Genomic DNA, 107,348 nt, shown 5'->3' with positions numbered 1-107,348 from the left:
TTCTTTAAACTTAAAGACAGAGAACCAGGAGAAGGGGAGGTACTGGAGCTCAGGGGACATGAAGGAGGGAGAGGACTGGTGAGAGGCTGGAGGGAGGGATCGGGGGAAGGCACTGGGGCCAAGGGCGTAGGAGTTTCTGAGAGAGAGCCGGGACTTGGTAAGCTGCTCCGAGCATATCTGCCTCTATGATTTATGGTCACCTGCCAACTAAACAAATTAGCCACCTTCCCAGGGGTTAAAACGGCCTTTATCTTTAGACCTAAGCCCTCGCCTCTGAAAAGAATAAGGAAAAACAAGGACCTGGAACTATTAGCATTACTGTTCCTTACGCCAAGGTGTGGGTCAGCCCCAGGGCATTGCTGATGGGCATGCTGCCAGGGGAGGGGATGCCCTGTACCCAGATGGTCAGCTACATCCTTTTAACGTGCAATCTCAAAGATCACCTGTATCAGAATTACCTGAGCAAATATTAAGATTCCTTACCCCCTCCCAGACCCCTTGATTTTGATGTTACCTATGATTTGAGAACAGTGTGACTTTTCTGTTTATTGGACAAAAGTTTTTCAAAATATTAACACTCTTGGCAGTTTTATGAACTTAATTAGCATGAAGTTTGGGGCCTCAGTACACCTGGGCTGAACCCATTAATTCTTATGATTGATTTTCCTGTAAGATTTCTATAGAGTACAGAACAGCCTGGATAAAAGCTATCTCCTAATTGCCCTCTATTAACAATTATTAGGAGTAACCGGACTTCCCTGGCGATACAGACGTTAAGATTCTGCGCTTCCAGTGCAGGGGGCGTAGGTTCAGTCCCTGGTCAGGGAACTAAGAACTCACACGCCGTGTGACCGAAAAACAAACAAACAAAACAAACCCCAAAAACAATTATTAGGAGGAACAACAGTAAGCATTTTATGGCATGTCCAGCAGACATCATCTTCCCTAAATTAACATTTATCATTCCACCCGTTAACTCATGTTATCAGTATGATATATGGCTCTTAGGAGCCCAACGTTTGACAAATAGAGGAAACTGGACTTTTTGCCTGGAAAACTTGGGGGAATCAGAGCTATTCATCAAATAAAGCCACTCTTGGGACATGGTGTTTTCTCACAATCTAAGGGAGTGATAACTTACGTCAGCAATTCGGTAGTTTTATAACATACTGGAACAATGACAGCTAATCTTTCTGGCAGATTATTTTTGTGCTGTGCGTTACTTGCATGGTCTAAACTGTGACAAAACACTGCAAATGATTAAGTGAGGTGTAAAGATGAACACACTGGATAATGTTGGATATTAGGTAGGTGTCTCAAGCTCATTTTCATGGGAAGGAAACCAGATCACCTAGTGTTAGGCAGCTCCCCAGGAGAAGGGCTTCTAGAACACCAGCCCCGGGCTTGGGGTGGAATATGTGAATTGCTCAGTGAATGGGCAACTGTGAATGGAAGACTTCTTAAAATAATGTTGAAAAGGAAAGGCCAGCATGAAGCTCTTAACTCTTCCTAGATCACGGGTCCATGTTGTGTGGTGCTATATTTTGAATATGCTTTTGGAAGACCAAGTACATAAAACAGATAAAGCAGAGGGCGTTCACATTATGGCAAAAGGTTTGCAGAACGAGCTGGTTGCAAGTAGGCAGGGCTCTGGAGGCAAACAGAACCGGGTTCAAGCTCTCACTCAGCCAATTAGTTAGCGATTATTGTAGTGCCACTAGGCGATATCCTCCACTTTACTGCAGCTCTAAAATGGGCCAGTAAAACTTACCTCCTAGAATTGTTGCAGTGTTTTGGGACACTGCGTATAACGTGCCAGCGCCATGTCGGTCCTCCTTGAATGGGGGTGACAGTGGTGATCTTCATCGTTGCCACCATTCTTCAGTCCGACTCCATAGATCTGTGCCTCATTTTTAGGGCTGTATAGATTACGTAAAATGTATCCTGCATCCTTGGTTTTTGCCAGGAGGGATATATGAAATGTCTTATTCATCTCTGTGACCACCTTCCCACCCACAGTTGCCTGGGGCTTGTTGACTTGTAAGTGATAGGTGCTGGGTTAGATTATGGTGGAATTGAGTTGAATTATAAGCTTTAGATCTTGACAGGGGATGGGGAACTTGAGTTTTTCACCCTTGAGCAGACCAAAGGAAATGACTAGACCTGAAAAGAGTCAACAGAGACTATTATGTCCACCTGTAATTATAGATGCACAATGGCTCTTTGAAATATGCGTTCACCAGCGTCAGAGCTCTGAGCATTGTGAAGTCTTGGGAACCTGTCTGGGTTCCCTTTCTTTTTTTTAAATCGGATTTTGCTGGAGACACCTTTGGGGCCTTCCGGTACCAGGTTTTCGACTTGATTTTATTGGCAAAGGGGACAGCTAGAGGCTCTTTGTAATCATAGCGCTCTTGCGTTCCCATAGGAGACGGCAAGTGCTTCTGACCTTGGGAAGAGCAAATACAAGGTAATGGTTAAGCACACAGGCTGGAAACCACTTAAACCTAGACCTGGGATTGAATCCAAGCACTGTCACTTATTATTTGTGATAAGAGTCTACTTACTTAACTTTCCCAAGCCTCAGTTTCCTCATCTGTAAAGTGGGTATGATAACATTGGTACTTGTCTCATAAACTATGCACTGAGCTTAGTAAAGCTTCTCTCTGTCATCGTTGTCTGGTCTTCCAGAGCGGTTTGGGTGCCCTCCTATGAGCGACCTTGACTGCAGAACTTGAATTCATTGCTCTTCTTCCTGCACTTTGGACCTCCGCTCATAATGGTTCGTTAGATGAGAACATCAACCTCTAAAGCTCAGACTCTTCTGAGAATTGGATGAAAGCCATGGACTCTATAACTAGGAAGATGCACACACCCCTGTACTTTAAATGTTCATAGGCCTCTCAAGCCCATATGTCCATGGGACCAGGTTCGGGAGCCCCTGGCTCAGAAGAAATTAATCATAAATGGATTATGGAGCACTTACAATGCACCATGCTTGCAGTCTGGCGGGATTCAAAACGGCATTGGCAGTTACTACTTTTCACCAGCCCTTGACTCTTTCGAAGCTGAGGGTCCAGCGGGCTGACCCCAGCCTTCTTCCATGAATCACAAATTCTGCCAAAGTCAGAATCTGGGTCCTCAGTGGAGGGGAGCCTCCTCGGCTGTCTTTCCCAGGGAAAGGTCTGGATGCTCAGATTAGAATACTTGTACTAAAGAGAATTGCCTTTTTGACTCAACTCAAGTGAGAAGTATTTCTGTGGTCAAGTTCAAGCAAGCAAACTCAATAAACCCCTTATGGGAAAGGATGAGGCAAATCAAGAACAGATTTTACTACACTGTTCTTCGCTGGTGGTCGTTAAATGCATCCAAATAAATTAGTTGGGGGACTCAGATAAAATAGGTGTGGATAAAGGGGACAATGTTGCTTTAGTTCCTCTTTACCTACATGTTTGATCGCTTACGGCTCCTCCTCTAGTCTGGAAGCCCCAGGAAGGCAGGGCTCCTGTGTTCTTTGTTCACTGTACAGTGCCTGGCACACAGTAGATGCAATAAATATTTGTGGAGTAAATGATGATTCCTGATTCTCAAACTGCTGTTCTGAGCAGAAACTCTGCCATCAACCAATAGAGGTGCTTCTGTGGGTCTGTTTGAAGGACTTAAGGTCCACGGAATGATTTTGACTTCTCTACTTACTGTAGAAAAAGGTATTGAGGGAAAAATCGGAGGTTCATATAGAGCATGGAGGCATCCAGTACCTCTTTCTCAAAGTCCTTATAAATCTAACAAGGCTGACATAGTTGATGCTAATTTGCTAATTAAAATGCTTCCTTCGTTTTTTTTTTGCCGTGCTGCATGGCTTGTGGGATCTCAGTTCCCAGGCCAGGGATTGAACCCCAGCCCTGGCAGTGAAAGCCTGGAATCCTAACCACTAGGTCACCAGGGAACTCCCCATAATTTACGGAAACCTTTAAGATTTTATGTTTTTGGCTGTGCTGTGTGGCATCTGGGATCCTATTTCCCCGACCAGGGGATCAAACCTGTGGCCCCTCAGTGGACATGCAGAGTCCTAACCACTGGACCGCCAGCGAGTTCCCCCTTCACGGTTATTATGATCAACTTTTCTTTACTAGGATTTGCTAAATCCATGAGTAATTTGTTGTTGATTTCTTGGCCAAGAACACAACATCCAAATATGACATTATTTTTTGTAAGCTTTCTGGTTACTTGGCACTAAAAAAAAAAAAACCCTTTAATAGCTGTTTTTATTTTGACTCTATCTTATGTATGTACAATAGGGTCAAACAAGGCCAAAGTTTATACAGTAAAAGGGGAAATTCCCCTCGTAGATTTACATTGCCACTTTCAGAGCTAAATATTCTCCATATCTTCCTGTTTAGTAATTCAGACCCTTATGGATGTCAGCGTTTGCTGATATGACTGGTGGTCAGGAGATAACCTTGGCAGTACAGGAACCATGGTGAAATAGTCTGAATCTCATAGTGAGAACATAAGTCCTTGTCCATTCTCCTGCAGTCTGTTAAGTAACGCTGTGTCTGGTGCTAGGCTTTAACATTCCCTAAACTTGAATCTTCCTTTTAACAACAATTTCACAAAGCTCAAGTTCTGACCCATGTTAATCCAATCCACTTTTTAAAATGTACATGGTGCCTTTAGGAGCACACGCCCTGCCTCTAGGAGCTCACAGTTTCGCTCGGGAGATGAGAAATAAACTTATAAGAAATTTGACAAGGCCAGATGGCATGTATGAAATGCCAGACATATTCTCAGGCTCTGAGGCTAAAAAAGTTTGCAGAAGGAGAGCTGGCCCTTGTAAGCAAATGAGAAGAGTTGAAGGAGGGTAAGGTCTGTTACTAGGACATGGTTGGTCGGGAGGAGAGAGTGTGTGCAGAAGCAGGTAGATTGGTTGGAGGTGGTGCAGGCCCTTGAATGTCAAATTTGGAAGTCTGTCCTGTAGACAATGGACATTGAAGGCTTCTAGATGCATCTGATGGCAGCTGGAAACAGGTCAAAAGGCTACAGAATTGATTCAAACCCAAAGAAGATACAGCAAAGAGGTGGGTATATCAGGCCTCTAGATCCATGAGAAATTGCTGTAGAGATGAAACCAAGCCCCCTTCTACAGCCACGAATGCACCCCATCTCCTCGTTCAGCGGCTCACACAAGGCCCCCCATCTCTCACCAGGTGCTTCCTCCTCCCACTCTATGCTTCCCTGGCAATTCTCCCAGCGTGCCAGTGCTTTCTTGAGACTTCATGGCCTTGCACATGCTAATCCTCTTGTCCTCAAAGCCCTCCCCACCCCCACTTCCCTCCTCTGCTTCCTTACTACCTACTTTGTTTCATGACTTGGCTCAGGCATGGCCTTAGTGACTAATGCTCTCACTCTGTGCCAGTCCCCAAGCAAGAGGCCTCTCCTTGGTGCCCCAGAGCCTCCTTAGTTAACTTATCACACTGTACGGTTACTACCTGCTGTACAGTTCTCCCCATTGTTTCAGAAGCACTTTAAGAGCAGGGACCTTGTATGACTCATTTTGAAGCCCAACACCTGGACCAGCAACTGACATGGAGCCGGCACTCTGTAAATTCTTATTGAATGGATTATGCAAGTTTTTTTCTTTTTTTTTTTTTTTTCCCTTCCTGGAACTGGACTTAAAGCAAAATGTTATAAAGGAAAACTTCTAGGATGTCAGGATAATAAGACCCTAGAACTGTGGTTCTCGAGTAGAACCTCAACAGGTTATGAACCCTTGGTTAAGAGTCAGATAAACATTTAAAATGTATTTTTGTTTTAATAAAAGATTTATTTTGTGAGGTGGTATTGATCATAGGCTCGTTGAACTAAACAGGCATTTGAAGCGAGGTAGCTCTTTCCCCAAAGAGCTATGAGGCTTAGCATGAAATTGAGTCAGAGACAGAAGTGGACATGAGTATTTAACAGAATACAGTCAGGGCAACAAACATTCTTGATCAAACAGAGATATGGTCGTAAAAACTAGCCAAGTGAATATCACATTAACTGTGAATGCTTTTATAGACGGCGTGGAAATCCTGTTGTAACCTTTAGTGTTGTTTTGAGTCTTTTATTCTTCAAGTTCCTGCCAAAATCTAGATGGGAACCACTGCCATAGAAAGAGTTCCTGAATGGTGACCAGGCCACTGGTCAATAGGTAGCAGGTCTTATGGCAGAGACCAACAGGAGATATTGGTGGTCTTCTTGTTCTGTCAGCTTGATGCCATTTTTTTCAAAGCGATGAAAGGATAAAAAGTCAAGGACTGGCTTGCTCTTGTTTTTATAAAATTGTTACCCTGTTGCAAGTTTTCTTGAGCGGCATGTGGGATCTTCCCAGACCGGGGCACGAACCCCGTGTCCCCTGCATCGGCAGGCAGACTCTCAACCACTGCGCCACCAGGGAAGTCCACCATTGCACCGCCAGGGAAGCCCACCACTGTGCCACCAGGGAAGCCCTGTGGCAAGTTTTATAAATGTGTCTTGTATTAGGTTAATGATTAAAGGATCATTTTCCAGTCATGTTATTCACTAATAAATTATTTTCAGGCTGTTAAGAGAAAGGGCACTGAGAACCACGGAGTGAAAAACTCTGCCTTTTATGATTTACCTGGAATTGCATTAGTGGTTGGATTTTAATCAGGGCTTGGTGACTAATAGCCCCATTTTTTTTTTTTTTTAAACAACTCTTCTGTATTCTTAACCATGTTATGCCTGCTTGATCTGTAAGTGTCTGAGAAAAACCTGCTAAGATCCTCAGGTTTTGCTTAATATGTTTCCAGATTATTTTGGTAGATGCAATCAAATTTTGGTGGAATGTTTCTTTTATTACTATGTAGCATTCTTCCTTATCTATATTAATGATTTTTGGTAAGCTATATCATACTTTACTATAAACTAATACCACTATGCAAACTATGGTTTAGTACTTATACAGTATATCTTTCCTCAATATTTCTGTGTCATTTTGTTTTAGGCATGACTTTTATAGACAGAATATAGCTTAGTTAAAAAAAATATGAATGGATAGTCTGTTTCTTTTAAAGAGTAAGCATAATCTACATTTATTGTGATTTCTCATATATTTAAACTTATTTTAAACATCTTCTTTTATGGTTTGTGCTTCCCATCCTTTTTGTTTGCATTTTTTTGCAGTCCTGCCTTCAATTAGATTGATGAAATTTTTTCATGTTCCCTTTTCCTCCTTTGCTGATGTGGAAGCTATAAATTCTGCATTTCTTATTTTATTCTTACCCCTAAATTTCTAAACTTAATACATAATTCTAACATTTTTTAGAAAAATATAAAGGTATTCAGTTTCTACCATCTACCATCTTAATGTGATAGCTATTGACATTTTGTTACCTTCTGTTCAATGTATTTATTATGTTTAAATGTGTCTTCGGGCAGTGGTATTGTCATAGCTCATTACACCTCTGTGCAGACTTACGAGTACTTTATTGTGGATGTCTATTGTCTTGAGTGTTTTGTCTTCGATTCTTTTGAGGGTAGCTTTCCTCTTGCTTTGGGAAACTGCTTCATCCACTGGAGCAGGAGTTGCCATGCTCTTAGAGACTCCAGCAACTGGCCTTTGCTGATTGGTTCAGGGGTGAGCACTGAACTTAAATTAGACCATTCAGAGTCCTCCCCTGATTTTTTTGAATTGCAACAGAAAAAAGAGGGCCTGTCCTTTCTAGTCACAGACACTGTGATGGCTTGTGTATGGCACAAGCACTGTCAGCACTATTCCTACGATCCAGAAGTGGCCCAATTAGAACAAGGAAAGGAACCATGGAATATTCTAGGTGGTAGGAGAAATTCATATAACATGTGGACCTGAGAAAAGATGCCATCTATAATGCACAAAATGAATTTTGAAAAAATTCTGAATGACAGGTTTCATTTACTATCCAGCCGAATCTCTTTTTCTTCTTCGCCTGTGTTTGTGCCTGTGTACCTGTGCACACGTGCTTATTTAGGGTAAGGGTGCTTCTCAGCCAGGCTGACCCGGGCCATTCCATCCCATTCCTGTTTCTGTGGTCTCAGAGGAAGGCAGAGGGAACCTTGCCCTAGCAGGACTGGGACAAAGGGACACTTCCTTATTTTAGACAGTGCTCAACAACTTTTATTCTCATGACTCTTGTGTTTTATTTCCCACAAAATAAGGTGGCTGAGAGTAGTGGAGCCTTGTTTTTTGAATTTTTTCAAAGCAAGAAAGTTTCACCATCTGGGGTTGATTCAAAGAGCTAAAGGCAGAGGGGAGGCTAGGGAACCCGCTGTCTGGCTCCGGAAGAGCAGGTCAAAAAGAAAGGGAGACAGGGCTTCCCTGGTGGCGCAGTGGTTGAGAGTCCGCCCGCCGATGCAGGGGACACGGGTTCGTGCCCTGGTCCGGGAAGATCCCACATACCGCGGAGCGGCTGGGCCCGTGAGCCATGGCCACTGAGCCTGCGCATCCGGAGCCTGTGCTCTGCAACGGGAGAGGCCACAACAGTGAGAGGCCCGCGTACCGCAAAAAAAAAAAACAAAAACTAAAACGAAAGGGAGACAGACTAGGAAGAGGTCGGAGAAGACTGAGGCCCCACCATGTGGAAGGATAGGCCGTGGACGCTGACTGAGGTGACAGAGGGCAGCTGGGAAGTCTGGCAGTGGGCACAGGAAGCTGTCCCCAACTCCTGTGCAACCTTTGCCATAGTCACTGCCTCACAAAGGACACTCAGATGACCTGCCCCTTGTCCTGGGGCTTCCGGGGCATGGTGGGGGCTGCAGGGGCTTCTCACTGATCGGGAGGCTCAGTCCTGGAACACACTTACCTGAGTGGCCCCTGCACAGCTCGGAAGCTGGGTGAGATGCTTCCCTTTGCCCCACAGTGGCCTCGTGCGGCCTGTCCTTCCCGTCACACACGTCCCCCAGCTGAACGGTCTGGAGGGCAAGCAGCTCTGTCCAGCCTGCAGCAGCCCCTTCCGAGGGGGGACTTCCCAGAGGCAGGGTGACCAGTGGGAAGCAGGAGGGGTTGGACCCACTCCTTTGAATTTGGATGTGTGCTTTGACTTCCCCGGAACTCTGTTTTCTCGTCTCTAAAACAGGGGCAGGAGAAGAATTGGATGTGAATATTCGCTGAGGTCCTTGCTAGTGCTGGGATCCGGGCGACTTAAGGGGACCTGGAACTGCAGGTGGGCGGTTTCCAAACAGGGAAGCCGAGGGGTCCTAAAAGCCAAGGTGAAGGAGCCATGGCTTCCTATGGGTTTAAGACTGGACGTTCCTACTCTCCGGTTATAAGGACAACTGATTTGCCTTTTGAATTTCCGTTTCTCAGCCAAAATGGAAAGAACAGTTTAACTAACCTAGAAAAGTAAAGTAAACTAGACCTTTGAGCAAGCTGTTGCTTCAGAAGCCTGATTTACCCCCAAATCACTAGCAAATGATTTTTCAATGTACAAGTAGGGTCCTGACGGATTCCTTTAAATGACCAGTTTCCCTACTTTCCATACAAATAAAGTTCCATTCACAACATTACTCATGAAGTTTCAAGGACATTTCTTTTGTGTAAAGAAAATATACTTAAAATCCTTCCGGGGCCACTTTGAGACTCATAAATCTTTTAGGGGAATAGGTGGGAGTCTGTGTTATGATAGGAAGCCATTCATTTTATTATTTTAAAAATCGTACTTCTCCTTTAGAAATTTGCTTGTGTAATTGATACACTGAAAAAACGCAGTCCATGGTGGAATCGAAACACAATTTATTTTTTGTTTCTGTCCCTTAAAAATTTAGTATCGCCCCCTGTTCCAGAAAGAAAACTTAGGCTGGTGTTCTTCAGAAGCGCTGTAGAGCACTGTGGTTGCTTTAAATCACAAACCAGAGCTTTGGGGCTGCCAGCCTGGGGGCCTGGGCACTAAGCCCAGGGGCTTGGACACTAGGGTCACCCACTACTGAGTAAGCCAGCTGGCCTGGACAGGATGCAGTTCAAGGAAGACTTGCTTCTACAAAGTTATAGTGATGGATGGCTGGGAAGGTTCAGGATTAACCTAGTGTCAGTCAACCACAGGGTGGGGATGAGAGGTGGAGCGGGGTGGTGGGGACTTGAGACCACCCAGGAAGAACCTGGGACCTCGGTACCACCCTAGAAGGCAGGAGAATCCCTGAGGAATGATGGGTGTTGGCCTTCTCATCAGCATTGGTGGATGGGGTACTTCCTTGGCGGTCCAGTGGTTAAGAGTTCAAGCTTCCACTGCTGGGGCCCGGGTTCAATCCCTGGTCGGGGAACCAAGGTTCTGGAACAAGCTGTGCGGCACAGCCAAAAAAAAAAAAAAATTGGTGAATGGGAGGCTTGTGGCAGGATTTGATTGGATTAAGAAACATTAATGTGGTGTTTATTCCATATGAAAATTGTGAAGCAGTTATCACCGTGGCTTGTGATAAAGATACAAACGTATTCTTCTTAAAAAACATTTATTTGGAAGATGCATTTATACAAATGTAAAGTGAAAGAGTTTATTTTCATATATTTTGCCCTTCTTCATAAAATGAAACATTTTTCCCTTTTTTAAAAAAAGTTGCACTTCCATTACAAAATTGTATATGACCTGGAAATTAATTTTTTTTTTTTTTTTTTTTTTTTGCGGGCCTCTCAGTGTTGTGGCCGCTCCCGTTGCGGAGCACAGGCTCCGGACACGCAGGCTCAGCGGCCATGGCTCACGGGGCCGCTCCACGGCATGTGGGATCTTCCCGGACCAGGGCACGAACCCGCGTCCCCTGCATCGGCAGGCGGACTCTCAACCACTGCGCCACCAGGGAAGCCCTGGAAATTAAATTTTGATAGCTTGTTGCAGCAATTTGTCAATGAGACTGTTTTAAATCTAAGCACAAATGGTAACTCATAACTCAAATTACAGCTTATTTCAACTCCCTCTGGCTGCTGTTCTGTCAATACATTAGAATTTTCTAAAGCGGTTTGTGATCAGACACTTACAAGATCTGGGGACACATCTCCCAGAAATGTCAAGGATTTTGACAGCAACCACAAGGTCCAGCTGAAGCCCTAAACTGCTCTAAGTCTCCTTGCATCCCTCGAATCCATGGAAGCTGGCTTCACAGGCCACCTGGTGCATTCACCCACCAGACACAGCACAGATGGCCTGTGTACTGCTGGTGATTTCATTTTTACCTTTGAAATAAAAAATATTTATGCAAATAATCATTCAAAACACCCAGTGATTTTCTATCTATAAAAAAAAGTGAATACATAATATCGATGAAGATTTGAACTTACACATGCCTAGGCACTGCTAGGTACCATCTCACAAATCTTTCCCTATCAGAGATCTGACTCTTACCTGTTCCCCAGATTCAAACTTTTAAAGGAATTAGAGTTCATCTAAGCTTTTTTCTTAAAGTCAAAATCTTCTATGGTCTCTAAGGTCTTAGAGGGGCCAAAAAGTTTCCATCTGTTGTTTTCTGATGAGCCAGTGATTTTTCTGTCCAGCTGGATTGTTTGTTTCTTCAGGCAGGGGTTATTTTATTCTTCCTGGTAGCTTTCCAGACTCCTGCACGATATGACGAGTATGGCTGTGCTCGATAAAGGTGCGTGTGCCTCCATGCATCCCGATACAGACACACTGTCATTTCTTGTTCTATTGTCTGTCTTTATCAAAGACGCATCCCACCACTCTCCTCCTCAAAACCCTGCCAGTGAATTAAATGCAGAGTCCTCCGTAAGCTCTTTGAAATCACCTCCTTGAAGCCCAAACCTCCTTTCTGCTGTTCTCAAATGAATCTGCCACTGCCCCGGTGTGAATTTCCTTCCGTGTTTGCAGCCAGGAGGTCCTGCTCAGAGCTGGCCTCTCTCAGTTCCCACACGTTGGTGTATATCAAAATCATCTGGGAAATTTAAGAAAGATCTCCAGGTCCAACCCCAAACTTAGTGTATCAGAATCTCGAGGGCATGGGACCCAGGCTTCTGTATTTTAAACCGATACCCCTGATACCCCTGATGGTTCCACTCCCCCCATTCCACCCCAACCCCTCACCAGAAGAGCTCAGTGGCCTCTGGTTTTGGAATCAGTCTGGAGCAACCGCACCAGCTTCCCACTGCAGGTCGCCCTATTGAAAAACAAAAGGGAAACTTAATGAGCCCCTGCCCTGTGTAAGTTTCTACGGTTCTATGAAGACAGCTTCCAGGAGGACCTGGAGAAAGTTGCTCCATCCCCAGGGTGGGTCCTCCTCACCTTGGGCCACAGGACAAGGGAGGCAAGGTATTTCTGGTTCAACCAGGAAGCCAGCTTCAAAAACTCTGGCTCTCTTATCTCCACTTATCTCGAAGCTATCATTGTAGTTTGCTACTGGAGAGGCAGTGGTTATCAAGGAGTTGTAGGTTCTTAGTTTTATTAGAAATCTGTAAAGTCAGCAGGTGGAACGGAAAAGACCTTTGACCAGGGAGGGGTCGGGAAACTTAGGGAAGATACATAACCTTTAGGGGCTTTGAGTAGATGACATCTAAGCTCTCTCTTTTGTACTGCAAGGAACTATCAGAAAAAAATCTTTTCTAATCCAACTATTTTGTTGATTCACACATACACGTTGTGGGTTCAGTTTTTAACAGTCCTGAAATTGGGAATTGTCTCGGTTGAGACACTTTTACTGTGCTGTTTCTTCCTTCTTCCTCTTCCAACATAGTAACTCAGGACAAGACTTCTATATGATCCACGCCATATTATAATCAAGGGCGTTCTGTGTATTTTAAGAGGGGGACACAGCCCTTATCTCTCTGCTGAGTGTGGAGTGTTTTTCCCTTCTCCTTCTTTTCGAGGAGAGAAGAGACAAAAGCTCTACTGGAGAATTCTTGAGAGAATAATAAGGTAAAGAGAAAAACCACCTCCAAGGGGCTTTGTCAGCTCAGGAAAGGCACTGAGGGCTCCTAGCAGTGAAGAGAGGAAGAGAGGAGAAAGGGACAGGGGGTCCAGATGCGGGCTTCTTGCACGGGACTGAGATCCTTGTATGTCTGTTTGCATAGAGAAATGAAAGCCTCCTGGGAGTTTTGGGTGCTAGAAGATAGGATAAGATGGAAGATTTTAATAAAGTCAAAGTCAAAATTCCTGATGGCAGTGAATTGACATGCAGGAGCTGCCTTATCTCTAGGCTTCACAGGCCACCGTAGCATTCTAAGTGTAATCTCTGCTCTGCTGGAGCTGAGGTTGGTGGGGAGGAGGTGAGTACAGGAGCACAGCTAGCTTCCTCGCCCTTCTCTTCATCACACCCATGGCACCCCAGGGATGTGGGAATATGATTTGAAAGCTGCCGTGTTTCACCCAGGTAATCTGTCCGTGAGGCCATTTGGGAGACATTTTTTCAGGGCTTGGGAAGAAGAAAACTAATGCCTCTAAGAACAACAGATGAGTTAAATTTTATACTGATCTTGTTTCCTTCTTTGCTTTGCCTGCTAGGAATTTTAGAGCCACAATTCCAATGGCTGTCTAGCAACTAAGGTCCTTCGGTGGAGGACCTTACGGTATTTCTCAATTTTGTGTTGAAAATTTCCCCTTTGTTTTCTAACCTACCATTACTTTTCATGGTCTTGTTAAACATTTCTCTCCTTGCTATTACACCATATGTGGTTTTGAAAATCGCATCAAACTGTTTTGGAGCAAGGCAGGTGCACACAAACTATGGGAGAAATATCACATCCCTTCAGGGAATCTCAGCCAAGGAGAGTATCATCAGGGAGCTTGTAGGATCTGAGTCAGGCAGTCGTGAGTTTGTGTCCTGAGCTCTCCCCACTCTGCTCACTTATTAAACTTGATCATGGGAGTAGGTACTTCACCTCTGCGAGCCTCAGTTTTCCTCATCTGTGAAGTGGGCTGAGTCTCACCTGAAGAGCATATGTGAGCCTTTGTGGTGTGCTGAGAGCATGACAGCTTTTGCAACTTGTCCTCAAGTACTGTTTGAGATCTTGCTGGGTATGCAGTGCTGGGGGAGTGGAAGCTGTGGTTCCTGATTTCACAAGGAGGACCCAGCTTGTGATACGCAGAATAATTAGGCCCCGTCCAATGTTGCATGTGAGCCAGAGGAAGACAGGGAGTGAGTGGGGCCACTGACTCCATGAGTGTGGAGAGAAAAGGCTTCGTGGAGAGAGGCAAGAGGGCTTAATCTGGTTTTCTGAGAATGTGTGAGGCAACCCCAGAGGAGGAGAGAGAATTCTGAATAAGTCTTTTGGCTGAATGAGAAAGGGTTAACGCCCTCCCTATGCCCTGGCACTTTCGGCAAGAGGAAAGGGTTAGGCACCGGCTCGTCTACCAGTCCAGAGCCCCTCTTCAGCGCCCAGGCCGCCAATGGCTCGGAAGTGACCCCAGAGGTGGGGCAGGCCACGCAGCTCTCCCCCAGCCTTGGGTAAAGCCAGGCTGGCTCTCTTGGCCTGAGGTCAACTCCCTCGTGGACTGGACTCCCTGGTGGTCAATTCTCAGCCCAATCAAAGGCTACGGCAAAAATGTGTTCATGCCATTAAATCCACCCAGGTGGTTGGTCAGGCATCTCCTGGGGGGTACGGCCCATGCGTGTATGCAGCACGCACACATACACACACACATGTGCACTGGCTCTCTGAGTCTTGTGTTGTAACAAGGAAGAAGGAAATATGGAGAAAACATTTCTCACTCAAGGAACTAGCTGAGACCCAGTGAGAGCTTTGTGGAGGCCATCAATCACGTCGCCTTCTTCGTTGGCCGCGCATAAGAACTCCATTATGGCCGTGCTGTTTTTAAGGTACTTTTGTTTTCTTTGGTTTGGCTGAGTGTTATGTGCTTGTCATTGCCCTATACCCATTTAAGACTCTTTTCTCGTTCCAATTTCCTTGGAGTTTTATAGTAGGTGTTGTGGTTTTCAACACCACCTGTCAAGGCCACAACAAAGACAAACTTGAGTCTTGTTGATGCACAAAGAAGCGGATTTGAACCGCTGCCTCCAACTCAGTGTGAACCAGCTCTCTGGAGCCGAGCGGCCATGGCCACAGCTTCCCGGCCCCTGGGGCCACACCTGCCACCTGAGCTCACTTTGGGGCTACAGTGGGCTCTTCAGCCAACGTGGGCAACGGACGATCCTCCTTTTGTTAATAGAAAGCTTTCCTTTTGGGTGATAAGGGTCCTTCGGGATGCTCTTCTTTGCCCACCCTGATTGCTGTTTGGAACCACTGCCCTCTATCCTCAGAATCAGAATGAAAGGCTGGACACAGGCCTCATCTCCAAGACTGAGAGTGGTGGCTTGGGTCTGATGCCCTGCCCAAAGGTCCGATGGTGGTCCTGCTGGGCTCCTGCTAAGAGCTGGGCTCCCCTCATATTTCCCCTCCAATTCTGGGGCCCAGAGAAGTGTGAAGATCCACAGTATTGGGGCTGGTCAGTCTGGGTTTGAATCTGGATCATGTATCACCAGTGTCACCCCCTCCTGTGATGTCCACATGGCTTTCCTCTTCTGCTTTGGTGTTGTTTCACTGGCTTGAAAGGCCCATATTCCCTGTTGAAGGAGAGGGAAGGATGTGAGCAGAGAGTTCCAGATCCTGAGGGGGAAGGGCACGTGGTGTGGCTGAGGACAGGAAGGAAGGCCAGCCGGGCTGGAGGGGGCCAGATGTGGGAGGGTGCGGGGGCCATGTCAACTCATCCCAACCAGGACACTGGTGTAAATGGACGGATGCTCCAGCAATCATGGCTCTGGGATAAGAAGTAAGAAGCGGGGCTGTCCCAGGGAGACTGGACGGCCCCGGTCCCTCTCAGGCAGGGATGCTGCCCTGGCATCTGCCGCTGGCCCTCACCGCCGGCCCCCAGATGCTGACGTGCGGACAGCGCCACTAGGATGAAGAGGGACTGAGCTGTGGCAAAATGAGAAAACACGTCTCTTCTCAGGGAGGATGGTTCTTGAATCTGATCTTCTGTCATCCCCGATTCTTTTTGTTGAAACATCTATAAGTTTATGAAACAATGGTGATGAAAACTGGGCCTTAAAAACGTCTCCATTTACCAAATAAAACATGGCAGGCTTGTGGGGACAAAAATGACCCCAAATAACATTTATCTGAAAATTGATAGGGCTGTGAAAGCAAATGTCTGGGAACAGCAGGTCGGGGTCACGTTGAAGTGCAGAGTCCAGCAGCGCCTCTGTTCTTGGACCCCTTCTGCCCAGTGACCTTCCTTTATCCCATGGCCGCACCAGACCTTAGCAACTTGAAGAACCTCAGCCTGATGGGCTGCTGCCAGACACCACTCCCGGGCACGAGCCTCCCCCCTCCCTGTCCTTAGTGCCTCTGCACGGATGATGACAAGTCCAGACCTCATTTCACAGGTGACCCCCAGGTTCATCTGCTTCACCCCCAGCCTTACCCCTCCTTTTCATCACGCCTTCCAGACCCCCACCCTTGGAACCTCCCAACATTTTCCCCGCCCCACCCTGGCTGGAGAGGACACCGCAGTCCAGGGGTCTGGGCTGCTGTCATCTGTGGCTCAGTCTCGGCCACCCCTGCTGCTTGTCCCTCAGTGTAGTATCTTGTCTCGGGGCCCCTCTCCCACCCCCTCCAGGGCTGCATCGAGGGAAGGTGCAGGTTAAGCTTTTGTGCAGGTGGAGGTGACCAGTGGGAGGTTCGAAGAGGGAGGGGGACGCAGGGACTGGGGAGAAAGGACTGGGGTGAGTGCGTGTCCCATGAAGCCACGGGAGCAGATGGAGTCCGTCAGGAGGGAAGAGAAGAGACAAAGCGTTCATTGTCCCCAGTGCCCACCCTTCCTCCTGGGCTCCCTGTCCCATGTGGTGCCTCTTTCACCTGGAGGCCCAGAGACTTGAAGCAGAACTGGTTTTCCTGGGCTCCCTCATCCCCTTTGTCCCTACGCCCTTGCCATCCAGTCGGCCTCCAGCTTACATTCCTGACTTCAGCTGCCATCACCTCTAAAATCTCCTTCCCCACCACCACTGGCCCTGCTTTGTCCCTGCAGGTCAGGGCCCTGCTCTACTCCCCTGGATGTCCCTGGCTGGGCACGTGAGCCCGCCGCGTAGGCAGCGCTCCCCGCAGGTTTGTGTAGTGCAGAGTGAGCCTCGGCGCTGCCGCAGATTGCTGGGACCCACTCTGCAGCCTGAGACCTTGCAGTTCTAGCAGGTGCCCAGATGATGCCGGTGCTGGGTGAGCACCAGTGGTTTTACTGCACCAGCTGGCCGATGAACCTGAGCTAGTACCTGAGGTATGGTCTGGTTCATCCAGAGGGAAGTGGGTTCTTCCTCATTCAGGCCCACCCCACGCCTGGGCAGCGATTAAGATGCCCTCAGATCCATTCACTTTTGGTGGCGCCTTTTCCCACTGCACTCCTGTTATGTTTCCGGTCGATTCTAACGTTATAACGGTTTTTACACGTGTAAAAACCCACCACCCACCCCCACCATCCAGGACTGGCACAGTTGATTTTTAGACTCAAAGACAGGTGTGATTTGGGTACATTTAAGCACGGTTGGCTTGGCTGGTGGTTCCGTCTTTCTAGATTGTCATGCGTGCGGGTGGTAACTTCTGTTTCTGTTTCATCCCTCCCTCTATGTTGTTGCCCAGTCATGTGTAAAGGTGTTGAAGGACCTGGGGATGAGGGATCCACCTGCAGCTCAGGAAACCCTTCAGTAGACCCATCATCAGCCCCTCTGGGCCACAAGACTTCACCTAAAGTAGCTGAGCTCTAGTCCCTTAGTTTAACAAAAAGACTGTCAAATGCCACCCTTCTGAAGCCACTGAATCGAACATGGAAAATCATGGAACGAACCAACTTGGCTGTGGCCCAAGTTCACCCATGCTCTCGCTGGAGGTGGTCTATCTGAGTCTCCTGTGTCACTTACCAGGGGCCCCATGTCGGGGGTTTGGAGGGGCAGACAGGATGACAAGCATCTAGAGGAACCCCAAACGGTTCTTTATGCTGAGACTTCCCAAATGGGGTAATGACAGGCTCCATTATCTTGATAAGAGTTTCTTTTGGACACTGTCCAGTTTCCTTGTTCTCATTCTTTGTTCCCCAAGCAAACTACTGGCATATAATTTGATCTCTCAAGCAGAATAATTCTTTAGTCAAAGTATACTCCGATTGCAAATGAACGAGTCTCCTGGCTCACCAGTTAGTGTCTGGCGAGTGTAATGAATGTAACTGGATTTCCTAGAATCTGATCACACTGGGGCGAATTGAACTTGAAAAGGCTAACACTCCATGATGCTGCCACCCCGTCAACAGCCCCGCCTGAAGCAGCCATCCCCACTCTCCCCCACCGCCCAGCGCTTCCTTCACTTTGCTGTTAGACCTTCACTCTTGAGGCTTCCCTGGGGAAGTGCGCTGGGCTCCACCAACCTCATGTACCTTAAGGGAAAGTGTTAAGGAGTGAATAACTCCAGGGGGATGGTCACATCTCTGATGTTTTATTTTCCCACTTTGCTGTGAGCCTCTTGGGCACTGCAATTTTGCCTATACCACTTCCAACCATGTTGGTCTAGATCTAGTGTTGCCTTTAAAGATATTCTCCCTTTACTCTTTCAGGGAGAAGCCACTTAGCATCCTTTGTGGGGCATACGTCAAAAAATTCTGTGCTTGTTCTGATGACCTCAGAGCCAGTTTTCCTTCTCTACCCATTCCTTTGAATGTTTCTGAATAGCAAGGCATCCTTCGGTGAGGGGCACTTAGACACAAGGCCTGCCATTTGAATGGAAACACAGTCTTCTTGGGGGAAGGGGAAGGCTTTGGGGTCTAGTGGAAAAATACCAGGCTTTGGAGTTAGACTTCAGTTCAAGCTCTGGCTCTGCCACTTTCTAGCTGTGTGACTTTCATCAGTTACTTAACTTCTCTGAGCCTGAGATGAGGAATCTCTGAAGGAGTTATTGAGCTAGTGTGAGATTTTGACCACCCTATCCAAATAGCCCTCCCTACCACAGATACTTGCTATTCTATCACCTTGTTCATTTCCTTCAAAACTCTTATCCCAATCTGAAATGTTTCTCCCTACATATCTATCTCTTGCCTATTGTCTGTGTTGCCCTAGTTTATAAAGCCCAGGAGGGCAGGGGTCATGTCTATCTGGCTTTAAACTTCAGCCCTATTACCTAGAGCAGTTCCTAGAACATCGTAGGTGCTCAGCACTTATTTGTTGACTGAACAAATGTATGGATAACATAATCCTCAGCACGTGGTTGACACCCAGTTAAGGTAGGACGCACTCAAACCATCTGGGTAAAGAGCCCTGGTCCTCCTCTTCCGAGCTGCCCACACTCATTCAGTCCACTCATTCTGCACATATTTCCTGAGTACCTACTATGTGCTAAGTACTGTTCTAGATTCTGGGGATACAGCAGTAAACAAAACCGACACAAATTCCTGCCTCGTGAAGCTTAGGTTTTAGTGGGCAGACAGGCAAAAGAATAAAGAAGTAAACTATAAGGAAGCCAGACTGTGAGAAGGGCTGTGGAGTGGGTAGGGAGTGCTGGGGAGGGAGGGTCAGGAAAGTCTGCCCGGAGGAGATGATATGTCAGAAAAGTCCTGAAGGAAGGGAGGGGTGAACTCACAGATTTCTGGGGGAAACGTCTTCCAGGCAGAGACAACAGCAAGTGCAAAGGTCCTGGGGCTGGATGATTGCCAGAGTGGGCTGCAGGGAGAGAGGTCACGGGGGCTGGTTGAGCGGGCCCTCGTAAACCACGGTGAGGGCTTTCCGCGTTGCACTGAGAAAGATGAGAAGAATATGGTGAGCCTTCTATTTTCTAGGGTCATTAGAGGGCTGTGTTTGTTGCTGGAAGATTCTGCAGTTGGGCTGCCCCCTGGTGAGCAGAGAGCTGTGTCAGGCCTCTACTCTCCATCCTTCTCACGAGAGCCAGTTTCTGCCGCCCTGGACACTGGCCTGGCTCTGCGTGTCACTTCCTCTCCCTGGAGTGTCCCCTGCTTGAGGCTGTAGGTTACCCTGGAAGGCATGGGCAGGGGGTGGTGCTGCTTTTGACAACCACTTTCAACAGCCAGTGCCGACTGAACACCTGGTCGGCTTGAAGCTCCCAATTACAGAGGAGAAGCAGGAAAGGATGAGACTCAGCTTGGTCCTCAGGCTGGGGGCTGGGGTGGGGTGCGGGTCCCTGGTAACCCGGTTGGGAAGACAGGCTCTCCGAGGGCAAAGCTGAGTGATGTCACAACATTGTAGGTATCACATACACAGTGCCCAGAGGGTTGTCACAATGGTAACAATGGCTAACAATTATGTCAGGCTACTCAGCGACAGTAAAATTAGATTTTAGGGGTCAAGCTGACACCCAAAGGGGAGCCATGGTCACACAGACTCCTGGGACCCAGTACCTGGAAGCATACGGTGATGTCCGAGAGGCCACAGCCCCCCGATTCTTCCCACCTACGTCTGTCCCACATCACGGGGCTCCCAGGCTCAGAGATCAGAGACCTCACAGGGTGGGAGGACCCAGGTGGCTGGCAGGGTGTAGAGCCGACCTCTGGGGAAAGGGGCTTAGATATCCCAAGCTGAGGGCCGGTGCCTGCTCTATGGCATCCACTTGGGACCTGGCTCAGTATCAGGGCAGAGCCTCTGGCAGCCCCAGGAGCCTCTCTGGGCCTCCAGCTCCTGGTCTGTAAAGGGAGGGGCTGGCCTCCATCAGGGAACCCCCAGCTCTGCCACAGGCTGCCCTCTAGGAGGACAGGGGCTGGTGGCACTGGCTGAGCTGGCAGGGACTCCCCTGCCACACTCAGAGCGGTCCCAGTGACTTGTTAATGTTAATATTTGGAGCTTCCCCACGACTTTCAGCTTAGGAAAGTGTTCTGCCTCTTTAAAAAAGCCGTGAGGGACCCCTATAGAGGATTCTCCCCAGTGAAGTCCAGGCCTCCCGCGTTGAGGCCCAGTGCTTGGTTCTGTGTTTGGAGATTTCAAGAGCTTGTGGTCATCAGGGCCGTAATCACCCAGGGAAGGTCCTTGAGAAATGGGGTCTGAGGGCAGAGTCTTGGATCTTTTTTTTTTCTTTTTTTTGCGGTACGCGGGCCTCTCACCGTTGTGGCCTCTCCCGTTGCGGAGCACAGGCTCTGGACACGCAGGCTCAGCAGCCATGGCTCACGGGCCCAGCCGCTCCGCGGCATGTGGGATCTTCCCGGACCGGGGCACGAACCCGTGGCCCCTGCATCGGCAGGCGGACTCTCAACCACTGTGCCACGAGGGAAGCCCTAGAGTCTTGGATCGTTAATGAGCTTTTCCTTCTCCCTACTGTTTTTAATGTCAGGTTTCATTAGGAAATGGAGTTCTGTAGCTCTGCTCTTCTACCCAGACATGCTGTTGACATAGATGCTTCTAACCAGTGGGCAGGGGAAAGAATGGTTGGCCCTCTGAGAGGGGTGGGTCTCTCCAGTACCCTCTTCTCTACACAAGAGGAAGACCACTCTGAACAGGGTCTGATGAAAGGCCATGGGACACAAAGGGCCTTGGGACAGGGTGGGGTCCTGGTGATGAAGGATGCACACGGTGGTGGCAGGTGGCCCGCGGCCCCACTGTGTTCTTCCCGCACATCCAGGACCCCACCGCCTTCCTGCTCCACCTGGACACCTCTCCAGCTGGCTTTGAAATGACAGGTACGTTCCCTCCTCTTCCTCCTTCCTGGTGTCTTCTGAACAAAGAGCTCACAAGCCCTTGTTGTGTTAGGATCCTTACGCTAACCACAGGGGGGAGAGGACAGGGTCATCACGATGACAAAAATGAGGAAATGGTGCTGTTCTTTCTGCTCTGAGCTGAGCTATTGATGCGGTCTCCTCCACAGTCTCCTGGCAGGATCCCAACCACCCACTCCACTCTCACACAATCCTGAAAGGTCACTCCTGTTTCTCATCTGGTCTTCCCCTTGTTTGCCCGATGACCCCTGCTTATATTTCAAGTCTCACTTCCTTAGAGAAACTGCTTCTGCCATCTGATTGACGTTTTATTCCCTGTATTCTCCCATAGCAACTTGTATTAATACTCATGCCCTGTTGTAACTGTCACCATGCAGGTCTGTCTCTAAGACCAGGCAGTGTGCTTCTGTGGGGGAGGGACACTTTGTACCCCCTCCTCCCTCGTGAATATTTTGTACTCCTACCTCTATTTTTCTCTGCTGTGCTCAGGGCAGGCATTACGAATCAATCACAGCACTCTTTTTTTGATGATCCCAAACTCAGCACTTCATAATCATTCTCAGCCCAGCACTTCAAGATCCAAACAATCATAACCCCCCTCAGAGGAATCCACAGTGCTGTCTGGTCTTAGGCATTCCCTAGCAGATGTGTATCCTGGTTCTCTTGTCACCTGACTCTCGTCAGTTGTTGGACTGAAAGTAGGAGAATGAAAAAGAGTGAGGTTATCCTGCAGAAATTTGCCTATTCTCATCAAGGGGAGAGAAGGAAATTGGGAACGACGGGAGGAGCTATAGGATTAAAAAAAGAAATCCAAGGTTGAAAGTAACTTTCATGTGGATGAAGCCAGATGCAGACATCCAGCCCTAAATCCTGCTTGTTGGCTAATACAGGGCATGGGCTCCTGGTATACTTCCAGAATGAAGCACCAGGAGACTAGGGGTTAACAGCTCGTGGCAAGGAGGCCAAGGTGTCATCTCATAGCCTCCACATCTCAGCTGAAAGATGGGACATGGCTCACTCAGGCCACGATAACAGAGGCAAGTCCTACAAAGCCATATGCTTCTAACCAAGAGTTACCAACCACCAATAGAGTTTTAATAAAAAATAAACGACAAGAAACCTTCCTGGTAGATTGTCGGAGTAAAACCAGAGTCTGGCGATAAAAGAAAGACTGGGGGTCCCAAAGCGTGGGACCCTCTATGTAAGAGAGAGATTGCGGGCAAGGTTGGGGGCAGGTGTGGTGGGTTTGCAAAGCTCCAAAGGTCAGACAATGTGAATGCCAAGGGCAAGAAATCAAAGACTGTGAGCGGTTGGAGGTGGTTCAGTTTGAGATACCATGTTCTCAGCTCCTGGGTTATGGAATCCATGAGAGAGGCAGACGGTGATGGCTAAAGCTAATATAAGCCTGTGGAATCCATGGGTATCACTCACGTCTTCTGTTCTCCAGTCATGTCTGCACTGACGCCATCCTCATTTCTCCAAGGCAAAGGGCCAACAGGAGACCTCCCTGCCAGCAGCCCACATCCTGCTCGGCCCCGAACCTTGGAGCAGTCTTCCCACAAATTCACTCAAATTCTCCAAGATTAAAATCAATCCTATATTCAGGGAGCACTTGAGAGACTTCGAGGTTCACCTAGAAGGAAGTGGAAACTGCATCGCTCATGTCAGTAATGTGCCCCTGGGCAACAGCCAGACGGTTCCTATGACAATCAATCAACAATTGTTCCCACAGATTAACCATCGATTGTTAGAAAAGTCACTTACTTCCTTTATCTTTACGGCAGCAGTAGAAATAGAGTACCCCGGAAGACACGCCTCCTTATAGCTAGGAACTTATAAATAGCAAGGCATTTTTATTCAAATTGAGAAGAACCCAGAAAAATGGGGATCTCTACAGTCATCCTTGAAATATGTCTTTTATTGGGTCAAGTTCTATCTACAGGTATTCTATCTAATTACTACATTTGTTAATTTCACGGCTCTAACTCCAAATCATGGCAAATTATATCTGTTTCTTGGTGCTAGACTTTCCATCTCAAGAGTTTTCTATCAAGGCTGGGGGCAATCCTTTGCTAATCATTGTGATTGCAAGTATTTTTATTTTGTTTCTGGCTGAGAAATGCCATGGTTGTAGTTAGAAAAAATCAATCATTATGTCAGTGTCTACAGTGAGTTACTCAACTAAGGAAATGATTGACTGGTCTTAGAAAAATTCCTGAAATTAAGGAAAAGTGTGCACTATTAAGAGGTCCTAAAACTTTGTCATCATTGGTTAAGCCCTTAGTTTGTGTACTGATGAAAATGGGCAGAAAAGATTGCCCTGGAAATGCTCATCATGTGACTTCTTTCTGCAGGTGTGTCTGGCTTATTAATTTTTACAGAGCAAAATCAGATCAAGTGGCTGAGCACAGATAAGATCATTAAGATAGCAAGTTTGTGTCTGTCACTACTTTAGAGAAATGATTATTTTTTTATAAGATGTGGTTAAATTCTCTCTTTTTAAAAAATTATTTATTTATTTATTTATTTTTGGCTGCGTTGGGTCTTCGTTGCTGTGCACGGGCTTTCTCTAGTTGTGGCGGGCAGGGGTTATTCTTTGTTGCAGTGCGCGGGCTTCTCCCTGCGGTGGCTTCTCGTTGCGGAGCACAGGCTCTAGGCGCATGGGCTTCAGTAGTTGTGGCACGTGGGCTCAGTAGCTGTGGTTCGCAGGCTCTAGAGTGCAGGCTAAGTAGTTGTGGCGCACGGGCTTAGTTGCTCCACGGCATGTGGGATCTTCCCGGACCAGGGATTGAACCCGTGTCCCCTGCATTGGCAGGCGGATTCTTAACCACCGCATGACCAGGGAAGTCCTAGAGAAATGATCTGAAGCTTAGTTAGTCAAGCATATCTTTGTGGTCTTAGAGTGTCAAGTGATAAAAGGGACACGAAAGAGCCCTGGGCAAATCAGTGAGACCTTGAATCTCAATGTCATTTTACCGAGATGCTAAGTGAACAGGACAATTAGCCAGTCTGTCTATTAGTTCTCTCTTTTTTTCTCTCTGTCTCTCTCACTCTCTGTCTCTGCCCAGGAACACGCTGACAGTTGACACCCACCTTCCCTTCTTGTCAGGAGGACCTTGGGGGGTACTGGCTCTGGACAATCTCGGGGCTGGAGATTGCGCCTCCATCAAAATATTTGAAAATGGAAGGCAGTGTTCTTAGCTCCAGCTTTTATGAGTATGAAGTTAATCTCTGGACTGGCACTGGCTCTGAAAATGGGGGATTCATGTCAGCCCCTAAAGGACAGGGAGCGAATTGCCATGTCCTTATCTACAAAGGAGCTTAAGGCAGCTTCTACGTGTGTCTTGAGGGAACTTGTGGTTTGACATGATGTTATGTGCACACATACGCTATGTGCACACACATACAAGTGTGCCTGCATTTGTATTTTAGACGTAAGAATTAACCCTCTGCAAAGCGCTGGCTCTGTACCAGGTGCTCTGTGAGACAGGGTACCTATCTTCCCTTGTCTAAATCTGCTAACGAGTTAGGTATCCGCATTGCAGATGAGGAAACTGAGGCTCAGAAAGGTTCTGTGTCCCATCCAAGGTCAGCAGTTGCTGCGGGCGGTGGGCCGGGATTTGAACCAGGAGGAGGTCTGCTGGCATTCGGGTAGTGGGTAGCAGCTTTGGCCCATTAACCCCTGCTGTTCCTTGCAGAGATCTGAGGAGTGCTTGAGCCCCCCCAGGGGAGTTTTGTGCTGGGGGAACCCATGCAGCAGACACTCTTCTCAGTTCCGGTCTTTGCACAAATTCTTGAGAAGGAGTCAGTGAGCTCAGGTTTGTGCAGGGCTCCAGGGGCCGTGGAACCCCTGCTGCTCCTGGCAATGTCTTTTGTTCTGCCATTTACCGGCTCTGGAGCCTCTGCAAGCCTCATTTTCTTCACTGGTAAATTGGGGTTGTGTTCCAGCTTCACAGGGTTGTATAGACCTGAGGTCACCCATGCGGTGTCTGGCACCTGGAGGGTGTGAGGGGGCCTGGGTGCCGTCCACTGTTACTCTCCTAGGCATTTTCCTCACATAACTTCCTAAATGCAAAGTGGTATCTTGGACTGGATCCTAGAAAAAGGAAAAACTGGTGAAATCCCAATAAAGTCTGGAGTTTAGTTAGTAGGAATGTACCATTGTTGATTTGGTAATTGTGACAAATGTACCTCAGTCATGTGAGACGTTAGCATGAGGGGAAATTGGGTAAGAGTATATGGGAACTCTCTGTATTTTCTGCAACTTTTCTATAACTCTGTAAAGTTATTGCAAAAGAATTTCTTTTAACTCAACTTCCCTTGGTCCCATTTCTTCAAGGTCAATGTTTTGCAAAATAAGAAAGTAATAATTGCTTACAAACTAATTCCTAGCAAAGTGTTAATGCCTGTACTTCCCCTTTTCACAGTTTATCAGGGGTTTTGGCAATGATTAACGCCATGAAAAAAAGGAGGAAATGGAATGGAAGGACTTTAAGGTGCTGCGAGATGTCCTTATGCGGGTGACATTGGACTGGGGGAGGCACTTCTGTTATCACTTAAACAGACCTCACAGACGTCTAATTACTCCCTCGCTGGTTCTCTTGGCAGCAACTCGTTTTTACTGTGCAAAATCCCCCCCGGGGCATTATGTCACTCAGTCCAGTCTAGGTGCGGAATGTTACAGAAAGGAGGTAAAGTCCAAGGCCGTGCCCCGGGACCGAGTCCCAAAGCGTCACAGACTGGCACCGGGACCCTGCGTTCCTGCCCGGCCATCCTCTCCAGCCTCCTGTGTCTCTCCAGACCCCCACCTGGGTTTCAGTTCCCACTTGCTCCCTGCTGTTTTCCACCCCATGATTTTATTTGTGCTACCTGTTTTCCGGGACTCTTGGTAGCGGGATGTCTCACAGTACAAAGCAACCTGTCCCGCCCACCTCAGGCCCTGCAGTAATGCTGCCTCTTGCCATGGTGACTGCGCTCACACTGTTCCCTCCACCTGGAACGCAGTCTTATCCTTCCCCTCCTCTGGCTAAAATCTAGCTGCTCTTTTTAAATACGATGGACACTGTCCCATCCAGGAACCCTGACATGTACTCTCAACACACACACACACACACACACACACACACACACACACACACACCACACGCACGCAGTGTGTCACCCTGTGGTTGCCATTCGTATTCTCCCATAACATCTTAACTCTTACACTAGATCATCTGTGGATTTTTCTAGAGATCCTGCTATGCCGCGAGTCCCTGGGGGGCAGGGGCCACACCTTTTGTTCACTTAGTACAACACAGTGCATCACCAGGAGCCTACCAAAGGCTCCCGCTGATGGTAATGGAAGGGCAGGAGAGAGGGTGCTTGTGCCCTGAGACATCCCCTCTGTGCCCTGCGCCAGGTCCCGTGAAGTACTTCTCTTCCCTTACGTATAGTTTATGGGGAGCCAGACACCGTATCAGGAACAATACTGACCACAGCCTCTCCATTACTAAATATTATTATTTCAGACTGTGTTGCTTTCTGACAAGTTGAAATGGAATCTCGGTGTTTTCACTTGAATTTTGGGAAGCCGTGGAGCTGAGCTGTGAGCACACTTGCTCTGGGATAAGTGCACTCGACTTCCAGCATCAGTTTCACTCTGTCACAGCTGTGTGACCTTTGACGAGTTGTTTTCCTTCCCTAAGCCTTGGATTTCTCTTCTATAGAATAGATTGTGTAATAATTCTACCATAAAGGATATTGTGAAGATAAAATGAGATACTACAGGTAGACCACTTAGCTTAATGCTGGAATGTCCTAATTGCTAAAAGGTATGAGCATCTCCCCTCCCTACCTCTCCCCTCTCCCCTCCTTCTTTTTCTCTCCTCTTCCTCCCTCTCGGCTTTATCCTTAGCATCATTTTTTCCTTATCTTCTTTTTCTTTTTCATCCTTGTTCTTTTCTTTTAGGCTACAACCCCATTTCCCTAAAAGATTCTTCCCCTAAAAGAATCTGCCTCCTACCTTACCTGCCACCTCATTTCATGCCTTCAGCCTCAAACCACAGCTTTTAACGCATAGTGTGGAAAATGTAGGAGCTAGAGAAAAACAGAGAAAAGGTGAAAACTCTCATCATCCTATCACTGGAGATTGCCTTTGTTAAAATATGTATTTCTTTCAGATTATGTGTGTATGCAGTGATATCATTTTTTTCTGGCTGCAACTGTGCGGCATGAGGGATCTTAGTTCCCTGACCAGGGATCGAACCTGTGCCCCCTGCAGTGGAAGCTCGGAGTGTGAGCCACTGGACCACCAGGGAAGTCCCTAAGCGATATCTTTTCATTTACAGTCTTTCTATAGTTTATATTCTGAACATTTTAACATGCAGTCATGGTTTTGGAGACTGACGTTTATTCAGGTTTTCTCCTTTTTTTTTTTTTTTTAATTTCAGCTTTATTGAGGTACAATGACCAAGAAATTTATAGGATATTTAAAGAGTATCTCGTGGTGATTCGATATGCATATGCATTATGAAAATATTCTCCCCCACCTAGTTAATGAACATATCTATCACCTCACATTTTTATCTTTTATTTTGGTGAGAGCATTTAAGTTCTACCCTCTTAACAAATTCCAACTGTACAATAATACAGTGTTATCAACTATAGTCCCCATGTTTGACATTAGATCCTGAGAACTTATTCATGGTAGCAGTGAAAGTTTGGACCCTTTCACCAACCTCCCCCTATTGCTTCCACCCCCTTTCAGGTTCTTTCTGTAATTATAATGGCCAACACTGTGAAGATAATGTTTGTTCATGCATCTTTGTCCACATTAAGTAAATTATGATTTCCTTTGGCTAGGTTCTTAGAAGTGGAATTACTAAGTCAAACAACAGTGAGAGGCCCGCGTACCGCAAAAATCTTGACTGAATTGTTGGGTGAAAAACGGTTTACAGTCATTTTCATTTGCATTTCTTTGTTTACAGTGAAGGTGAATACATTCCTTTTCCTTGAAGTGTCTGTTTATATCCTTTATCCATTTATCTTGTGTGTGTGAAAGCTAGTATCATCTTTGTTGATTTATATAAACTCTCTCTATAATTTGGATGTTAATACTTTGTCCATTACATTGATGACAAATATTTTCCCAGTTTGTTGTCTGCCTTTTAATTTTGATTTTCTTCCACACAAATATTTTATATTTTTACAAAATTAAATTTATTGCTATTTTCCTTTGTGATTTCCTGTTGATTTAACACCTAGAAATTTCACAGAAACCGGATAAACATTTAATTAGTTTCCTGTCTTGGTGTGTTTAAAAAAATCTAGTTCTTCTGTTCTGAAAATTATTTTGCTTTCTGGTGTGAAATAGGTATCTAAAATAATTTTTAAATTATTTAAAATTTTAAACTTTGTTTTAATTTTATGGCTTTATTTTGAATATTTTGGAGCTACTAATAATTTTTTGAATGCTGACTACATGGCAAACTCTATAGTGAGCACTTGATATATTTTTCTGATTTTGTCTTCGCAATAACCTTGTGAAGTAGGTTAGTGTAACTACCTTTTTGCAGATGAGGAAACTAGGACTGAGTGAGAATTAATGAATTGCCCAAGTTTAGAGACCAAATAAGCAGCAGAACTAGAATTTGAACCTAAGTCACCTGTCTCCCAGGTTCATAGGTGGACAAGACCTCCCAGCCCCTCTCTCACTGCCCCTACCCCTGCCCCATCAGTATTTTTTTCTTTTTCAAGAACTTATCAGTCATTTTTAGCCTATTTATTTTTCCTGCTAAACTTCAGATTTTTGTCGTGGTAAGCAGGCCTCTCACTGTTGTGGCCTCTCCCGTCGCGGAGCACAGGCTCCGGACGCGCAGGCTCAGCGGCCATGGTTCACGGGCCCAGCCGCTCCGCGGCACATGGGATCTTCCTGGACCGGGGCACGAACCCACGTCCCCTGCATCGGCAGGCAGACTCTCAACCACTGCGCCACCAGGGAAGCCCCCAGAATCATTTTTTAAAGAACCAATCAATCCAAGAAAAACCTTTGGATGGAAATTATATCAAACCTATGAATTAGTTTAGAATGATTTTCCTATATTCAGTCCTTCCATCCAGAAACCCGATTCATCTCTTCATTTGCCAGGAGAGAGCCACGAAGCTTCACATAGAGTTTGTAGTTTTATTCTCATGAGTTTATTTCGAAAGGAAAGTTTATTCATCATGTCTTTACTTCCCTGGAGCTCATTTTCACCCACATCTTCCCCTCTGCCTGGCGCACATCCGCTTGGACGTCCAGGTCCCGTTCCAGGAAATCTCGCGTGATCTTCTGCCGGACTCCTGGACGTCCGGCAATCAGAGCCCTCAGTCCCCTGTCCTGTAATTGCTTACCTGCAGGCCTCGACAACTAGAGCCAATTACCAGCGGCGGCATCATGTAATCTCAGCATTCCCCCGGCTTCCTGGAGTCTAGCATGCAGGAGGTGCCAGTAAACGATTGTTGAATGAATTATTCCCTATCACTGTGTCGAAACGCTCTTGCTGCAGGACAGCGAGCGGTTTTCAAACCTTAGTGTGTATCAGAATCACCTCGAATGCCTGTTAAAAACACATATTGTTGGGCACCACCTCCAGGGTAAGTTCTTAAGTCTGGGGGAGGCCTAAAAATGTGCATTTTGTACAAATTCCCACATGCTGGATGGTGCTGCTGGTTCATGGAACCGTTTGAAGAGCCATTGTTCTAAAGGAACACTTTTCTAACGTGACTGGGTCCGGTAGTTTGTTGGTTTTTCAAAAATGTTGTTTAAAATGGGGAAATCATAAAATATGATACAGACACATTTTAAATGTTTCATTTTATCTTAAAACATATAAACACACTTTGATTTGCCAATTCGTTGCTGTAGGCTTTTCTCTCAGTAGGGATCTTCTGCAATTCTGCAATGTCTTTCTTACATAAACTACGTCCATTTGGCATTATCTATAATTTCTAATTTTAGTTTCTCTAAAGTAGAGCATGAAATGAAAGACATTTGCAAAGCAGTATGAGGGGAGAAGTTCTATTACTTTACAGATCCTTCTACGTTTTGCTGTTTAACCCACTTGATTTCTTTTAGCAACTTGATTTTATTTTATTTCCAAAGCATTCAGCCTTATTTTTTTTAAAGGCATCTTTGTTTTTGTACCCATATTTGATCAATTTACTTAATATTTAATCTAATGCCAGGTACAACCAGCATAAACAGGTTCAGGACTCATACCTGCCTTTAATCGATCACACAGCTTGGTTGGAGTGAAAGATGCCAAGTGCACTAGACATTAGCATACCAGCCCTAGTGTTCAGTAGGTTTACAGAGAGGATGGAGAGCCTCAGGGGATCTGGCTAGTGGGTTACATATCGGGTAGTTAAGACAACTTCTTGTCTACTGCCACCTATGAGATGCCTTTAATCTAGAGTAGCCGGATATCGTAAGTAACAATACAATGCACCCAGTTAAGTTCGAATTTCAGATAAATTTTTTTTCTTAAGTATACATATATCCCATGTAATATTGCAGACATACTTATATTAAAGCAACATTCATTGTTTATCTGAAATTCAAATTTAACTGGGCATCCTGTGTTTCATCCGGCAACTCGACTTCCACCCTGTTTTCTCCTGATGTATGTCTATGTCTTCTTCTAAGCCTTGTTGAAATATCCTCTCCTCTCTGGATTCCTCCTGCCCTTCTCCCAAGCCCGGGAATTGTTTCTTTTGAGATTTCCATTCCCCTTCCACTGTGTTCCTCATTGGCCAAGATGGAGAGTTTCTGGTTAGCAAGTCTGGCTGCCAGGTGGCCTCTGAGCTCCAGAGGCCTACACCTTACCCTCTATGATGGATCCCTACTGTCCTGTGCCCCCTGTGCGGTCAGAGACTGGTCCGTATTCCCTGAGTGAATCAATTAATGAATGATGGGTCCAGCTACCCTCCAAAGCAAAGAGTAATGCAACTTTCTCCCCTGCTTGAATTAGATGGTGGGAGGGTGGGTCCGGATTTAATTCTTGTTTTCGGAAGACCTCTCATTTGGCTATTTTTCCTTGTATTTTCAGCAACAACAACAGTGAGTGACACCAGAGAAACTGCTTTTTCGGAGACACAGACACTCAGCTCTGGTAACTCTATCAAACTTGGGAGCCGGGCGATTGTGGTGCCCAAGGCCACCCCCAAGAACTCAGGAGGAACTGCTGCAGAGAATCCTGCTGGGTTTTAGATGTAGGACAGGTCCTCTGAGGGGGTCCACCTGGACCCTTAGCTCCTTCCTTGTGAGGTGCCATACTGACCATAAGATAGGCCCCAAGTTTCCATGCAAGTCTCTGTCCAGCCACACTTCTTTCCTAAGGTCTCTGTCCCCCAGACTGCCCCACTGGGTGTCCAGCAGGGGTTACAGACAGCAGGGCAGCAGGGGCAGACAGGGACAGCAGCATCTAACTGAGCCTCTCTGGATATAATCACATTTCTCTTCTTTTCTAGAACTGTTGACAGGTCTTGGGGAAATAGTGAATACCCCTGCCTCAGTCAATGCTTTAAAGGCTAACTTCTTCTGCTCCCTAATTCCTCTTTTATTCTAGTCCTGTGCGTGCGTGAGCATACGTGCCTGTGCAGAACTGCAGACCATGATTTGGGCCAAATAATACAAACTTTAAAAATATATATACTGGGAGGCAGAATAGTGAAATGGTTAAGAGCAGCTGTCTGAGCACAAATCCTGACCCGTCACTTACTAGTCAGTTGATTTGGGTCACCTACCCAAGCCTCAGTTTCCCTATGGGGTTGTACGAGGATTAACTAAGATGACACATATAAAACTCTTGAATATGACCCCAGGTCCCCAGGTTAGAAAATGTACAAAATCTTCTGCCATGATTAAGCTTTTAAAAATCAGCACCCTTGGGTGCCTGTGAAGGAGGAGAAGAGATGGCACAAGTGTGGACTTTTGAGGCATTTTAGAAGCAAGCCTAGACCTCTCATTGCACTAGAGCCTCAAGAAATCTTTTCAGTTTGAATTAAATTTCAAAAACAGATTCCAGATTTGTTGATGTTGAGTTACATGCAGTTGTTACATCTTTAGTTCAGAGTCAACTATAAGGAAAGCAATGGCTCAAAGGTGGATTTCTTGGTTAGGGTTCCCTGTGTGTGAAGCATGCATGCGTCTGATTTTTCTTTTATTCCTTTATAGTTTCTGAATCAGATCTTCCCAGAACAAGTGGTAAGTACTTTGAAAACAGCATCCTGTATTTGGTTTAAAATTTATTTATCCTTCTATACAGTTATTTATATCTTAAAGAATAAACACTGCCTCACTGGACTTTAATGAATGGTATGAGGGTCGCATAAGTATATGATCTATGTCCTTTACGGAAATACAAGGACAATAGAAACTTCCTTCAGCTACAGCATAAATGGACCATGTGGTTATCTAGCTAGGTTCTTCTTAAATTTTAATTTGCCTTTGCCTCAAACTTCAGTGCACATCAGAATCAACTAAGATATTTGGCTGAATGCAGGTCCTTAGGTTCACCTCCCCACTCCAGACACTCGGATTTGGCTGGTCTGGGGTGGGGCTCAGGAATCTGCATTTTTATATAACTGAAAATAAGGATGGTCTGCAGACCACACTTTGAGTAAGCATGCTGCATGGCCCAGGACTGAATGAAGTTTTCATGTTTACAATGTAATTATGGGACTTTGCTAAAAATTTCCAAAGCAAGCAACAGAAGATACGTGTATATAGTTTAAGGGCTACCTTTTTAAACTTATTTTTTCTTAATGTCTGTATTTTGCTTAATGTAAAGTAAATACAGATTTTTAACATTTTCCCAAATGGTTATTGGCTACATCATAAGTCTGACTTGTTGATGTAAAGACTTTTCCATAAGTGAATTGCTGAGATTGAAATTTTACACATCTTTCACAATGGCTTCCACATCCATGCCACCTCACTTGGCCAGAAGAGATCCTACCAGGGATCCTTCTAAACAGGAGAAGTCCCTGCAGGGACTCAGGGTCCAGTGGAAAGATAGACATTAATCTCTGAGCACACAGTTACAACTACAGCTGTGATGGGTGCTGCAGCAAGAGGTCCAGAGCAAGAGAGACATGCTCAAGCCATCAGAGAGGGCAGCCCCGAGGAAGCCACAGGTGAACTGAGGTCCGGGGCTGATGGTGGGGTTAGCCAGACAGAGGAGGAAGGGTGTTTTTCTGTTACTCATTGGCACTGTTGCCAGGAACTTGAGGGAACAGATACAGACTTAGGTTGACAGTAGCCACCCTCCCGCTGCAGTCAGATACTCCCCCTCCCCATGCTTAGCCATCCTTATATCGTGTAGCTAACCAGAATAGCATGCTGATGGGAGGTTATCTCTAGGTCCCATTCCCCAAACTGTGCCTTTGATACATTTTATGAAGCTCTAGAAAAAAAAAAGGCTTCTGATCAACAAAGTTTGGAAGTGTCACCTGCCATTGGTGGTAGAACACCGTTTGTCTTTTGGGGCAAATGGGTGAAGAGCAGGTGTGTGGGCAGCTGCAGTCAGACTCGGTTCTTGTCTGCTTTCTGAGTCCTCGTCTAAATCTGCATGGAGATGATGGAGGCAAATCCAGAGATGTATCCATGAGCACATCTCCCGGATGCTCATGCTTGGTCATGTCTCAAACTGATGCATCAAGCAGTGAGCAGCCTGGCACAGTCTCCACTTTGTGCTATCCTGTCCCTCCGTACCATCCCCTTAGGCCGGACATCCTCCCCTTTGTCCATGGAGAGGGCTCAGACAAGGCTCCCATCCACAAAATCCTTAAACTTCACTGAGATAGATGCATTCTGTATGGCAGAAAAGATAGTACCTGAGAGCATGGAATAAGCTGGGTGCTTCCTGAGCATAGATCACATCCTGGGACTATAACTGGTGTTAGAGGGCCTGGAAAGGAGACACGTACTTTATTACATCTAATATTACTGAACACCCCAGATCCAATCCACTTGTTTTAAAGGTCTATTGCAAAACCTCAAACACTTTCAGCAAGAATGCTGCAGGCACAGAAACCCAACATTGAACCACAGCACCCCGTGGCATGATTGTGAGGTGAACGTCAAGCCCGTTTCTGTGTCTGTAGATCATTTACAAACAGCAGAATCACCTAAGATGAATTTGATTTCTTTCTAGATCCGTGGGTTCTCCACACCACAGATGATGGTAAGATATTTTTTCTTTATTTGTCTTCCCTGGGGTTTTGCTCGCTGGCTGGGTCGGCCAGGGTTACTTGAGGCTGAGTGCAGTCTTGGCCACAGAGCAAGTGTGGCCTTTAGAACGCAGGGATGGAGAGGGAGGGGTCAAGGGTTCAGAGATCCTCTGCGTGTCCCAGACACATGCTCAGCCAGTTTCGTCTGCCGTTCTCCTTCCTTCTTCTCTCTGCCTCTCAGTTATTCATTGAATGAGATTACCTTCAGCTTGGTGTCAGGAGAGAGAGGTGAAAAACAAATCAGTGTCTCTTCTCACCATGAATGTCAGTTCTATCAAAGATAGTTAACATCTCCCAAGCATTTGCTTTGTACCCTGCACAAAATTATTTTCATACACCAAATGAGTTAATATATAAAAAAGCATTTAAAAGACTGGCTACGGGCTTCCCTGGTGGCACAGTGGTTGAGAGTCCGCCTGCCAATGCAGGGGACATGGGTTCGTGCCCCGGTCCAGAAAGATCCCACATGCCGTGGAGTGGCTGGGCCCGTGAGCCATGGCGGCTGAGCCTGTGTGTCCGGAGCCTGTGCTCCGCAATGGGAGAGGCCACAACAGTGAGAGGCCCGCAAACCAAAAAAAAAAAAAAAAAAAAAAGACTGGCTGGCACATAATAAGTGCTCAACTAATGCTCATAGTAAGTGCTATTATCATGAAATCTTTCCAACAACACTGAGGGAAGTAGTATCATCACCTTCCTTGTGCAGATAGGGAAACCAGGGCATTGTTAGGTAACTTGTCAAGTTCTGTGTCTAAGGTCACATGGTGGGTCAGTGGCTGGGTAGAGATTTGAACCCAGAACAGGTGCCTTTGCCTCTGTCCAGGATTCTTTCTAAATGTATCATCTCTTCTCCTCTGCTCAGTGAGAATACGCACACTTTGCACCGAATTTGATATGTCAGGGTCCTTCGTGTGCTCACTTAGGGCAGCTGACCCTGCCATTGGGTCTTAGCTGTTTTGAGGCCAATCCCTGCCCTTTCAGAGCATGCCCTGAGAGTCCAGAAATGTCCTGGGAGGGACTTGAGGGACAGCTTTCTGATGATTGACCTCCAGCAAGGCACAGACCGAGGCTGAGATCTCTTCTGCAGGGACCTTTCACAGGAGTGACCAGAAGGGGACAGCAGGAGGGGCTAAGGGAGCCCAGAATGCACCTTGGGAAAACCCAACAGATAGTCCATTTGGCCTTTCCTCTCTCTTTCCCCGACCCCTACCCTGACAACAACCATGGGCGCCACCTGCCCCTTTCTCTTCCATCCCATTCTAACCTCTCTGATCACTCCCCGACCAAAAATTTCTCATAACCTCAGACTAACCACTGACAAGGCTCCTGTTGTCAGGACGCTGGGCTGGATCCTTCAAAACCTGCTGCCTGTTTTCCTTGTGTCATCAGCGTGGGTGATTCCACAGGACCATGGCAGGCAGGAGCACGGTGCCCTGTCTGGGGGAGACAGATGAATCAGCTCAGCACAGGAACTGACACAGAGTAGGCACCTCAGGAATGCTGGTTGAGTCAGTGGGTGTGGATGGATTCGAGACAGGAAGGGCAGGGGCAGGGAGATGAATAGGCAGGCCCCTGGGGAAGGCCCGGCTCAAGAGAAGGAAGACCTAACCTCGCAAAATGGCAGTGGAGTAAAAACGGAAAGACAACCTTGGTGACAGACTGGGTATAAGGGGTGGGGAGAAGGAGGGATCAAATATTACGCCCACATTCCCGACACAGTTAATGGGGAACGTGATGACACTGCTGGTTCAGATGGAGGAAAGAGCCTGTGTTCAGTGTGGGCCAGGGTCGGCCAGGGGAGGGGATGGGATCTAGGAGGCCATTTGAAAACGTTGCTCCAGAGCTTGGGGCTGGGCTGGTCAGGACTGATCAGGGCTGGAGAGGTGGAACTGGGGGTCTTCTTCCTGGAAACCTCTCAGAGTCCATGAGGCCCTCCAGGTGGGGGAGAGAAGAGGGCTGAGACGGCGCTGGGGGAGCCGCCATATATAAGGTCCTGAGAGAGGAGAAACGTTGGTCCAGGAGAGGGGACAGTGGTCAGAGGAGGGAGGGCAGAGGGTGCCAATTGGTGAAAGGCGGGGCGGCAGAGAGCGTGACGGCAAGGACTTTCCACCGTGTCCACACAGGGTGGCTGGGGAATGGAGGTGACCGGTGTCAGGGCCAGGTGGAGCTCCTGTACCAAGGCTGCTGGGACACCGTGTGTGACGACAGCTGGGACGCCCGGGATGCAGACGTTGTTTGCCCACAGCTCGGCTGTGGCCATTCACTGCCGGCCCTGGGTGGGACCCACCCTGGTCAGGGCACAGGGGACGTTCTTGTGGGCACCGTGCACTGCTTGGGAAGGGAGCACCCCCTGCCCCGCCCAGTTGCCCCACAGCGGGTGGTGCGACCGTGAACGTGGCCATGGGGAGCACGCTGGAGTCGGGTGCTCAGGTCGCACAGACGTCACTGGCACTGTCACCTGTGCCACCCTGAGGACAGGGCTTCCGAGGTCCTCAGTGTCGTGACACATACCCAGGACACTCTGCAGTTTACCTGCTCTACTCTTATTTGATGTTAGGGGGCAGGTGTCACTGTCTCTTCTCACAGATAAAGAAATGGAGGTTCAGAGAGGGCAGGCGACTTGCCTGAAGTCCTAAAGCTTCAGGCAAGTCGCCTGAAGTGGTGGAGATGGGTTTTAGTCTCGGCACCCCCAGAGCTTGCCGGTGCCATCCCCTGGGGCACACGATCCTGTGGACAGCATCACAACCGTCCCTGGCCTCGGATGACCAAACACCTTCCTAAGTGGTACCTTCTCATCCTTTTAAATGCGAGGAAGAAGGATTGGGGAGTTTTGGTCTTTAAAACTTAAATCTATATCGAAAGCAAACTAAGCAGTAACCAATATGTTCTCTTTATCGGTGATTAAATGACAAATGAAGGATATGTACAGCCTCCGTGAAGAAGTGAAATTCTCCCTGACTTAACCGAGCAAATCTCAACATTTCTCCTTTATGCTCAGGGTGCTGGTGGGTCTTCTAGCACCAACGGGTCCTTTAATCCACAAAGAAGCCTCTAAGGATGTCACCCGTCTTGTGTGCCCCAAAGGGGAGTTTCTAGTCAAATTACCCATCTTTAGAGCAGCCTCTGGCATTTCCTATGTGGACTGCTGTGTGTACATACATGTCACTATGTGGACTGCTGTGTGTACATACATGTCACTATGCACAGGATGTGACCATGATAACCCAGCTGTCACATGAGAATGTGTTCCCCAAGAGAGCATGTCTGTCCAAGCAGTCGCTTTGGAGCACGTTATTTTGACATTTGGGGCTGCATCTTTGGAACCTGCCTTCCCTCCTAGCTGGGGCCACATTCAGGCATATCTCAGTGATGGTAGGTATTGTCATTTGAGACTACGTTTGAGCCATAGAAATAGGCAGTTGGTATTTGAAATTTAATCTTGTGGATAGATTTGGGCTGTTCATCAAAGGGTGATATTTGGGATGGACATTGTGGAAGCATAAGAGGTGGTGAATGTCCAGAACCAAGAATGTCCCTGGTGGCCTCCAGCATTGAATGAGGGCTGACAGAGTGACAGAGAGATAGGTTCTCAGCCTTTGGGCAGTGGGCAGAGCTTCCGGATCTTTGCATCCAGCCCCTTTTCTGAGCCAAGGTGCAGAGGGTCGACCCTCCTGGAGGAGAGCCAACATCCAATGACCTTTCCTTCTCTCCACTCTGTAGCTTTGTTTGTCACGGAGGAACCCTCAACAGCAAGTGCACCAGAAGGTAAAGTTTGTTATGTGGGATCCCTGTGGGCTCATTACCTTTCTGCACCCAGAGGTCCATCTCTGATCCAGAAGAGGTGCAGAAGCTGTAAGAGATGGGGGTGCTCAGCTTTCAAGGGTGGGGACTTCTGGACAAGGCCTCAGGTCTGAAAAGGTATCTCTTCCATGGACCTTGACTCTGAGAGACGGGAGGAGTCAACCTGCAGAGGTATCTCCAAGGAGCTCCAAGATGGAACTTGGTGTTCTGTCTCCAAGAGAGTCTTATTGCCCATGCTCAGAGCCTACCGTGTGGCCCTCACCAATGCATGTTGACCTCTGGTCAGCCTAGGGTCCTGGGTCTCTGGCTGCACAGCCTGGAGAGGCAGGTGCATACCTGTTGAGGGGGCCACCTTGTCTGTGCCCTTTGCTGACCCCATATGAGGCCACATTGATTTCTTTGCACTGTACAGGAACCATGACCCTTCAGCCTGTGGACATCAGAGGTCCCGTAAACCCCCCTGGGGGTGCTCCAAGTAGGGGAGCTGGGAGGTCAGCCAGTAGAGCCTGAGCTTCTGGTAGCCTGGGCTTGGGGAAGTAAAGTCTCTGTTCATTTCCCTGTGATGAAGGTTAACTCATGGCCATGTTCAAAGTGACCCCCTGCCCGGGGAACTGTGGCCATTAGAAATGGTGTGAGTCTGGAACCTGCCTTAGGCCTGTGACCTCAAGAGAGACATGAGGCGGTGTCCTTGTGCCGTCCTCATCCCCCTTTGCCCCTGTGGTGCCCCTTGTGTGCAAGGTGTCTGATCTGCCTTCTCTCTGTCCCAGGTGCCGGGACCCAGTCCACGCCCCTGCCAGGTGAGTCCTGTGCCTCTTGACACCGGGGTGTCCCCTCCCTCCCCACCCACCTCCACAGACTCGAGCCAGGAGCCCCAGGTGGGGCGAGTGGACGTTTGCCACCTCTCAGTACCTGCCTTTATCACTCTAGAGCGAGCAGACGCTTCCAGAGGAGCCATAGCACAAGGGTCCTCAGGTCTGGCTCAGCGATTTAAGGACATTGTGGCTACACAGTGTCTCCCCAGAGCTTTGGGTGACAGGGAGGACCGTCCTCGGTTCATTTCTGCCTGAAAGCATTGTCTAGACCGAGAGTTATGTGTGCACGGGGAACGGGTCTGTTTCCAGTCCCCCCACCCCGCGGAGTCGAAAACAGATACTTTCCCCAGAGAGCACTCAGTCAGGAGAGCGTGCTAATTGCTCCTGTGGAGTGGGGTGCCTCATCGCCATGCCGTGGACATTGGAGGGCATGATCTGGCTCACGGCAGGCTCTCAGAAAAGGCCTATTCCTGCTCTAGGCAGTGGAGATTCTCAGACCCCACATTCCCTGATATGAGTGACAGGTCACTAGAGCAACCCTGACTGTAGACACCTTCTCTCTAATCCTGCTGTGCTTTCCTTCAGGCTGGTGGACGCCCACAGCTCCTGCCGATGGTAAGCCTCACTTGGATCCTGCAGACACACCACTCGTCAGACCTGGGTGCTATTCCTGACTCATGCTTTGAGCCTCTGAGCCCAGCACCTCATCTAATGTGGAGGGTTCCTTTCGCGTGCCAGAGTTGTGGAGAACCTTCACCTCCCAGTTGTGGCATACATTACTCAGAATGCTTTGGTTGCCAAGTGATCGGATCCCAGCTCACACTCTCTTGAGTTGGGGGTGGTAGTGGGGGCCGCAATGACTTCCATAGGTCAGTGGTAGGATGGTCTTCAGGTAGAGCTGGATCCAGAAGTTCCAGTACAGCTTTTCCCGTGCACTTTTATTACCTCTATTTTCTAATGTTTATGGACTTCACTGTCAGCTCTCTTCCTGCCAGGGGGCAGTTGTCAGCCACAGGTCTCGATCCCAGTATGGGAGAGAGTCTGTTTTTTTCTAGCTCTTCAGCTGACAAGCCCTGGAAGGACTCTGAACAGCCTGCAACCAATAGATGCCTTGTCCCTAATCATGTCCATGGGCTCTGATGATTTTCAGCGTGTGCACGGCTTGTTCAAGAGTCAGGTTAAGTTTGGGGTTTGAAAATGACATGAGTGAGTGCTCAGCGATAAGTAGTCTTCAGAATAACCTTGGACCTGATGCAGTGGGTTCCCATGTGGGAGTGAACATCCGAAGGTGGCTCCTTGGCGGGGTCTGGGAAGCTGTCTCTGCTGGGCTCCTGCTACAGGGGCTCAAGTTCATCCCAGTGGTCCCTGCGTGTTCAGGCCGTGGGCTTCCCTCTTCCCACCTCCTTCCCAAGCCTGGGATCAGCCACTGAATTCCTGGGCCTTGTGGGGAACCCATCAGAGAACATGCGTTCCTCTGTCCACTGCCAAGGGTTCTATCAAACAGCCCCGTGGGGAAAAATGATGATGACCGGGCTCAGTCAGGTCCTCAGGAAGGAAAACATTACCTTGAACTCAGAAGTCTTTCCCTGGAAGGATTCTGAATCGCGTTCGGTCCTCAGGACCTGTTCCTCCGGAAGACACAGGAGAGTGCATTTTCCCGTCTCCTTCCAGGAACTGAATCAGGATTGGCCCTGAGGCTGGTGAATGGAGGTGACAGGTGTCAGGGCCGGGTCGAGGTCCTGTACCGAGGCTCCTGGGGCACCGTGTGTGACGACGGCTGGGACACCAACGACGCCAACGTGGTCTGCAGGCAGCTGGGCTGTGGCTGGGCCACGTCGGCCCCTGGAAGTGCCCGGTACGGTCAGGGCTCAGGGCCGATCGTCCTGGATGACGTGGGCTGCTCGGGGCACGAGAGCTCCCTGTGGAGCTGCCCTCACAGTGGCTGGAACACACACAACTGTGGACACGGCGAGGACGCCGGTGTCGTCTGCTCAGGTTGGTCTCACATAAGCTGGGTGTCCCCCTCTGGGGGCGTGGTTTCCTTCTGACACTCTGATCCCCTCTCAAAGCATTTTCTACATTCCTCGCTTCCTTACATCACCTTGTCTCTCTGCTAAGAATTAGTATGAGCTCTTTGACAATCTGCCAGGCATGTAGCTGGTGAATGGGAACAAAGAACCAAACTGAAAGTGACTTGAAGCCCTTTTTCTCCAGCCACAGTGCAAGGCAGAGGCAAGAGAGGCTAGTTCTGTCACGAGGTTTCTGAATGTAGGTCATGGCCTAGGACTGCAGGTGGCCCAGGGTTTGGTTCCTGAGTCCGGGACAGTAGCCCCTGCAGGGAACTGGGATGCACTGTCTGGGCAGCAGGTCTGCCGTGCGCAGGGCAGTGGCCCCTGTGTGGCCTGCCGGGCACAGCCTTGTCACCACCTACAGACAAGCCTGACAGATCTCACACGGGTTTTGGACTTTGAACTAGACCCCTCAGTGTGGCTGCCTCAGGGGGCCCATAAATGCTGTGAGGCTGAAGACTGGTGTGGGTCCACTCGGTCATCTAGACACAGAGCTAATCAGTCACCTTGACATTGGAAATAAGGGATGCTGGGCTGCCTGAACCTCTCAGGAGGAGCCTCTTTGGGGGGTGTGGATGGCAGAGGTCCCACTCGCGTGGCAGGGCTCAGGCATGGACTGAGCCTGTCACCTGCTCAGCGCCGTCCCCCTTTGCCCCTGTGGTGTCCCTTGTGTGCAAGGTGTCTGATCTGCCTTCTCTCTCTCCCAGGTGCCGGGACCCAGTCCACGCCCCTGCCAGGTGAGTCCTGTGCCTCTTGACTCCAGGGTGTCCCCTCCCTCCCCACCCACCTCCACAGACTCCAACCCGGAGACCCAGGCGGGGCGAGTGGACGTTTGCCCCCTCTCAGTACCTGCCTTTATCACTCTAGAGCGAGCAGACGCTTCCAGAGGAGCCATAGCGCAAGGATCCTTGGGTCTGACTCAGCGATTTAAGGGCATTGTGGCTACACAGTGTCTCCCCAGAGCTTTGGGTGACAGGGAGGACCGTCCTCGGTTCATTTCTGCCTGAAAGCATTGTCTAGACCGAGAGTTATGTGTGCACGGGGAACGGGTCTGTTTCGAGTCCCCCCACCCCGCGGAGTCGAAAACGGATACTTTCCCCAGAGAGCACTCAGTCAGGAGAGCGTGCTAATTGCTCCTGTGGAGTGGGGCGCCTCATCGCCATGCCGTGGACATTGGAGGGCATGATCTGGCTCACGGCAGGCTCTCAGAAAAGACCTATTCTTCCCCCAGGCAGTGGAGAGTCTCAGACCCCACATTCCCTGATATGAGTGACAGGTCACTAGAGCAACCCTGACTGTAGACACCTTCTCTCTAATCCTGCTGTGCTTTCCTTCAGGCTGGTGGACGCCCACAGCTCCTGCCGATGGTAAGCCTCACTTGGATCCTGCAGACACTCCACTCGTCAGACCTGGGTGCTATTCCTGACTCATGCTTTGAGCCTCTGAGCCCAGCATCTCGTGTAATGTGGAGGGTTCCTTTCCCGTGCCAGAGTTGTGGAGAACCTTCGGCTCCCAGTTGGGGCATACATTACTCAGAATGCTTTGGTTGCCAAGTGATCGGATCCCAGCTCACACTCCCTTGAGATGGGGGTGGGAGTTGGGGCCGCCATGACTTCCTTAGCTAAGAGGTAGGACGGTCTTGAAGTAGATCTGGATCCAGAAGTTTCAGTACAGCTTTTCCCCTGCACTTTTCTTACCTCTATTGTCTTATGTTTATGGACTTCACTGTCCTCTTGCCTCCTGCCAAGGGGCAGTTGTCAGCAACAGGTATACATCTCAGGAGGTGAGATAGTCTTTTCTTTCTAGCTCTTCGGCTGACAAGCCCTGGAAGGACTCTGAACAGCCTGCTACCAATAGATGCCTTCTCCCTAATCATGTCCATGGGCTCTGATGATTTTCAGTGGGTGCACGGCTTGTTCAAGAGTCAGGTTAAGTTTGGGGTTTGAAAATGACATGAGTGAGTGCTCAGCGATAAGTAGTCTTCAGAATAACCTTGGACCTGATGCAGTGGGTTCCCATGTGGGAGTGAACATCCGAAGGTGACTCCTTGGCGGGGTCTGGGAAGCTGTCTCTGCTGGGCTCCTGCTACAGGGGCTCAAGTTCATCCCAGTGGTCCCTGCGGATTCAGGCTGTGGGCTTCCCCTCTTCCCACCTCCTTCCCAAGCCTGGGATCAGCCACTGAATTCCTGGGCCTTGTGGGGAACCCATCAGAGAACATGCGTTCCTCTGTCCACTGCCAAGGGTTCTATCAAACAGCCCCGTGGGGAAAAATGATGATGACCGGGCTCAGTCAGGTCCTCAGGAAGGAAAACATTACCTTGAACTCAGAAGTCTTTCCCTGGAAGGATTCTGAATCGCGTTCGGTCCTCAGGACCTGTTCCTCCGGAAGACACAGGAGAGTGCATTTTCCCGTCTCCTTCCAGGAACTGAATCAGGATTGGCCCTGAGGCTGGTGAATGGAGGTGACAGGTGTCAGGGCCGGGTCGAGGTCCTGTACCGAGGCTCCTGGGGCACCGTGTGTGACGACGGCTGGGACACCAACGACGCCAACGTGGTCTGCAGGCAGCTGGGCTGTGGCTGGGCCACGTCGGCCCCTGGAAGTGCCCGGTACGGTCAGGGCTCAGGGCCGATCGTCCTGGACGACGTGCGCTGCATGGGGCATGAGAACTACCTGTGGAGCTGCCTTCACAGTGGCTGGAACACACACAACTGTGTACACAGCGAGGACGCCGGTGTCGTCTGCTCAGGTTGGTCTCACATAAGCTGGGTGTCCCTCTCTGGGGGCGTGGTTTCCTTCTGACACTCTGATCCCCTCTCAAAGCATTTTCAACATTTCTCGCTTCCTTACATCACTTTGTCTCTCTGCTTAGAATTAGTATGAGCTCTTTGACAAGCTGCCAGGCATGTAGATGGTGAATTGGAAAAAAGAGCCAAACTGAAAGTGACTTAAAGCCCTTTTTCTCCAGCCACAGTGCAAGGCAGAGGCAAGAGAGGCTAGTTCTGTCACGAGGTTTCTGAATGGAGGTCATGGCCTAGGACTGCAGGTGGCCCAGGGATTGGTTCCTGAGTCCGGGGCAGTATACCCCGCAGGGAACTGGGATGCACTGTCTGGGCAGCAGGTCTGCCTTGCGCAGGGCAGTGGCTCCTGTGTGGCCTGCCGAGCACAGCCTTGTCATCACCTATGGTCGGGCCGGACAAATCACACATGGGATTTTGAATTAGACCAGGACCCCTCAGTGTGGCTGCCTCAGGGGGCCCATAAATGCTGTGAAGCTGAAGACTGGTTTGGGTCCACTCGGTCATCTAGACACAGAGCTAATCAGTGTCCTTGACATTGGAAATAAGGGATGCTGGGCTGCCTGGACCTCTCGGGAGGCGCCTCTTTGGGGGGTGAGGATGGCAGAGGTCCCACCTCGCGTGGCAGGGCTCAGGCATGGACTGAGCGTGTCACCTGCTCAGCGCCGTCCCCCTTTGCCCCTGTGGTGCCCCTTGTGTGCAAGGTGTCTGATCTGTCTTCTCTCTGTCCCAGGTGCCGGGACCCAGTCCACGCCCCTGCCAGGTGAGTCCTGTGCCTCTTGACTCCGGGGTGTCCCCTCCCTCCCCACCCACCTCCACAGACTCCAGCCAGGAGCCCCAGGTGGGGCGAGTGGACGTTTGCCACCTCTCAGTACCTGCCTTTATCACTCTAGAGCGAGCAGACGCTTCCAGAGGAGCCATAGCACAAGGGTCCTCAGGTCTGGCTCAGCGATTTAAGGACATTGTGGCTACACAGTGTCTCCCCAGAGCTTTGGGTGACAGGGAGGACCGTCCTCGGTTCATTTCTGCCTGAAAGCATTGTCTAGACCGAGAGTTATGTGTGCACGGGGAACGGGTCTGTTTCGAGTCCCCCCACCCCGCGGAGTCGAAAACGGATACTTTCCCCAGAGAGCACTCAGTCAGGAGAGCGTGCTAATTGCTCCTGTGGAGTGGGGCGCCTCATCGCCATGCTGTGGACATTGGAGGGCATGATCTGGCTCACGGCAGGCTCTCAAAAAAGGCCTATTCCTGCTCTAGGCAGTGGAGATTCTCAGACCCCACATTCCCTGATATGAGTGACAGGTCACTAGAGCAACCCTGACTGTAGACACCTTCTCTCTAATCCTGCTGTGCTTTCCTTCAGGCTGGTGGACGCCCACAGCTCCTGCCGATGGTAAGCCTCACTTGGATCCTGCAGACACTCCACTCATCAGACCTGGGTGCTATTCCTGACTCATGCTTTGAGCCTCTGAGCCCAGCACCTCGTCTAATGTGGAGGGTTCCTTTCGCGTGCCTGAGTTGTGGAGAACCTTCACCTCCCAGTTGTGGCATACATTACTCAGAATGCTTTGGTTGCCAAGTGATCGGATCCCAGCTCACACTCTCTTGAGTTGGGGGTGGGAGTGGGGGCCGCAATGACTTCCATAGGTCAGTGGTAGGACGGTCTTCAGGTAGAGCTGGATCCAGAAGTTCCAGTACAGCTTTTCCCGTGCACTTTTATTACCTCTATTTTCTAATGTTTCTGGACCTCACTGTCAGCTCTCTTCCTGCCAGGGGGCAGTTGTCAGCCACAGGTCTCGATCCCAGTAGGGGAGAGAGTCTGTTTTTTTCTAGCTCTTCAGCTGACAAGCCCTGGAAGGACTCTGAACAGCCTGCAACCAATAGATGCCTTCTCCCTAATCATGTCCATGGGCTCTGATGATTTTCAGTGGGTGCACGGCTTGTTCAAGAGTCAGGTTAAGTTTGGGGTTTGAAAATGACATGAGTGAGTGCTCAGCGATAAGTAGTCTTCAGAATAACCTTGGACCTGATGCAGTGGGTTCCCATGTGGGAGTGAACATCCGAAGGTGGTTCCTTGGCGGGGTTTGGGAAGCTGTCTCTGCTGGGCTCCTGCTACAGGGGCTCAAGTTCATCCCAGTGGTCCCTGCGGATTCAGGCCGTGGGCTTCCCCTCTTCCCACCTCCTTCCCAAGCCTGGGATCAGCCACTGAATTCCTGGGCCTTGTGGGGAACCCATCAGAGAACATGCGTTCCTCTGTCCACTGCCAAGGGTTCTATCAAACAGCCCCGTGGGGAAAAATGATGATGACCGGGCTCAGTCAGGTCCTCAGGAAGGAAAACATTACCTTGAACTCAGAAGTCTTTCCCTGGAAGGATTCTGAATCACGTTCGGTCCTCAGGACCTGTTCCTCCGGAAGACACAGGAGAGTGCATTTTCCCGTCTCCTTCCAGGAACTGAATCAGGATTGGCCCTGAGGCTGGTGAATGGAAGTGACAGGTGTCAGGGCCGGGTCGAGGTCCTGTATCGAGGCTCATGGGGCACCGTGTGTGACGATGACTGGGACACCAACGACGCCAACGTGGTCTGCAGGCAGCTGGGCTGTGGCTGGGCCACGTCGGCCCCAGGAAATGCCCGGTATGGTCAGGGCTCAGGGACGATCGTCCTGGATAACGTGGGCTGCTCGGGGCATGAGAGCTACCTGTGGAGCTGCCCTCACAACCCCTGGAACACACACAACTGTGGACACAGTGAGGATGCCAGTGTCGTCTGCACAGGTTGGTCTCAAATAACCTAGGTGTCCATCTCTGGGGGAGTCGTTTCCTTCTTACATTCTAAATCGCTTTTATAGCATTTTTACAATTCTCGCTTCCTTAAATCACCTTTTCTCTCTGCTAAGAATTAGTATGAGCTCTTTGACAAGCTGCCAGGCAAGTAGCTGGTGAATTGGAACAAATAGCCAAACTGAAAGTGACTTGAAGCTCTTTTTCTCCGTATGCCACAGTGCAAGCCAGAGGCAAGAGAGGCTAGTTCTGTCACGAGGTTTCTGAATGTAGGTCATGGCCTAGGACTGCAGGTGGCCCAGGGTTTGGTTCCTGAGTCCGGGACAGTAGCCCCTGCAGGGAACTGGGATGCACTGTCTGGGCAGCAGGTCTGCCGTGCGCAGGGCAGTGGCCCCTGTGTGGCCTGCCGGGCACAGCCTTGTCACCACCTACAGACAAGCCTGACAGATCTCCCACAGGTTTTGGACTTTGAACTAGACCACTCAGTGTGGCTGCCTCAGGGGCCCCTAAATGCTGTGAGGCTGAAGACTGCTTTGGGTCCACTCGGTCATCTAGACACAGAGCTAATCAGTCACCTTGACATTGGAAATAAGGGATGCTGGGCTGCCTGGACCTCTCAGGAGGAGCCACTTTGCGGGTTGAGGATGGCAGACGTCCCACCCTGCGTGGCAGGGCTCAGGCATGGAGTGAGCGTGTCACCTGCTCAGCGCCGTCCCCCTTTGCCCCTGTGGTGCCCCTTGTGTGCAAGGTGTCTGATCTGCCTTCTCTCTCTCCCAGGTGCCAGACCCCAGTCCACGCCCCTGCCAGGTGAGTCCTGTGCCTCTTGACTCCGGGGTGTCCCCTCCCTCCCCACCCACCTCCACAGACTCGAGCCAGGAACCCCAGGTGGGGCGAGTGGACGTTTGCCACCTCTCAGTACCTGCCTTTATCACTCTAGAGCGAGCAGACGCTTCCAGAGGAGCCATAGCACAAGGATCCTTGGGTCTGGCTCAGCGATTTAAGGACATTGTGGCTACACAGTGTCTCCCCAGAGCTTTGGGTGACAGGGAGGACCGTCCTCGGTTCATTTCTGCCTGAAAGCATTGTCTAGACCGAGAGTTATGTGTGCACGGGGAACGGGTCTGTTTCGAGTCCCCCCACCCCGCGGAGTCGAAAACGGATACTTTCCCCAGAGAGCACTCAGTCAGGAGAGCGTGCTAATTGCTCCTGTGGAGTGGGGCGCCTCATCGCCATGCCGTGGACATTGGAGGGCATGATCTGGCTCACGGCAGGCTCTCAGAAAAGACCTATTCTTCCCCCAGGCAGTGGAGAGTCTCAGACCCCACATTCCCTGATATGAGTGACAGGTCACTAGAGCAACCCTGACTGTAGACACCTTCTCTCTAATCCTGCTGTGCTTTCCTTCAGGCTGGTGGACGCCCACAGCTCCTGCCGATGGTAAGCCTCACTTGGATCCTGCAGACACTCCACTCATCAGACCTGGGTGCTATTCCTGACTCATGCTTTGAGCCTCTGAGCCCAGCACCTCGTCTAATGTGGAGGGTTCCTTTCGCGTGCCTGAGTTGTGGAGAACCTTCGGCTCCCAGTTGGGGCATACATTACTCAGAATGCTTTGGTTGCCAAGTGATCGGATCCCAGCTCACACTCCCTTGAGATGGGGGTGGGAGTTGGGGCCGCAATGACTTCCTTAGCTAAGAGGTAGGACGGTCTTGAAGTAGATCTGGATCCAGAAGTTTCAGTACAGCTTTTCCCCATGCACTTTTATTACCTCTATTTTCTAATGTTTATGGACTTCACTGTCCGCTCTCTTCCTGCCAGGGGGCAGTTGTCAGCCACAGGTCTCGATCCCAGTATGGGAGAGAGTCTGTTTTTTTCTAGCTCTTCAGCTGACAAGCCCTGGAAGGACTCTGAACAGCCTGCAACCAATAGATGCCTTGTCCCTAATCATGTCCATGGGCTCTGATGATTTTCAGTGGGTGAACGGCTTGTTCAAGAGTCAGGTTAAGTTTGGGGTTTGAAAATGACATGAGTGAGTGCTCAGCGATAAGTAGTCTTCAGAATAATCTTGGGCCTGATGCAGTGGGTTCCCATGTGGGAGTGAACATCCGAAGGTGACTCCTTGGCGGGGTCTGGGAAGCTGTCTCTGCTGGGCTCCTGCTACAGGGGCTCAAGTTCATCCCAGTGGTCCCTGCGGATTCAGGCCGTGGGCTTCCCTCTTCCCACCTCCTTCCCAAGCCTGGGATCAGCCACTGAATTCCTGGGCCTTGTGGGGAACCCATCAGAGAACATGCGTTCCTCTGTCCACTGCCAAGGGTTCTATCAAACAGCCCCGTGGGGAAAAATGATGATGACCGGGCTCAGTCAGGTCCTCAGGAAGGAAAACATTACCTTGAACTCAGAAGTCTTTCCCTGGAAGGATTCTGAATCGCGTTCGGTCCTCAGGACCTGTTCCTCCGGAAGACACAGGAGAGTGCATTTTCCCGTCTCCTTCCAGGAACTGAATCAGGATTGGCCCTGAGGCTGGTGAATGGAGGTGACAGGTGTCAGGGCCGGGTCGAGGTCCTGTACCGAGGCTCCTGGGGCACCGTGTGTGACGACGGCTGGGACACCAACGACGCCAACGTGGTCTGCAGGCAGCTGGGCTGTGGCTGGGCCACGTCGGCCCCTGGAAGTGCCCGGTACGGTCAGGGCTCAGGGCCGATCGTCCTGGACGACGTGGGCTGCTCGGGGCACGAGAGCTCCCTGTGGAGCTGCCCTCACAGTGGCTGGAACACACACAACTGTGGACACAGCGAAGATGCCGGTGTCGTCTGCTCAGGTTGGTCTCACATAAGCTGGGTGTCCCTCATTGGGGGCGTGGTTTCCTTCTGACACTCTGATCCCCTCTCAAAGCATTTTCTACATTCCTCGCTTCCTTACATCACCTTGTCTCTCTGCCAAAAATTAGTATGAGCTCTTTGACAAGCTGCCAGGCAAGTAGCTGGTGAATTGGAACAAAGAGCCAAACTGAAAGTGACCTGAAGCCCTTTTTCTCCGTATGCCACAGTGCAAGCCAGAGGCAAGAGAGGCTAGTTCTGTCACGAGGTTTCTGAATGTAGGTCATGGCCTAGGACTGCAGGTGGCCCAGGGTTTGGTTCCTGAGTCCGGGACAGTAGCCCCTGCAGGGAACTGGGATGCACTGTCTGGGCAGCAGGTCTGCCGTGCGCAGGGCAGTGGCCCCTGTGTGGCCTGCCAGGCACAGCCTTGTCACCACCTACAGACAAGCCTGACAGATCTCACACGGGTTTTGGACTTTGAACTAGACCCCTCAGTGTGGCTGCCTCAGGGGTCCCTAAATGCTGTGAGGCTGAAGACTGGTTTGGGTCCACTCGGTCATCTAGACACAGAGATAATCAGCTTGACATTGGAAATAAGGGATGCTGGGCTGCCTGGAGCTTTCAGGAGGAGCCTCTTTGGGGGGTGAGGATGGCAGAGGTCCCACCCTGCGTGGCAGGGCTCAGGCATGGACTGAGCGTGTCACCTGCTCAGCGCCGTCCCCCTTTGCCCCTGTGGTGTCCCTTATGTGCAAGGTGTCTGATCTGCCTTCTCTCTGTCCCAGGTGCCGGGACCCAGTCCACGCCCCTGCCAGGTGAGTCCTGTGCCTCTTGACTCCGGGGTGTCCCCTCCCTCCCCACCCACCTCCACAGACTCCAGCCAGGAGCCCCAGGTGGGGCGAGTGGACGTTTGCCACCTCTCAGTACCTGCCTTTATCACTCTAGAGCGAGCAGACGCTTCCAGAGGAGCCATAGCACAAGGGTCCTCAGGTCTGGCTCAGCGATTTAAGGACATTGTGGCTACACAGTGTCTCCCCAGAGCTTTGGGTGACAGGGAGGACCGTCCTCGGTTCATTTCTGCCTGAAAGCATTGTCTAGACCGAGAGTTATGTGTGCACGGGGAACGGGTCTGTTTCGAGTCCCCCCACCCCGCGGAGTCGAAAACGGATACTTTCCCCAGAGAGCACTCAGTCAGGAGAGCGTGCTAATTGCTCCTGTGGAGTGGGGCGCCTCATCGCCATGCTGTGGACATTGGAGGGCATGATCTGGCTCACGGCAGGCTCTCAAAAAAGGCCTATTCCTGCTCTAGGCAGTGGAGATTCTCAGACCCCACATTCCCTGATATGAGTGACAGGTCACTAGAGCAACCCTGACTGTAGACACCTTCTCTCTAATCCTGCTGTGCTTTCCTTCAGGCTGGTGGACGCCCACAGCTCCTGCCGATGGTAAGCCTCACTTGGATCCTGCAGACACTCCACTCATCAGACCTGGGTGCTATTCCTGACTCATGCTTTGAGCCTCTGAGCCCAGCACCTCGTCTAATGTGGAGGGTTCCTTTCGCGTGCCTGAGTTGTGGAGAACCTTCACCTCCCAGTTGTGGCATACATTACTCAGAATGCTTTGGTTGCCAAGTGATCGGATCCCAGCTCACACTCTCTTGAGTTGGGGGTGGGAGTGGGGGCCGCAATGACTTCCATAGGTCAGTGGTAGGACGGTCTTCAGGTAGAGCTGGATCCAGAAGTTCCAGTACAGCTTTTCCCGTGCACTTTTATTACCTCTATTTTCTAATGTTTCTGGACCTCACTGTCAGCTCTCTTCCTGCCAGGGGGCAGTTGTCAGCCACAGGTCTCGATCCCAGTAGGGGAGAGAGTCTGTTTTTTTCTAGCTCTTCAGCTGACAAGCCCTGGAAGGACTCTGAACAGCCTGCAACCAATAGATGCCTTCTCCCTAATCATGTCCATGGGCTCTGATGATTTTCAGTGGGTGCACGGCTTGTTCAAGAGTCAGGTTAAGTTTGGGGTTTGAAAATGACATGAGTGAGTGCTCAGCGATAAGTAGTCTTCAGAATAACCTTGGACCTGATGCAGTGGGTTCCCATGTGGGAGTGAACATCCGAAGGTGGTTCCTTGGCGGGGTTTGGGAAGCTGTCTCTGCTGGGCTCCTGCTACAGGGGCTCAAGTTCATCCCAGTGGTCCCTGCGGATTCAGGCCGTGGGCTTCCCCTCTTCCCACCTCCTTCCCAAGCCTGGGATCAGCCACTGAATTCCTGGGCCTTGTGGGGAACCCATCAGAGAACATGCGTTCCTCTGTCCACTGCCAAGGGTTCTATCAAACAGCCCCGTGGGGAAAAATGATGATGACCGGGCTCAGTCAGGTCCTCAGGAAGGAAAACATTACCTTGAACTCAGAAGTCTTTCCCTGGAAGGATTCTGAATCACGTTCGGTCCTCAGGACCTGTTCCTCCGGAAGACACAGGAGAGTGCATTTTCCCGTCTCCTTCCAGGAACTGAATCAGGATTGGCCCTGAGGCTGGTGAATGGAAGTGACAGGTGTCAGGGCCGGGTCGAGGTCCTGTATCGAGGCTCATGGGGCACCGTGTGTGACGATGACTGGGACACCAACGACGCCAACGTGGTCTGCAGGCAGCTGGGCTGTGGCTGGGCCACGTCGGCCCCAGGAAATGCCCGGTATGGTCAGGGCTCAGGGACGATCGTCCTGGATAACGTGGGCTGCTCGGGGCATGAGAGCTACCTGTGGAGCTGCCCTCACAACCCCTGGAACACACACAACTGTGGACACAGTGAGGATGCCAGTGTCGTCTGCACAGGTTGGTCTCAAATAACCTAGGTGTCCATCTCTGGGGGAGTCGTTTCCTTCTTACATTCTAAATCGCTTTTATAGCATTTTTACAATTCTCGCTTCCTTAAATCACCTTTTCTCTCTGCTAAGAATTAGTATGAGCTCTTTGACAAGCTGCCAGGCAAGTAGCTGGTGAATTGGAACAAATAGCCAAACTGAAAGTGACTTGAAGCTCTTTTTCTCCGTATGCCACAGTGCAAGCCAGAGGCAAGAGAGGCTAGTTCTGTCACGAGGTTTCTGAATGTAGGTCATGGCCTAGGACTGCAGGTGGCCCAGGGTTTGGTTCCTGAGTCCGGGACAGTAGCCCCTGCAGGGAACTGGGATGCACTGTCTGGGCAGCAGGTCTGCCGTGCGCAGGGCAGTGGCCCCTGTGTGGCCTGCCGGGCACAGCCTTGTCACCACCTACAGACAAGCCTGACAGATCTCCCACAGGTTTTGGACTTTGAACTAGACCACTCAGTGTGGCTGCCTCAGGGGCCCCTAAATGCTGTGAGGCTGAAGACTGCTTTGGGTCCACTCGGTCATCTAGACACAGAGCTAATCAGTCACCTTGACATTGGAAATAAGGGATGCTGGGCTGCCTGGACCTCTCAGGAGGAGCCACTTTGCGGGTTGAGGATGGCAGACGTCCCACCCTGCGTGGCAGGGCTCAGGCATGGAGTGAGCGTGTCACCTGCTCAGCGCCGTCCCCCTTTGCCCCTGTGGTGCCCCTTGTGTGCAAGGTGTCTGATCTGCCTTCTCTCTCTCCCAGGTGCCAGACCCCAGTCCACGCCCCTGCCAGGTGAGTCCTGTGCCTCTTGACTCCGGGGTGTCCCCTCCCTCCCCACCCACCTCCACAGACTCGAGCCAGGAACCCCAGGTGGGGCGAGTGGACGTTTGCCACCTCTCAGTACCTGCCTTTATCACTCTAGAGCGAGCAGACGCTTCCAGAGGAGCCATAGCACAAGGATCCTTGGGTCTGGCTCAGCGATTTAAGGACATTGTGGCTACACAGTGTCTCCCCAGAGCTTTGGGTGACAGGGAGGACCGTCCTCGGTTCATTTCTGCCTGAAAGCATTGTCTAGACCGAGAGTTATGTGTGCACGGGGAACGGGTCTGTTTCGAGTCCCCCCACCCCGCGGAGTCGAAAACGGATACTTTCCCCAGAGAGCACTCAGTCAGGAGAGCGTGCTAATTGCTCCTGTGGAGTGGGGCGCCTCATCGCCATGCCGTGGACATTGGAGGGCATGATCTGGCTCACGGCAGGCTCTCAGAAAAGACCTATTCTTCCCCCAGGCAGTGGAGAGTCTCAGACCCCACATTCCCTGATATGAGTGACAGGTCACTAGAGCAACCCTGACTGTAGACACCTTCTCTCTAATCCTGCTGTGCTTTCCTTCAGGCTGGTGGACGCCCACAGCTCCTGCCGATGGTAAGCCTCACTTGGATCCTGCAGACACTCCACTCATCAGACCTGGGTGCTATTCCTGACTCATGCTTTGAGCCTCTGAGCCCAGCACCTCGTCTAATGTGGAGGGTTCCTTTCGCGTGCCTGAGTTGTGGAGAACCTTCGGCTCCCAGTTGGGGCATACATTACTCAGAATGCTTTGGTTGCCAAGTGATCGGATCCCAGCTCACACTCCCTTGAGATGGGGGTGGGAGTTGGGGCCGCAATGACTTCCTTAGCTAAGAGGTAGGACGGTCTTGAAGTAGATCTGGATCCAGAAGTTTCAGTACAGCTTTTCCCCATGCACTTTTATTACCTCTATTTTCTAATGTTTATGGACTTCACTGTCCGCTCTCTTCCTGCCAGGGGGCAGTTGTCAGCCACAGGTCTCGATCCCAGTATGGGAGAGAGTCTGTTTTTTTCTAGCTCTTCAGCTGACAAGCCCTGGAAGGACTCTGAACAGCCTGCAACCAATAGATGCCTTGTCCCTAATCATGTCCATGGGCTCTGATGATTTTCAGTGGGTGAACGGCTTGTTCAAGAGTCAGGTTAAGTTTGGGGTTTGAAAATGACATGAGTGAGTGCTCAGCGATAAGTAGTCTTCAGAATAATCTTGGGCCTGATGCAGTGGGTTCCCATGTGGGAGTGAACATCCGAAGGTGACTCCTTGGCGGGGTCTGGGAAGCTGTCTCTGCTGGGCTCCTGCTACAGGGGCTCAAGTTCATCCCAGTGGTCCCTGCGGATTCAGGCCGTGGGCTTCCCTCTTCCCACCTCCTTCCCAAGCCTGGGATCAGCCACTGAATTCCTGGGCCTTGTGGGGAACCCATCAGAGAACATGCGTTCCTCTGTCCACTGCCAAGGGTTCTATCAAACAGCCCCGTGGGGAAAAATGATGATGACCGGGCTCAGTCAGGTCCTCAGGAAGGAAAACATTACCTTGAACTCAGAAGTCTTTCCCTGGAAGGATTCTGAATCGCGTTCGGTCCTCAGGACCTGTTCCTCCGGAAGACACAGGAGAGTGCATTTTCCCGTCTCCTTCCAGGAACTGAATCAGGATTGGCCCTGAGGCTGGTGAATGGAGGTGACAGGTGTCAGGGCCGGGTCGAGGTCCTGTACCGAGGCTCCTGGGGCACCGTGTGTGACGACGGCTGGGACACCAACGACGCCAACGTGGTCTGCAGGCAGCTGGGCTGTGGCTGGGCCACGTCGGCCCCTGGAAGTGCCCGGTACGGTCAGGGCTCAGGGCCGATCGTCCTGGACGACGTGGGCTGCTCGGGGCACGAGAGCTCCCTGTGGAGCTGCCCTCACAGTGGCTGGAACACACACAACTGTGGACACAGCGAAGATGCCGGTGTCGTCTGCTCAGGTTGGTCTCACATAAGCTGGGTGTCCCTCATTGGGGGCGTGGTTTCCTTCTGACACTCTGATCCCCTCTCAAAGCATTTTCTACATTCCTCGCTTCCTTACATCACCTTGTCTCTCTGCCAAAAATTAGTATGAGCTCTTTGACAAGCTGCCAGGCAAGTAGCTGGTGAATTGGAACAAAGAGCCAAACTGAAAGTGACCTGAAGCCCTTTTTCTCCGTATGCCACAGTGCAAGCCAGAGGCAAGAGAGGCTAGTTCTGTCACGAGGTTTCTGAATGTAGGTCATGGCCTAGGACTGCAGGTGGCCCAGGGTTTGGTTCCTGAGTCCGGGACAGTAGCCCCTGCAGGGAACTGGGATGCACTGTCTGGGCAGCAGGTCTGCCGTGCGCAGGGCAGTGGCCCCTGTGTGGCCTGCCAGGCACAGCCTTGTCACCACCTACAGACAAGCCTGACAGATCTCACACGGGTTTTGGACTTTGAACTAGACCCCTCAGTGTGGCTGCCTCAGGGGTCCCTAAATGCTGTGAGGCTGAAGACTGGTTTGGGTCCACTCGGTCATCTAGACACAGAGATAATCAGCTTGACATTGGAAATAAGGGATGCTGGGCTGCCTGGAGCTTTCAGGAGGAGCCTCTTTGGGGGGTGAGGATGGCAGAGGTCCCACCCTGCGTGGCAGGGCTCAGGCATGGACTGAGCGTGTCACCTGCTCAGCGCCGTCCCCCTTTGCCCCTGTGGTGTCCCTTATGTGCAAGGTGTCTGATCTGCCTTCTCTCTGTCCCAGGTGCCGGGACCCAGTCCACGCCCCTGCCAGGTGAGTCCTGTGCCTCTTGACTCCGGGGTGTCCCCTCCCTCCCCCCCCCACCTCCACAGACTCCAGCCAGGAGCCCCTAGCGGGGCTAGTGGATGTTTGCCCCCTCTCTGTACCTGCCCTGGTCACTCTAGAGCGAGCAGACACTTCCAGAGGAGCCATAGCACAAGGGTCCTCGGGTCTGGCTCAGCGATTTAAGGACATTGTGGCTACACAGTGCCTCCCCAGAGCTTTGGGTGACAGGGAGGCCTGTCCTGGGGTCATTTCTGCCTGAAAGTATTGTCTAGACCGAGAGTTATGTGTGCAGGGGGAACGGGTCTGTTTCGAGTCCCCCCACCCCGCGGAGTCGAAAACGGATACTTCCCCCAGAGAGCACTCAGTCAGGAGAGCGTGCTAATTGCTCCTGTGGAGTGGGGCGCCTCATCGCCATGCCGTGGACATTGGAGGGCATGATCTGGCTCACGGCAGGCTCTCAGAAAAGACCTATTCTTCCCCCAGGCAGTGGAGAGTCTCAGACCCCACATTCCCTGATATGAGTGACAGGTCACTAGAGCAACCCTGACTGTAGACACCTTCTCTCTAATCCTGCTGTGTTTTCCTTCAGGCTGGTGGACGCCCACAGCTCCTGCCGATGGTAAGCCTCACTTGGATCCTGCAGACACTCCACTCATCAGACCTGGGTGCTATTCCTGACTCATGCTTTGAGCCTCTGAGCCCAGCACCTCGTCTAATGTGGAGGGTTCCTTTCACGTGCCAGAGTTGTGGAGAACCTTCACCTCCCAGTTGTGGCATACATTACTCAGAATGCTTTGGTTGCCAAGTGATCGGATCCCAGCTCACACTCTCTTGAGTTGGGGGTGGTAGTGGGGGCCGCAATGACTTCCATAGGTCAGTGGTAGGATGGTCTTCAGGTAGAGCTGGATCCAGAAGTTCCAGTACAGCTTTTCCCCTGCACTTTTCTTACCTCTATTGTCTTATGTTTATGGACTTCACTGTCCTCTTGCTTCCTGCCAAGGGGCAGTTGTCAGCAACAGGTATACATCTCAGGAGGTGAGATAGTCTTTTCTTTCTAGCTCTTCGGCTGACAAGCCCTGGAAGGACTCTGAACAGCCTGCTACCAATAGATGCCTTCTCCCTAATCATGTCCATGGGCTCTGATGATTTTCAGTGGGTGCACGGCTTGTTCAAGAGTCAGGTTAAGTTTGGGGTTTGAAAATGACATGAGTGAGTGCTCAGCGATAAGTAGTCTTCAGAATAACCTTGGACCTGATGCAGTGGGTTCCCATGTGGGAGTGAACATCCGAAGGTGGTTCCTTGGCGGGGTCTGGGAAGTTGTCTCTGCTGGGCTCCTGCTACAGGGGCTCAAGTTCATCCCAGTGGTCCCTGCGGATTCAGGCTGTGGGCTTCCCCTCTTCCCACCTCCTTCCCAAGCCTGGGATCAGCCACTGAATTCCTGGGCCTTGTGGGGAACCCATCAGAGAACATGCGTTCCTCTGTCCACTGCCAAGGGTTCTATCAAACAGCCCCGTGGGGAAAAATGATGATGACCGGGCTCAGTCAGGTCCTCAGGAAGGAAAACATTACCTTGAACTCAGAAGTCTTTCCCTGGAAGGATTCTGAATCGCGTTCGGTCCTCAGGACCTGTTCCTCCGGAAGACACAGGAGAGTGCATTTTCCCGTCTCCTTCCAGGAACTGAATCAGGATTGGCCCTGAGGCTGGTGAATGGAGGTGACAGGTGTCAGGGCCGGGTCGAGGTCCTGTACCGAGGCTCCTGGGGCACCGTGTGTGACGATGGCTGGGACACCAACGACGCCAACGTGGTCTGCAGGCAGCTGGGCTGTGGCTGGGCCACGTCGGCCCCTGGAAGTGCCCGGTACGGTCAGGGCTCAGGGCCGATCGTCCTGGATGACGTGGGCTGCTCGGGGCACGAGAGCTACCTGTGGAGCTGCCCTCACAGAGGCTGGAACACACACAACTGTGTACACAGCGAGGACGCCGGTGTCGTCTGCTCAGGTTGGTCTCACATAAGCTGGGTGTCCCTCTCTGGGGGCGTGGTTTCCTTCTGACACTCTGATCCCCTCTCAAAGCATTTTCAACATTTCTCGCTTCCTTACATCACCTTGTCTCTCTGCTAAGAATTAGTATGAGCTCTTTGACAAGCTGCCAGGCATGTAGATGGTGAATTGGCACCAAGAACCAAACTGAAAGTGACTTGAAGCCCTTTTTCTCCAGCCACAGTGCAAGGCAGAGGCAAAATTGGCTAGTTCTGTCACGAGGTTTCTGAATGGAGGTCATGGCCTAGGACTGCAGGTGGCCCAGGGATTGGTTCCTGAGTCCGGGACAGTATACCCCGCAGGGAACTGGGATGCACTGTCTGGGCAGCAGGTCTGCCTTGCGCAGGGCAGTGGCTCCTGTGTGGCCTGCCGAGCACAGCCTTGTCATCACCTATGGTCGGGCCGGACAAATCACACATGGGATTTTGAATTAGACCAGGACCCCTCAGTGTGGCTGCCTCAGGGGGCCCATAAATGCTGTGAAGCTGAAGACTGGTTTGGGTCCACTCGGTCATCTAGACACAGAGCTAATCAGTGTCCTTGACATTGGAAATAAGGGATGCTGGGCTGCCTGGACCTCTCGGGAGGCGCCTCTTTGGGGGGTGAGGATGGCAGAGGTCCCACCTCGCGTGGCAGGGCTCAGGCATGGAGTGAGCGTGTCACCTGCTCAGCGCCGTCCCCCTTTGCCCCTGTGGTGCCCCTTGTGTGCAAGGTGTCTGATCTGTCTTCTCTCTGTCCCAGGTGCCGGGACCCAGTCCACGCCCCTGCCAGGTGAGTCCTGTGCCTCTTGACTCCGGGGTGTCCCCTCCCTCCCCACCCACCTCCACAGACTCGAGCCAGGAGCCCCAGGTGGGGCGAGTGGACGTTTGCCACCTCTCAGTACCTGCCTTTATCACTCTAGAGCGAGCAGACGCTTCCAGAGGAGCCATAGCACAAGGGTCCTCAGGTCTGGCTCAGCGATTTAAGGACATTGTGGCTACACAGTGTCTCCCCAGAGCTTTGGGTGACAGGGAGGACCGTCCTCGGTTCATTTCTGCCTGAAAGCATTGTCTAGACCGAGAGTTATGTGTGCACGGGGAACGGGTCTGTTTCGAGTCCCCCCACCCCGCGGAGTCGAAAACGGATACTTTCCCCAGAGAGCACTCAGTCAGGAGAGCGTGCTAATTGCTCCTGTGGAGTGGGGCGCCTCATCGCCATGCTGTGGACATTGGAGGGCATGATCTGGCTCACGGCAGGCTCTCAAAAAAGGCCTATTCCTGCTCTAGGCAGTGGAGATTCTCAGACCCCACATTCCCTGATATGAGTGACAGGTCACTAGAGCAACCCTGACTGTAGACACCTTCTCTCTAATCCTGCTGTGCTTTCCTTCAGGCTGGTGGACGCCCACAGCTCCTGCCGATGGTAAGCCTCACTTGGATCCTGCAGACACTCCACTCATCAGACCTGGGTGCTATTCCTGACTCATGCTTTGAGCCTCTGAGCCCAGCACCTCGTCTAATGTGGAGGGTTCCTTTCGCGTGCCTGAGTTGTGGAGAACCTTCACCTCCCAGTTGTGGCATACATTACTCAGAATGCTTTGGTTGCCAAGTGATCGGATCCCAGCTCACACTCTCTTGAGTTGGGGGTGGGAGTGGGGGCCGCAATGACTTCCATAGGTCAGTGGTAGGACGGTCTTCAGGTAGAGCTGGATCCAGAAGTTCCAGTACAGCTTTTCCTGTGCACTTTTATTACCTCTATTTTCTAATGTTTCTGGACCTCACTGTCAGCTCTCTTCCTGCCAGGGGGCAGTTGTCAGCCACAGGTCTCAATCCCAGTAGGGGAGAGAGTCTGTTTTTTTCTAGCTCTTCAGCTGACAAGCCCTGGAAGGACTCTGAACAGCCTGCAACCAATAGATGCCTTCTCCCTAATCATGTCCATGGGCTCTGATGATTTTCAGTGGGTGCACGGCTTGTTCAAAAGTCAGGTTAAGTTTGGGGTTTGAAAATGACATGAGTGAGTGCTCAGCGATAAGTAGTCTTCAGAATAACCTTGGACCTGATGCAGTGGGTTCCCATGTGGGAGTGAACATCCGAAGGTGGTTCCTTGGCGGGGTCTGGGAAGCTGTCTCTGCTGGGCTCCTGCTACAGGGGCTCAAGTTCATCCCAATGGTCCCTGCGGATTCAGGCCGTGGGCTTCCCCTCTTCCCACCTCCTTCCCAAGCCTGGGATCAGCCACTGAATTCCTGGGCCTTGTGGGGAACCCATCAGAGAACATGCGTTCCTCTGTCCACTGCCAAGGGTTCTATCAAACAGCCCCGTGGGGAAAAATGATGATGACCGGGCTCAGTCAGGTCCTCAGGAAGGAAAACATTACCTTGAACTCAGAAGTCTTTCCCTGGAAGGATTCTGAATCACGTTCGGTCCTCAGGACCTGTTCCTCCGGAAGACACAGGAGAGTGCATTTTCCCGTCTCCTTCCAGGAACTGAATCAGGATTGGCCCTGAGGCTGGTGAATGGAAGTGACAGGTGTCAGGGCCGGGTCGAGGTCCTGTATCGAGGCTCATGGGGCACCGTGTGTGACGATGACTGGGACACCAACGACGCCAACGTGGTCTGCAGGCAGCTGGGCTGTGGCTGGGCCACGTCGGCCCCAGGAAATGCCCGGTATGGTCAGGGCTCAGGGACGATCGCCCTGGATAATGTGGGCTGCTCGGGGCATGAGAGCTACCTGTGGAGCTGCCCTCACAACCCCTGGAACACACACAACTGTGGACACAGTGAGGATGCCAGTGTCGTCTGCACAGGTTGGTCTCAAATAACCTAGGTGTCCATCTCTGGGGGAGTCGTTTCCTTCTTACATTCTAAATCGCTTTTATAGCATTTTTACAATTCTCGCTTCCTTAAATCACCTTTTCTCTCTGCTAAGAATTAGTATGAGCTCTTTGACAAGCTGCCAGGCAAGTAGCTGGTGAATTGGAACAAATAGCCAAACTGAAAGTGACTTGAAGCTCTTTTTCTCCGTATGCCACAGTGCAAGCCAGAGGCAAGAGAGGCTAGTTCTGTCACGAGGTCTCTGAATGTAGGTCATGGCCTAGGACTGCAGGTGGCCCAGGGTTTGGTTCCTGAGTCCGGGACAGTAGCCCCTGCAGGGAACTGGGATGCACTGTCTGGGCAGCAGGTCTGCCGTGCGCAGGGCAGTGGCCCCTGTGTGGCCTGCCGGGCACAGCCTTGTCACCACCTACAGACAAGCCTGACAGATCTCCCACAGGTTTTGGACTTTGAACTAGACCACTCAGTGTGGCTGCCTCAGGGGCCCCTAAATGCTGTGAGGCTGAAGACTGCTTTGGGTCCACTCGGTCATCTAGACACAGAGCTAATCAGTCACCTTGACATTGGAAATAAGGGATGCTGGGCTGCCTGGACCTCTCAGGAGGAGCCACTTTGCGGGTTGAGGATGGCAGACGTCCCACCCTGCGTGGCAGGGCTCAGGCATGGAGTGAGCGTGTCACCTGCTCAGCGCCGTCCCCCTTTGCCCCTGTGGTGCCCCTTGTGTGCAAGGTGTCTGATCTGCCTTCTCTCTCTCCCAGGTGCCAGACCCCAGTCCACGCCCCTGCCAGGTGAGTCCTGTGCCTCTTGACTCCGGGGTGTCCCCTCCCTCCCCACCCACCTCCACAGACTCGAGCCAGGAGCCCCAGGTGGGGCGAGTGGACGTTTGCCACCTCTCAGTACCTGCCTTTATCACTCTAGAGCGAGCAGACGCTTCCAGAGGAGCCATAGCACAAGGATCCTTGGGTCTGGCTCAGCGATTTAAGGACATTGTGGCTACACAGTGTCTCCCCAGAGCTTTGGGTGACAGGGAGGACCGTCCTCGGTTCATTTCTGCCTGAAAGCATTGTCTAGACCCAGAGTTATGTGTGCACGGGGAACGGGTCTGTTTCGAGTCCCCCCACCCCGCGGAGTCGAAAACGGATACTTTCCCCAGAGAGCACTCAGTCAGGAGAGCGTGCTAATTGCTCCTGTGGAGTGGGGCGCCTCATCGCCATGCCGTGGACATTGGAGGGCATGATCTGGCTCACGGCAGGCTCTCAGAAAAGACCTATTCTTCCCCCAGGCAGTGGAGAGTCTCAGACCCCACATTCCCTGATATGAGTGACAGGTCACTAGAGCAACCCTGACTGTAGACACCTTCTCTCTAATCCTGCTGTGCTTTCCTTCAGGCTGGTGGACGCCCACAGCTCCTGCCGATGGTAAGCCTCACTTGGATCCTGCAGACACTCCACTCATCAGACCTGGGTGCTATTCCTGACTCATGCTTTGAGCCTCTGAGCCCAGCACCTCGTCTAATGTGGAGGGTTCCTTTCGCGTGCCTGAGTTGTGGAGAACCTTCGGCTCCCAGTTGGGGCATACATTACTCAGAATGCTTTGGTTGCCAAGTGATCGGATCCCAGCTCACACTCCCTTGAGATGGGGGTGGGAGTTGGGGCCGCAATGACTTCCTTAGCTAAGAGGTAGGACGGTCTTGAAGTAGATCTGGATCCAGAAGTTTCAGTACAGCTTTTCCCCATGCACTTTTATTACCTCTATTTTCTAATGTTTATGGACTTCACTGTCCGCTCTCTTCCTGCCAGGGGGCAGTTGTCAGCCACAGGTCTCGATCCCAGTATGGGAGAGAGTCTGTTTTTTTCTAGCTCTTCAGCTGACAAGCCCTGGAAGGACTCTGAACAGCCTGCAACCAATAGATGCCTTGTCCCTAATCATGTCCATGGGCTCTGATGATTTTCAGTGGGTGCACGGCTTGTTCAAGAGTCAGGTTAAGTTTGGGGTTTGAAAATGACATGAGTGAGTGCTCAGCGATAAGTAGTCTTCAGAATAATCTTGGGCCTGATGCAGTGGGTTCCCATGTGGGAGTGAACATCCGAAGGTGACTCCTTGGCGGGGTCTGGGAAGCTGTCTCTGCTGGGCTCCTGCTACAGGGGCTCAAGTTCATCCCAGTGGTCCCTGCGGATTCAGGCCGTGGGCTTCCCTCTTCCCACCTCCTTCCCAAGCCTGGGATCAGCCACTGAATTCCTGGGCCTTGTGGGGAACCCATCAGAGAACATGCGTTCCTCTGTCCACTGCCAAGGGTTCTATCAAACAGCCCCGTGGGGAAAAATGATGATGACCGGGCTCAGTCAGGTCCTCAGGAAGGAAAACATTACCTTGAACTCAGAAGTCTTTCCCTGGAAGGATTCTGAATCGCGTTCGGTCCTCAGGACCTGTTCCTCCGGAAGACACAGGAGAGTGCATTTTCCCGTCTCCTTCCAGGAACTGAATCAGGATTGGCCCTGAGGCTGGTGAATGGAGGTGACAGGTGTCAGGGCCGGGTCGAGGTCCTGTACCGAGGCTCCTGGGGCACCGTGTGTGACGACGGCTGGGACACCAACGACGCCAACGTGGTCTGCAGGCAGCTGGGCTGTGGCTGGGCCACGTCGGCCCCTGGAAGTGCCCGGTACGGTCAGGGCTCAGGGCCGATCGTCCTGGACGACGTGCGCTGCATGGGGCACGAGAGCTACCTGTGGAGCTGCCCTCACAGTGGCTGGAACACACACAACTGTGGACACAGCGAAGATGCCGGTGTCGTCTGCTCAGGTTGGTCTCACATAAGCTGGGTGTCCCTCATTGGGGGCGTGGTTTCCTTCTGACACTCTGATCCCCTCTCAAAGCATTTTCTACATTCCTCGCTTCCTTACATCACCTTGTCTCTCTGCCAAAAATTAGTATGAGCTCTTTGACAAGCTGCCAGGCAAGTAGCTGGTGAATTGGAACAAAGAGCCAAACTGAAAGTGACCTGAAGCCCTTTTTCTCCGTATGCCACAGTGCAAGCCAGAGGCAAGAGAGGCTAGTTCTGTCACGAGGTTTCTGAATGTAGGTCATGGCCTAGGACTGCAGGTGGCCCAGGGTTTGGTTCCTGAGTCCGGGACAGTAGCCCCTGCAGGGAACTGGGATGCACTGTCTGGGCAGCAGGTCTGCCGTGCGCAGGGCAGTGGCCCCTGTGTGGCCTGCCGGGCACAGCCTTGTCACCACCTACAGACAAGCCTGACAGATCTCACACGGGTTTTGGACTTTGAACTAGACCCCTCAGTGTGGCTGCCTCAGGGGTCCCTAAATGCTGTGAGGCTGAAGACTGGTTTGGGTCCACTCGGTCATCTAGACACAGAGATAATCAGCTTGACATTGGAAATAAGGGATGCTGGGCTGCCTGGAGCTTTCAGGAGGAGCCTCTTTGGGGGGTGAGGATGGCAGAGGTCCCACCCTGCGTGGCAGGGCTCAGGCATGGAGTGAGCGTGTCACCTGCTCAGCGCCGTCCCCCTTTGCCCCTGTGGTGCCCCTTATGTGCAAGGTGTCTGATCTGCCTTCTCTCTGTCCCAGGTGCCGGGACCCAGTCCACGCCCCTGCCAGGTGAGTCCTGTGCCTCTTGACTCCGGGGTGTCCCCTCCCTCCCCCCCCCACCTCCACAGACTCCAGCCAGGAACCCCTAGCGGGGCTAGTGGATGTTTGCCCCCTCTCTGTACCTGCCCTGGTCACTCTAGAGCGAGCAGACACTTCCAGAGGAGCCATAGCACAAGGGTCCTCGGGTCTGGCTCAGCGATTTAAGGACATTGTGGCTACACAGTGCCTCCCCAGAGCTTTGGGTGACAGGGAGGCCTGTCCTGGGGTCATTTCTGCCTGAAAGTATTGTCTAGACCGAGAGTTATGTGTGCAGGGGGAACGGGTCTGTTTCGAGTCCCCCCACCCCGCGGAGTCGAAAACGGATACTTCCCCCAGAGAGCACTCAGTCAGGAGAGCGTGCTAATCACTCCTGTGGAGTGGGGCGCCTCATCGCCATGCCGTGGACATTGGAGGGCATGATCTGGCTCACGGAAGGCTCTCAGAAAAGACCTATTCTTCCCCCAGGCAGTGGAGAGTCTCAGACCCCACATTCCCTGATATGAGTGACAGGTCACTAGAGCAACCCTGACTGTAGACACCTTCTCTCTAATCCTGCTGTGTTTTCCTTCAGCCTGGTGGACGCCCACAGCTCCTGCCGATGGTAAGCCTCACTTGGATCCTGCAGACACTCCACTCGTCAGACCTGGGTGCTATTCCTGACTCATGCTTTGAGCCTCTGAGCCCAGCACCTCATCTAATGTGGAGGGTTCCTTTCACGTGCCAGAGTTGTGGAGAACCTTCACCTCCCAGTTGTGGCATACATTACTCAGAATGCTTTGGTTGCCAAGTGATCGGATCCCAGCTCACACTCTCTTGAGTTGGGGGTGGTAGTGGGGGCCGCAATGACTTCCATAGGTCAGTGGTAGGATGGTCTTCAGGTAGAGCTGGATCCAGAAGTTCCAGTACAGCTTTTCCCCTGCACTTTTCTTACCTCTATTGTCTTATGTTTATGGACTTCACTGTCCTCTTGCTTCCTGCCAAGGGGCAGTTGTCAGCGACAGGTATACATCTCAGGAGGCCAGATAGTCTTTTCTTTCTAGCTCTTCGGCTGACAAGCCCTGGAAGGACTCTGAACAACCTGCTACCAATAGATGCCTTGTCCCTATTCATGTCCATGGGCTCTGATGATTTTCAGCGTGTGCACGGCTTGTTCAAGAGTCAGGTTAAGTTTGGGGTTTGAAAATGACATGAGTGAGTGCTCAGCGATAAGTAGTCTTCAGAATAACCTTGGGCCTGATGCAGTGGGTTCCCATGTGGGAGTGAACATCCGAAGGTGACTCCTTGGCGGGGTCTGGGAAGCTGTCTCTGCTGGGCTCCTGCTACAGGGGCTCAAGTTCATCCCAGTGGTCCCTGCGGATTCAGGCCGTGGGCTTCCCCTCTTCCTACCTCCTTCCCAAGCCTGGGATCAGCCACTGAATTCCTGGGCCTTGTGGGGAACCCATCAGAGAACATGCGTTCCTCTGTCCACTGCCAAGGGTTCTATCAAACAGCCCCGTGGGGAAAAATGATGATGACCGGGCTCAGTCAGGTCCTCAGGAAGGAAAACATTACCTTGAACTCAGAAGTCTTTCCCTGGAAGGATTCTGAATCGCGTTCGGTCCTCAGGACCTGTTCCTCCGGAAGACACAGGAGAGTGCATTTTCCCGTCTCCTTCCAGGAACTGAATCAGGATTGGCCCTGAGGCTGGTGAATGGAGGTGACAGGTGTCAGGGCCGGGTCGAGGTCCTGTACCGAGGCTCCTGGGGCACCGTGTGTGACGACGGCTGGGACACCAACGACGCCAACGTGGTCTGCAGGCAGCTGGGCTGTGGCTGGGCCACGTCGGCCCCTGGAAGTGCCCGGTACGGTCAGGGCTCAGGGCCGATCGTCCTGGATGACGTGGGCTGCTCGGGGCACGAGAGCTACCTGTGGAGCTGCCCTCACAGAGGCTGGAACACACACAACTGTGGACACGGCGAGGACGCCGGTGTCGTCTGCTCAGGTTGGTCTCACATAAGCTGGGTGTCCCTCTCTGGGGGCGTGGTTTCCTTCTGACACTCTGATCCCCTCTCAAAGCATTTTCAACATTTCTCGCTTCCTTACATCACTTTGTCTCTCTGCTAAGAATTAGTATGAGCTCTTTGACAAGCTGCCAGGCATGTAGAAGGTGAATTGGCACCAAGAACCAAACTGAAAGTGACTTGAAGCCCTTTTTCTCCAGCCACAGTGCAAGCCAGAGGCAAGAGAGGCTAGTTCTGTCACGAGGTTTCTGAATGGAGGTCATGGCCTAGGACTGCAGGTGGCCCAGGGATTGGTTCCTGAGTCCGGGACAGTATCCTCCGCAGGGAACTGGGATGCACTGTCTGGGCAGCAGGTCTGCCTTGCGCAGGGCAGTGGCTCCTGTGTGGCCTGCCGGGCACAGCCTTGTCATCACCTACGGTCGGGCCGGACAAATCACACATGGGATTTTGAATTAGACCAGGACCCCTCAGTGTGGCTGCCGCAGGGGGCCCATAAATGCCGTGAGGCTGAAGACTGGTGTGCGTCCACTCGGTCACCTAGACACAGAGCTAATCAGTCACCTTGACATTGGAAATAAGGGATGCTGGGCTGCCTGGACCTCTCAGGGGGAGCCTCTTTGGGGGGTGAGGATGGCAGAGGTCCCACCTCGTGTGGCAGGGCTCAGGCATGGACTGAGCGCGTCACCTGCTCAGCGCCGTCCCCCTTTGCCCCTGTGGTGCCCCTTGTGTGCAAGGTGTCTGATCTGCCTTCTCTCTCTGTCCCAGGTGCCGGGACCCAGTCCACGCCCCTGCCAGGTGAGTCCTGTGTCTCTTGACACCGGGGTGTCCCCTCCCTCCCCACCCACCTCCACAGACTCCAGCCAGGAGCCCCAGGTGGGGCGAGTGGACGTTTGCCACCTCTCAGTACCTGCCTTTATCACTCTAGAGCGAGCAGACACTTCCAGAGGAGCCACAGCACAAGGATCCTTGGGTCTGGCTCAGCGATTTAAGGACATTGTGGCTACACAGTGTCTCCCCAGAGCTTTGGGTGACAGGGAGGACCGTCCTCGGTTCATTTCTGCCTGAAAGCATTGTCTAGACCGAGAGTTATGTGTGCACGGGGAACGGGTCTGTTTCGAGTCCCCCCACCCCGCGGAGTCGAAAACGGATACTTTCCCCAGAGAGCACTCAGTCAGGAGAGCGTGCTAATTGCTCCTGTGGAGTGGGGCGCCTCATCGCCATGCCATGGACATTGGAGGGCATGATCTGGGTAACGGCAGGCTCTCAGAAGAGACCTATTCTTCCCCCAGGCAGTGGAGAGTCTCAGACCCCACATTCCCTGATATGAGTGACAGGTCACTAGAGCAACCCTGACTGTAGACACCTTCTCTCTAATCCTGCTGTGCTTTCCTTCAGGCTGGTGGACGCCCACAGCTCCTGCCGATGGTAAGCCTCACTTGGATCCTGCAGACACTCCACTCATCAGACCTGGGTGCTATTCCTGACTCATGCTTTGAGCCTCTGAGCCCAGCACCTCATCTAATGTGGAGGGTTCCTTTCCCGTGCCAGAGTTGTGGAGAACCTTCGCCTCCCAGTTGGGGCATACATTACTCAGAATGCTTTGGTTGCCAAGTGATCGGATCCCAGCTCACACTCCCTTGAGATGGGGGTGGGAGTTGGGGCCGCAATGACTTCCTTAGCTAAGAGGTAGGACGGTCTTGAAGTAGATCTGGATCCAGAAGTTTCAGTACAGCTTTTCCCCTGCACTTTTCTTACCTCTATTGTCTTATGTTTATGGACTTCACTGTCCTCTTGCTTCCTGCCAAAGGGCAGTTGTCAGCAACAGGTATACATCTCAGGAGGTGAGATAGTCTTTTCTTTCTAGCTCTTCGGCTGACAAGCCCTGGAAGGACTCTGAACAGCCTGCTACCAATAGATGCCTTCTCCCTAATCATGTCCATGGGCTCTGATGATTTTCAGTGGGTGCACGGCTTGTTCAAGAGTCAGGTTAAGTTTGGGGTTTGAAAATGACATGAGTGAGTGCTCAGCGATAAGTAGTCTTCAGAATAACCTTGGACCTGATGCAGTGGGTTCCCATGTGGGAGTGAACATCCGAAGGTGACTCCTTGGCGGGGTCTGGGAAGCTGTCTCTGCTGGGCTCCTGCTACAGGGGCTCAAGTTCATCCCAGTGGTCCCTGCGGATTCAGGCCGTGGGCTTCCCCTCTTCCCACCTCCTTCCCAAGCCTGGGATCAGCCACTGAATTCCTGGGCCTTGTGGGGAACCCATCAGAGAACATGCGTTCCTCTGTCCACTGCCAAGGGTTCTATCAAACAGCCCTGTGGGGAAAAATGATGATGACCGGGCTCAGTCAGGTCCTCAGGAAGGAAAACATTACCTTGAACTCAGAAGTCTTTCCCTGGAAGGATTCTGAATCGCGTTCGGTCCTCAGGACCTGTTCCTCCGGAAGACACAGGAGAGTGCATTTTCCCGTCTCCTTCCAGGAACTGAATCAGGATTGGCCCTGAGGCTGGTGAATGGAGGTGACAGGTGTCAGGGCCGGGTCGAGGTCCTGTACCGAGGCTCATGGGGCACCGTGTGTGACGACGACTGGGACACCAACGACGCCAACGTGGTCTGCAGGCAGCTGGGCTGTGGCTGGGCCACGTCGGCCCCTGGAAGTGCCCGGTACGGTCAGGGCTCAGGGCCGATCGTCCTGGACGACGTGCGCTGCATGGGGCACGAGAGCTACCTGTGGAGCTGTCCTCACAGAGGCTGGCACACACACAACTGTGTACACAGCGAGGACGCCGGTGTCGTCTGCTCAGGTTGGTCTCACATAAGCTGGGTGTCCCTCTCTGGGGGCGTGGTTTCCTTCTGACACTCTGATCCCCTCTCAAAGCATTTTCAACATTTCTCGCTTCCTTACATCACCTTGTCTCTCTGCTAAGAATTAGTATGAGCTCTTTGACAAGCTGCCAGGCATGTAGATGGTGAATTGGAAAAAAGAGCCAAACTGAAAGTGACTTGAAGCCCTTTTTCTACAGCCACAGTGCAAGGCGGAGGCAAGGGTGGCTAGTTGTATCATGAGGGTTCTGAATGGAGGTCATGGCCTAGGACTGCAGGTGGCCCAGGGATTGGTTCCTGAGTCCGGGACAGTATCCCCCGCAGGGAACTGGGGTGCACTGTCTGGGCAGCAGGTCTGCCGTGCGCAGGGCAGTGGCCCCTGTGTGGCCTGCCAGGCACAGCCTTGTCACCACCTACAGACAAGCCTGACAGATCTCACACGGGTTTTGAACTTTGAACTAGACCCCTCAGTGTGGCTGCCTCAGGGGGCCCATAAATGCTGTGAGGCTGAAGACTGGTTTGGGTCCACTCGGTCATCTAGACACAGAGATAATCAGTCACCTTGACATTGGAAATAAGGGATGCTGGGCTGCCTGGACCTCTCAGGAGGAGCCTCTTTGGGGGGTGTGGATGGCAGAGGTCCCACTCGCGTGGCAGGGCTCAGGCATGCACTGAGCCTGTCACCTGCTCAGCGCCGTCCCCCTTTGCCCCTGTGGTGCCCCTTGTGTGCAAGGTGTCTGATCTGCCTTCTCTCTGTCCCAGGTGCCGGGACCCAGTCCACGCCCCTGCCAGGTGAGTCCTGTGCCTCTTGACTCCGGGGTGTCCCCTCCCTCCCCACCCACCTCCACAGACTCCAGCCAGGAGCCCCTGGCGGGGCTAGTGGATGTTTGCCCCCTCTCAGTACCTGCCCTGGTCACTCTAGAGCGAGCAGACACTTCCAGAGGAGCCATAGCACAAGGGTCCTCGGGTCTGGCTCAGCGATTTAAAGACATTGTGGCTACACAGTGTCTCCCCAGAGCTTTGGGTGACAGGGAGGCCTGTCCTGGGGTCATTTCTGCCTGAAAGTATTGTCTAGACCGAGAGTTATGTGTGCAGGGGGAACGGGTCTGTTTCGAGTCCCCCCACCCCGCGGAGTCGAAAACGGATACTTCCCCCAGAGAGCACTCAGTCAGGAGAGCGTGCTAATCACTCCTGTGGAGTGGGGCGCCTCATCGCCATGCCGTGGACATTGGAGGGCATGATCTGGCTCACGGCAGGCTCTCAGAAAAGACCTATTCTTCCCCCAGGCAGTGGAGAGTCTCAGACCCCACATTCCCTGATATGAGTGACAGGTCACTAGAGCAACCCTGACTGTAGACACCTTCTCTCTAATCCTGCTGTGCTTTCCTTCAGGCTGGTGGACGCCCACAGCTCCTGCCGATGGTAAGCCTCACTTGGATCCTGCAGACACTCCACTCATCAGACCTGGGTGCTATTCCTGACTCATGCTTTGAGCCTCTGAGCCCAGCACCTCGTCTAATGTGGAGGGTTCCTTTCGCGTGCCTGAGTTGTGGAGAACCTTCGCCTCCCAGTTGGGGCATACATTACTCAGAATGCTTTGGTTGCCAAGTGATCGGATCCCAGCTCACACTCCCTTGAGATGGGGGTGGGAGTTGGGGCCGCCATGACTTCCTTAGCTAAGAGGTAGGACGGTCTTGAAGTAGATCTGGATCCAGAAGTTTCAGTACAGCTTTTCCCCGTGCACTTTTATTACCTCTATTTTCTAATGTTTATGGACTTCACTGTCAGCTCTCTTCCTGCCAGGGGGCAGTTGTCAGCCACAGGTCTCGATCCCAGTATGGGAGAGAGTCTGTTTTTTTCTAGCTCTTCAGCTGACAAGCCCTGGAAGGACTCTGAACAGCCTGCAACCAATAGATGCCTTCTCCCTAATCATGTCCATGGGCTCTGATGATTTTCAGTGGGTGCACGGCTTGTTCAAGAGTCAGGTTAAGTTTGGGGTTTGAAAATGACATGAGTGAGTGCTCAGCGATAAGTAGTCTTCAGAATAACCTTGGACCTGATGCAGTGGGTTCCCATGTGGGAGTGAACATCCGAAGGTGGTTCCTTGGCGGGGTCTGGGAAGCTGTCTCTGCTGGGCTCCTGCTACAGGGGCTCAAGTTCATCCCAGTGGTCCCTGCGGATTCAGGCCGTGGGCTTCCCCTCTTCCCACCTCCTTCCCAAGCCTGGGATCAGCCACTGAATTCCTGGGCCTTGTGGGGAACCCATCAGAGAACATGTGTTCCTCTGTCCACTGCCAAGGGTTCTATCAAACAGCCCCGTGGGGAAAAATGATGATGACCGGGCTCAGTCAGGTCCTCAGGAAGGAAAACATTACCTTGAACTCAGAAGTCTTTCCCTGGAAGGATTCTGAATCACGTTCGGTCCTCAGGACCTGTTCCTCCGGAAGACACAGGAGAGTGCATTTTCCCGTCTCCTTCCAGGAACTGAATCAGGATTGGCCCTGAGGCTGGTGAATGGAGGTGACAGGTGTCAGGGCCGGGTCGAGGTCCTGTACCGAGGCTCATGGGGCACCGTGTGTGACGACGGCTGGGACACCAACGACGCCAACGTGGTCTGCAGGCAGCTGGGCTGTGGCTGGGCCACGTCGGCCCCTGGAAGTGCCCGGTACGGTCAGGGCTCAGGGCCGATCGTCCTGGATGACGTGGGCTGCTCGGGGCATGAGAACTACCTGTGGAGCTGTCCTCACAGAGGCTGGCACACACACAACTGTGTACACAGCGAGGACGCCGGTGTCGTCTGCTCAGGTTGGTCTCACATAAGCTGGGTGTCCCTCATTGGGGGCGTGGTTTCCTTCTGACACTCTGATCCCCTCTCAAAGCATTTTCAACATTTCTCGCTTCCTTACATCACCTTGTCTCTCTGCTAAGAATTAGTATGAGCTCTTTGACAAGCTGCCAGGCATGTAGATGGTGAATTGGCACCAAGAACCAAACTGAAAGTGACTTGAAGCCCTTTTTCTCCAGCCACAGTGCAAGGCAGAGGCAAGAGAGGCTAGTTCTGTCACGAGGTTTCTGAATGTAGGTCATGGCCTAGGACTGCAGGTGGCCCAGGGTTTGGTTCCTGAGTCTGGGACAGTAGCCCCTGCAGGGAACTGGGATGCACTGTCTGGGCAGCAGGTCTGCCGTGCGCAGGGCAGTGGCTCCTGTGTGGCCTGCCGAGCACAGCCTTGTCATCACCTATGGTCGGGCCGGACAAATCACACATGGGATTTTGAATTAGACCAGGACCCCTCAGTGTGGCTGCCTCAGGGGGCCCATAAATGCTGTGAGGCTGAAGACTGGTTTGGGTCCACTCGGTCATCTAGACACAGAGCTAATCAGTCACCTTGACATTGGAAATAAGGGATGCTGGGCTGCCTGGACCTCTCAGGAGGAGCCTCTTGGGGGGTGTGGATGGCAGAGGTCCCACTCGCGTGGCAGGGCTCAGGCATGGACTGAGCCTGTCACCTGCTCAGCGCCGTCCCCCTTTGCCCCTGTGGTGCCCCTTGTGTGCAAGGTGTCTGATCTGCCTTCTCTCTGTCCCAGGTGCCGGGACCCAGTCCACGCCCCTGCCAGGTGAGTCCTGTGCCTCTTGACTCCGGGGTGTCCCCTCGCTCCCCACCCACCTCCACAGACTCCAGCCAGGGGCCCCTGGCGGGGCTAGTGGATGTTTGCCACCTCTCAGTACCTGCCTTTATCACTCTAGAGCGAGCAGACGCTTCCAGAGGAGCCATAGCACAAGGGTCCTCGGGTCTGGCTCAGCGATTTAAGGACATTGTGGCTACACAGTGTCTCCCCAGAGCTTTGGGTGACAGGGAGGACCGTCCTCGGTTCATTTCTGCCTGAAAGCATTGTCTAGACCGAGAGTTATGTGGGCAGGGAGAACGGGTCTGTTTCGAGTCCCCCCACCCCGCGGAGTCGAAAACGGATACTTTCCCCAGAGAGCACTCAGTCAGGAGAGCGTGCTAATTGCTCCTGTGGAGTGGGGCGCCTCATCGCCGGACCATGGACATTGGAGGGCATGATCTGGCTCACGGCAGGCTCTCAGAAAAGACCTATTCTTCCCCCAGGCAGTGGAGAGTCTCAGACCCCACATTCCCTGATATGAGTGACAGGTCACTAGAGCAACCCTGACTGTAGACACCTTCTCTCTAATCCTGCTATGCTTTCCTTCAGGCTGGTGGACGCCCACAGCTCCTGCCGATGGTAAGCCTCACTTGGATCCTGCAGACACTCCACTCATCAGACCTGGGTGCTATTCCTGACTCATGCTTTGAGCCTCTGAGCCCAGCACCTCGTCTAATGTGGAGGGTTCCTTTCGCGTGCCAGAGTTGTGGAGAACCTTCGCCTCCCAGTTGTGGCATACATTACTCAGAATGCTTTGGTTGCCAAGTGATCGGATCCCAGCTCACACTCTCTTGAGTTGGGGGTGGGAGTGGGGGCCGCAATGACTTCCAAAGGTCAGTGGTAGGACGGTCTTCAGGTAGAGCTGGATCCAGAAGTTCCAGTACAGCTTTTCCTGTGCACTTTTATTACCTCTATTTTCTAATGTTTATGGACTTCACTGTCAGCTCTCTTCCTGCCAGGGGGCAGTTGTCAGCCACAGGTCTCGATCCCAGTATGGGAGAGAGTCTGTTTTTTTCTAGCTCTTCAGCTGACAAGCCCTGGAAGGACTCTGAACAGCCTGCTACCAATAGATGCCTTCTCCCTAATCATGTCCATGGGCTCTGATGATTTTCGGCGGGTGCACGGCTTGTTCAAGAGTCAACATAAGTTTGGGGTTAAATAATGACATGAGTGAGTGCTCAGCGATAAGTAGTCTTCAGAATAGCCTTGGGCCTGATGCAGTGGGTTCCCATGTGGGAGTGAACATCCGAAGGTGGCTCCTTGGCGGGGTCTGGGAAGCTGTCTCTGCTGGGCTCCTGCTACAGGGGCTCAAGTTCATCCCAGTGGTCCCTGCGGATTCAGGCCGTGGGCTTCTCTCTTCCCACCTCCTTCCCAAGCCTGGGATCAGCCACTGAATTCCTGGGCCTTGTGGGGAACCCATCAGAGAACATGCGTTCCTCTGTCCACTGCCAAGGGTTCTATCAAACAGCCCCGTGGGGAAAAATGATGATGACCGGGCTCAGTCAGGTCCTCAGGAAGGAAAACATTACCTTGAACTCAGAAGTCTTTCCCTGGAAGGATTCTGAATCGCGTTCGGTCCTCAGGACCTGTTCCTCCGGAAGACACAGGAGAGTGCATTTTCCCGTCTCCTTCCAGGAACTGAATCAGGATTGGCCCTGAGGCTGGTGAATGGAGGTGACAGGTGTCAGGGCCGGGTTGAGGTCCTGTACCGAGGCTCCTGGGGCACCGTGTGTGACGACGACTGGGACACCAACGACGCCAACGTGGTCTGCAGGCAGCTGGGCTGTGGCTGGGCCACATCGGCCCCTGGAAGTGCCCGGTACGGTCAGGGCTCAGGGCCGATTGTCCTGGATGACGTGGGCTGCTCGGGGCATGAGAACTACCTGTGGAGCTGTCCTCACAGAGGCTGGAACACACACAACTGTGGACACAGCGAGGACGCCGGTGTCGTCTGCTCAGGTTGGTCTCACATAAGCTGGGTGTCCCTCATTGGGGGCGTGGTTTCCTTCTGACACTCTGATCCCCTCTCAAAGCATTTTCTACATTTCTCGCTTCCTTACATCACCTTGTCTCTCTGCTAAGAATTAGTATGAGCTCTTTGACAAGCTGCCAGGCATGTAGATGGTGAATTGGAAAAAAGAACCAAACTGAAAGTGACTTGAAGCCCTTTTTCTACAGCCACAGTGCAAGGCGGAGGCAAGAGTGGCTAGTTCTGTCATGAGGTTTCTGAATGGAGGTCATGGCCTAGGACTGCAGGTGGCCCAGGGATTGGTTCCTGAGTCCGGGACAGTATCCCCCGCAGGGAACTGGGGTGCACTGTCTGGGCAGCAGGTCTGCCTTGCGCAGGGTAGTGGCTCCTGTGTGGCCTGCCGGGCACAGCCTTGTCATCACCTACGGTCGGGCCGGACAAATCACACATGGGATTTTGAATTAGACCAGGACCCCTCAGTGTAGCTGCCTCAGGGGGCCCATAAATGCTGTGAGGCTGAGGACTGGTTTGGGTCCACTCGGCCATCTAGACACAGAGCTAATCACCTTGACGTTGGAAATAAGTGATGTTGGGCTTCCTGGACCCCTGTGTCTAGGTGCCTGTAGAGCAGTTCCCACAGTAGTTGGAACTCCCACAACTCTGGACACCACGTGGCCTCCAGTTTCATCTGCTCAGGTTGGCTTCCAAGTCATTGAACTTCAATTTTAGTGTGGTTTTCTCCAGAAAAGGGCTCTTTGTGCTGGGCTCCTCTCACCCTGAACTTCCCTGAAATATGGGCAGTTTCCCTGAATGCATCACCCATATTCCTTGGTCTCTGAATCTCTTGGGTCTGGTGTAGTACCTTCCTTGGTGGACCACCAGGGCAGAGAAGGGTGAATCCAGGCTGCAACAAGAAATTCCCCCAAAACCGTTTTTATTGTGGAGACTGATATATGAGTTTGAGGTTTGCTATTCATCTCTCCTGGACAACTCCCAGGCCGCTCTTCTCACGCCCTGGAGGGTAGGGGCCAGGTACTCAGCATCTCTCTCTCAGGAACCTGCTAGGTGTGTTTCAGCACATACTGGGTGGTGAGGCTGATCATGTTTCCTCTTTCTTGCAGGCCCAGAAATCTACTCTACTACCACAGGTGAGTCAGTTCAGCCCAACCGAAGACTCCTCTCCGGAATTCTACCCTCTCGGGTTTCCAGAAATAGAAGGAGAAGAGCAGCCTCCTCCTATGGTGTGCTTTCCCTCTGAGGACTCTGGAATCTGTTTTAGTGATAAGCCGAGTCCCCCCGACTATGGCTGTTACTCATCTCTGGCTGGAGGGCCCCTCTGGTCTCCTACCACTGCTTGCTGCCAGCGCTCATTCAGACATGCTGTGGGGGAAGAGGTTTGGTTTTCTGGTTGTTTCCAATGAAAATAACTTGTAGTCATTCCATAGAGAACTGTGACCATGCTAGAAACATGGCCGAGGAACACTCCTACAAACGTTTGTCTGTTAAAGAATGCTTCACATTGAGAACAATCCCTCAAATGATTTTTATGATACAGAGAAAATATCTGGTGCTAAGTATGTTGGGAAGTGCTATATACTCCAACCCTTTTTGGCCAGTCACAGTGCTAAATTGGAATGGTCAAGGCTCTGAGAAGTCCTGCAGTAAGGAAAAGGATTTATTTTCTCCATCAAACTGATGACCATGGAATTAAAAAATTATCCAGCAATATCCTAAGATCACTTCATTTTCTTTCTAGATTGGTGGCACCCATCAACTGCAACCACTCAGAGTAACTATCAAATTTCTCCACCTGACCGAAAGGGCACGGCTTCCTTCTCCCCAGCCTTGCCTGCTGGTCCCCGAGCTGCAGTCACGGTGCTCGCTCTCCAAAGCGTTTGCCTCTCCTGCCTTTCCTGGCACGTGGCAATGCCTGCAGCTGATGTCCCAGCCCCAGGAGGGCCGGGCATCTCTTTAGGCTCCTCTTTGCCCTTTAGTAGCCTGGCCAGCCTAAGATTCGGATCTCTGGTCAGTCCCTAGGCGAGGCTGCCCCCCCACCCCCCGTGTAGATCCCACCCCTCCCCTTGGACACTAGACCCCGGTCAGCGCTGGCTGGCTGGAGCCCGCTTCAGCTCCGAGCTCGGTGTGTGATCAGCAAGATCTCCTGACCGGCTGCTCTCGAGCTGCTGCTGAGCTCGCCCTCTCCCCCCACCCCTGAGACCTTTCCTCTCCGTCCCCACCCTCCCCTCCTCCCCACCTGGCTTCCTGAAGCAGTGGCAGCTTCAGGCTGCCCCTCCCCTCTGATCCATTCTCTGCAGTGCAGCTAGGGGCATCTTCACAAGATGCCAAGGTCAGTCCCAGTCTCGGGGACGGATTCCTCAGGGCCTTCTGGTCACAGATCCTCACTGCTCAGGACAACCTCTAGGGCTCTGCACAATTCTCTCCTAGTTCCCGCCATCCCTCCTGTCCCTGCTGCATGCACACCAAGGTTCCCCAAATGTGCCACGTACACCTAGGTTCCTCATCACACACTGTTCTCTCTGCCTGGAACACCCTCTCTCCCTTTCTGCCTTGCCTCCCTGATTATCCAACCCCCTTTCCCTGCTCAGTCTGGGTCAGGAGCCAAAGCTCCAGGCTCCCACCACCTCCTGGGCTTTGCTCCATCGCAGTCCCAGCCCATGAGGCTGGGATTTGCTCTTTTCCATCCTCTCCTCCAGGCTGTGTGGTCCCTGAGGGCAAGGCCTGTAGCCAGCATTCACTGTGAACCCAGGGTTGGCACATTTCCAGGCACAGAGCCAGCAAGGACTCAACAGTTGTGTCAAGGGTACCAGGGAACTGATCATTATGTTTTCTCTTTGTCAACAGATCCTGTTTACACCCCCACCCGCCCAGCCAGTAAGTTCTGAGCTCCCCGACAAGTCCCCTTTCCCTTCTCCTCAGTGACAGGGACACCGGGGAGGGATGAGGAGAATGGTGAGGAGATGTTTTCCCTAAGGACAGTCTCTGTGGAGAGGCGCCCCACTGACCATCAGTGTGTAGCTGGGGTCTAGGCACCGCCTGGTGGGTTTCTGTCTTGGGAATTGTTTTAAAAATCTCCCCCAGGTGACTGACTGTGCAGTATGCATTGTGGGTCATCAGTATTTCCATTTTATCCCAACAGCAAATTATTCCTGTGGAGGCTTCCTGTCTCAACCTTCAGGGAGCTTTTTCAGCCCATTCTACCCTGGGAAGTATCCGAACAATGCCAAGTGTGTGTGGGACATCGAAGTTCAAAACAACTACCGTGTGACTCTGGTCTTCAGAGACGTCCAGTAAGTGTGTGCGAGGGACCTTGCAGACACTTTAGAAGGGGATAAACGGCACCTAGCACTTCAGGAGAGATGTTTGCCCCGTTGACATTTCTTCTTATGGGTTCCATTTTCGACCGAGCACAGAGGTGGCACCAGGACCAGAGCGACTGGTTTCAAGTTGCACCTATGTCACTAATTTCCTGTGTGACCACGGGAAATCACTTAATTCACCTTAGCCTCAAGAGAGGAGAATAAAATAACTGCTTTCCTACCCTTGCTGGTTACTGGGAGGGTCACAAGAGAGAAATATATGAAAATACTTGGGCAATGTTATCCAGTGGGACTATTGTTAGGAGTAATGATAATTATTATTATTACAATATTTATTATAATAGTAATAATAATAATTGTTAGGAGAAATACTAACAAGGATCCTGTTAGCAACCACACCAGTTTTTCTGAACCCTTTTCACTCTACTTCCTCCTTTTTTGGGGCGAGTTTCGGGCAGAGGAGGAGAAATCCCTGCAGCAGAGGTTAGGTTATCTGTTCCTCATCCAGCGAAGAGTGGGAATCCTTGTTTTAAGTGGAGGAGGCTTCATCAGAATGACAGTGATACGTGACTGGTTCAAGGAGGGGTGACCACAGCGAGTCACCAGTAGTTTCTAGAGTCCTGGGAAGGGGTGTCCATAATTTCTCCTCTAACAGCCACCACTGAACAAAGTAGTTTTCTCTCTTGGTTGCGGTGGCCTTGGGAGTCTCTGCCTTAGAAATTTGTGTGGGGTTTTGAGAAAGGTACAATATTATTTTAATCTCTTCATCATTACAATTCACACTGGATTGTGGGGACTGGATGAAATCCTTTGGAGGAAGGTTGACCGTGACTGGTTCTGAGCCAGCGTCTTAGTAACAATGACCACCATCTGTGACATCTTATGAAGCACTTCTCCATGTATTACATTGTTTGAGCCTCACGATGGCTTTCTTCAGTGTACATGGGTAGGGAGATCTCACCTTCGTAAATAAGAAACCTGAGCTGCAGAGAGGCTATTTGACTTGCCCAGTATTTTTTTGTTCAATTATTTGTTTCTATCACTATGAATTCATGGATTTTAAAAAATTCTATGGGAAACTGGGGTCTTTTTGATCAAAGAAAAAGTCTAAGGTAGGATGTGATCCTTTCTCATGTGATACAAAAGGCTGTCAGGAGAGGGGCTGTAGATCTCATATGTGTGACCCCAAAAGGCCGGACTAGAACCATGTATGGAGGTCATGGGAAGATGAATCTCCGCCCAATTTAAGAAAGTCTCACAAACTGGTGGTGACCAGTGAGGAGAGGGATTGGAGGAGGGACAGTCCAGGGGTAGGGGATTAGGAGGTAGAAACTATTATGTATAAAATAAGCTACAAGGATACATTGCATCAATACAATGCAGGGAACATAGCCAATATTTTATAATAACTGTAAATATTGTACATCAACTATACTTCAATAAAAAGAGAAATCGATTACTTTCAATTATTAATTTTGTCACAGTTTCTGGTTAGACGTGTGATGCCTCTCACGGAGATCTGACCCCCTGCATCAAATCCTGGTTAAAAGTGAAGCCAGATCCCTGGTGGCGCAGTGGTTGGGAGTCCGCCTGCCGATGCAGGGGACGTGGGTTCATGCCCCGCGGTCCGGGAAGATCCCACGTGCCGCGGAGCGGCTGGGCCCGTGAGCCATGGCCGCTGAGCCTGCGCGTCCGGAGCCTGTGCTCCGCAACGGGAGAGGCCACAACAGTGAGAGGCCCGCGTACCGCAAAAAAAAAAAAAAAAAAAAAGTGAAGCCAGAACTGTGTGCTGTGTCTCCGCAGGCTTGAAGGCGGCTGTAACTACGATTATATTGAAGTGTTTGACGGCCCTTACCACAGCTCCCCTCTGCTCGCCCGGGTTTGTGATGGGGCAAGGGGCTCCTTCACCTCGTCATCCAACTTCATGTCCATTCGCTTCATCAGCGATGGCAGCATCAAGATGAGAGGGTTCCAGGCTGAATACTACTCCAGTCTGTCCCCTGGGAGCACGAGTAAGTCCCCGTCTGTCTGGGTGGGGCCCCTCAGAGTGACTCCTGCTGCTCAGCCATCCCATGGCTGTGAGATGAGAAGTGATGGCCGCCTTTTCAGGTCACCAAGGCTCGATCCGGTGCAGAAAGGGGCCTAGGGCAGTGGGTCTTGGGACTCTGGCTCCCAGACATGGCCGATGGGTGGCGCATTGGCCTTTCTGTGGTCAGCAGAGATGAAGTAGAAGGGCAAGGTGTTGCTTTCAACAGATAGTGAGATGTCAGTGTCAAGGGCAGAGGGGAGCACCTGGCTTGAGGCCTTGTGGCCTTCCCAGAGTGTGGGACACTGTGACCTTGTCCTGAGATCTAGCACATTCGGCTGCTGCCTGAAGACGGTCTGAGCTGGCCGCTCGGCCACGTCCAGCAGAGGCTGATGGCCACGGTTTGAGCTGTTAAGTGGACCGATGTACAGATTGGCCAGGGGCCGGGCAAGGTGAGGTACTGGCTCTCTTTTAAAGTCCTGAGGTCAGGATTTTAAGCACTGACCCGCCCCTTAGCTAAAGGACCTATGTTTAGGTCCATAGCTAAGGATGTTGATTTTCCGACATCCCCTCGATTCAACCCGAGCGTTACTTTACTATATGGATAAGCGGCAACTTAGCAAAACATTTTGCTTTTTTCACACCCTGCCTTCACTTCTCCATCAGAGAAATCCTAGTCCCTGGGCCCTCAAGGGGTCTCGTGAGAGTGAAACTGACTTGAGCCCCAGGGCACCTGGCGCGGTGGTGAGCTGTGTCCGCAGGCAGACCATCTGCCAGCCATCTCAATCTCTGCACCTTTCTGTGGGCTTGGGGGGGCGCTGACACTGACCGCACTGTCTGCCCTTGGCCCCCAGAGCTGCTTTGCCTGCAGAACCACATGCGCGCCAGCGTGAGTGTGGGCTACCTCCAGTCCCTGGGTTACTCTGCCAAGGACCTTGTCATTCCCGGCTGGAACAGGAGCTACCGGTGTCGGCCCCAGATTACTTCGAGCCAGGTGACCTTCACAGTTCCCTACTCTGGCTGTGGCACCATCGAGCAGGTAAGCCTGGAGCTTCTTCCTCTCCCTCCTGCTGAGCCAGCTTTCTTACAGTGCCCTGCGCTGTGCTTTTTGAATTCTGGGGACCCAGAAAACACGATGATGGTATAACCAGAACGTAATCGGGCTGAAGATACAAATCCGTCCCTTGGTGCCATGACATAGCTGCAGCCATGTCCAAATAGAAGGAAGGAAAGTCAGTGGGGAGTTTTTCCCACATTGTCCACCAGAGAGGGTGCCTGGCAGGCTGCTATCGCTTCGGCAAGAGCGATAGCAGCTCCCAGGGGCAGCTCCAGGTTCTGAAGGGCCTGGAGCTGATACAGGTTGGTGTTGGGGTGGGCAAGAGAGGCAGGTGCCTCGTTCATGGAAAGAATGCAAGCATATCTTAGTTTTAGAAATCTTACAAAAACACATGGCTGTGCCAGTGCACTGCTGAGCCCCGGAAGAGCCTGTGCAGGGGGGCCCTGAAGCTTAACCTCCATTAGCTTCACAGTAAATTGGCCTCTGCAGCTATCATTTGTTGAGCTGTCACCACCTGGGGTGACCAGTTGTCTTGGTTGACCTGGGACTTTGCAGATTTTAGCATGGAGAAGTCTCATGTCCCAGGAAACTTCTTAATCCCGTCCCCCACAAGTGGCAGACACTGAGATTAGTCTGTGTCAAACTCCCCCAAATCCCCACCAAGATGATGCAAGTCTCCTCTCATTGTCATCCTGCTTGAAAAACAGGGAGACTGGGCTTTGAGGGGTCAAGCAGGTTGCTTAAAGCTACTTAGCCGGGAAGCGGTAGGGCCAATGCCAGACTCTGAGAATCTCAAAAATGTGGCACTGAGTGAAAGAGGCCAGGCACTACCCACCCTGTGATGTCATTTCTATGAAATCTGTGTACATAGTGAGCCGACCTGGTGGGAGGGGACTGCCTGCAAAGGGGCAGGATGGAGCTGTTTGAATTAATGGGAGTGTTGAGTCTTTTACTGTCAAACCCCACCGAATGGTAAACTTAGAGTTGTTGCATTTAATTTTATGTAAATTCATTTAAAACTCTGCACTCTAAGTTCTGAATTTTTGGCTGACACCTAAGTAATCACTTCAAGATTTTGTCTGTCAGGGAACAGACACAGTGCAAATATTTTTATTAGGTTTAGGACCGCAGTATAAATATACAGCACAAAAGGCTCAAGTACGTACAATGTGTGTGACACACGCGATCAGAGGGTTTGCCCGTCACCAAAGACGTACCGTACATTTGCCGCGTGCCCGGCTAGGTGCTATGAGCGTGCTGTTCGTTACCTGGCAAGGTCACAAGGAACCGTGAGAGAGGGAGGGGACACTCGTTTAGCTAACCAGATGGGCCTGTCAGCCACAGGTGGGTGCCTGGGCCCGAGGGTCTGCAGTCGCCACTGTGGCCCCCCAGCTCCCATTGGACAGTCCCTACAGACACCAGAGCTCCTTCTGATCGGAGCTGAGTGGGTCAGGGAGGCTTACACGCAGAAGAGGGTACAGATGGGTCACGCCCTGCAAACGTTCTAGTCGACCTGGCTTTTACATTTCGCGCTGTCAGTCAATCGTGTTGGATTCTGGTTTGTCCTGAGTTTAGTCAGTGGGAATCAGTCTGCCAAAGGTGACCCACCCCTCCCAGTTCCAAATATGCAGCCTGGAGCCTCTGACATCTGAGCCCTCCTATCTGTGTTCCTTCAACTCCAATAGGAGCTGCCAAAGCCACGGGCCAGCCCTGGTCTTCTAACCTGGCTGGTCATGGGTAGCACAGGCTACATTCTGATTCCTCTGCTTACTTAAATACCTGTATCCCCCAGCAAACCGTGCCTCCAGGGCAGGCCAATGTTTCATTCATCTATGCAACTGCAAGTGCCCCTGGTGTGGAGCCTAAGCCTTTATAATCATATCATTAAGGGCTAGTATGCGTGCCAGGCACTGAACTAAGAGTTCCACGAGACTTTCAAAATTCTCGAGACAACTTCTACTCCCATTTAATTGTGAGGAAACGGAAGCTTGCAGAGGTTAAGCCACTTGCCCTAGGCCACATGGTCATGAACTGTGGAGCCGGCATTCAAAGGCAGGACAGTATGATCCGTAGCTGGGACTGTCTACATCTCCTCCAGGTGCCCCGTTTAGTGGGTGTCTGACAAACGTTGGCTCGTGTGTCTGAATGGGCAAGGTCTCCCCACCACAGGAGTGGGACGCCAGGCGGAAGAGGCCGAGTCTCCATGGGATAGCCGTTGACGTGTCTGCCAGACTCCCACTCCATCCCAAGTGCCTTGTACACTGAGCAGACGCGTAATAATGAATTTTAATTTAAAATCAGAACAGCTTCTGATGATCAAGAAATACACCTGCCCCCCACTTTCACTGTTTGGCGTGCATTCAGAATCTAGCTTGACCACGGAAACCACAGGCAAATGTGGATTCAAGAACACTTTCATGTGAATATACAGAGTTCAATTGAAGGCACCTCAGCTTGTCTTTGAAGGAGTAACAAGGTGGCAACATTTATATGGTTTATTGCGATAACCACTGGCACTCCAATATAAAGCTCCCCCGGCTTTTTTAAAGAAAATATAAAGGCGGAAAATACAGTGTACTTCCCATGAAGGAATGGAAGGCATAGAGCCCATCCTAGGCCCTTTGCCAGACCTGAGTCCAAAGTGCGGGCTCTGGCGCCCCCTGCAGGCCAGAGCCTCCCTCTGACGGGAGAAAAGGGAAACCCACGGTCAGAGAGTGGGCAAGGGTCCCAGGGTGGCAAGACCACTTTAGACAGTTGTTAAACTTTTCTCTTTTCACATGTCTTTCTGGAAGGGACAAACTCAGAGCTGAATTTTGCAACCTTAGACATGAAGTTAAAACCTCTCCAACACATGCTGCTCTAAAGAATAATTATATATAGTTGTACAAGTGCTGGCTTCAGCAGGGAACTTGTCTCATTTCCCCAATGGCAAGGAATGAACTTTTGCTCCTGACAGGGTATATAACTAAATGTCATATGACATTTAGTGACAGTGACAAACTTGCTTTTTTTTTTTTTTTGCGGTACGCGGGCCTCTCACTGCTGTGGCCTCTCCCGTTGCGGAGCACAGGCTCCGGACGCGCAGGCTCAGCGGCCATGGCTCACGCGCCCAGCCGCTCCGCGGCATGTGGGATCCTCCCAGACCGGGGCACAAACCCGCGTCCCCCGCATTGGCAGGCGGACTCCCAACCGCTGTGCCACCAGGGGAGCCCCTATTTTTTTTTAGAGTAAGGTTGTCTCACATTTTGGGGCTTCTATTTAGGCCACTACGGCGTTATTTCTGTGCCTGTTCTTGCAGAGGCACCCACGGCTGGTGGGACCTCGTACCAGGCAAGGACAAGTTTGCTTAGGACCATCACAGCATTTGGGAGGGAAAGAGTGCACCACCCCCAGTCTCCACCTGGGGCTGCTACTCTTGTGCTCACCTCACCTGCGGCCAGATGCTCATGACCATGGGGCCTGCAGGGGCGCTCGCTCACCTGTGTCCTCTTGGCCATTTGGGCTGGTTGCTCCTGGCACCATCCTTCTTTCATCACAGGTACTTTTGCTGGACTTCTGTCCCCTGGACCTTTCCTCCATTCCATGGATCTTTATTGCTGCTACTGATGCTATAGTTAACACCAAGCCCTGGGAAAAGAGAGATGCTTAGACATCACTCTTTCCTTGAAATGCTTACAGACCACCAGGTGTGAGACTCTTGTCTCTGGAAAGGTCACTCTTATGAGACGGTAGGCACATCAAACAGCATGAGAGACCAACATTCTTATGAATTTGCTGCTTCATGAAAGGCACAGCAGGAAATGGTCCTGTGGTTTGGGGAGTGGAGAGGCAAAGCGTGACGGGAAGTGCTCCAGCATTGCCATGGCCTCCACTCCAACCCCTACACACGCCACCACCACCTTGTTGTCCATATGAGCCTCTGGGGAATTTCCTGCCCCAGAGGTCAGAGACCTGCCGCAGCCATAGCTCTGGATCTCTGTTGCTTCAGGCTCCAGCAGCTTCAGACACCAAACTGCAGTAACTACTGACCCATCCAAACAGCACAGTGAAAACGAATCGCACTAGCCCCTCCCACGACTGCCTCCCCTGATTTCTCCCAGCAAGAGTGAGAATGAAATAGAACAAGCCAGAAGGGCCCTGAGCCATGGAGACCACACTCAGCTTAGTCATACAGCAGGGGTAGGGCGTCATCCAGACACCCCCATCTTTCCATAAGCAGCAGCTCCTGGGAGGCACCGACACACTGTGGTCCCCAGCACGTGGCAGAGGAAAGGGGATGTGAGAAAGGAGGGAGTCTTGCCGGTGAGGGGTATCCATCCCAGGGAACGGCAGCCGTGGTGATAGGCACGTACCGTCTCTGTGTGGTTCTGGGAAGGTTCCGAAGACTTGCAGCATCATTTCAGTCTCATTCTCACCCGAGGCAGCAATGAGATTCCCTTAGCAGGTGCCGTTTGCCTGACTCTGCTCGCCTGCCTGTCTCTCCCAGGTGGATAATGATACCATCACCTACTCCAACTCCCTCAAAGCAGCTGTTTCGAGTGGCATCATCAAGAGGAGGAAGGACCTCCACATTTACGTCAGCTGCAAAATGCTCCAGAACACCTGGGTTAACACGATGTACATTGCTAATGACAGCCTCGAGGTCAAGAACATACAGTACAGCAATTTTGACATGAACATTTCCTTTTATACATCCTCTTCATTCTTATATCCCGTGACCAGCAGCCCATACTATGTGGGCCTGAACCAGGATTTGTACCTTCAGGCTGAAATCCTCCATTCTAACGCCTCCCTGGCCTTATTTGTGGACACCTGTGTGGCGTCACCATCTCCCGATGACTTTACATCTTTGACTTATGATCTCATCCGAAGTGGGTAAGGAGTGTCTTCATGGGGTGGACTTCAGCCTCTACCTGATAACTCGCACACAACCAGCCCTAGAGCTCAAGGAAGGCAGACTGGGCTCCCAGTAGCTCCAGCTTAACCAGCCAGGCTGTCACCTCTGGGCATCTGGAGAACTGAGTGGCCATCAAGCAGGTTAGCTATAAAGTAAAATTAGACTGAGTGACTAAATTCCAGGCAAGCCTTAATATGAAAAAAGACATGGAGGTTGGGATGCCAGCTCTGCCCCGTCCCAGCTGCATCATTCCGGACAGGCAATAGCACCTCTCTGAGCCAGTTTCTGCAGCCATCAAATGAGCGTAGTGAAGCCCATATCACAGCCTGTTGGAAGGATTAAACAAGAAGGAGGAGATGGGGTGCCGCACAAAGAGCATGCCAAGCAGGTGGTCCACAAGGAAGGCTGTGAAGGCAGCAGGCCGTCCCCTGACCGCCACCCTCTGAGGAGGGTGCACAGCCCACGGGGTGGGTGGCACGAGGAGTGCAGTGCCTTGTTGAGAGCTGACGGTGCCTCCTCTCCTCCTCCAGGTGTGTAAAGGATGAAACCTACCGATCCTACCACCAGCCCTCACCCAACGTCCTCCGCTTCAAGTTCAATTCCTTCCACTTCCTGAGCCGCTTCCCCTCCGTGTACCTGAAGTGCAAGATGGTCGTGTGCAGGGCGTACGACGCCTCGTCCCGCTGCAGTAGAGGCTGCATCGTGAGGGCCAAGAGGGGTGTGGGCTCCTACCAGGAGAAGGTGGATGTCGCCCTGGGACCCATCCAGCTGCAGGTCCCGCATGCTGAGAAGAGGAGCCTGGGTAGGTGGCCATCTCCCCACCCCGCCATCTGCCGGGGCCCAGGCCCGTGCACCATGGGGACTTGGGTTACTTCCATGGGTGTCCCGTTTCCCCTCGAATAGGGCTCCTGTGCTACCCTGGGTGATATGAAGTGGAGCTAGACCTGGTTCTCACCTTCTTCCAAGAGCTTCTGGTCTATGGGGGATGCACGTGTAGGGTTTGGTCAAGACAGTTCTAATGTGGGACACGGAACACCTGACAGTTTTACCCTCTGGGTTCTGAATACCCAACCTCACACTCATCTGTAAAACAAAAGCGTTAACACTCACCTCTCAGGACTGTTGAGGGCGTTACACAGAATACTGTTAGTTACACAGCTCTGGCCCTTGCCGGGTACAAGCCACTGGCTGCAAAGAGCGGTGATTTTGCTACTATCGTTATTGTCACCAATGTTAACATTAATCGTCACATTATTACTTATAATGATGATGACAAACTGTAGCCCTGGAGAAGCTCATGCAATCAGGGTCTGGGCAGGGCCGTGTAGGTCCAGGCAGGACTGGTTTATTCTCACGGCTCCAAGGGGTTGATCCTGGAAAAGCCATTTCATTTTCCCCATCTAGAACGGGGAGCAGATTTCCCACTGTGCTGTTCTGTTGTGCATGTGGGTGAGGAAATGTCTGCCGAGGGATTCCCGTGATTTCTGGTCCAGGCCGGGCCAGGTCAACAAATGTGGTGGCCTTGGTGACAGGGGCAGATGTGGGGCGGCGCTAGAGTCACAAATCCTCCCGCAGTCACAGGCTTCACCCCACAAGGATCTTTGACAGCTCTCTCCCCTCAGGGCCCAGATCCAGGCCCTCCCCTGGAAGTCTGGCTTGCTTCCAGGCTCTTTCCTCCCATCTGCAACATTCCAGGCATCTTTGGAAGACCTATTATGTGCCAGGAGACAGAGAACTAAATATATCAAAATCCTTGCCCGGAGGAGCTTCCATTCCAGCGGGAGGGGACACTGTGCGGCCATAAGTCACCTGCATGGTACCCACCACGGGGGCTGGAGCTACAAGAGAGAAGGAAGGCAGGGCAGAGGGAGGGGCAAAGGCGGCCGATGGGGACTCTGCTCATGTCTCTCGTTTCCCTTCTCTTCCCACCGACACTGTGCTAGCTTAAGTCCGGTGTCCCTCTTGCTGGGACCTTTGTGCCCATTTCCCAAATGGGCTCAAATGCCCCAACTCACTCTCCTCCCATCCATCGGGAGCCTTCAGCCAGATCTTATGCCAAAGGCCAGCTCTGACTTCCTGTTCACAAACCTTTGCTCCTGTTGGCTGACAAGACACTGTGAAATCTGCCAGGGCTGACACTCAGCTGCTCTTTGGGGTCTGACCTCATTTTCCTGAAAGGCACTCTTTTCTCCCTTCTTTTCCCCACCCACCAAACAGTTCTGATTGCCATCACCCTGCCCTCGGAACCCCGTCCTTACTTCTCTCCCCTCTCCTTCCCAGACCAGCCAGAGGTTGACCTGGAAGAGAAGACCAGCGCCCAGGGGAGCTACCACAGCACCACCATCCTTGCTGGGGTCTTCCTGGTCGTGCTCTTGGCTGTAGCAGCCTTCACATTGGGGAGGAGCACCCGTGCTGCCCATGGCCAGCGTCTGAGCTCTAGGATGTGAAGCAGGAGATAACGCGCAGTGCTCAGACACAGGCCCCCATGCTCTGGAGCCCGTGAGAGGAGGGAAGAAACCAGTGTCCAGAGCTTGGCACACAGAGCACCCAACTCTGGCCCAGGTGCACAGTGGTGGGTGGTGGAGGAGGGGGTGAGAAAGATGGGAGCAGGTTTTCCCAGAAACGCAGACTTGGTGCTGGGACAAAATGTCAGGCAAGCAGGTGCTGGAACCTAGAATCCCACGTGAGGCAGTGAGCCACACACTAGAAGCAGCAGCGCATGTTCTAGATAGAATTTCTTTTCTGACTTTTCATGAACCAGCTTCTTTGGCCTGTGGTGTATATCTTAGCCTTTTCTTATTATAGGACAAGCCAAATAAAGAACTTTTTCAAAGCAAGTGTCGGTTCGGTCACTGTTTCCAGCGTCACATCTAAGCACTAATCCCTTCATGTTAGGTAGACAGGTTAACGTGGGCTCCCACAAGGAGTGAGAAAGGCCACGGGGCCCTGCCCTGTCGTGCCCCTGAGGCAGAGAAGAGTGCGGAGTGAGCAGTGGACAGATGGGGCTGAGACAGCTTCACCGCATCCTCCACGCACAGCCCCTGGGGGTCTTCACGGGCAAGGCGGCTGTGATGGGCAGACAGCCACGCCCACATCAACCTGCCTCTCCTCCCTGGACCCATTACAGCCTCCGTACGCAGGGCATGAGAGGCAAAGTTGGGCACATTCCCTTCTTGTACGTGTCCTCGATGGAGCAGGTAGTTGTAGGAGGGCTGAGGTTGGCCCAAGGGGCCTGGGGTGGTGTCAAGCTTGGGGTGTGGGCTGAGAGGGTGAAATGTCAGGAGCTCATGGGGGCAACAGGACAGAAAACTCTCGACAGAGACCCGCAATGACCCATGACATGTCCGCTCCCTCCCACAGGGCCTCCCGTGAGGTGTGAAGTGTGGAGTAGACTTGGTGGAGGGTCAGGAAGTACAGGAAGTTGGAGCCTTTAACATCTGTGTGAAAGCATCTCCCGCTAGGTTGACAGGGGACCTGCTTGACACCGCTGCATGCGGTTGGCCATCTGACCACTAAAACCTCTGTCCCCTGTCCTTTGGCCGCTGGAGCCTCATTTATATCACCCTGGTTTGGGAGGGGACCACTCATCCTTATTTTCCTGGGACCTTCTTGGTTTGGCACTCCTGCCCCTTGTCCTGAGAATCCCCTCTGCTCCCCGACTAACCAGGAGGGTTGGTCAACCTAAACTTTGGGCAGCAGGGCTAGCGGGGAGCTGGGGTCTAGGTTCCCATGACAACCACGCAATGTAGCAGACAGGATGGAGAAGCAGGCAGCAGACCAGGCCGAAGTGCAGCAACCGAGGTGGCTGCTACCTGCCTTGATGCCCCGGACACAGGATCTGGGAGACGGCCCTTAGCTCAGGTTAGTGTCTGGTCTTTTTTTTTTGGTCTCTACAGGCCAAGACCAGATGGGTGAGAAGACCTCAGGTTTTACTCAGGACTGGATCAAAACCCTGAGTTACAAAAGCATATGGGCCTTCACGACGTGTGTGTGCGTGTGTGTGCGTGTGTGTGCGTGCGTGTGTGTGCGTGTGTGTGTGTGCACGCACACATCTGGCGTGGGCTGGATAACGTCTTCCATGTGAGGAGCTAGGCCAGCACCACTGATGTTCACTCTCCAGTGTGTGAGCACAGGGACATCTCTGCCTGCGAGAGAAGTGGAAAACGGAAAGTGTCTAGTGGGGAAGGGCCCCTGGTGGCTGGAGTCACAGGACCCCGTTCTAACAGGATGTCCATTTCAGGAAGAGATTCCTGGAAGGAAGGCTAGTCCTGCTTTGACTTCTCTGTGGAGGGAAGCTCTAGCTCAGAGAGAGAAGAAGCCATTTGGGAGTTGTCTGCCCTTTTCTGGAGGACCAGCTGGAAACTGCAAACGGGCTGCCTCCGCAAAGCCGCGGGCACTGAGCCCACCCTGGGGCTGCGCTTTGCGGGAACGGAGAGCAGTCGGATGAGGCCCAGGGCTTTTCCTTGCACTTGCTCTCAGTTTGTAACTGCATCTGTAACGTGCCTGACTCTTTTCTCTAACACAGGGAAGCAGATTGACATCCTCCCTGGAGACAAAGGCTGCTGAACTGGAATTAGGTTTGGCTTGTAGTGGTTGTGGGGGGGCAAAAGCTTATGGTTACCCTCTTAGGGTTTTATGCGGCAGGGCTGCGGCTTCAGTTGACAGAAGACAACTCAACAGGAGGAAAACATACAAGTTTATTTAATGCAAGTTTTACATGACATGGGGAGAGACTTCATAAGAACTGGAAACCCCCCAAATTGGGAAACCTACTTGCTTTTATATGTGTTTCAACAAAGAGAAACAACGGTGGAAAAGTAATTACACTGTGTGAGGAAGACAAGATAATTAGAATTATTTTACCAAGGTCTCTGTGTATAGAATTCTCTGGACTCAACTTTATGTCCTGATGACAAGGATGTTATTTCCGTCTGGCATCAGGAGGATGCATTTCAATGGCAACTTATCTCCTGTTTTTAAGAAAAAGAAAGAAGGTCAGAGTGCACGTGAGTGTGTTGTTGCTTTGGATTTGTCTTTTTTCAAGTGTCTTTAAGTCAAAACAGTCAATATGCCATATCAACATACTTTCTGGTGGCAAGTTCTGAATTCCTTCAGGGTAAACGTGAAAGCAGGTTCAAGATTTTAAATAGGCTCAATTGTTTTAAAGCTAAGTCATTTCAAACTTTAGAGTCACTCAGGAGCCTCTCTGGTTGAGCTGGTGCAGGGCAGTGATCTATAGTCCTCCTGTTCCCAACTGTGATTCTTACAGAGTCGACTCACCAGTCACTTTGAGAAATGTTCCTTTGCCTTTGGGTAAAAACCTCCCTGAAATTCAGCACATGACTATATGGATAACATAGGGAAAAATCAAAAGCTCACGTGGGTTCAAATAGAAAAGTAATGTTTCTAAGATCTGGCAACACTGATGACACAAAAATGGCCGGTAGGTTGAAGCTCAGGGGTCAACTGAGAGCTGGGAGCCGCCGTGTCCTCCACTGACATGACCTGCTGGGAGGGCCAGGAGCCGGCCAACCACATGGGGACTGACGTGCATCCACCCGCCCAACGACCACCAGCTAAGGGAGGCTGATGAAGACCTTCTGCTGGACCTGGGGCCCCGCTGTGGGAGACGGAAGGTGGACACAGCGCAGGCACTCCTGGATCTCTGACTAGATCTCCAACTAGATCTGCAGTATCTCTGCAGGAGATCCAGCTGGCCCAGGAAAGAGCCACGGGGAGGTGACTGTGAAACCACTAGGACCAGGAGAGGAGACTGTGGGGACAGAGGATGGGGAGAGGGCTGCGGGAGACACAGAGATCATGAAGATATCCCGCTCCAAATGGACCTACAAAACCAAGTGACAACACATTTATTGAAGGAAATGCTAAGCATGTTGGCCAAGGAAATCAACAACTGGCACAGAAGTTTACTCTGGGTTAGTGTGTTTGGGGAGATTGTTTCTTGTTTTTTGTTTGTTTTGCCTCACGTGTCTAAATGACCAACTTTATTTAATCAGTGATAAGTTTCCTCAAAGGTGTTCTAAAAGCCGTTTGGCTCTTTTATGTTTTTTTTTTAACATTTTATAATTTTATTTATTTTTTTATACAGCAGGTTCTTATTAGTTGTCCATTTTATACATATTGGTGTATATATGTCAATCCCAATGAACTGGGAGATTGAGATTATTTTTAACGACGTCAAATTTACATAACATAAAATGAACCATTTCAAGGGTACTTCAGTGGAGTTTGGTATTATCACCGTGTTGTACAGCCACCAAGTCTATCTAGTTCTAACGCATTTTCATCAGCCCTAAATGAAGCCCACAGCATAAATGGTCATCTCTTTTCCCCTCCATCCTGTTGGAAGACTGACACTACCTTGCCACCACCCATCTGCTTCTGTCTCTATGGATTTACCTCGTCACTCCAGATTAATTTTTAAGAACACTCCTGCAAAGACTGTAATAGGAATCTTGAAGGAGATCAATGGTATCTTGAAGGCATAACTTCTGATATTTAAAAAAATAATTATTTATTTTGAAATAATTTCAAAGCCATATGGGCAAGAATCTTCAACAAAATGTTAGTATGTTGAATCCAATAGTGTATACACACGATCATGTGGGATTACTTATGGGTATGTAAGGCTGGTTGAACATTCAAAAGTCAATTATTGTAATCCAGCACATCAATAGGGTGAAAAAGAAAAATCACATGATCATAACAATATATGCATGAAAACATTTGACAAAATTCAACTCATTTATCATCAGTATTCAGGGTAAAATAGGAATAGAGGGAAACTTCCTCAACTTCAGAAAGAATATGCATAAAAACCCCATAGCAGGCATCATACTTAATGATGAGAAATTCAAATCTTCCCATGAATATCTGGTACAGGGCAAGTATATTCCCTCTCACCACTCCTTTTCAACCTCATACTGGAAAGTTTTGCTTCCAGTATGCAATAAGGCAAAGAAAGTAAGTAAAAAGTATTCGGATTGGTAAGGAAGAGATTAACTTTGTTCACAGATGACATGATCGTCTCTTAGAGAATATGAAAGAACTGTTAAGAAGAAAAAAAAGCCTCTTGTAAGTAATACGTGATTATATCAAGGCTGCAGAATAAAAAGGTTAATATACAAAAGTCAATTGTTTGCCTATATATCAGCAATGAACAAACAAAATTTGAAGTAAAAAACACAATATAATTTACATTAATACCCCAAAAGTGAAATGCTTAGGTTTTAATCAAACAAAATTTTTACGTGATCTACATGAGAAAAACTACAAAACTCTTTTGAATTAAATCAAAGGATAGCTAAGTGAATGGAGAGATAATCCATGTTCATGGGCAGGAAGACTCAATATTGTCAAGATTTTAGCTCTTCCCAAATTGATCTATAAATTCAATGCAATCCCATTCAAAATCCCAGCAAGTTATTTTGTGGGTATGAACAAGCTGACTGAAAACTTTATATGTGGAGGCAAATGACACAAAATAGACAAGAAAATAGTGAAGGAGAAGAACAAAATTGGAAGACTGACACTATCTGACTTCAAATTTTCTATAATGCTACAGTTATCAAGACAGCATGAACAACTCATACAGCTTAATATAAAAAAAAAGCTCAATCAAAAAATGGGCAGAAGACCTAAATATCAATAGAAATTTCTCCAAAGAAGACACATAGATGGCCAACAGGCACGTGAAAAGATAATCAATATCACTAATTATTAGAGAAATGCAAATTGAAACCACAATGAGGTATCACCTCACACCAGTCAGAATGGCCATAGTTAAAAAGCCTACAAATAACAAATGCTGGAGAGGGTGTGGAGAAAAGGGAACCCACCTACACTGTTGGAGGGAATGTAAATTGGTGCTGCCACTATGGAGAGCTGAATGGAAGTTACTTAAAAACCAAAAATAGTGTTAACATATGATCTAGAAATCCTGCTCCTAGGAATACATCTGGAGAAAACTCTAATTCAAAAAGATACATGCACTCCAATGTTCATAGCAGCACTGTTTACAACAGCCAAGACATGGAAGCAACCTAAATGCCCATTGACTGATGAATGGCTAAAGAAGATGTGGTATATATATATATATATATATATATATATATATATATATATATACACAATGGAATACTACTCAGCCATAAAAAAGAATGAAATAGTGTCATTTGCAGTAATGTGGATGGACCCAGAGATTATCACATTAAGTGAAGTAAGTCAGACAGAGAAAGACAAATATCATATGATATCACTTATATGTGGAATCTAATCATGTATCATGGTATTTACACAAAAATAATTGAAAACTTATGTTCACACAAAAATCTGCACTCGAATGTTATGCAGCTTTATTAATAATTGTCAAAACTCAGAAGCAACCAAGACGTCCTTTGGTAGGTGAATGAATCAATAAAGTGTAGTACATCCAGGAATGGAACATTATCCAGCACTAAAAAGAAATGAGCTATCAAACCATGAAAAGGGACTTCCCTGGTAGTGCAGGGGTTAAGAATTCACCTGCCAATGCAGGGGACATGGGTTCAATCCCTGGTCTGGGAAGATTCCACGTGATATGGAGCAACTAAGCCCATGCACCCCAATTACTGAGCCTGTGCTCTAGAGTCCACGAGCCACAACTACTGAAGCTTGCATGCTGCAACTACTGAGCCCACATGCTGCAACTACTGAAGCCTGTGCACCTAGAGCCAGTGCTCCACAACAAGAGAAGCCACCACAATGAGAAGCCCGTGCACTGCAATGGAGGGTAGCCCCTGCTCACCGCAACTAGAGAAAGCCCATGCACAACAATGAAGATCCAACACAGCCGAAAAAACAAACAAACGAAACAAAAAAAAGAAAAGACAAATGGAAGAAACTTAAAGGCATATTGATAAGTGAAAGACGCCAATCTGATAAAGCTACATACTTTACCATTCCAGCTATTTGACATTCTAGAAAATGTAAAACTATGAAGACAGTAAAAAGGTCAGTGGTTTGCAGGGCTTAGGGAGGAGTGATGAATATGTGGAGCACAGAGGATTTTGAGGGCAATGAAAATACTCTGTGTGATATTATAATGATGGATATATGTCATTATACATTTGTCCAAACCCATAGAATGTTCGAACACCGAGAGTGAAGTCTAATGTAAACCACCAACTTCAGATGATTATGATGCTTCAATTTTGATTCATCAGTTGTGACAAATGTACCACCCTGATGAGTTATGATGATAATAGACTAGGCTATGCATGTGTGGGGCTTAGGATATGTGGGAAATCTCTGTGACTCCCTCACAATTTTGCTCTAAACCTAAAACTGCTTTTAAAAATAGCCTTATGACAGGAATTTCTTGGTGATCCAGTGGTTAGGACTCCGAACTTCCACTGCTGGGGCCTGCGTTCAATCCCTGGTTGGGGAACTAAGATCCCACAAGCTGCATGGCATGGCCAAAAAAAAAAAAAAAAAGGTCTCATGAAAACAAGGGTAATGAGACAGATTTTTAAAATAACTATTTTGTCCATTCATCCATTCATTAATTCTTTGATTCAATAAATGTTTATTGTTTGCCAAAAAAATGGTATTAGTAATTCAAAGTGTCCTGCATCAAAAAACCATAGTTCCTGATAGTTTTTTAAAGAAATATAACTCTCAACAAAATGAGTATAGAGGGAACACACCTCAACATAATAAAAGCCATATACGACAAGCCCACAGCTAATACCATACTCAATGGTGAAAAGCTGAAAACATTTCCTCTAATATCAGGAACATGACAAGGAGGTCCACTCTTGCCACTTTTATTCAACACAGTATTGGAATTCCTAGCCACAGCAATCAGAAAAGACAAAGAAATAAAAAGAGTCCAAATTGGAAAGGCAGAAGTTAAATGTCACTGTTTGCAGATGACATTGTAGTATACATAGAAAATCCTAAAGATAAAACCCAAGAACTACTGGAACTCATCAATTAACTTGGTAAAGTGGCAGGATACAAAACTAATATAAAGAAATCTGTTTCACTTCTATACACTAAACACAAACTATCAGAAAATGAAATTAAAAAAACAATCCCATTCACAATCACATCAAAAAGAATAAAATACCTAAGAATAAACCTAAGGTGGTAAAAGACCTGTACCAAGAAAACTATAGGACACTAATGAAAGAAACTGAAGATGACACAATCAGATGAAAAGATATACCATGTTCATGGATTGGAAGAATTAATATTGGTAAAATGACTGTAATATCCATGGCAATCTGCAGAATCAAAGCAATCCCTATCAAAATACCAATAGCATTCTTCACAGAACTGGAACAAATACTTCTAAAATTTGTATGGAAACACAAAATACCCTGAATAGTCAAAGTAATCTTGAAAAAGAAGAACAAAGCTGAAGCTATCTCTCTGCTGCCTGATTTCAATCTATGTTATAAAGCTACAGTAATCAAAACAGTCTGGTACCAGCAGAGAAACAGACACATAGATCAATGGAACAGAATGGAAAGCCCAGAAGTTAACCCACACATATATGGGCAATTAACGTAAGATAAAGGAGGCAAGAATATACAATGGGGAAAAGACAGCCTCTTCAATAAACTGTGTTGGGAAAACTGGACAGTTACTTGTCCAGCAAAAGAATGAAACTAAACTACCCTCTTATATTGGTCACAAAAATAAATTCAAAATGGATTAAAGACCTAAATATAAGACTAGAAACCATAAAACTTCTAGAAGAAAACATAAGCTCTTTGACATTGGTCTTAGTAATATTTTTTGGATATGTCTCCTTGGGCAAGGGAGACAAAAGTAAAAATAAATAAGACTACTTCAAAGTAAAAATCTTTCACACAGGGAAGGAAACTATCAACAAAACAAAAAGACCACTTACTGAATGAAAGAAGATATTTGTAAATGATATATCTGCTACTGAAATAAGGAAGATATTTGCAAATGATATATCTGCTACCGAAATAAGGAAGATATTTGCAAATGATATATCTGCTACCGAAATAAGGAAGATATTTGCAAATGATATATCTGCTACCGAAATAAGGAAGATATTTGCAAATGATATATCTGCTACCGAAATAAGGAAGATATTTGCAAATGATATATCTGCTACCGAAATAAGGAAGATATTTGCAAATGATATATCTGCTACCGAAATAAGGAAGATATTTGCAAATGATATATCTGCTACCGAAATAAGGAAGATATTTGCAAATGATATATCTGCTACCGAAATAAGGAAGATATTTGCAAATGATATATCTGCTACCGAAATAAGGAAGATATTTGCAAATGATATATCTGCTACCGAAATAAGGAAGATATTTGCAAATGATATATCTGCTACCGAAATAAGGAAGATATTTGCAAATGATATATCTGCTACCGAAATAAGGAAGATATTTGCAAATGATATATCTGCTACCGAAATAAGGAAGATATTTGCAAATGATATATCTGCTACTGAAATAAGGAAGATATTTGCAAATGATATATCTGCTACCGAAATAAGGAAGATATTTGCAAATGATATATCTGCTACCGAAATAAGGAAGATATTTGCAAATGATATATCTGCTACCGAAATAAGGAAGATATTTGCAAATGATATATCTGCTACCGAAATAAGGAAGATATTTGCAAATGATATATCTGCTACCGAAATAAGGAAGATATTTGCAAATGATATATCTGCTACCGAAATAAGGAAGATATTTGCAAATGATATATCTGCTACTGAAATAAGGAAGATATTTGCAAATGATATATCTGCTACTGAAATAAGGAAGATATTTGCAAATGATATATCTGCTACTGAAATAAGGAAGATATTTGCAAATGATATATCTGCTACTGAACTGAACTTGGGTCCACATGCCTGATGTGCAGCAAAGCCAATATATTGACACTGGGTTGTGGCCAAGGAAAGTACAGCATTTACTGCTGGATGCTAAGCAAAGAGAATGGGCAACTTATGTTCATATGGCCGGAAATCTTGGATGATTTTCAGGGGAGGGTTTTTAAAGACAGTGTGAGGGAGAGGGTCACAGGGTGTGTTTCAGCTCATGCACAATTCTCTGGTTGGTTGATGGTGATGTTTCAGGAATCTCAACCATCAACCTTCTGGTTCCAAAAGGTCTGGGGTCTACATACTGGTGGTCAGCATACAGTTAACTTCCTTCACCTGGTCGGGGTTTTAGTATCTGCAAAACGACTCAAGGATATGGCTCAGGATATTCTCTATAGCCCTTAAGGAGGAACTAAAGGTCCTTGACTTTGTTTTATGGTTAAACTCTTATTATGTTGTCTTGCTTGATTGCTTTCCTTTGTTTCTGCATATTCTCACTTCTCTGATTAAATTTGTTCTTTGGAACTCAGGGAAGGTGTAGGATGCTAAATCTTCTCTCCAAACAAGAGGAGGGAAACAGGAGGGCGTCTGTCCCCAGGAAAGCCCTATAGGGTCCTATTCTATTTCGTGTCCTAAAAGGGATTAATATCCAAAATTTACAAAGAACTCATACAACTCAACGTGAAAAATAAACAATCTGATTAAAAAAGAGGGTCTGAATAGATATTTTCCAGAGAAGACATACAGATGGCCAACAGGAACATGAAAAGATGCTCCACATCACTAATCACCAGGGAAATGCAAATCAAAAGCACACTGAGATATCACCCACACGTGTCAGAACGACTATTTCCAAAAGAAAAAAGATAACAAGTGTTGGCATGGATGTGCAGAAAAGGGAATCCTTGTGCACTGTCGGTGGGAGTATAAGTTGGTGCAGCCACTATGGAAAACACAATGCAGATTTGTAAAAAAATTAAAAATACAACTACAATATTAACCAGCAGTTCCACTCCTGGGTATTTATCTGAAGAAAATGAAAAGATATATGCACTCCAATGATCATAGCAGCATTATTTACAATAGCCAAGATATGGAAGCAATTTAAGGGCCCATCAATAGATGAATGGACAAAGAAGAGGTGGTACATACATATGATGCGATGTTACTAAGCCATAGAAAAGAATGAAATTTTGTCATTTACAACAACATGATAGACCCAAAGGGTTCTATGATAAGTGAAATAAGTCAGACAAAGACAAATACTGCATGATTTTGCTTATAGGTGGAATCTAAAAAACAAAACAAATGAACAAACATGATGAAACAAACAGAATTACAGACAGAGAGAAAAAACAGGTGATTGCCAGAAAGGAAATGGGTAGGAGGAGGAAAGAAATAGGTGACAGAGATTAAGAGGTAGATACTTTCAGTCACAAAATAAGTGAGTCACAAGTATGAAATATACAGTGTGAGGAATACCATCAATAACTAAGTAATATCTTTCTATGGTGACATCGTAACAAAACTTTGAAACGTACAGGAATATCTCTTCACTATGTTATGTACCAGGAACTAACATAGTGTTTAAGGTTGTTGTACTTCAAAAACAAACAAACTCACAGAATAAGATATCAGATTAATGGTTACCAGAGGAGGTGGGTAGGGGAGGGAGAATTGGATGAAGTCAGTCAAAAAGGACAAACTTCCAGTCATAAGAAAAATTAGTACTAGGCATGTAATGTACAACATGATAAATACAATCAACACTGTATGTTATACATTAAAGTTGCTAAGAAAGAAAATCCTTAGAGTTTTCATCACATGGAAAAAATTTTTTTCTATTTCTTTAGTTTATAACTATATGAGATTATGGATGATCACTAAACTTATTATGATAAATATTTTGTGATGTATGTAAGGTAAATCATTATGCTATACACCTTAAACTTATACAGTGCTGTATGTTAATTATATCTCAATAAAAGTGGAAGAAAAAATAGGAATTCAGAGATTATTTAATAAAATATGATGGTGGATGCCCTGAAATTATCCAGAGTGAAAAAAAAAAAAGTTTTCTGCTCAAAGGCCATAGTTTCAGGCAATTTTACAAGGAAATATCACTGTTTTCAATCATCTTTATCTTTTTTTTTTATAAAATTATTTTATTTTATTTATTTATTTTTGGCTGCATTGGGTCTTCGTTGCTGCGCACGGTCTTTCTCTAGTTGCGGGAAGCGGGGGCTACTCTTCGTTGCGGTGCGTGGGCTTCTGACTGCAGTGGCTTCTCTTGTTGCAGAGCACGGGTTCTAGGCACACAGGCTCAGTAGTTGTGGCTCGCGGGCTCTAGAGCACAGGCTCGGTAGTTGTGGCGCATGGGCTTACTTGCTCCGCGGCATGTGGGATCTTCCCGGACCAGGGTTTGAACCCGTGTCCCCTGCATTGGCAGGCGGATTCTTAACCACTGCGCCACCAGGAAAGCCCAATCATCTTTACCTTATTCAAAATATCTTAGAGGAAGTAAAAAGGCTACCCAGATCGTTTTAAATTTAGAATAATCTCATAAAATTATGATCTGATGTGAGTAATAGGCAAGGACAGTACAGGAGAGGAAACTAGGCAAAGTTATGAACATAGATGCAAATATAAGATAAAAGAAAATGGAATAGGATAGAACTTTAGGGAACTGAATTTAGTAGTTTATAAAATATTCTTAAAAAGTAAGGTTTTACATAGATAAAGTTGGATACTGCTACTAACCACTTATTTAAATTTATCAGTAGATGAGATCATTTCCTTCTTTGCTGGTTTTTAAAGTTTTATTTTTTGTGTGTGCAAGGACTGAATTTGAATAAAATTAGTAAACAAGGGGGAAAAAAGTAAGGTTTTACCCTAAGAATGCAAACGTAATTTGAAATCAGAAAATCTATTAATGAAATTTCTCATATTAATAGAATTAACACTAAAATCCATATTAACACCTCAATGGATACAGAAGCAAATTCAACAAAACCGAATAGCTATTCATGTTGTAACAAAACGCTTAGAAACTAGTCATTGAAGGAAACAAGTTTAAGTTCATAACTCACAACAAGAAAGAACATACAGCAAAACATATAATTTATAACTGAGACGTCAGGAGCAAGCCTAGAACACTACAGAATGACTGTCATCAAGTTCAGTCAACGTTGGGTTGGAGGCTTTCCCCCAGTATAGCCAATATAGCCTTTCCTCTAAAGAAAAGTGAGATGGAGCAGGTCTGCTCAGCTTGTGGGGCTCAAACAGAAGACAGCTCTTGTTCTTCTGAGTCTCTAAGGAAACTTAGAAGCACTTTCTGTCCTTGGATTCATGAGACCTTAAATGGGTGAGGATGTTTCCTGCTGCGTGTGATTGAAACCCCATCTCAAATGCCTTCAACAACAAGGACGGGGATGACTCCTGGGGCTGGAAGAGTGGAGGCTTTGGAGGTGAGGTTGCCCAGTGGCTCTGGACTGGCAGCCCCACCCTCCTCTTGCCTTGTGACTTGACTTCACTCTCAGTTGGGAGGAAGTGGAGAGCAGACCTCGCCCACCTCCCCTGCAGCCAGACCTTTCCTTTCACTTCAGTGGCCCATTTAGGGGACACGCTCATTCCTGCACCATCACCAACCAGGACGGGGAGCCCCCAGGTGACACTCACACCACCTCTTCCACCACTGAGGCCAGTTCTCAGAGCTGGGTCTGGGGTCAACCTCTCCCAAAGCCCATGGGACATTCAGGGGGAAGAGAAACTGAATAAACCTGTGGTTCTCTGTCAACGAGGAGAGAATCCATGCTGGGGAGGCAGCTTACAAAATTCCCAAGAGACCCTTGAACGCTTCCGTGAGAATAAAGCCTGGGTGCTCAGCAGGAGATGACGCCCATCTAGAAAGAGAGTAGATGGAAAGTTCTGATGGGGTGGAAGGCACGTAGGGGGTCTGTGAGCCAGGTGGAGACAACTTGTACATCTCATGGAGAAGGAGAGGTAAGATGTGCCATGGAGCAGTCCACAGGGAAGGAGCTTAGAAGGGGGGAGACCAGGCTTGTTTAGAAACCAGGTGTGACCTCTGGGGACAGAATCCGAGGGGCAAAGATCCTCAAAAACTGCTGTTAACCCATAAATTTCCTCCAGAGGATGTTGTGATTTTAGGAACCTTGAATTTCCCTGGAAAAGGGACCGTGCTTACTTTTTCTCCCCAGGCAGCCAAAGCCGTGCTTGGACACTGCTGGGAGGACAGGCGGCCTGACACTTTGGAGTTGAAGGCAGGTGCTTGGGCTGGGATGTAAGATGAGGAACTGCCTTTTCCCCAGGGTTCCCGTGTTGACTCAATTCTTGCATTTATATCCATTGGGGAGCTCATCCGTCCTCTCCACAGACCAGGGCTGGGTAGTATTCTGAGTAAAGGTGGCTGTGAGGGGTAACAGGGAAGGATTAGGAAAGGGATATTCTAGACGGAAGGAGAACTGTGAGGAAATATTATATTTTATATTGGTAATAACCAGGGAGCTTAACGACTGAAGCTGAATTCTCATTGTATCCTGAGAGGGAGAAACTGTCCAGTGCGCTTCCTTTCCCATTCATCAGCCAGGAGAGCTTGAGTGACCAGATGGCTCAAGGCAGCTTCCCTGGGTTCTGCTTGGGGTGGAACGTTTCCCCACACTGTGAACCCATTAGGGCCTCTATGAAAAGAGACAGGGATTGGAAAGGACAGGAAGTTTCTACAATCCCTAAGAAAAAGATGAGTGATGCAATAGGAATAGAAAACTGGCCCAAAGATACGTACGAACAGGCATTTCACCAAAGAGCTGCAGTTGCGTTAGAAACATTAAAAGAGACCAACTCCCCCGGCAATTGGAGAAATAACAATTAAAAGAACTAGATATTAATTATAGGATTTTTGACCAACAAGAAATTTGGAAAGATTTGGTAAAATCCAGAGATGTTTATTTTTCAGGGAACTGGACTCTCATGTTTCTGTTTGGTTTGTAATCGCTAATACTCCTTCGAAGGCAGTTGGGCTGCCACTTCTCTTTATGGCTGAATGACTTCTATTGTATGGACAGACCACGTTTCACTTACCCATTCATCAGTGGTTGGACATTTGGGTGGTTTCCACACTTTGTCTCTTACAATAATCCTGCTACGAATATTCATGCATAATTTTCTGTGTGGACATACATTTTCATTTCTCGGGTAAATACCTAGTGGAAAGCTGGGCCATATGGAAACTCCTGTGGAGTCTGGTGAGGACCTGCTAGACTGTCTTCCACAGGAAGTTTCCCTGGGTTCTTATAACTGTGACACTCCTTGGACCGAGCCATGTGGTATTGGTGTCATAAATATAGAAGGAATTCTGACGCGTGTACCCATGTCATCCTTGTGGAGACACCACACACGGGCTGGTATGTACTACAGCTGCTCCACCAATCCTGACCCACACCTGGAGCAGACTGGGGGCTGTCTATGCGCCTTTGCCCTGAGTGACAAAGGAGGGCTCTCAGAGAGACCAGGCGGCCAGGAGGTCAGACCTCATCCCGCTTCTGCCACTGTCACCCTGTGATGTTGGGCAAGTCCCTTGATCTCTCTGGGTCTCAGTTCCCATCCTGTCCAAAGTGTCGTGAGGCTTCTGCAAGTTACTAGAGGTGAAAGTGCTGTCACTTAACCCCAGGCAGGAGGTGCTCCCCAAACAGGAGTTCCATGTGGCAGGTGGTCAACTTGCCACCCTTCATTCAGGACCACAGGAAGAGGAGAGGGAGAGAAGAAACTGCCCATTATTTCCCAGTCTGGGTGAGAAAGGACACAGAAGTGTCTGAGAAAGACAAGGGGTAAGTAGCAGGCAGCCTCCCTCCCTCTAGAGAACCCGAGGCTCCTGCAGCCCTGCTGGCTTGGCCTCCAGAGGGAGGGAGGGGATCAGGTGTCAGCGGCTGTGTCTATATAGCCCCAGGCCTCCAGGGCCAGGCTCATTCCTGAGGCTGCTGCCAGGCCTGCTAAGATGAAGCTGTCCAGCGCCATCCCTTGGGCCTTGCTGTTCAGCACAGGTAAAGCCTGGCCCCCAGCCCCTTACTCCTGGGCCTCTCTCTCTGCTTCCTGTTCAACCTAGAGATTCTATGCAGTTTGCTTGTTGCCAGCGAAGACAGTCTGCAAGATACTCTCCTCCAACGAGATGTCTCCCTCACCCTGGGCTGGAGGAGGAGGGGTCCAACAGGACGGCCATGACCCTGGGCTGAGACCACCTTGATTTTTAAACATTCTCTGGGCTCCCCTGTCTTTGTTCTGAGATGTTTTCTTGGGTCTCCCTGCCTCCCGCCTCCCTCCTGCCTTAAGCCAATGTCCCTGGGATGCACTGCGGGGCAGCCAGGGCTCAGCCCAGACCTGGATGAGGGGAACCAGACGTGTTTTCGCTTTGGAGGGGTTCTTGGAGCTGTGACTGTGTGGGTGCTTGGAGGGGGGACCCTGGCCGGACCTGAGCTGGAGAGGGTGACCAATGGGGAAACGGGGGCCCCTGAGGAAGCCCCAGGACAGGTGGGTGTGCTCTGCACCTGCCCCCAGGGATTGAGACGTGGCAGCTACACAAGTTCGGGAACGAACAGCAGGAACAGCAGCTCCGTCCAGGGGCTGAGGATGTCCTGACAGGGAGAGCCTAGCCCTGCCGCTGGGACTGCCCTTGACCGCAGGAGGGAGAGCAGCCCTGATTCCCGATGCTGGGAGGAAAAAAGAAGCCGTCATTTCCTCAGGGAGACCTCTGGCTTCTTCTCCCTCATTCTGTGTCTCTGTCTCTTTCTGTCCTTCCCCCTGCTGTCCCCCTTTCTGCTCCAGCTCCTCTCTTCAGCTCTGCTCACTCTGCTTCCCTGCCCTCGCCCTATTGTTCCCCCCCTGCTCACCTTTGCCCCTCACACTTCGGGGCAGGGCGGCCCCCATCACTAGGCTCTCCCCTCCCCTCTGCTCCTCACTGCTCTCATCTCCTTCAGGCAATGCGGGTCGGGGCTGGAGATGCAGATGGTGGCAAGTGGAAGGACAGGTCAGTGCGGTCAGTGTGTGACCACAGACCCCTGTCAGCGTCCATCCCAGGCTGCTGTGAGGAGGACCTGTCCGCCTGGTCCTGGGGGGCGCCATTCTGATGGGACATTTTGTGGGCAGCTTGTGGGTAGAAATGCGTCCATCAGAGCCCTTCCTGCATCTGCTGTTTCTCAAGTGCCTTCAGTTCAAATCATCAATATGCCAAGATGGCATGTTTCAGGGTGACATGTCTCGAACTCCTACAAGGGGCTGCATGCTCCCTCTGCTTCAAAGCTGGGACCTGGGGCTTCCCTGGTGGCGCAGTGGTTGAGAGTCCGCCTGCCGATGCACGGGACACGGGTTCGTGCCCCGGTCCGGGAGGATCCCAAATGCCGCGGAGCGGCTGGGCCCGTGAGCCATGGCCGCTGGGCTTGTGCGTCCGGAGCCTGTGCTCCACAACGGGAGAGGCCACAACAGTGAGAGGCCCGCGCACAGCAAAAAAAAAAAAAAAAAGCTGGGACCTCAGATTCTAGATCAGAAGGGTTCACTGTAGATGTGGGTCCAGTCTAGAGACGCCACCTGAAGTGACGGGGATAGTTTCTGGTTCTGCACTTGACACCTGCTTTCAGGCAAACCTTCATTTATATTTTCCAGAGCAGACGTGGTGGACACCCCAGGGTGGGGAGGTTTCTTTTGTGCCCCCCAATCCAATGCCACCTCAGGGCCCAGGAAGGGCAGCTGGAGATGGACTCCCAGTGTTCAGGTTGACATTTATGGTCAAATAGTTTCCAGAGCATTTGTTGATTTCTACTTACTGAGGAAAGAAGTATCTAGTTGGGAAAGGAAGTGGCTGTCATAGGATGTTGACAGTGGCGGGTAATGTACTGGAGAGGCTCCCTGGGCTGGCCACTGAGCCGTGTATGCGTGGATTATCCTCCAGAACCCAAGGAAGCCGTTACTATTAAATCCCCATTTTACAGATGAATGGACTGAGGCTTAGGGAGAGTAAATAACTTGTGTAAAGCCATCCAGCTCTCATGCCCACAGGACTGTGACCAGGGCCGTCTGATTCCTGAGCTGTGCTGTGCCCACTCGTCACACTGTGAGGATAAACCAAAGGGCACATCAACAGTGGAAGCCATGTGATTGCCGTCAGAACAGCACAACAATCCATGAAAGTTGTGATATATAATATCCCAGCCCTCCCAAAATGTGATGAATTTGAAATATTCATACCAAATGAGATATTTAATGCACAAATCAATAATAAGGATAAAAATTAAAATAGTTACTAAAAAGTAGTGGAAGAAAGTCCACTAAGAAGATACAACAATCACAAATTGCACACTTAACATAACTGCAAAGCAAAAACTGATCGTGGTAGAAGGAGAAATGAATGTGGTGGGTGATTTTACCACAAAGTGTGAATATTTAAAATTTTGATCTAAAAGATGAATATAGGACTTGTACCCTAGAAATCATGAACTGTCTTTTCAAGGACGTGTTGAACATTCACAAAAATTAATCGTGTCATAGATTAATTTTTAAATCCAGTAATTAAAGATGTCATATAGACCATGTTTATAACTTCAAGGCAATTAAATAGTAAAATAAAAGTATTAAATTATTTGTAAACTTTGAAAATGAACTCCAAAATAAAATAATTCTTGAGAGGGAGGTAAAATGGTAATAGAAATTATTAAATGTTTAGAATATAATGATGATGGGGCTTCCCTGG

At 50.1% G+C, this 107,348-nt stretch overlaps 1 protein-coding gene across 1 annotated transcript; it reads left to right on the top strand.

Moving 5' to 3' along the window:
* Positions 1 to 11,588: 11,588 nt before the first annotated feature.
* Positions 11,589 to 89,153, top strand: DMBT1 (deleted in malignant brain tumors 1). Its single transcript, XM_065894806.1, has 37 exons — positions 11,589 to 11,607; positions 37,025 to 37,192; positions 39,470 to 39,499; positions 41,186 to 41,509; positions 42,291 to 42,320; positions 44,007 to 44,345; positions 45,113 to 45,142; positions 46,830 to 47,153; positions 49,654 to 49,977; positions 50,758 to 50,787; positions 51,352 to 51,373; positions 52,452 to 52,798; positions 53,582 to 53,611; positions 55,299 to 55,642; positions 55,752 to 55,776; positions 56,403 to 56,432; positions 57,034 to 57,063; positions 58,120 to 58,443; positions 59,226 to 59,255; positions 60,943 to 61,266; positions 62,050 to 62,079; positions 63,767 to 64,090; positions 64,871 to 64,900; positions 66,588 to 66,926; positions 67,696 to 67,725; positions 69,412 to 69,735; positions 70,517 to 70,546; positions 72,235 to 72,558; positions 73,339 to 73,368; positions 75,055 to 75,378; positions 78,251 to 78,280; positions 78,546 to 78,696; positions 80,530 to 80,738; positions 81,607 to 81,791; positions 86,296 to 86,684; positions 87,237 to 87,508; positions 88,987 to 89,153. Exons 1-37 carry the CDS (start codon positions 11,589 to 11,591, stop codon positions 89,151 to 89,153), a joined length of 6,312 nt encoding a protein of 2,103 aa, XP_065750878.1.
* Positions 89,154 to 107,348: the final 18,195 nt, after the last annotated feature.

This window comes from Phocoena phocoena, chromosome 16 (genome assembly GCF_963924675.1).
Source record: "Phocoena phocoena chromosome 16, mPhoPho1.1, whole genome shotgun sequence".
Taxonomy (NCBI): domain Eukaryota; kingdom Metazoa; phylum Chordata; class Mammalia; order Artiodactyla; family Phocoenidae; genus Phocoena; species Phocoena phocoena.
This window is presented reverse-complemented; position numbering and strand designations above follow the sequence as displayed.

Bases quoted from the DNA above. Each gene is read 5' to 3' on its own strand.
- DMBT1 (XM_065894806.1), top strand. The intron at 66,927-67,695 runs GCTGGGTGTCCC...TCTCTGTCCCAG, and splicing joins CTCAGGTTGGTCTCACATAA to GTGCCGGGACCCAGTCCACG. The intron at 70,547-72,234 runs GTGAGTCCTGTG...GTCTCCTTCCAG, and splicing joins CCAGTCCACGCCCCTGCCAG to GAACTGAATCAGGATTGGCC.